The sequence below is a fragment of the Epinephelus fuscoguttatus genome, linkage group LG7, assembly GCF_011397635.1.
Source record: "Epinephelus fuscoguttatus linkage group LG7, E.fuscoguttatus.final_Chr_v1".
Lineage (NCBI taxonomy): Eukaryota > Metazoa > Chordata > Actinopteri > Perciformes > Serranidae > Epinephelus > Epinephelus fuscoguttatus.
The window spans coordinates 41,757,875-41,902,053 of NC_064758.1; the positions used below are offsets into that span (position 1 = coordinate 41,757,875).

The following is a 144,179-nucleotide window of genomic DNA, read 5'->3' on the forward strand; positions in this document are numbered from 1 at the left end:
ATCCAGTTCTTCAAGAAGGCCATGAAGAGTACTTCCCAAAATGTTGATCTTCTTGTTTGAACACAACAAACAGAGACAGACTGACGGACTGGAGGACAGATGGGCAGACAGTCTCAACTCCCATGAGTCCCATTGAGAGGAAGTGGGGCTGGATGTGTGGGGGACACAGGGACAGGAAGAAGAAGCAGGGAGCAAACACTTTCTCAGTTTCACACCACTGCAGAGCTGCTGCTATTCTTCTGTCTGTAGTCCCTGTGGAGCGACACACACACACACACACACACACACACACACACAGGTAAAACAATACATGACACAGGACGAGTGACGACTAAACAAAATAGGGCAATAAATAAATACGTCAATTTTTTTTACGTCACTTTCTGTTGCATTTGTAATTTTCTACCAGATTTTGACATGAAATTATTAAATTGCCAGTTTCAACTCTTTGTTGCCAGTTTTTTATGTATTTAATACCATTGTATCATCAGTTTCCCTTTTTTGAAGAACAATAATGATACCATGGAGTTCTTCCGCTACGCAGTCCCCTCTGAGTTACGTCTGTATGGGACCGTTTTGCAGGACTGGATCTATGTCCATTGTCAATTTTCAATGCAAAAGCAGGAAGTAGTGTGACGTTCATATGTACCACTGAAGGACGTGGACTGGTAGTTAGTGTTTCTGTGACATTCAATACTTTTAAATTAAAACTAAAATCATGCTGAAATATGTTATACATAGCTCATGAAGTGGAAAATACAAAAAGGAAATTTACAATAAATGCAGTAAATGAGACTGAAAACTTGTCTGCATGGGCATTGTGTGTGTGTTTGTGTGTGTGTGTGTGTGTGTGTTTGTGTGTGTGTGTGTGTGTGTGTGTGTGCGCACTACATATATGAGGGGTAGGGGGTGCGAGAGTGAAGTGTGTGGGAGTGGGGCTGCCGATGCCTTCCCACACATCATAAAACACTCATAAAACACACACACACACACACACACACACACACACACACATATACCAGGCGGGACACACACCCACGGCCCAGCAGCAGACCAGCAGACTTCAGTCCTGCTGTGACCTGGCCAAGAGGAAATCACACACACTCACGCAAACACGGCACACAGATCTGTCTTCATTCATGAGGACAAATCATTTCACAATCAAAGAAAGTCGGAAGTTGATCCGGAGAGAAACGGACTAAAGAGTTGAGACTGAGACTCGGTGAGTATTTGACAGACAGTAATCGTAATACACAAGTTTTACAGTGTTATATCTAAGATTTATTGTGACGTTACTTTGGAAGCCATTTTGTACTAAAAACAAATAAATTGTGATCGTGAGTCAGCAGTCATGAACAGTCTTACAGACAAAGTCAATTTACTGTAAAATTAAAACCTACTGGATTTGAATATGTGCAGCATAAAGGGCCGTACATAAACAGCATCTTTAACCGCGCGGGTAATGTGAGATCAAGCACAGCAGGTTGCATCTCAGGTTCCTAAGCAGTAGGGATGTAACAATACCAGAAACTCACCATACGATATTATCACGATAAAGAGTCCACGATACGATATATAACATGATATTTATACAAGGGGAAAAAAGGGAAAATTTATTGTTAAAAATAGCTATTTTATTCAAAACTAGTGCATGTACACTGTGCAGCATGTTATTTTTAACTTGGAAGTGTATCATAAACAAATCAACACACAGTTGAACATGTGCTTTCATTTCCCCCTATTACTGCTAGGCAGGCAGACATTAAAGTGCCATAACAAAGTCATGTCAATTAAAACTATAGTGACAGAATGTGAAAATGGAAACATTCAGTATTTTTTAATCTACTCTGAACAAAAGTAGTGTAGTACTATTACTAGAAAGTCATCTGAATGACATCAAATTATGAGGATAGAGTCGTCTTAATATTCATCAAATATACAGAACTTAGAACAATCAGACCCTGCAACAACAACACAATTAACAAATTAGAATAATGTAAACTCAATAACACACAATGCCTCACTCACAGATACACAGAGAGCGACAGAGAGAGGTGGGTAGAGATGTGTGTAAAAGAAAACCAAAATAAATGAAGCCCAGTCATTTCCCTGGGAGTCACAGAAGAACTCAAAAACACACATTCACTCAGTTTGTTCACGCCAGGTTGACAATCTTGACATCAAGGAGACCCTAACACTTTCTCAGAACAGGAGATGAGGAGAGGAAAGCTCTGGTCCTGCGCTTTCATGTGATATGCGTGGCATTTATGTGCGACCCTGCATTCGCGAGTAATCCATCCAAAAGTAATGTGTGTGCGGGAACTGCCCATTGTTCCGACCATATTAAACCCATTGTTCTGAAGTCCGTTCCGAAATCATCATGATGCCCTGTGGTTAAGGTCTGGTGAGGTTTAGGCACAAAAACCACTTGGTTAGGGTCAGGAAAAGATCATGGTGTGGGTTAAAATGAAAAAGAAAGTGACAAACACATAAGCTGTGAGCCTGCTTCACCTCAAGCCGGTCGCAGCGCACCATAGGCCCCCCGCGAGCCGTTCAGCATAGCGGACAGTCGGACTAATGGGATGTCGAACAAATGACATGGACCTGTGTGTGCAAAGCTGTATGAAAGCTTTGTTATACATTATTTTAGTGTAACTTTATCATTTTTTTCGCTGTGAAAACACTGGACTACCAACAAGGTAGTTCTTGTCGGAAAGCCACAATCCCGCCACGATTCTGCTGTTTCACGTGATATGCGTGGCTTCTCGCTATGATGAACAGTCATGGAGAAAATCCACAGAGAAGAACAATCAATCTCCTTACTTTTATCCGCTGTTTCCTCCAGTCACACACGGGTCAGAGTCGGAGTCTGCTCTCACCTGCGCGCGCAGTTGCATGCAAAGGATTATGGGGAATGTAGTCGCACAGTCATATTACCGGCTCTGTAGGAGAACGCAGCTATATAACTACCGTGGCATTCCCACGACGGTATCAAGAATTTATTTTATCGCGACACTGTGAAATTCGATATATTTTGTTACATGCCTACTAAGCAGCCTTAGCAAGCAACGTATCATAGCCTGTTAACCTGAAATCCTGGGCGCAGAGCTGATCTTCCTCCAGGCGTTGTTTGTGTGTAGGCCTATTGTCCGTGGGACACACGTGAAGCTCTGGTAGCTCTGCACTAACATGATCAACTTCTCCCCCAGAAGGGAAAGAGACCTATCCGCTGTGATTGGTTGTCACATGATGTGCATTGTGCACCGCTGCGTTCCAAAAGTTAAACTCGGTTTAGTTCAGGGTGCAGCTGACACGCCCTTAAAAATAGGTGCAAAGGAATACGTTTAAGTGCACCTGCCACGCGTCTATATGCATGTGTACGGCCCCTAATGGTGCACAAACCAACACTCTGTTGGGATAAATTAAATAGGTGGAGAAGCCAACAGCTCTCTCTAACGGGAAGATAAATGGAAAGTACTGGAAACTGAAACTTATCAATGCTCTCTTCACAGCCAGACTCCATTGACAAAAACGATCATTTTACCTTGCTGAACATGGGACCTGCTGGTCTACCGCCACCTCTACAAGTTAGTTTCTTTGTGTCATAGTGTGACTTTAGTGACTCCAAGCTAAACCTTTGAAAGCTCAAAGTCACACAACAACACAAACAAACTAACTGATGGAGGCAGAGGCAGACCAGCAGCTCCTGTGTTCAGTGAGGTAAAATTACTGTTTTTGTCAATAGAGTCTGGCTTTGAAAAGCGTACAGGTAAGTTTCACTTTCCTGTCAGTTCCCCATTGGAAAGCGCTGTCTGTTTGGGTGCTGAGCCTACGACTGGATAATGAGATTCTGATAATACTGCACCAGTTTTGTAAGCAGATGTTGTGTGTAGTTTTACTGTTGTTAAAAAGTGGACCCCATCATGTCAGTTCATCAAGAATTTTCTCTGTATTTGGACTCTTCGTTCACCGTGGAGGCATGCTAGAAAAACAAAATTCTCCTCTCAAATTTAACATATCATGGGGTGAGTAACTGATATACAAACGGTCATTTAGGGGTGAAGTATTTCTTTAATTGTTAATAACTCACTGGTGTCTCTTGTTCTCTGGCTCGTTACACATCAGTGCAACTGAAGGGTGGAGAATGACTGGACGCGTGCCCAACCTGTGCCACGCAGGACTGACGACCTCATTCTCTGTCCCAGGATGATGACTTCATCATCATCTTGTTCCTGACTTCCTGTCTCCTGGTGTGGACGCCTGGCTGGAATGTTGGCACCCGGCTGGGAAACAAACAAACACATAAACGCTTGTACATATGCACATGCATAAATACACACTGAGAGGGTAAAATGTTGACATCATCAGATACATTAAGAGACAAACATGCAGCAAGAGTTCGCCGTGATTTGTTAGACTACTGGAAGTTATTTTCATTTCCTGGCAGCAGCATTAGAGACAGTAAAATTCAAGTAGACACTGCAGCAATGAACAATGAACCTGCGGCTGTGCTGGTGGCCACTAGAAAACTCTGCCTGTATTGAAGTGAATGGAAAATAAAGTCAATATTTTACTTCCACTCTGAGCTCACACAGTTCAGTCATGTCAAGTGTCAGGCGGCTTTTCATGCTGCAGATTGATCAGGCCATTTGGTGTTTCCTCTCAATGTTTCTGTTTCTATGATGTTTAAAAAATATGAGTCCATTACAGCATGAACCTGAACTTCCGTGATATAATGACACCATTGTCCTGCTCTAAGAACTCCAGCACAAGAGCTGTACGAACATTTAGGAATAAATTACTTCATAATTGATTTCAAAAGTCCTTGCTAGCAATTTCAAACAAGTTTTCCATTTTTATAGCTGTTTAGTGGATAATGTTACTTTAGATGAGAGAAAATGTTTCAGCGCTCTGAACATCCAGGATCAAAGAGTAAAATCTCTGAGTCACAGCAGATGTGCATCAATGTGTGAGAATCATAGAGGGAAAAATCTGTTGTGGAAAGGGCACGGAAACCAACTCCACTTTCCTAATTGACCAGAGTGCGACATACTGTAACATTCCTGGTGGCATTCTGGGAAATGGGCATCATTTGGTAAATATTGGACCAAAGACATTTTCCCGTAGAATAAACTGCTCTCATGTGTTTTTGAATAGCAAAAAAATGTCTGTTAACCAATTTTAATTGGACATTTAGACCAATGACGCAACAGCTTGGCATGAAAACACTTCTGTTGTGCTGTATATACTTTATAAAGTCCTGGATGGTCACCATGAGAGAGCTGGGAAGCTTTTGGGTGCTGCTCTTTTGTGAACTAATTAAGTTAAGTAGTTGTATATTTGTCATCCAGTTCATCTTTTTCCTTTGATTCTTGTATAACTGAAACTTCTGATATTTATTATTGGAAGTGTTTTCAAACATAGAAGAAATGACTTTAGGGATGAGGACTAATTGGTTGATTTGGCAAATGTAAGTCTGGTTTATCACCCCACCTGGTTTAAAATACACAGCCGCTACCTTAAGCTTTTCTATGGGAACCATCTGGTACTGCCATGTTGTGGCAATGTTTTCCTATGGAAAGAAATGCACATATTCCACATATCTTGGAGGGCTGTGATCACATGATGATCACATCACATTGATGAGATAAAGGAGAAAGTGGTCCTGAGCAGTCTCAGTAAGGAGACAGGTAGATGTGGTGGACGGGTCACAAAGCACAGGACTTTTACCCTGAACTTTCCCCCAAGACACTGGTGTTTGAAACTGCGGAAACTTTAAGTCATTTAAGTTGTGTCCTCACCGTGTTTTCTTTCCGAAACCTAACCACATCTGGCCGACATCGGCCTCAGGACGACACATCGGCCCTGAATTTATAACGTCTGACAAGCGTCGGCTGCATGGGTGGATATCTTTAAATTTAATACTATTGTGTCCCGGCTCATCGAACGTCTCTGTTACGTCGGCTTTGGGTCGGCCCATACCTGCCCACATACGGAAGTCGCCACAGAGGCGGAATTTCATCTCCGCGATCTTTGTTTGGAACTGAGCTCGCAGGACACAGCATCTCGTCACAGTTGGTTTCAGGTAAGCTAACTGGAATAAATTGGCAGAAAATAGCTATGCTGTTTATTACGTGACCGTTAAAAGAGGTTCCTGGTGAGTGGCAAAGCACGACTGGGTGTATAGCACATGTCCCCACCAGCTAATGTTATCTTTCATTAGCTGTTAGCTAGTTTATGCCTTCGGTATGTTGTGATTTTATGGGCACTTTATCAGGTGAGGTCTCCTCCTCTGCAAAGCAAACTGAACCACTGTTTTTCCGAGATGAAGGACTGATTGTTGAGCTGCTGTTAACAGTTAACGGAGTTAACGCCGGATCCCGTTATTTAACAGTTTCAACACTAAATGAAGCAGAGTGACGGACCCAAAGCCTTCAATCTGGCTAAAAGACAGCTGAAATGCTAAAAAAAAAAAATACAGTGGTGAAGTTGGGATTTGTTTCTTGAAGTTGCGTGCTCATCATCTTTTCTGTCTCTTGCAGGCTGCCAGGAGAAGCAGACTGGCCGTCAGATATTGTTTGTGGAAATTTGAAAATAAAGTTTGTCAAACTGACTTTTGTCTCTTCATTGTGCACACTTACACACGAAATAGGGTAACAGTCAGCTATTTTTGAATGTTAGCATTGATTTCTCACAGTGAATGGTGAAATATTTGTAGTTTGAAAGGTCCGACCTAAATGACTAAAGGTCGTAATTAACAAAGCATATTAATATTAATGAAGGAGCGCCCACTGAGCGCAGCTTCTTTTACTGATCGTTTGAACGTCGCGTGGTGGTCATTTTCGATTAAAGGCCGATGTCTCAGCGACGTCTTGGCAAGGAGCAACCGCTCTCCCTGCTACGTCTTAACGATCTAAACTTGATACATTGGGCCGATGTCGGCCAGATGTATGTGTGCTATCTGGGTACTTTAATTACGTAACTTCACATGAAGTTAGTAAAATCATTCATTGGGGTGCAAATTCGAAGAGAATCATACGAACCATTGTATGAGGATACTTAACATTGCAACAGGAGCACTAATGGAATTAATAACAAATGCATACTCTTTGAACATTTCAAACATTTCACATCAGCAGTAAACCAAATTGCAAATATCAACACAACATAACATGAATAGCATATCAAGATTGTTGTAGAGTAACTCATTCCCAACAGTCTTGTTTGCATTCACTATTCCAGTCATCACATCCTGTCAGCAGAGACTAGACTCTCCACATGTCTCTTATGCAGTCTCACTTTGTCCTGATGAAACCATCAATTGTTTTGTTGGCAGCTTTGAAGGTTTCATGTTTAGGATTTAACGACATCTAGTGGTGATGTTGCAGATTGCAACAAACTGAAACTTCTCCCCTGTGCCAAGCGCGTAGGAGAACTATAGTGGCTGATGAGAAAAAGTGAATGACCCTATCTAGAGTCAGTGTTTGGTTTGTCCATTCTGGACTACTGTAGAAACAACATGGTGGACTTTGTTGAAGAGGGCCCGCTCCATATGTAGATATCAAGTGATTATTCACTAAGGAAAACATACTTATAAATATCATATACAATTATTGCCAATATATCCCTCTAATTTTTACTTTATCGTCATCACTACATTTTTCACAAACCAGAAATCCAACTTCCCAGCAAATCTCTGCATGTCCAGTTAGTCATGTGCACAATTATCAAATCTAAACAGGCATGTTACTCACATCTAAAATGATGGAAATAGCGTCTGTTCTGACGAAACTTCAGCAGACTCATTTACCATCAGAGAGGAAGAAGGAACCAACTCCACACAATACTTGGCCTGCTTTCTGAAAGAAATAAGAATAGCTCCATCCATCCAACAGAGAGGACACTTCCTGTCTGAGGTCATTACGAGCAGCGACTCCATAGATCTAGTGTAAGTAGAAAGGACACTTCCTGGTGCCGAGGGTCAAAACGTACAGCTACAGATCAAGGAGAGTGGGCACTTCCTTCTTCAGATGTTCAATAACTGAGTCTCCAAAGATCCATTTAACGCAGAGAAACCCTTCCTGGCGTCAGAGGTGACTTCGAATGAGTCCATAGATCACCTGAAGAGGGCACTTCCTGAATTCAGCCGCTGATAGCAGGTTTCATGGATCTAATCCACACAGAGCGAACCCTCCCAGGATACATAGATCTAGTCCTGGTAGAATGAACAGTTCTTGTTGTCGGAAGTTCATCCAAAAGACTCCGTAGACAGAGGTCAGAGGGTGTGTCCTTCATAGTCATTTTAAAGACGTTAACCAAGAATCAAAATACGATTGTTAGTATCACAGCAACCATGAAGCTTAGCATTACTTTAATAGACAGAATTTAGCTTGATTTCAGCACCCAGGTTAGCAGTGCTAATTTATTGGTGTCACACAGGTGAGTGTGACTCAACAAGAAAAGGATCTAAATGCAGGAAATGCAGGCTGACAGACAGTTAAGGGGTTTATTTCAAAGGATAACATACATTAGCTGCTGGCAGGACTGAACGGAAGTCATTTTGCAGGAATGGGGCAGAGAAACGTGCAGGTAAGCAGACTGGCAGGCAGGTACAGACAGGGCTCAGGGTCCAGGTCCGTTAACATGTGCACTAATATTCTAGTATTTGATATGTGGGATATGTAGATGTTATTCTGGTGTTAGAAGCATTCTGTGGCCACAGTTGCAACACACGGCCTCTCACCTGTTTATGGTCAGCTCCAACCCGCTCTTACTGCCAATTCGTAAAATACAGATGCCTCCTTTAGCAGAGTTGAAAGATGCACGACGGGAGCAGCGATTTCTGGTGCCCCGGGCAACTGCTACAGTATAAAGATTGAGAAAGTCTGTATAGAGCAGGTGGGAGTGAAGGTGGATGGGTCTGTTTCACACGGGACACAAACAGCAGACTCCCGGGTGAAAATCCGAAGTTAATTTAATAGCAACGTAGTGTACTAGTATGTGTACCATATTACGTCACATAATGTTAAATCATGTTAGAAACAAAGGTAGTTATTCTAAGTCAAACCATGTTTTGGGTTTTTTTCTTTTGTCACCTAAACTTAAGGAGATAAACCAAAAATGATTTGTTCTACCTACACTCAGTGTAGGTGATTGAATGTATTTAAAAAGCAGAAACTGTTCATCACTTGTGAAAACTAAGGTTTATTTTGAAAAGAAGAAGAAGATAGACTTTATTAATCTCAGAGGGGAAGTTTTTTTTTTCACTCTGTTGTTATACACACACACAGGCCTGAAGTACACACACATGCACAAGCAGGACCTATGCATGCATTGGTGTGGGGTGTTGAGGTGTGGGGGCTGCCTTGGACGGGTGCCCCAGCCATTCTGGGGTTTAGTGCCTTGCTCGGGGGCACATCTGTGGTGATGTTTGCCTAGAGGTCTGTACCAGGCCTAAGGGCCTGGTACAGACCTCTAGGCAAACATCTTTTTTCCCCAACATGAGATCCTACAACACAGTTTAAAACTTAACAAATACTACAGAGTTAACAGCCTTGACAAAAACGGACAGTAACACTTTATTTGTCAGAGATTGCGTGTTACCTGATTCTTTCCTAAATTAAACATTTTTCAGGGCGTTGACAATATTGAAAGTTTCAGGAAGCTGCGTATGAGTTATGTCCCAGGGGAGTTATTGTGAAATCAGTCTTACCCCACCGCCTGCTTTCTTACGGTTTTGATCCACGCAGTTATCTGTTTACTTTCCAGGGAATCAAACCATTACCACCTGATGAATAAACTTCTGGGGAACTCGAGGTTCTGTATGGTAAAAAACCTCGTCTGCGTCACTGACAGGAATTTTTGGCGCAACAATGAGTTCACACGTTTTTTTAGATAAACTTCAACATGTGTGTTAGAAATATGGGTCTTTATCAATATTTTATCTCTGCTGAGAGGAGAGGAGAGGAGAGGAGAGGAGAGGAGAGGAGAGGACAGGAGAGGAAGATGAGAGGAGAGGAGAGGAGAGGAGAGGAGAGGACAGGAGAGGAAGATGAGAGGAGAGGAGAGGAGAGGAAGATGAGAGGAGAGGAAAGGAGAGGACAGGAGAGGAAGATGAGAAGAAAGGCGAGCAGAGACTCAAATAAGACAACTGAAGAAAAGATGTTGGGGGACAGAAGAAGAAGCATAAAAAAGGGAGAAAGAAGAAGTGGAGAAGAGATGAAGAAAAAATGGATGAAGTGGCGTGCGGTAAGGACAGAGGAAAGAGAGGGAGGAGAGGAAGAGAGGTTAAGAGCCAAAATGAAAAAGGAGGGAGCAGAGATGTTGGGGGAGGAGAAGAAGATAGAAAAGAGGTCGGAAAAAGGTGTGATGATAATAAAAGGAAATCACAGCGGGAGGAAAGATGGGAGGAGTAAGAAGAGGAAGAAGGAGTGGACAATATTCTGGATGATAGGAAAAATGATGAGAAGATAGGAGGTAGATGATGAAAGGAAGTATAGAAAAGAAAGAGGGAAAAGAAAAGAGGAAAGAGAGGTTATATAAGAAGGAGAAAGGGGAAATGTACTGTGAGGAGAGGAGGAAAAGAAAAGAGATGACAAGATGATGTGAGGAGAGGACAAAAATGGAGGAGATGAAAAAAGAGAAAAGGGGATGATAAAAAGGAAGCTAGGAGATAGGAATGAAAGAGGAAGTAATGAAAAGAGAGGAGATGAGGGTGAGGGGATCAGAGAAAAGAGGTGGCATGAAAGGGAAAAAGGAAAGGAAGGGAGAGAGATGAGAAGGAAGAAGAGAGAAATGAGGTAAGCGGAGGATTGGAGGCAGACGAAGCAAAGAGGAGGAAGAAGAAGCTGCTTTTGTTTCCTTTCAATCAGCTCTTGGATCAGTTTCTCTCCTCTGCATCTTATTCTGCCTCGCTGTATACCTCCGAGCTCTCCAGGTCCTCAGTCACACACACACACACACACACACACACACACACACACACACACACACACACACTGGCAGCTATCTCACCCAGCAGCTGTTGATGTCGCTGCCAGCTCTGCTCTGCAGCTCCTCAGCTGGAGGAGGTTCTTGGCTGCAGACATCAAGCAGCAAGAATTCATGAGACCAAAAAAAAAAAAAAAAAAGTTTCTCCAAGAATTATTTACTCGTCTGGAATGCAGAGAGGACGGTCTGATTTAAATTTAGAGGGAGACAGAGAGAAGACCACTATGGTCGACTGTCGAGTCGTAGCTTGCAGGAAGAGTTGGGGAAGTTTGTTTAAGAATGTAATCTGTTCCCAATTACATGACAAATATGGGACGTTTCCATTTGTATTTGCTCTTCGCTGACAGTAATTAAAACCCTCTGTCTGCCAGGAGGATGCATCTTTGGCTGATATTAGAGCAGAGGAGGTCTACTGGTAGTACAGTACTCACAGTTAAAGAAGTACTTCAATTTAAGTTGGATTTATACCTTTGCGTCAAATCACCGCTGTACCTAAACAGTAGGCTCTGCGTCGATGTAAAGCCTACTCCATAAACTGACATGCACCTCCCCACAAATGTTCTACACGTCGCGGTGACGCAGACCACCAAAGCTTTGATTTACTTTTATTTCACAGATAAGAAACAATAAATTGTGAAGACAATAAAGCCTCCACAAAAATAGTCTTGTGTGTGATTTATCAATCAATCAATCAATCAATCAATCAATCAATCAATTTTATTTATAAAGCCCAATATCACAAATCACAATTTGCCTCACAGGGCTTTACAGCATATGACATCCCTCTGTCCTTAAGACCCTCACAGCGGATAAGGAAAAACTCCCCAAAAAAACCCTTTAACGGGGAAAAAAAAACGGTAGAAACCTCAGGAAGAGCAACTGAGGAGGGATCCCTCTTCCAGGACGGACAGACGTGCAATAGATGTCGTACAGAACAGATCAGCATGATAAATTAACAGTAATCCGTATGACACAATGAGACAGAGAGAGAGAGATGCAGGTAATGACAGTATCTTACAACAACATTAATGAAAGTAATAATATTATAGTTATAGTTCTGGCTACTGCGGTACAATATGTTGAAAGTATGTATTAATACCTGGCAGTATACATGTGTGACAATAATCATATGTCCTTATCCTGGCTTCATATGAGCAGAGGAAATCTCCACTCATCGCTAGGCTAATCTATACAATGTAAAATGCCATAGGCTTGTGCTAATAATGTTAGCATGTTATATTTGTTTGGAAAACGTGTTTAGTATAAGACAGTTGTTTTGTCAGTGAACCTTGTGAGTCGTAATGGAGCCAAATTATGTAACGTCACCTTTGTTAAATGTTGCTGTTGTCCCTGGTTTTATATGAGTAGAGGAAAAGACCGCTAGACGCTAGGCTAATTTCTACAATATAAAATGCCATAGGCTTGTGCTAATAACATTAGCATGTTGTATTTGTGGGGAAAATGTGTCCAGATAAAGACAAGTGTTTGTCTGTGAATGCTGCGAGTTATAGTGAAGCTGATTTGTGTACTTGTGTTTGAAATTGTTTCTATGTAGCCATGTTTAATGTGTGTTTAATGTGCATTTTGAATCCACTAAACTTTACAGCACTTAACAGAAACCCCACCACCCACTAGTGTTTTGGAGGTGTAACTGCAGAGTGACACAGACACACCACCACACAAGTATAAATTCTCACAACGGTGTAGGCTACGGTGTAGTATTGCACTAAAACAGTCAGTACGTTTACATGACATCAGAGAAAATCTATTGTGTTAATCCAACTAAAACAAGACTTTTAAAATACATGTAATCATGTTAGTCCCACTGAAATCGTACTGACTCAAACTTGTCAAAGTCGCACTAACACACCCAGATAATGTGATTGGGAGTTGGATTCCTCCTGCATGTTTACAGTTAGTCAGACCCAAACTGGTCGAGGTGCTCTGTGCATGCGCCACAGTTTCCACCCCAGGCTTTGACCCAGAAGACAAATAGCATCAAATGCATCAGCGGTGTTGTCTGCCTCTGGATAACGCCATAACCACAAAGGACAGCATGCATCTCATCTGTACGAAAAGTAAAACCTCCAACACAAAAGTACAAAGTTGTCCACCATGGTACCAATTAGCCCCTCGCTAACTGTAGCTAACTTCTTTGTCGATTGTTTAGTCTGTAACCTAATAAGTCAGCCGGAAAAAGTTTCAGTACCAACAAGCTGAAAGGGGGCATATCGCCACCTATTGTAGCAGTCGGACATACTTCGGTCAATAAATTCCCCTCCCGTGCTTGTATACTGGGACAAGGACAGCAGTCCAATTAGATCGTCTAGTCGAGCTGCAACTGTAGCTGGATTGAAATGTGCATGTGAACATACTGAGTGTCAGACTAAAGATGGACAGTTTAAAAAAAGGATCAGAATCAATGCAGCAGAACCAGAGATGTCATCTATTTGTATTCCACACATTGTTCTTCCTTGTCAAAACATGACGCTGACATCACCCACAATGCAATGTGACTGCTGACAGTTTGGCTGGAGACTCGGCCGTGTTATTCTACCAACAGCTGATGTAGCCTTGAGCTGCTGGCGCGCAGCAGAGATGAGGAGAGGGATGCAGAGGTCTGATGTCTTTGTAACTCCACATCGGTGGAGCTTCCCTTTAATGTGGACACGCACTGTAAGCACTTACACCACACAGAGAATTCTCCTTCTCAGACTGTTTCATTTAAAGCAACTTAGAGGTTATAAAAGAGGTGAAAGTAATCAGTATTTCACAGGAGGAAAAAAAGAAAAGTTAGGAGAAATTTACATCATGTTTCATAGCAGAAATATGTCTTTTTTTCTTACTTATCAAACCAAAGTAGAGGTCCCCCTTGTTAGCACACTGGTGGGTGAACCTAATGTTGCAAATTTCACAGTAAAACTCAAAAGGCTCAGTTAGAGAATACCCAACATGTTCTCATCCTAACTCGTCAAATACCGCACCTTTGTCAGTGGACCTACACACATCAAAATATGACATACAAGGTGCCCCTCTTGCATTAGTTTTAGATGTTTAAGGACACTGTGTCAGTTTACACTCTTTACTGTACATGCATGTTATCTTTTCAAAATACACTTCTATTTTCAGTGGAAATCTACAGTTTCTGCTCATCAAATGCATACAGTTTTGTTTTTGTTTTCAAATTAAATTTACGATGTGGGTAAAACACCCAGCCCAGCGACAAAAGTCTGTGGTCAGGTTTAGAAAACAATATCATAGTCTGGTTTAAAGTAAGTAGGCCTACGGTTGTTAATAATAAGGAATATAATGTCACATGACGTGTAGGCCTGTCACGATAACAGATTTTGCTGTGTCAGAAATTATTGCAATAAGTGATAATATTACTTAATATTGTGCTTTTAAGACCATTTTTATTATTGTTGTAATTTAGCTATTTTTAGACCATTTTTAAAGTACACCCTTTTAAAGAGAAATAAACATTTAGTTAACAAGAATATTTAGAAATGCAAAAAAGAAAATTTAAATGTCCGAAATAACGCGTAAAAATACCAAAATAAATAAAGACCTTACAAATACAAAAAATAGATTCTCAGTCCCTGTTAACAAAAAGTGCAGTGTAATAGAAAAAAATCAAACAACCAAAAACGATAAAATGGACTCTTAGTCTCTTATCAAAAATTGCACTTGAAAAAAACAACAACAAACACAATATATAAATAGACTTTGTCTCTATTAAGAAAAAAAACACGCAAAAACTCTCTTTGTTACCGTCTCCCTTTAAATTTACCGTGCGATTAACCAACTTATTGCATATCGCGACAGGCCTAGTGATGTGTCTCCTAAATAACTCTATAGACTTTTTGTTTCACCACAGGAGGCAGGAAACCAACAGTGGCCTCCTGGGTGAAAGTCCTGAGTTTGTTTGACCCATCCACCTCCATGGACTTTTTTGCACTTTATACTAGTGCAGCAGTATTTGATGAATTGGGTTGCTGCCCGGTGCATTAAAAACTGCCACCTGCCGCTACATATCATATCTCCACAAAGGGTACTTCTGACAGAACGGTGGTATTTCGGCTTTTTTTTCCCTTTTTTTTAGCCTTTATTTGACAATTAAGTATGACGAGGGAAGAGAGAGGGGGGATGACATGCAGCAAATAGCCGCAGGCTGGAATCAAGCCCACGGCCACTGACGAAAGGACAGAAAGATTTTGTCCTAACCACTGAGCTACTGGGCGCCCCAAGAATGGTTGTGTTTGACAAGTTGGTAGTGAGAACGGGCAGGGGGGATGGCAGAGGCGATACCTGCACACCAATACAACTGAGCTGGACAGCCACAAAAAAGTTCACAGGCTAAAAGTTCAAAAAGAAAAGTGCTCCAAGTGTAAAAAGGAAATAATAGAAAGTAAATAGAAACAGCAGCAAATGTTTCAGTCCTTGACTCTCATCAGTGCTACTGACATGAGTGCTTCACAGAACAGAAATAGACACAGAGAGATTCCTACCAGGTGTGATGAGTCAGTCAGCTGCTGCCACTGATTAGATGAGATCATTAGATTTATAAAAGAGAAAATACAAAACATGCCAAAGACTATCCAAGACTGCCATACTGGTGCATACAGATGTCTTTAAAAAGCAAGGCAAGTGTGTCATTCAGTCCTAAAGGCTGCTGAGTGCAGTAGCCGGATATCTGGCTCCTGAAAGTTTCTCGCTCCAGGTGATAGCGCTTCTATGTTCGTTAATTCTGGTTCTGATTTGCCGGCTGGTTTTGCTCACATATTGCAGACCACAGGGACATGAAAGAAGGTCAATAACGTAGGTGGAAGGACAAGTAATACATTTCTTAATCTTGTATTGTTTTTTGGTGATATGAGTAACAGTATTGGCTTTCTTGTTATTTTGGCAGGAAGTGCAATGGTGGCGAGGAAAGACGCGCATTGGGCCGTCCATACTTCCTCCTTGTGCAGTATGAGTTATGCAACAAATGGAGTTTTGTTCATTTAAATTTTACTTTGTTTCTTGATTGTTTTCCATCACTGAAATGCTTGTTTAGATTTAAAATCAGGTTTTCTTACATTTTAAAATTTGTTGATTTTAAGTTGCTGCCTGTGTAAAACACTTAAAATCTGGATTTGATAAGCGTTCATTAAATAAAGATAATTGTTAATAATTTTTACAATTCTAGAGTTGAACAAGGGGAAAAAATCAAAAATAAAATACAGAGGAAAAACATCTCTGCGCTGCACAAATAGAGCCACTGTAAATATTCAGTGATTAAAGCCTTCAGTCACTAAACCTGCTCCAGATCTCACGATGGCTTCATCATTACATACTTTTCAGTGACTCACTGAGACTGAAGTTACATCAGCTCGAAGACACCAATTAGTGAAATAGTTTCCAAATGAAAACTGTGTTTATAGAATTTGGCCTCTTACAGACACACACAGTCACAAACACACTCACTATATGCTGCTTAACAGTCCCACACTGGACACCAAGTACGAAACAGCTGAACAACACTGACATCTAGAGGAAGGACGCAGTAAGTACATGCAGGCTGTGACTGAGCTGCTGTCAGAGGAGGCACCACCAGTTACAAACAAGGGTCTTTCTCAAAATTTGGCCATAAATCATTGAGGGTTTAAAGGTCCATGCTGGGTTAGACCCCAGAATTGCTGCTTGCGGCTTTATTTTGTTATTCTGATACATCTTCAGAACTGTGACGAGCTCTGAAACCAGATTGTTTCCTTTTTCAAAGATGCAGTTTTGAGCCAGATGGAAGAACATGGTCGCAGCTCCTTGCCATTATAAGGCTGAGTCCTTCATTACTGCAAATACAGCTGTAGTTATATATTCGTTGTGCTCTACAAAGCCTGTTCAGTGTGAGATGAGTTATTTCTCACTATGAAAACACAGTTAAAATGACACAACGCTCATGAGCAGGCTAAGTTCAAATAAAGTACATTTAAACACTTTCCACTCTTCACAAGCAGCTCGTCTGCTCCGATTCACTTGATTGTGTTTGTTTTGGGAGGTGGGAAGTTACCAGCAACTACTAGTCACATACTGATCTTTATCTTAACAAGCTGAAGCATGTTGTAAAGGAGCAAATACAAACAGCCCAGTGAGATAGATTTCACCATGACTGAGGTGTTACGTCTGTTTGTACCTGAGATGAACATTCTCTACATGAAAATGTTCTACTGTATGACCCCTTTAATCTCCCACAAATAATGCGTAAGAATAAAACCTTAAAGGTTAGACTGATTAACAGGTGTTGTATCCACTAAGATGTGTGGAAGGGGAACTTGTGATTTGCTGCAGTCACGCCAATGGAAGAAAAGAGAAATATAAGAAGTAAGAATAAGAAGTGTGTAAATATTAAGTATAAGAATACAATAAAATATAAATGAAAATGTGCATTATGCTAAAATATCAACACTAGTATTTAAAATATTAAGAATAAAATGTAAACTCACTGGTCACTTTATTAGGTACACTTCTTCAACTGCTTATTAACACAAATAACTAATCAGCCAATCACGTGGCAGCAACTCAGTGCATGTAGACCTGGTGAAGACGAGCTGCTGAAGTTCAAATTGAGTATCAGAATGATGAAGAAAGGTGATTTAAGTGACAACTGGTTGTTGGTGCCAGACGGGCTGGTCTGAGTATTTACTGGGATTTTCACACGCAACCATCTCTAGGGTTTACAGAGGATGGTCCCAAAAAGAGAAAATATCCAGTGAGCCAAAATGCCTTGTTGATGCCAGAGGTCAGAGGAGAATGGCCAGACTGGTTCAAGATGATAGAAAGCATCTCTCTCTCTCCGTTTCTTTTGGGGGTATGTGATTGGGTATGTCTGTGCGGGTGGGTGTGCTACGGTTGTATTACTGTCAAGACTAAAAGCACATTGAGATTACTCTGTATGAAATGTGCTATATGAATAAAATTTGATTTGATTTGATTTGATTTGACAGCGTAATTTAAAACGCGAGGTTTGAAAATTGTAGACAGAGATGCAATTGCTCTCAACTTTATTTAAAGGCGCTGTATGTAAGAATGTGGCCAAAATGGTTACTGCACTCAAATTCAAAATTGAGTCATGTCCACCCCCCCTCCCCTATAGATTTGAGGTAGATTCGCTGGAGACTGATTTGTTTGCCCACGAGCGGCTGCCGTGGCAGAGCCGCGTCGCCGCGTCCTTGATCTTCGGTTTTCCAGCGGACCGTCGAGCAAGTCCGGCTTCTCTGCTGCTAACGCTGCTGCCGGGATACAGCAGAGGAGGAGCTGGTTGCTAATGCTATGTACCGGGACGCTGCTAATGCTGCTTGCCGTGCTGCTGTAGCTCAGTCGTAACTGTAACTGATGCTGAGACTCTACTGACTGCGTGACTGGTAGACGGCGGTGGGTGGCGCAACAGGCCAAAACACAAACTCAAAACATAAACATGATGTGCGGACCGTAAACATGTTTTTTAAATGCAAATATTCTGGCTGTATTATTGTTGTCGGTGAGATCAGTATGTTATATGAACATTATTCCTTAGTCTCTGTGACATATTAGGAGGATTTTATGACTATTTGCTTTAGATTTCTTACATATAGCTCCTTTAACAGTTAAAGTGTTAAAAGAACGGTAAGTTATATCAACAGAGTTAGCTAGCTCATGTCTTGCTAACATAATGTGAACAGCTAAGAAACTTTTTTAAAAACTTGTTTTAACAAATAAATGCAAATTTTAAAAAGCAAAATGGATGTCTGTACATAAAATACTGGCATTACTTTTATTGAGAACACATTATGACTTGGGGATTAACTAGGGACTTGTCTGTCTTTCGGACTTGACAACAAGAGACTTCAGACTCTCTCCTGTGCATACAGCAATTTCAGTGTCTAAAGAAGGCGAGACATCTGAACATCATGAAGCTATTAGTGTTGCCATGGCAGCGACATATTAGTTTCAAGGTACATTTTGATATAAAACTTGATGATTGTCATACCGTGTACATTTGCTTATCTATACTGAAAAAAAAGATACTCCCCTTTCTGTAAGTTACTTTCTAGGGGGAGACTTTTTACACATGCTTCCATCAACAAAGTGGTTTCAAGTTTCAATTACAGCTATGAAATGTTTGTTCAACCAACAATAAACCCTCTGTTTTCATTCCTTTACAGGTCTGACTGATAATAATATAAATTCTGTGATACCGTAAAAACACAGTATTTTCTGAGACAGTTATCGCACCGTGAAAACCTCATACCTTTACAACCCCAAGCCACATGTGAGCGACCCCATGTCATGTGCCCTCTTCCCCACAAAACAACAGACAGACAGAGATGGCGAACACAGTGAAGCATTTATGAGCTACAGAGTCAGATATTTCCCTCAGGAGTTGGTAGAGATCAAAAAGCAACTAAAACATGGTGAATATTGTAGCAGGTGGCCAGAAACAGGACTCTGAACGAGATCACAACACTTGTACTCTTTATTTGCCATATAGCCATTGTAAATATTACATTAAGTATTAAACTCTATAAAGATCACAGAGGAACACTTAAAGATAAAATAATCACAAGCTGAGTGTTACATTCAAGAACATTTTACTCTCTACAGGAAACCTTGGCGTGGAGCAGAACAACAGCAGTTTAATATTTGAATGAAGAGGCAGAAAGAAATATTACAGGAACATTATAGTGATCCAGGCAGAGATCAAAACACAGCAACTGTACAGTATGTTTTAAATAATATGGTCACCATAATCTTATTAATGAGTACCACAGAGCCACTTTCAATCACATTTAATTGCTGAGTTTAATAATTAATCATTTTGCATGCACAGTTTATATGTTTGGGTAGTGCGTCTAGCAGCTTATCAACATGTACTGATAAACTGCTGCAGTGTGTGCACAGCTATCATGTAGCTACAGAAAGGACTGTTTCACATGGTGAAAAGCAGATGACCACTGAAGGTGCTGTGGTGATTTTCATTGTCAAATATTCTTCTGTTAGCCCACAGACGCAAGTGCACAACATCTCCGACCTCTAGAAGCAGCGTGGCACCATTAGAAGATTTCCCAAAATGGGACGGCTGATGCTCATATGCAATAATAACACGCCCTCCATTTTTGTACAACACTGCACCTGAGGCATGTGAAGCATGTCCGTCTGCACCTATGTGCAACTCAAAGTGGTAGGCTCCTCTCACCGGTGCAGTGAAAAAACCTGTGGGACAGTTTGAGTCAGTGAATGTAACAAGAGAACCATCTGTAGCAGGGTGAAGTCAGCAGAGCCAAAAATTCAAATTATTTTACATTTCAGAATTTGCATACCTGTGTTTGGGTTGTAGGCATTTCCAATGTTAGTGAGGACATATCTGAAGACCAGAGAAATGTCTGTGTTGAATGGTCCAACAGTTCCTTCACCTGAAGCCAACAGAGAGGCTGAGAAAGCCACCCGTTTGACTGAGAGAGAGATAAAGAGAGAGCAATGTCATTGTTCTAAACTTACTGGTTTTTAGTTTTACTATGCACATATTGTTTAGACTAAACATTTCCAAATACTAAATTCAATTATAGTTTAGTTCTGAGTCTGACCTTCTCCATCTGTCATCAGAGCCTCCACCTGGTGTTCTGTGACATTTGACCTGGCTTTCACGGTGATCAGCTCTGCTGCTTGTGCTGCAAAAAAGTGCCATCATCACAAAGTTGTGTCTCATGCATATGGCTCAGTGCTCCTGACCAGTTTATTATATGACATTCCTTGTAATATGTCGGCTCAAACAGGCTTTACTGTCTTGTTCTTATTTTCTTTTCAGCTTATGATACACTACTATTAGTCACTTTGAGCTGTGAAGGTCTGCACACAATACCTTGAAGCTCAGTCTTCTGCCTCTCCGACTCAGTCTTCAGCCTCTCTACCTCAGTCTTCTGTAGCTCCAGTTCTTTCAGCAAAGCTGTTTGTGTTTTTAAAAAAAAGTCTGTAGGTCAATCATTTCTTGGAAATTGTTCCGAGACACTAAAACACCAGAAAGAGACAGGAAACAACTATGATACAAAAAAACACCATAGAGAACCTAAAAAAGACTACAGTGAGAGACAAAAACACCAGAAAGAGACACGAAAAGACCCCAAGAGACACAAAAAATCAGAGTTAGCCATGAAGATATAGAAAAAGACCACAAGAGACCCCCAAAAAACTACAAAAAGACATAAGAAGACCACAAGAGACCCTAAAGAAATACAAAGAGACACAAAAAGACCAATGAGACCCCAAAAAACTTAAAAGACACACAATAAGACCACAAGAGACCCCAAAAACCTTATAAGACACACAATAGGACCACATGAGACCCCATAAAACTACAAAGAGACACAATAAGACCACAAGAGACCCCAAAAAACTTATAAGACACACAATAAGACCACAAGGGACCCCATAAAACTACAAAGAGATAATAAAAGACCACAAGAGACCCCAAAAACTACAAAGAGACACAAAAAGACCACAAGAGACCCCATAAAACTACAAAGAGACACAGAAAGACCACAAGAGACCTCAAAAAACAATTAAAAGGCACAATAAGACCACAAGAGACCCCCCAAAAAACTACAGACACACAAAAAGACCACAAGAGACCACAAAAAACTACAAAGACACACAATGAGACCACAAGAGACCCCAAAGAACTACAAAGACACACAATAGCACAACAACAGACCCCATAAAAAATAAAAAGACACACAATAAGACCACTAGAGACCCCAAAAAACTACAAAGAGACTCAAAAAGACCACAAGAGACCCCAAAGAACTACAAAGAGACACAATAAGACCACAGAAGACCCCAAAACGATGACAAAGACACATAATAAGACCACAAGAGACCCCAAAAAACTACAAAGAGACACAATAAGACCACGAGAGACCCCAAAAAACTACAATGACACACAATAAGACCATGAGAGACCCCAAAAAACTAGAGAGACATACAATAAGACCACAAGAGACTCCAAAGAACTACAAAGAGACACAATAAGACCACAGAAGACCCCAAAACGATGACAAAGACACATAATAAGACCACAAGAGACCCCAAAAAACTACAAAGAGACACAATAAGACAACAAGAGACCCCAAAAAACTACAAAGACACACAATAAGACCACGAGAGACCCCAAAAAACTACAATGACACACAATAAGACCATGAGAGACCCCAAAAAACTACAAAGAGACACAATAAGACCACAAGAGACCCCAAGATACTACAAAGACACACAATAAGACCACAAGAGACCCCAAAAAACTACAAAGAGACAAAAAGACCACAAGAGACCCCAAAAAACTACAAAGAGACACAAAAAGACCACAAGAGACCCCAATGAACTACAAAGACACACAAAGAGACCATAGGAGACCCCAAAAATCTACAAAGAGACACAATAAGACCATGAGAGACCCCAAAAAAACGACAGACACAAAAAGACCACAAGACACCCCAAAAAATGACGAGACACAAAAAGACCACAAGAGACCCCAAAAAACTACAAAGACACACAATAAGACCACGAGAGACCCCAAAAAACTACAATGACACACAATAAGACCATGAGAGACCCCCAAAAAACTACAAAGAGACACAATAAGACCACATGAGACCAAAAACGATGACAACGACATACAATAAGACCACAAGAGACCCCAAAACACTACAAAGAGACACAATAAGACCACAAGAGACCCCAAAACACTACTAAGAGACAGAATAAGACCACAAGAGACCCCAAAACACTACTAAGAGACAGAATAAGACCACATGAGACCCAAAACAATGACAAAGAGACACAATAAGACCACAAGAAACCCCAAAACACTACAAAGAGACACAGTAAGACCACAAGAGACCCCAAAACACTACAAAGACATACAGTAAGACCAGGAGAGACCCCAAAAAATTAGAGAGACATACAATAAGACCACAAGAGACTCCAAAGAACTACAAAGAGACACAAAGAGACCATAGGAGACCCCAAAAAACTACAGAGACACAAAACAATGACAAAGACAAGCAAAAAGATCACAGAAAGACGCAAAACAACAACAAATAGAACCTGAACAACTACAAAGTCTGTGTGTCTTGCTCTTTGTAGGAGAGGAGGTGGGGCCTTCTGCATGTCTGTGCACAGGGGCCCATTGTCTCCTCATCATGCAAACATGCCAAACTGGTCTTGTTTTTTTTCTGTCTGTCCTTAATTTGTGTAGAAAGTTGTGAGACATTATAGGACAATGAATTAAAACTGTGGTACATGTGTTCTGTGACCCAAGATTCTTGAGAAATTAAAGAAAGTGTTAAAAAGCGTAGAAGAGTTGTTTAAACTGAAAAGATGTCTGACATGTGCACGTTGAGAACACTACATGAAGATCCATAAAAGTACTCTGTACAGCTGTTTAACACAAGAGAAGTGAACTAAACTGAACCACTGCAAAACACTTCAGTGTTACAACACAATACAATAACTCCTGTAACAAAGCAGAGGTTCCTATTGCTCTTACCTCCCTCACTACCTGACATACTACTGTACCTTCATTCTCTCTCTGTAAGTGCCTCATCTCCACCCTCTGTTCAGCCAACAAGGCGCTCATCTCTCTCAGCACAGCATGGATGTCTTGAGTGCAGGTTTGTTGGCGGTCAGAGACATTTGTTGCTTCTCTTCCTGGGATTCAGCTTGCTTTCCACGTGGAATCATTTCATTGTCAGACTCTGTCTGATGCTGAGCCGTGGAGAGAGAGCAGATCAGCAGCAACAGTGGAAAACACAGTGTCATCTCCATTCTCAAAGTGGCAGTCTGTACACTTCTACTCTGTAGTTTCTGTCTTCATCCCAGCCTTAAATAGTGTCTTATGCTGATCAATCATTAGCAGAAATATCTGTCAGAAACATGTGCAGGAGATCAGTTTGATAACAATTATTACTTGGAGAACATCATGTGGAAAAACAACACTGAAAACACAGCACATGAACATAAATGATCTGCTAGTATGTTGAACGTAGCTTCCAATCCTTGAATAATCAGTTTACCAAAACTCAAAAGGTCTATTTTAATATTCTCAAGTGTGTGTGTGTGTGTGTGTGTGTGTGTGTGTGTGTGTGTGTGTGTGTGTGTGTGTGTGTGTCTTGGAAGTCTCACTGTGTCATTTAAGGAGTTGCAGTGACATATAAACGACTACAATGTGGATGATCAAAAGTTAAATTATGATTTAAAATCCCCTCATGGCTGAGAACACTGACAGCTTCTATGAAAGACACAACTAGACAGATGTAATTGTCATCCTCACTGAAATGTACATTCCTCAACATTGAATAAATTCATATGTGTAACAAAACAAGTAACAGAAGGAAACAAAAGACAACCATGTCTACCTGCTCAAACATTAATGACACAATCAGATACAGTGACCTTCCTGAGGTTGTTAATTGGCTGAGATAAGCAAAGACTTACCAGAAACCCAAGTTAGAGGAGTAATAAAACATTTCTCTCTTTGCTTCCTCAATAAATCCAGCACGGTAATAGAGTCTGACTTTAAAACAACAACAACAACAACAACAACAACAACAACAACAACATCTGAGCCACAGCCGCCTTTATTATAACTGGCACCCAGAAAAGAGACAGCATCACACCCACTGGTGTCCCTGCATTGGCCACAGGGCAAATATGAGACTGAGTTTAAGCTCATGTACAGCTGTAAAAAGGCCATGTAGGCCTGGTGCCCCAGCACATCTCTGAGCTCCTCTGCCTATAGTTTCCAAGCCAGATCTCTCAGATACTAAAAACCAGCTGCTCCTGAAGATCATATGATCATGTGTTTGCAGTAACCGCCTCAGAAGAAAGACAAGTTCACAGACAGTACTGCAGTGACTTGTTTATGCTTTTATTCAAATGCAAGAGAACATGAAAATAATACATTTAATATGTACAAAAGATTGTTGCTGCAAAGCTTTGTCCAGATATTTACAGATAAAAACAACACAGCTAGTGTATTATGCATCTGAAGGAACAAAGGGAACTCCCCCTCTCACATTAACAGCACAAGACCATTCAAGTTTCTACAGAACAAAGTAAAAACAGTCGCAGAGTAAAGTGAGAGGGTTTGGTTGGATGCTTTGGTCCAACCAGCAGGTAGTTTCTGGTGTTCATCAGGATCCAGGTGAACATACAGGATTGCTCGTGAGCTTGTGACATAAATCAAACAACTTTTCAACATTTACACAATTTTCTCATCAGTTACTGCACCTCCTTAATCTAATGTTAAAAAGCTCTGGCACAAGTTCCCTCACTGTCTATCACTGTGTATTTTGATTCAAATCCAGAGAGGAAAAACAAATGACACTTCCATCAACATGTACTGATAAACTGCTGCAGTGTGTGCACAGCTATCATGTAGCTACAGAAAGGACTGTTTCACATGGTGAAAAGCAGATGACCACTGAAGGTGCTGTGGTGATTTTCATCGTCAAATATTCTTGTGTTAGCCCACAGACGCAAAAACACAACATCTCCGACCTCTAGAAGCAGCGTGGCACCATTAGAAGATTTCGCAAAATGGGACGGCTGATGCTCATATGCCATAAAAGTATGTCCTCCGTTCTTGATCAACACTGCACCTGAGGCATGTGAAGCATGTCCATGTGCACCTATGTGCAACTCAAAGTGGTAGGCTCCTCTCACTGGTGCAATGAAAAAACCTGTGGGACAGTTTGAGTCAGTGAATGTAACAAGAGAACAATCTGTAGCAGGGTGAAGTCAGCAGAGCCAAAAATTCAAATTAACAATTTAAACTGAGCTCACATACCTGTGTTTGGGTTGTAGGCATTTCCAATGTTAGTGAGGACATATCTGAAGACCAGAGGAGTGTGTGTGTTGAATGGTCCAACATCTCCTGAACCTGAAGCCAACAGAGAGGCTGAGAAAGCCACCTGTTTGACTGAGAGAGAGATAAAGAGAGAGCAATGTCATTGTTCTAAACTTACTGGTTTTTAGTTTTACTATGCACATATTGTTTAGACTAAACATTTCCAAATACTAAATTCAATTATAGTTTAGTTCTGAGTCTGACCTTCTCCATCTGTCATCAGAGCCTCCACCTGGTGTTCTGTGACATTTGACCTGGCTTTCACGGTGATCAGCTCTGCTGCTTGTGCTGCAAAAAAGTGCCATCATTACAAAGTTGTGTCTCATGCATATGGCTCAGTGCTCCTGACCAGTTTATTATATGACATTCCTTATAATATGTCGGCTCAAACAGGCTTTACTGTCTTGTTCTTATTTTCTTTTCAGCTTATGATACACTACTATTAGTCACTTTGAGCTGTGATCTGCACACAATACCTTGAAGTTGTTGCTTCTGCCTCTCCACCTCAGTCTTCAGCCTCTCCACCTCAGTCTTCTGTAGCTCCAGTTCTTTCAGCTTAGCTTTTTGTGCTTAAAAAAATACAAGTCTGTAGGTCAATCATTTCTTGGAAATTGTTCTGAGACAATTCAGTAAGTAATCTAGGCCATCATCAACAGTGTTGTCAACACGGTGCTGCGTTATAGACAACTTGAAATGCCTCATACTAGAAAAAGTACAGTGTAAGGCTAAGTGGGAGTTCCTACTTGTAAACTCAGAGCAAATCCATCTGACCCGACTTCATGAAGAAGAAATTTTCTGACGTCACACAATAATGTTAGTACCCATCAAAGAGCACATTGTAAATGTTAAACCATCAACAAAATATGGATAAGCCGGCGAGCACTGTGAGGGTCATGTTTTTTGACTTCTCTAGTGCGTTCAACACTTGTAAAATGACACTCACATACCCTTTGCCCACCAAAATTAGTGCAAAACTTCACAGAGGGGCCAGAAAACAGGTTAGTAAACAGTAAAGCAGCATAGAGGCCAGTGAAAATGTTAACAGTGGCTATATCTCTACTTATTTGGGTCTCTCTCTCAAACTTGGTGCTGACTAAATTTGAAACAATGTTGGAGCGCTGCTTGGATGGAGATGGACAGTACTTTGTGGCGGGCTGTCAATTCATCGTGCAGGTAAAGGGGATAAAATTTGCACATCCATCTGAGTGTCAAGCCAAATGTTAGTGATTGCTCGTGAGTCCTTTGTCGTGTGTGAAAGGGCCTAAAGAGATACAAAAAGACCAGGAGAGACTCAAAATGACTTAAAAAAAAAACATAAAACAACTACAAAGAGACACAAAAACAACAGAGAGAGACAGGGAACAACTACGAGACAAAAAACACCACAGAGAACCTAAAAAAGACTACAATGAGAGACAAAAACACCAGAAAGAGACACAAAAAGACCCCAAAGAGAAACAAAAGATCACAGTTAGCCATGAAGAGACACAATAAGACCACAAGAGACCCCAAAACACTACAAAGACATACAATAAGACCACAAGAGACCCAAAACACTACAAAGAGACACAATAAGACCACAAGAGACCCCAAAACACTACAAAGACATACAGTAAGACCACAAGAGACCCAAAACACTACAAAGAGACACAATAAGACCACAAGAGACCCAAAACACTACAAAGACATACAGTAAGACCACAAGAGACCCAAAACATTACAAAGACATACAGTAAGACCACAAGAGACCCCAAAACACTACAAAGACATACAGTAAGACCACAAGAGACCCAAAACACTACAAAGACATACAGTAAGACCACAAGAGACCCCAAAACACTACAAAGAGACACAATAAGACCACAAGAGACCCCAAAACACTACAAAGACATACAGTAAGACCACAAGAGACCCCAAAACACTACAAAGAGACACAATAAGACCACAAGAGACCCCAAAACACTACAAAGACATACAGTAAGACCACAAGAGACCCCAAAAAACTACAAAGAGACACAATAAGACCACAAGAGACCCCAAAACACTACAAAGACATACAGTAAGACCACAAGAGACCCAAAACACTACAAAGAGACACAATAAGACCACAAGAGACCCAAAACACTACAAAGACATACAGTAAGACCACAAGAGACCCCAAAACACTACAAAGAGACACAAAAAGACCACAAGAGACCCCAAAAAACTACACAGACACACAATAAGACCACAAGACCCCAAAACACTACAAAGAGACACAATAAGACCACAACACTCCAAAACACTACAAAGACACACAATGAGACCACAAGACCCCAAAACACTACAAAGACATACAGTAAGACCACAAGAGACCCAAAACATTACAAAGACATACAGTAAGACCACAAGAGACCCCAAAACACTACAAAGACATACAGTAAGACCACAAGAGACCCAAAACACTACAAAGACATACAGTAAGACCACAAGAGACCCCAAAACACTACAAAGAGACACAATAAGACCACAAGAGACCCCAAAACACTACAAAGACATACAGTAAGACCACAAGAGACCCAAAACACTACAAAGAGACACAATAAGACCACAAGAGACCCCAAAACACTACAAAGACATACAGTAAGACCACAAGAGACCCAAAACCAACCAAGTGTACCCAAAAAGACCCCAAGGACCCCAAAACACTACAAAGACACACAGTAAGACCACAAGAGACCCAAACACTACAAAGAGACACAATAAGACCACAGAGACCCAAACACTACAAAGACATACAGTAAGACCACAAGAGACCCCAAAAAATACAAAGAGACAAAAAGACCACAAGAGACCCCAAAAAACTACACAGACACACAATAAGACCACAAGACCCCAAAACACTACAAAGAGACACAATAAGACCACAACACTCCAAAACACTACAAAGACACACAATGAGACCACAAGACCCCAAAACACTACAAAGAGACACAATAAGACCACAAGAGACCCCAAAACATTACAAAGACACACAATAAGACCACAAGACCCCAAAACACTACAAAGAGACACAATAAGACCACAAGAGACCCCAAAACACTACAAAGAGACACAAAAAGACCACAAGAGACCCCAAAAAACTACACAGACACACAATAAGACCACAAGACCCCAAAACACTACAAAGAGACACAATAAGACCACAACACTCCAAAACACTACAAAGACACACAATGAGACCACAAGACCCCAAAAAACTACAAAGACATACAATAAGACCACAAAAGACCCCAAAACACTACACAGACACACAATAAGACCACAAGACCCCAAAAAACTACAAAGACATACAATAAGACCACAAGAGACCCCAAAACACTACAAAGAGACACAATAAGACCACAAGACCCAAAAAACTACAAAGAGACACAATAAGACCACAAGAGACCCCAAAACACTACAAAGACATACAATAAGACCACAAGACCCAAAAAACTACAAAGAGACACAATAAGACCACAAGAGACCCCAAAAAACTACAAAGAGACACAATAAGACCACAAGACCCCAAAACACTACACAGACACACAATAAGACCACAAGAGACCCCAAAAAACTACAAAGACATACAATAAGACCACAACACCCAAAAAACTACAAAGACATACAATAAGATCACAAGAGACCCCAAAACACTACAAAGAGACACAATAAGACCACAAGACCCAAAAAACTACAAAGAGACACAATAAGACCACAAGACCCCAAAAAACTACAAAGACACATAATAAGACCACAAGAGACCCCAGAACACTACAAAGAGACACAATAAGACCACAAGACCCAAAAAACTACAAAGACATACAATAAGACCACAAGAGATCCCAAAATACTACACAGACACACAATAAGACCACACGACCCAAAAAACTACAAAGAGACACAATAAGACCACAAGACCCCAAAAAACTACAAAGACATACAATAAGACCACAAGAGACCCCAAAACACTACACAGACACACAATAAGACCACAAGACCCCAAAAACTACAAAGAGACACAATAAGACCACAAGAGACCCCAAAACACTACAAAGACATACAATAAGACCACAAGAGACCCCAAAACACTACACAGACACACAATAAGACCACAAGACCCCAAAAAAACTACAAAGACATACAATAAGACCACAAGAGACCCCAAAACACTACAAAGAGACACAATAAGACCACAAGACCCAAAAAACTACAAAGAGATACAATAAGACCACAAGAGACCCCAAAACACTACAAAGACATACAATAAGACCACAAGACCCAAAAAACTACAAAGAGACACAATAAGACCACAAGAGACCCCAAAACACTACAAAGACATACAATAAGACCACAAGAGACCCCAAAACAATACACAGACACACAATAAGACCACAAGACCCAAAAAACTACAGAGAGGCACAATAAGACCACAGGAGACCCCAAAACACTACAAAGACACACAATAAGACCACAAGACCCCAAAAAACTACAAAGACACACAATAAGACCACAAGAGACCCCAAAAACTACAAAGACACATAATAAGACCACAAGACCCCAAAAAACTACAAAGACACACAATAAGACCACAAGACCCCAAAAACTACAAAGACACATAATAAGACCACAAGACCCCAAAAAACTACAAAGACACATAATAAGACCACAAGAGACCCCAAAACACTACAAAGAGACACAATAAGACCACAAGACCCCAAAAAACTACAAAGACACACAATAAGACCACAAGACCCCAAAAAACTACAAAGACACATAATAAGACCACAAGAGACCCCAAAACACTACAAAGAGACACAATAAGACCACAAGAGACCCCAAAAAACTACAAAGACATACAATAAGACCACAAGAGATCCCAAAACACTACACAGACACACAATAAGACCACAAGACCCAAAAAACTACAAAGAGACACAATAAGACCACAAGACCCCAAAAAACTACAAAGACATACAATAAGACCACAAGAGACCCCAAAACACTACAAAGAGACACAATAAGACCACAAGACCCAAAAAACTACAAAGAGATACAATAAGACCACAAGAGACCCCAAAACACTACAAAGACATACAATAAGACCACAAGAGACCCCAAAACACTACAAAGACACACAATAAGACCACAAGAGACCCCAAAAAACTACAAAGAGACACAATAAGACCACAAGACCCCAAAACACTACACAGACACACAATAAGACCACAAGAGACCCCAAAAAAATACAAAGACATACAATAAGACCACAAGAGACCCCAAAACACTACACAGACACACAATAAGACCACAAGAGACCCCAAAAAAATACAAAGACATACAATAAGACCACAAGACCCCAAAACACTACAAAGACATACAATAAGACCACAAGAGACCCCAAAAAAATACAAAGACATACAATAAGACCACAAGAGACCCCAAAACACTACACAGACACACAATAAGACCACAAGAGACCCCAAAAAAATACAAAGACATACAATAAGACCACAACACCCAAAAAACTACAAAGACATACAATAAGACCACAAGACCTCAAAACGATGACAAAGACATGCAAAAAGATCACAGAGAGACGTAAAACAACAACAGATAGAGCCTGAACAACTATAAAGTCTGTGTGTCTTGCTCTTTGTAGGAGAGGAGGTGGGGCCTTCTGCATGTCTGTGCACAGGGGCCCATTGTCTCCTCATCATGCAAACATGCCAAACTGGTCTTGTTTTTTTTTTGTCCTTAATTTGTGTAGAAAGTTGTGAGACATTATAGGACAATGAATTAAAACTGTGGTACATGTGTTCTGTGACCTAAGATTCTTGAGAAATTAAAGAAAGTGTAAACAAGCGTAGAAGAGTTGTTTAAACTGAAAAGATGTCTGACATGTGCACGTTGAGAACACTACATGAAGATCCATAAAAGTACTCTGTACAGCTGTTTAACACAAGAGAAGTGAACTAAACTGAACCACTGCAAAACACTTCAGTGTTACAACACAATACAATAACTCCTGTAACAAAGCAGAGGTTCCTATTGCTCTTACCTCCCTCACTACCTGACATACTACTGTACCTTCATTCTCTCTCTGTAAGTGCCTCATCTCCACCCTCTGTTCAGCCAACAAGGCGCTCATCTCTCTCAGCACAGCATGGATGTCTTGAGTGCAGGTTTGTTGGCGGTCAGAGACATTTGTTGCTTCTCTTCCCTGGGATTCAGCTTGCTTTCCACGTGGAATCATTTCATTGTCAGACTCTGTCTGATGCTGAGCCGTGGAGAGAGAGCAGATCAGCAGCAACAGTGGAAAACACAGTGTCATCTCCATTCTCAAAGTGGCAGTCTGTACACTTCTACTCTGTAGTTTCTGTCTTCATCCCAGCCTTAAATAGTGTCTTATGCTGATCAATCATTAGCAGAAATATCTGTCAGAAACATGTGCAGGAGATCAGTTTGATAACAATTATTACTTGGAGAACATCATGTGGAAAAACAACACTGAAAACACAGCACATGAACATAAATGATCTGCTAGTATGTTGAACGTAGCTTCCAATCCTTGAATAATCAGTTTACCAAAACTCAAAAGGTCTATTTTAATATTCTCAAGAGTGTTTGTGTGTGTGTGTGTGTGTGTGTGTGTGTGTGTGTGTGTGTGTGTCTTGGAAGTCTCACTGTGTCATTTAAGGAGTTGCAGTGACATATAAACGACTACAATGTGGATGATCAAAAGTTAAATTATGATTTAAAATCCTCATGGCTGAGAACACTGACAGCTTCTATGAAAGACACAACTAGACAGATGTAATTGTCATCCTCACTGAAATGTACATTCCTCAACATTGAATAAATTCATATGTGTAACAAAACAAGTAACAGAAGGAAACAAAAGACAACCATGTCTACCTGCTCAAACATTAATGACACAATCAGATACAGTGACCTTCCTGAGGTTGTTAATTGGCTGAGATAAGCAAAGACTTACCAGAAACCCAAGTTAGAGGAGTAATAAAACATTTCTCTCTTTGCTTCCTCAATAAATCCAGCACGGTAATAGAGTCTGACTTGAAAACAACAGCAACAACAACAAAACATCTGAGCCACAGCCGCCTTTATTATAACTGGCACCCAGAAAAGAGACAGCATCACACCCACTGGTGTCCCTGCATTGGCCACAGGGCAAATATGAGACTGAGTTTAAGCTCATGTACAGCTGTAAAAAGGCCATGTAGGCCTGGTGCCCCAGCACATCTCTGAGCTCCTCTGCCTATAGTTTCCAAGCCAGATCTCTCAGATACTAAAAACCAGCTGCTCCTGAAGATCATACGATCATGTGTTTGCAGTAACCGCCTCAGAAGAAAGACAAGTTCACAGACAGTACTGCAGTGACTTGTTTATGCTTTTATTCAAATGCAAGAGAACATGAAAATAATACATTTAATATGTACAAAAGATTGTTGCTGCAAAGCTTTGTCCAGATATTTACAGATAAAAACAACACAGCTAGTGTATTATGCATCTGAAGGAACAAAGGAACTCCCCCTCTCACATTAACAGCACAAGACCATTCAAGTTTCTACAGAACAAAGTAAAAACAGTCGCAGAGTAAAGTGAGAGGGTTTGGTTGGATGCTTTGGTCCAACCAGCAGGTAGTTTCTGGTGTTCATCAGGATCCAGGTGAACATACAGGATTGCTCGTGAGCTTGTGACATAAATCAAACAACTTTTCAACATTTACACAATTTTCTCATCAGTTACTGCACCTCCTTAATCTAATGTTAAAAAGCTCTGGCACAAGTTCCCTCACTGTCTATCACTGTGTATTTTGATTCAAATCCAGAGAGAGGAAAAACAAATGACACTTCCATCAACATGTACTGATAAACTGCTGCAGTGTGTGCACAGCTATCATGTAGCTACAGAAAGGACTGTTTCACATGGTGAAAAGCAGATGACCACTGAAGGTGCTGTGGTGATTTTCATTGTCAAATATTCTTGTGTTAACCCACAGACGCAAAAACACAACATCTCCGACCTCTAGAAGCAGCGTGGCACCATTAGCAGAGCTGCCATAACCGGACGGCTGACGCTCATATGCAATAAAAGTATGTCCTCCGTTCTTGACCAACACTGCACCTGAGGCATGTGAAGCATGTCCATGTGCACCTATGTAGAACTCAAAGTGGTAGGCTCCTCTCACTGGTGCAGTGAAAAAACCTGTGGGACAGTTTGAGTCAGTGAATGTAACAAGAGAACAATCTGTAGCAGGGTGAAGTCAGCAGAGCCAAAAATTCAAATTAACAATTTAAACTGAGCTCACATACCTGTGTTTGGGTTGTAGGCATTTCCAATGTTAGTGAGGACATATCTGAAGACCAGAGGAGTGTGTGTGTTGAATGGTCCAACATCTCCTGAACCTGAAGCCAACAGAGAGGCTGAGAAAGCCACCTGTTTGACTGAGAGAGAGAGAGAGATACTCATTTTAACGTGGCTGAGGTGATGGTTAATAATGAGCTTTTTTTCTTAATTAAGTATTGTTATCAATTAAAAACACATCATTATTCTCTGTATTATTGTGCTATTCACCATTCTAGGTAGGATTTTAAATGATGTATGTACCATCAGAACAAAACTGTTCAAATACTTAATTGCTAGTTTAGTTCTGAGTCTGACCTTCTCCATCTCTCATCAGAGCCTCCACCTGCCTTTCTGTGGCATTTGACCTGGCGTTCACAGTCATCAGCTCTGCTGCTTGTGCTGCAATTATTGAAAAAGTAGCAATGTGAAATAAATCATTGTCTCCAATGAAAACAATCCATGGCAGACAAAAGTATTCCATCATCATGGTTTCATTAGGTTGTGCTGTAGCCACTGAAATTTGTTCAAATAAATGACTTCATACTGTCCAGAAAAAACTGAGTGATATGCATCATTAAAAGGACTTATGACTGTTTGTTACTGCTCAATATAAACATATACCTTGGAGCTGTTGCTTCAGCTTGTCCACCTCAGTCTTTTGCATCTCCAGCTCTCTCAGCTTAGCTGCCTGTGCTAAAAATAAAAAGAGGATTCATCAATGATAAAACATGTTCTTTGCAAACATTTCTGCCTTTTCAGTATGAATGGCTGTGATGTGCTATTATAGAAAGCTCCAGAGCAGAGGTTCCTATTGCTCTTACTTCCCTCACTACCTGACATACTACTGTACCTTCATTCTCTCTCTGTAAGTGCCTCATCTCCACCCTCTGTTCAGCCAACAAGGCGCTCATCTCTCTCAGCACAGCATGGATGTCTTGAGTGCAGGTTTGTTGGCGGTCAGAGACATTTGTTGCTTCTCTTCCCTGGGATTCAGCTTGCTTTCCACGTGGAATCATTTCATTGTCAGACTCTGTCTGATGCTGAGCCGTGGAGAGAGAGCAGATCAGCAGCAACAGTGGAAAACACAGTGTCATCTCCATTCTCAAAGTGGCAGTCTGTACACTTCTACTCTGTAGTTTCTGTGCTCATCCCAGCCTTAAATAGTGTCTTATGCTGATCAATCATTAGCAGAAATATCTGTCAGAAACATGTGCAGGAGATCAGTTTGATAACAATTATTACTTGGAGAACATCATGTGGAAAAACAACACTGAAAACACAGCACATGAACATAAATGATCTGCAATGTGGATGATCAGAAGTTAAATTATGATGAAGCGTCGGTGGCTTAGTGGTAGAGCAGGCGCCCCATGTATAAGGCTGTTGCCGCAGCGGCCCGGGTTTGACTCCAGCCTCTGGCCTTTTGCTGCATGTCCTTCCCTCTCTCTCTCCCCCCTTCACGCTTAAGCTGTCCTATCAATTAAAGGCTAAAATGCCCAAAAAATATCTAAAAAAAAAACAAAACACTGACGGCTTCTATGAAAGACACAACTAGACAGATGTAATTGTCATCCTCACTGAAATGTACATTCCTCAACATTGAATAAATTCATATGTGTAACAAAACAAGTAACAGAAGGAAACAAAAGACAACCATGTCTACCTGCTCAAACATTAATGACACAATCAGATACAGTGACCTTCCTGAGGTTGTTAATTGGCTGAGATAAGCAAAGACTTACCAGAAACCCAAGTTAGAGGAGTAATAAAACATTTCTCTTTGCTTCCTCAATAAATCCAGCACGGTAATAGAGTCTGACTTTAAAACAACAAAAACACAATGTCATAAAACATTCACTGGCAGGCAGCAGCAGTCACACGTGCAGTTTATGTGATCTTCACCACAGCTTTGTTCTTCTAAACCTACATTAACACGTCTCTCTCCAAACCCAAACACAAATACTAAGTCATAAAGTCACAGTATGACAAAAGAAGAAAAATCACGTGGAAGGTTAGTTAAATAACCTTTGAAAAGAAAATCACAAAATCTTAAATTAACCATAAACTTGGTCGTTTCAAGTGAATATGAAATTAGATGAGATGCAGCAAAACTGCACATGCAGTTTTCATGAATAACTCAAAATTTGTATACTGCAACTAGAGACCATGAGTAATTATGCCAGAAAGAATGCCCATGATTCGTCCACAGGTGGCACTATACTAACCGATTCAAATCTTTTTGTGAATAACTCAAAAAGTCCTTGACCAAAAATTTACTTGCTGCAATGAGAGACCACAAGTAACTGCACTGTAACTGATTCAGATTTAGATTCCGGCAACTTTATTGATCCCACGTGAGGCAATTCATTCGTAGCATACTCATCCCAAGCATCAACCACAACAACTTACAATTTCCTGTGTTATGCACAGTCCAGTAAAACAGACCACTAGGTCAGTGAAGGGCACACTGAATGGCCCAAGTATAAAAAAACATAAAGATATATATTTTTTTTAAGTACAAAATATTGCTACATCTAATATTATAAGAATGTGTAGCCTATTATTTTATTTTTTTTGATTTGTGGAGAAAGTACTTTGAATGTTTTAAATACAAAATTACTCCACTCAAAAGTATGTTGTTACAAATTACATTTGCTTTTTATCGGCCTTATCAAATACAAATTACAAATTACTCAAATGTAATTGAAATACGTATTTTAAATACGAGTAATAGAAATACTTCCCATCCCTGTGTGTAGATCACATCCAACCAGAGGTCGGACCAAGTCACTGTTTTGCAAGTCACAACTAAGTCTTAAGTCTTTGCTCTCAAGTCCCAAGTCAAGTCAAGTAATAACATGTATTTAGTGCATCAGCTGACATGAGAAGGGCCTTAGACGCATATTTGTACACAGTTGTAGATGTCAAATTATGTTTGATAAAATGCTTCCCATACCCTATATGGGGTTACACTTACTCCTGCACATGGGGGCAGATGTAACATTGACATCTAGTGTTTCAATCGATATATTGCACGTGAAAACATCTGATTGACTGTTAACAAGAAGAACACAGATACAAGTTACCTACATAAAAATTGTATCCAAACAGTTAAAAAAGTTTTTGAGTGATGACATCAAAACTAGGCCTGTCACATTAACTACTTTTATTTGACATTATGTTCAGGAATAATTGCAATAAACAATGTTATTGTCATTTTGAGACCATTTTATGCTACTGACCATTTATAGCACAATAATGTAAGTACACAGTTAACCATTAATTCTTAAGAATATTCAGACACTGGAATTAGAATATAAAAAATAAAAATAATAATAATAATAATAATAATAAAAATTCTTGGAAAAGTAATTAACACATCTTAATATTCAAGAAAGTATATGTAAAAAAATAAAAGGTGGTATGTAGTTTTATAATCCTCGCTCGTCTCCTTCTCTGGCTGCTTAAGTAGAGATAGCGCATTAATGGTGTATGGGGAGGTTTTTATATCCTGTAACAGGAATTATCAATCAATAAATATAAGGGAAACAGCAAAAACGATTTGTGGCAACATTTGTAAATGACATATTTTTAATGTTTGGATTAAGGTAAAGGTATCAAGTATTTTTAAGTCAAAAGGCTCAAGTGAAGTCACACATCATTGGTGTTTAAGTCTGAATGGAGTTGCAAGCTGTTGTTTTTTTTGTTGTTTTTTTTGTCAAGTTGAGTCTGAAATCATCAAAAATGTGACTAGAGTGAGGGTGATTCGAGTCCTCACCTCTGCATCCCACCTTAGTTTCAATTTTCTGAAAATACCTGCTGTCTGCAGGTTCATCCAACCCGTTTATGTAGTCATGTTCCTCTATTTCACATTAAAGCAGTTTATGGATTTATCACTTCCTGCCCTCCATCTGAATTTTGCAAGTCATAACAGTCACATGTTTCCAAACAAGCTATAGAGCCAGCTGTTTGTTGATTATAAAATATAATTTACAATCTTGCAAGGCTGATAAAAAGCACTACAGATAAGAGTTAACACTTTTATTTTCATTTTGGTGTGAACTGTCCCTTTAAAGTGGATAGGGGCCATAGACTGTAAAAAAAATAATAGCAAATATATATATCTATATATATATAGATATATATACACACACACACACACACACACATTATTATTATTGTAGTAGTAATAGTACTACTAGTAGTAAAAGTAGCATTAATAGTAGGAGCTGTAATTGCAGTTGTTGTTGTTGTTGTAGTACCAGTAGTTGTAGCATATGGAAACCGCTTTGAGCATTAAATAGAAATCCTTGATATCAAATGAAAGTGTCCTCAACTAGTTCGGTCTTTGGCAGCACTAGTTGGACATTTTGTCGAACTAGTTGAACAAAACCTCGTACTAGTTATGCTTTTTCAGCAACGAGTGACACTTTTGGCCGACTAGTTGAGACAAAAGCCGTACTAGTTGAGCTGAGTGCCGCACTAGTAGTGCCAAAGTCCCAACTAGTTCGCTTTTTTGCGCACTAGCCGATGTCTGGACCCAACTAGTAAAGCTCAAAGTCTTACTAGTTAACTAGTGTGCTGAAAAAATGCCTACATGTTAACTGGTCAAGTGCCATTAATTAGAAATCCTTGATATCAAAGGAAAGTGTCCTCAACTAGTTCGGTCTTTGGCAGCACTAGTTGGACATTTTGTCGAACTAGTTGAACAAAACCTCGTACTAGTTATGCTTTTTCAGCAACGAGTGACACTTTTGGCCGACTAGTTGAGACAAAAGCCGTACTAGTTGAGCTGAGTGCCGCACTAGTAGTGCCAAAGTCCCAACTAGTTCGCTTTTTTGCGCACTAGCCGATGTCTGGACCCAACTAGTAAAGCTCAAAGTCTTACTAGTTAACTAGTGTGCTGAAAAAATGCCTACATGTTAACTGGTCAAGTGCCATTAATTAGAAATCCTTGATATCAAAGGAAAGTGTCCTCAACTAGTTCGGGCTTTGGCAGCACTAGTTGGACATTTTGTCGAACTAGTTGAACAAAACCTCGTACTAGTTACGCTTTTTCAGCAACTAGTAACTAGTGGACCCAACTATAGGCTGACCAAATGTCCTCTTTTGCCCGGACATGTCCACTTTTCACGTCCTGTCCGGGGCATCCGGGGGGTGTTTATAAATTGATGATAATGTCCAGTTTTCCTTGTGTGTGTGTGTGTGTGTGTGTGTGCGTGTGTGCATAATCCCCAAGAGGCTGCCTTATCGGCGGGTCTCCAACACTCACAACGAGGAAGCAGCAGATACCAGCGGTGCAGCATTATTCTAAGCTTCCAAGATGCCAAAGTGCAAGTGCAGCTTCACAGATGAACTGCAGAAAAAATTCCCAACGTACCATCCCGACCTGGTCGGGATATATGGGAGGATGAGTGAACCGTGTGTGTGCAAAGCTGGCACATATGATTCTGTGCCTAATAAAGGTGCCGGGGAGCTCAAAGTTGGATTTTCTAATACAGAAGATATTATTTAGAACATTATTTCATATTATTTATTTATTTGTCCAGTACGGCTTGAAAAGATAGCTATTATTTTACAAGTTGATTTTTCTAATACAGAAGAGACATTATTTCTATCATTATTTCATTCCAGAGATTTTACATTCATTTTACATTTATATTTATTTTTGTACAACTGAAACTTGTAAAAAGATTATTATTTTAGGCATAATAAAAGCAGGTTGCGTAACCTCTGAGAAGCCTATCTAAAGTTCTGTCTTTGAGAGATATTATTTTGTAATATAACTGAATTTTCTATCCATACATATAAACTTTAAATATATTAAAATTAAAAGGCATCTTTGAGTAAACTGTGAGTATCATTTAAGTAGGCTATCTCGTGGCCGGGGCGAGTGTCCTCTTTTTTGGAAATTAAAATATGGTCACCCTACCCAACTAGTAAAGCTCAAAGTCTTACTAGTAGGAGCCAAAATGTCTACTAGTTACACTAGTGGGCTGTTTTTACTAGCAGTACTAGTAAAAATCAAGATGTTTACCAGTACTGCTAGTGAGAGCCAAAATGCCCACTAGTCACACTAGTTGCACAAATGCTAATGACGAGGCATGAGCTGAGGCTTCCAATTGGCTCTCTGGTTCAAAATAAAGAAAACAAACCAATCAGGACTCAGAATTTCATCATTATCCCGCCCGTTTCATGCGCGTGCAGTCCACTAGTACTAGTTGCTGTATTTCCATAGAGGACACTTTCGCTTGATATCAAGGATTTAATGCTCAAAGGGCTTTCCATAGGTTCCCTTCAGATACAGCAGCAGGGAGAAGTGATGCTGCTGCAGCTGCAGAGTCCCTCACCTCCTGCATCCTGCCTCCTGCCACCTGACTCCTGCATCCTGCCACGTGCTGGGAGAGGTACAGTATGTCATGTTGTTTTTTTTTTTTGGTCACGTGACTCTCCCCCGGACCCTCCCTGTCACTCGCGATAGCTTTTGTTCTAATTACTGTGAGCAGCGCGAGCTTTCCAGATGGTTTCCTGTTATCTTCTGCGCAGTGAGCTGCTCGTGTGTGTAGACATGTTGATGTGTTGATGCTGAGAGCAAACACTGTCTCGTTACTGAAGTGTCACTGCACATTTATCGGCTAAATTATAAATACACTGTATGAATTAGTTAAATAAGAAAATCACATCAAAAACTCTTCAGTCCTGCAGGATCATGACGCAACAACCATCATTAATTCCGCCCAGTAATATATAATATTTCCAAGTATCGGTTATAATGATAATGAAGTGCTGACTCCGGCTGCAGGACTGTTGAGTCTCCTTTAAAAGTCTGCTCCATTTCATCCCAGGCTGCACTTTGTAAAGAGAAGACTACAACTCCCATCATGCACCTCTGACACACAACAACAGGCGAGAGGGAGGCAGCAGCTGGGAGAGAAGGAGACAGACACACTGCGGAAAGACAAGGACACAGAGACACGGGGAGAGTTTGTCCTCCATTCATGGAGGTTTTCACCGCAGGACAGGAGGACAAGTGACGGAGACAAGTCGCTCTCATCATGGCTAAAAACCAGGAAGTGGAGCGCATCGCCAAAAAGCTGGATAAAATGGTGCACAAGAAGAACACGGTGAGTTGCTGCATCCGCAGAAAACAGGATCAGGTGATGAGCTCTACCTTTAACCGCTGAGAGAGGGAAAGTTCTGGAAACTCAGTGTGTGTAAAGTGTGACTGGTGTGTGTGGAGGATGTTTCTGCTGATTGTCTCAGTGTGTGAAAAGCTGCTGCTTCTGGATTTGGTGATTTGGGGGAAAAGTTTGGCAGCGCATCACCTCAGCTATTGGTCCAAAAGCTGCCAATTAAATGAGCCGCACCTTGAATCAATTATCTGTCAGCTCACTGCAGATTATTAACTACACATTCACATCATATTAAAGTCACATAGAGCCAGTGCTGCAGTGCAGAGCTGAGGCACAGTCAGATAGTAAGACAGAAAAATATCTCTCTTTTCTTTTTATTTATAAATGTAGTTTTCACATTTCTCATACCAGCAATCTGATCAGCTGAGCACAGCATACTTCTACATGATTCATTCATTCATTCATTCATTCATTCAACCTTTCTTTTGATTAAACATTGAGGTAGAGACTCATTTACAGTGTGGCTAAGTAAAACAATATAATATAAAAGCACTTAGACACAGAAAAAAACAAAGAGAAACGTACATAAAAGTGGCAACCAGAAGTAAAAAGCAATAAAATTACAATTAATCTTGTGAAAAGAATAAATCAGATAAAACAGGAACATGTAGAAATAAAATATGATGCAGTTAAAAATATGAATATCTCTGTGGATTAAAATGAGGAAAGCTTTATATTGTTGTGCATGTTGTTCCGTGTTGCAGGTGCACAATATGAAAAACTGGATTTCAGCAAAAGTTCAGCAAAAAAAATCAGGATCAAAATCAAGATCTTGTAATCAATAAATAAAAGAGGGACATGCAGAATTTTATCTTGAAAATCTATCTAATAACACCAGAAAATTTGGGGCAATTTTGTTCATATCCTGATGAATTTCAACTTTACCTATGTTGAATTTAATTAATTAATTAATTAATTGATTAATAACTGGCATTTAAAAGTCTAACTATTTTAAATATCCTCTTCAGACATGCTTGAAGAAATATCAAAAGTCTGCTTTGACTAATTTTTATTTTCTTTCGCTGAAAAGTTTCTTTACCTGCTAAATTTATTCTTTCCCATCCTTTCTCCATCTCTCTCATTGAAAAATAAAGAAGATTAATTTCTTTTTCATTTCAATAGTTTACCCAGTGGACAGATGTGTGAAACTGGAAAACACTCTGCACATACTGTAAAACTTAAATTAAAAACCTAGTCCCTTTTACCAGCCCAGTGTGGCTACACATTTTGACAAACAAACGCCTGGTCTGGTTGCCAAGCAGTTCATTTTGTTTATGTATTATAACTCGCAATATGTTTTATTGCAATACTCAGCATATCACAGCACATTTAAAATCGCAATAATATTATATTGTAACTTAAGTATCATGATAATATCGTATAGTGGATCCTCTGGTGAGTCCAACCGCTAGTCTCAATCAACTCCTGAGGGAATTGACCTATGGCTAAGCCACGCCCCCTCCACTCACTCGGACAAACTATCAACATTCAGTGCCCGGCGCTATGGCAGGTGTCACAGTACACGGCATTTCACAGGAGGCAATTGATGATTTTTGGAGACATAACGATCAGATGTCATTGAGAAGTAACCAAAAGGGCCTAAACTACGCATTGGAGGGATATATTCATCATTTTATTGTTGAGAAGGTCGATGAAAAGCTTAAATTACAAGCCAAAATTTACAGGTCACAGTGTACGCTTGTGAACCGCATCTGGTTGCCGTCACCATCAAAGACAACAAGTTAAAGTGCCACTGAAGTTAAGGTTTTTGGCTCAGAATATGAGAAAAGGATAACGGCCTTTTTACCATCTTTACCAAGAGTGTCTCTCCGTTAGTTTGGTGCTACAGTATTTACACTGAATCATTCAGCATAACGTTTGCCAACCTTTGTTATCTCTGCCATTACAGATAAGTTAATGAAGCTAAGCTCCAGAAGTTAACGTTAGCTTAACTAGAGCCCTTTGGACAACAGCTAACAATGATGTACGATCACCAAAGTACAAAACTAGAACAAAATAGGCTAATGAACTCCCAGCAAACAAGGTGACGTGATGAACAACGCAGCTAGGAGCTAACGTTAGGCTAACTTTAGCTAACGTTAGCTAGAGATGTTAAAGATAACTTTATATTTCTTTCCAGCAAAGTGACAATATGTTGCCTCAAACACTTTATGTGGTTTAGGAAAGTGTAAAAATACACCTGGTCGCCCAGCCTCTCAGGATACCTTGTGTCAGAGTTGCATGTACCCCATGCACACCGTTTGACCATTTTTAAACTTCAAATCTCAGAAAAAGCTCATAAAACTGAACAAACTGACTTTCTGTAATGCATTTCAATGGACGTCCAGGCAGAGAATGTCCCAGTGTATGGGAATGGCTATACGCACTGTGATTGGCTCATCGCATTTGAGGGCGGGGCTTAGCCATAGGTGAGTTATCTTGTGGTGCTCTCGCCACCAGACAATCAGAGATCTCCGCCTTTAGTTAAGCAAAGCATCTAAAGACTGACTTGTGAGTCTAGCCTCACAGTGTTAGCTCGTTCTTCGTTCTTTAACGCAGGCGGTGACACAGATGGAAGTCTGCGCCTGGTTTATCGTCCACAGAACGAGGCTGCATGCCGACATTTTCAGAACAAACTAGAAGAGGCTGCAGTGAGAGTCTCTAGACAAGCTCAGGGGGTTAGTGTTGCCGCAGCCCACAGTGACGGTGCTCCATGATGCTTTTGTTTAAATTCCCTCTAAGTGAGGATTGGAGTACATGCAGATCACATGATATGGTCCAAGTTAAGATATATATTTTTAAATGCTTTAGATGTCACAGTGAAATTTAAGGTGTGCTGATGAACTCATGCATTGAGTAACATTACAAGTTAACGTTCCACCTTAAAAGTCGCCGGCAGTCGGCCCAGTGAATGAAGTTATTTTTTCTCAAACATCCTTTCATTTTATAGTTACAGTTTACTAATAAAACTCTCCACAGTATGAACAGTGGTTACATGAGCCTCAAAACCAGACACAACTCAGCCCTGAGCAGAGTGACCGTCCTCTACTGACCAATCAGACTGCAGTGTTCACAGCTCCGCCTTTTAGTACCAGATCTGTGTATGTCTTCTTGTCTCTGTGTTGCTCATGTGGCAGAGTGAGAGCACGTCCAGCTTTTCTTCCCTGCAGAAGAGGCTCATTTGGGAAAGAATAACTCACTGTCCCGTCCTCTGTCTTTACCTGTTGTTTTCTTCTGTCTGAATCTTGCACTCTTTCCTGTTTTAACGATGTACGGCATCGTCTGTATGTGTCCCCGTTTTCTCCAGCCTGCATTGCTGTGCACCAGCTGCTGTTGGATCAGTTTAATTTGCCCAGATATGGACTTTCTTGTGTCCTGTATGGATACGCCTTGTCCTTAACTAGTGACAAATGAAAGTCAGTAAATTTAAATCTCCTGAAAAACAATGAGCAACAGCTCCACCCACAGAAAGCTGAATTCAATCTCATGGGTCCATCAGTCTCTGTGTAACCTTTAGTCTACATTGAAGAGTTGTGTGTGGGTGACAGCTGCTCAGCTGTGGGTGGGACACTTGGGAAGAAACCATGAATCTTCACATTCAGTACAAAAGGCCACCTTGGCTTTATTGGTTAAATGAATGATGTCTGCTGAAACAAATCAGTCACTTTGTGTTCATTAAACACAGATTTGACAGAGACAGACGCTTTGTCATTCCTGTTTAACAGACAGCTCACTCTCTGAGGTGTTTACTGGGTTTCTGTTCATTGTTGTGTCGACAGGACGGAGCTCTGGACCTGCTGAGGGAACTGAAGAACATCAAGATGTCTCTGGAAACCCTGCAGGTAATTTATCCACCGCCAAGTGCACCTAACGTCAGACGCAACTGACCCAAGATGAGACATGGTGGGAGCCGGTGTTACCTAGAGATGCACTGTCAATGTCCGTGGTGACAAACTGAAGAACGTAACTGCTCTGTATAGTCTACAGAGAATCACACCAAGGTTCTATTCATTGATTTAGTAGAGGAAAAACATTTTAATTTCAGGTCAAGTTTAAATATTGTATTTTATCTGGGCTGATTATCCCAGAAAATATTGGAGAACTTGTGTACTTACTTTTTCTTCTCTCTACTTGTCTCTGTTGTTCTGTGTGTGTAGTCGACCAGAGTCGGGATGTCGGTGAACGCAGTGAGGAAACACAGTTCAGAGGAAGAAGTTCAGACTTTGGCAAAAGCTCTCATCAAGTCCTGGAAGAAACTGCTGGGTGAGTGAGGGTGTGTGATGTGTGCTCCTCTACCTCTGTCTTTGTGACGACTCGTTATGTCGTGTTCACACCGGGCACGAGTGCAAAACACTTAGCATGAGTGAGTAACATGTAAAGTCAATGTAAAGAAGCGATTAGACGTGAATTAAGTGGCGGGAATGAAGTGGCTAGCGTGACTTCAAGTCATATATTTGTTAGCGAGAGTTGAAAAATCCGACTCATGCTGCGTTAGCCAATCAGCATTAAGATCCTCTGGTGACATATGAGGCTGAGGACATACCAGGAGAAGTTCATGCATAGATTCAGCGATTTTACGTGTATGAAACGAGTCAACACAAAATATTCTAGCATTCAAACTCACATGAGTAACGCAACGCGAAAATTCATATCGTCTTTGGTGTAAACACATAAGAGTTTTAGCCTCTGAGGGTGAGGACAGGGTTAAAGTCATGATGGTTACTGGATACTGATATCAAACGTAAAAAATCGTGACCTCACCGTCTGCTGCGTGTGTGTCCTTACAGCTTCTTATCGTCAGTGTTTTTTGTGTCTCGTCCTGCAGACGGTTCAGAGGGGAAGTCTGAGGAGAAGAAGAAGGACGGCTCTCCTGTGAGGTCATCGTCCACCTCCAAGGACTCCGGCAGCAGCGAGAAAAGGTCTGTCGCACAATGATGACGTCACTTTCGGTTACACCTGCACCACCTGTTGGATGATGATGATGTCACTGTCACTGTTTCATGGCATGTTTATTGACAGAAGAGGATTTAAAGTGGAATCATGTGGTGTTTCGTTCACTCCACACCCTGCTACACTTCTTTTATCATCTTCTCTTGACTCAGCAGTAAGAAGTCTGGGGAGCCTCCCACCACCCCTACCACCCCAACTACACCCACCTCCCCCACTACTACAACCCTTCCTCCTCGGATCACCTCTTTCCCCCCCGCCCCCGTCACCACCGACAGTGTGCGGAACAAGTGTCGAGAGCTGCTGGTGGCGGCGCTGCAGACTGACGGTGAGACATTTATCACCAACACATGTTTTCATCATCCAGAGGTGTCTGCCACAGAGTCATCTACTGTGCGTCTTATAACATCAAAAAATCATATTAAAAATATTCATGAAAATCTGACAGGGTAGAAATTAAAAAAAACAAACAATCAAACCTCAACATCCATTTAGTAGCTGTGCACTTACTAGCTTTTGTGTGCAGAGCTTTCGACTGTATTTTGTGGTCTTCTTCAGCAGACCACAGAGCTCACTCAGGTGTCGTCATGTGACCTAAATATAGAGCTGTGTTCACATGACAATGAATGGTCTGTCAAAGAGTGTATGTTTGCTGAAGAGGGCCATGTGATGATGTTAAAAAGCTCTGGAAACAAAACATAGTAAGTGTTCCTTGAGTGTGTTATCAGTCTGATCGCGACATAAATGTTTTTATTTACAAATATCAAATAACAATTGATAACCAGCTGTCATTAATGAAATATTTATTAACAAAATGATTCAAAAATTCATTTAAACTTTTTAAAATTACATGAAAGCACCAATAACACCATCATCAAGTCTCTTTGAAGGTTTTAAATTTAATTAAATTTTTTTTTTTTTTTTAGGTAGAGTTTGCCTCTTCTATTGAAATTTACAACATACTGATTTTAAAAAAAAATATTCATAACTCTCACATCATTTGAGAACCACTGGTTTAGAGTATCATCAAAAAAGAACCTTTTTTTCACAATACTGCTCATGTTGCTTTGTAGTTTTGTATAACTTTGTGTTTGTGTTTCTTACAGACGACCACAAGACGATGGCAGTGGACTGCGAGCACCTTGCAGCACAAATTGAAGAGGATATCCTTTTGTGTCAACAACAACTTCTAAATACACATGAACCAACAGAGCTGGATTTGACACCTGAATGAGAGCTCTGAATCTGAGTGTACTGACGGGGTGTGTTTCACTCTGGTAGATAAACACTTGAGCTGCAGTGTGTTCACAGTGTGACTCTGTCTGCTCAGCTGTTTGTCCACCACATTCGTATCAGTGAGAGCAGGCTGAATAACAGAAACACCTCTCTGTGCAATGCATTACAAACTACATCTTCAAAGCATTGTACACTTGGACACAGTTTAAATTGTCTCCATTTCATGTTTTAATATGTGTTGGATACATACTGTATGTAACCATCCCAGTGTTTTAGTCCTTGACTGCTCATCGTGCCCACAGATCTTCCAGGAGTTTAAGTCGACGGATATAAAATATAAATCTCGTCTACGAAGCCGAATCTCCAACCTCAAGGACCAGAAGAATCCCGACCTGCGGCGCAACGTCCTCTGTGGAAACATCTCGGCTCAGCGCATCGCTTCCATGACCTCTGAGGTCAGTGCCAACATTTAGTCTCATCCTCTGCTCCTCAAGGCGCTGTTTAATGTTAAGGCTTGGTTATGTTGAAAGTAGGATTAAAGGAAGTTTAGGGCGAGGCGTCAGGGAAGGTTTTTACAATACAAATGTGTGTGTGCAGGAGATGGCGAGTGCAGAGCTGAAGCAGATGAGAGAGGCTCTGACTAAAGAGTCCATCAGAGAACATCAGCTGTCGAAGGTCGGGGGAACTGAGACGGACATGTTCATCTGCAACAAGTGTCACGGAAAGAGCTGCTCGTACACACAGGTACCATCACACACACTGAAGCCCCTTTTACACTGCCAGATTTTCCGCAAATGTTGGGCCGTTTTGCCGGCCAGCTGCGAGTGTTTAGACACACAAAGCCGGATTGGTGAGTTGATCCGAGGTGCCCAATTTTCCGCCTCGTAGGGTAGACATATTGGCGGAATCCTTTTAGTTTAAACAGAACGAGGCGCCCTTCCGTCACGGGAGGGGCTATTGATGACTTGTGGGAGGAGCTGTTGATGATGCCGCACGTGCGAGCCACTGCCGGTGGACAAACAGAAAACAGCTGATAGCAGGAATTACCGAGCAGCTAGTAGCAAGAGGGAAACACAAACCTGACAGACACTGTAAAGATGAGCAACTGGGGAGACAAGGAATTGTGCGCCCTCCTTGTCCTCGCAAATGAAGAGGCCATTAACCGTCAGATGACGGGGACGGTGAAGAACGGGCCGACTTACGAGAGAATCACCGAAGGACTGACCAGCCGCGGCTTCTGTCCCACGTCACTGTTTACGTCACACGCTGAGCTACACGTTTTGTTACTTGCTCACGCCCCCCATTGCCCCGAAAAAGGCACATTCTGTATAAACAAAAGTAGGCAGGCGGCATTTTGTTGCACTCTCCGATTTTGTTTTTATACTGCCAATGCTGAAAATTACTGATTGGGCTTTCCTGCAAATTTGTATAACTCCTGTCTAAAAAGGGCTTTAGAGAACTGTTTGGACACAGTTTTAACGTAAAAGCTGCACTGTGCTGTTTTGTGTGTTTCAGGTGCAGATCCGCAGCGCTGATGAGCCCATGACGACCTTTGTGGTGTGTAACAGCTGCGGCCACCGATGGAAGGTAAACAAACAATAAACACTACGACTACTCTTACTGGTTCTTCTTGTTTTTTTTAAGAAAAGAAAATGAAACACATCAGAACAGAATTAACCCTGACTCCCCCCCAAAAAAATCTTTTTAACAGGGAAAAATACTAGAAACATGGGCGACCTGAATTAATTACTTATTACCTTTTGATAAACAAGTGAACCTACCTCTAAAACCAACAGAAATATGAAATAAAAAAGTAAATAAACTCACTCTCTATACAACACTGGTGTAAACGTTGCATCCCAAAGTGAATATCAAATCTATTAGTCATAATAAAATATGCAGACTTAACTTATAAAATGTGAAACACTTAGATGTTGAAAAGCACTCTGGGACATACAGGAAATGATTTACTGCAGAAGAAGAGCACGAGGCAGGTCGAGTTAAGTGGCTTCACATTACAGCACATCTGTTAGTGTAATAAAGGCTGAGTGATTGAGCGTCTCTAACAGACTCCCACCACAAGATGGCAGCAGAGACCAGACGCTTGTTTCTCCTCTGAGTCTGCTCACCTTCAGTCAGAGCTGCTTTCATTCACCGTACGCCCTCCTCACTCTTCCTCCCACCTGTTTCTCTTCTTTAAACTTTTTCTACTTTACTCTCATTTTGTTTTGTCTCACTTTCTTCTCTTCCCTCTTCACTCCTCCTCCTCGTCATCTCCTGTCTTCTCCCCCTCTCCTCAGATTTCGCCCTCCCTCCCCCTCTTGTTTACATCCCATGCCTTCCTGCTGTCCTTTTCACCCTCCTCCCTCCATCTCAGTCCTCACCTTTCCTCTCCACATTTCCTCCTTCCTCCCTCCGCTCGTAGTTTTTCCGGCCCCTCCCCCCTCCCGTATTTAGCTCCTGGCTCTAGGTCAAGGTGAAGCCACCAATTTGAGAAGCTGATGGTTTGTGGGAAGTTTGTGTGTTGTTGTTTCAGCACTTTGAGGATCTGAAACACAGCGGGAGGCTCCGACACTTTAAACAGAAATATATCCATTTATTAAAGCTGCAGTAAGATTTCTGACCTCTTTGACCTCGGGAATCTTTGCAAAGAAGGTTTAAAAGTTTAGTTTAACTTTCCAGAGACACCAAATGTGACTGAATTTTAGAACATTCTTACAAAAACTGACACATAAAACATCAGATGAAGACATGTTAAACATGCTTGATTCCTGAGTGAAAACTCTTGTGTTCAAAGTTAAACTCAGTATAACTTTGTTTTAGCTTTAATGAGGAGCTGATACAAACACAGTATCAATGTTTTTTTTTAATAATGGATGGATGGGAAAGTTCACATTTTAGAAGGTTTGAAGCTCATTAACAAGCAGGTTCATGGTAATGTATGTAAAGATTCAAGTGCGCAGAGCCATGTTGTTTAATCTGCTACGAATTTAACCACTGCAGCTACTGACAGTAGGCTGATGAGAGCTGAGAGACTCAACCAAACAGAAAATGTCCTGTAAAAGCAAAACTGTGCACTCAAAAAAACCTCAAAATCTCAAAAGAGCTTAAAATCAACTGTATTAATGACTGTAGTCTTATGCCCTGTTTAGACGACAACTGTTTCTCTAAAAACGGAAAAGTCTGTCCTTTGTGTTTTAAAAACTTCTGCGTTTATATGACGACGTTGTTGAAATGATCCCCGTTCACACGGAGCCGCAAAATCCACTGGAAACGCTGTAGTATGCACGCCAGGCCAATGGGTGCCAGTGTAAATTTGCAAAGCAACACTACGGCATGACGCCATCCGCCTGCGCTGAAGCGCCTTCCTCGACAATGCGGTGATTACAAACCAAAACAAAGACACAGTGGGGAAAGCATGCACAGATAACTTGTCTGGATGGACAACGAGGTGGAGTTGCTACAGTAACAGATCTACACTTCCCTTCAAATCAACAGGGTGAGCAGCACAAACTTAGCTCGGCATTGTTGTTGTGATGGTCAACTTTCTTGCACATGCCTAGTGACTGGAACCGTAATGCACATGTGCGAAAAGTCTCTGTTTTCAGAGGAACTGCATATTGCAAGTTTACATAACAGAGATGATGTTATTTCCAAAAAATTGCACTCTGGAACCCGTTTTCAAAACGTTGCATTTCCACATCCGGCACCCAAAATGCCGCTGTCGTGTCAACGATCAGCCAAAACGTGACTGAAGTTTACCATTTTCAGTTGAAATCATTGTCGTATAAACGGGACCTTAAACTAAATGTATCCAGTGTTGCATAACTCATTAAAATGAAAGATAAAATCAAAGCTCCGCTGCTTTGCTCAAACAAGGACTTTCTAAACCATCCAACCAACAGTGTTTTACATTTTAATTTTCATCAATTGTTGTAGGCCTAAAGTGATTCTTACATTCTACAACTGTAAAAATGTGTAGCCTATACACAGATTTAAAAAACTGTTTTGACATTTCATCAACTAAAATGTGCGTCATACGTCTCGCCTGGCGCCTTTTCTTCTAAAAACATCACTAGCAATGTCTTGCTTCAGACAAATAATTTTTTCTTTTTTTGTTTTGGTCAAAAATGGCTCTTTTGATAGTAAAGTTTGTCAACCCTTGCTCTGAACCTTATTCTGTAGAGTTTTTGATCACTAGTAGCACTATGAAGCATGTTTGAGTAGGTTTGTTTGAAACATGCATGTGCATTTATAGCACGCATGTACAAGCACACTGGCGTTGGCGGCGGTAAAGTGGCAACGAAGGCAGAGGAGAAGATGGTTAGCAAGAAAACATGAATGTTAAAGATGCAGGATTTAAAATATTTTAATAAAGTTGGGGTTTGCATTTGTTTTGAGGAAAAAAATGTGTTCAACACGTTTGGATTAAGGGTCATTATGAATCGCCCAGAGAACCTGATGTGAGGAGGGCAGGACAGAGTTTCAGCAGCTCGAGATAAGTGTCAGCATTCAAGGAAAAGTTACACCAAAGAAAAAAGACTCTAACTCTTGAAAACTGTCATGTGACATCACTGCAGACTGAGCTGTAATTATAAACTGAGAGTTATTTCATCGTTAATCATAATTTTTCTTCTGTTTTTCTTGCAGTTCTGTTGAAGAGGATGTGTGTGTGTGTGTGTGTGTGTGTGTGTGTGTGTGTGTGTGTGTGTGTGTGTGTGTGTTATCATGAGGCAAACTGACTAAACCAAATTAATTTTGGATTTAAAAAATACATTTAGTTTTTTTGTTTTGTATAATTTCTTTTTATACATATATATATATATATATATATATAAGTAAAAGCTGTAATATATTTAGAGAAGAATCTGCCAGTTTCATGTTGTCTATTGGTTCATTTGTTTTGTACGGAGCACTTAGAGTTTATTTCTGACGTTAGATGAAGCTTGGAGCCAGATTGAAATCACATGTAGGCCTTGTGGAAACAGCAGATGTGCCTTTCTTTGCCATGTTGTGCTGCCACAATATTTTGCCTTTAACATTTCTATTAAAGTTGCTCTTGGATTAAGAACACGTCACTGCGGTCTCTTCTTTTCTTTCTCACTGGTTTGGTTTAATAGTTGGCTAAACATCTGGCACTGTGTAGTTCCTGGAGCGCCTGCTCTTTTTGCATTGTTGATATGTGATGGAACTAAAGTAACGTTGGTCGGGCGTGTCGATCAAAGGTCTGTAGGTGTAAAGCAGAAAGCTCTCCATAATAAGAATGAGTCTCCGTATGGTCAGACTTTGGGACGAACTCAGCATCCAGGACGTTATTGACGCCGTGAGATGACTCAAACTTCACCAGGTTGTCCAACTATGCATAGATCGTACTCATCATGGTGTCCATGTCCTGAGAACCTGTGTAGGCCTCCCCCCAAAAAATTATCAAGAACCAATAAAATAATTTCCATCCCTCAACAAAGGATCCAATTGCTGAGGTTAGCACAAGCTGAGTGGCGAGTTAGTCAGTCGCACTATGATGAGCACTAATGAAGCACCGAAGCTGGAATCCCACCTGCATGTTCCCCGTCAGCTACAGCAGCAACAGAAAGAGAGCTGTGCATATGACGAAGATGGTGTGTTGGTATTGCTCCACAGTTGTAGGGATATAAGTGGAGACACATCCAACATGCTAACACATTCAACAACATCACCAAGATGACATAAGACAGAAAACCTTTGGGGATGTTATTATCTGGAGGCGCACTGGTGGAAGTGGCTCGGTGTGGATGAATAAAACATTGAAAACAATATAAACTTTATTTAGACAGGGGAAATGACCTGCAACAAGGGGCTATGGATTGGAACTGGACCTACAGCCGATGCAGCAAGGACACAACCTCAGTACATGGGGCACCTGCTCCACCAGGTGAGTCAGTGGGCGCCCTGGAAGATTAATTTATGATGTGGAATATTCCAGCACCATCACAGACAGTTTAAAGGTTGTATACAGACACATTCAGCTCTTATTAAGAGTCAAACTGTTAGAAAAAATATAAATTCCTCCTCATGACAGAGGTGTGTGTCACCTGTATTCACTCTGAGTTCCTTTGACTGAACCAGATTTCCATGTAAAAATAACTGAAGTAAATCACAACTGACCAAAGTGTAAACCCGAGTCGTGACTGTGGTGCTGCGAGCCGCTGACAGAGGTGATGAAAGTGGTGAGAAAGCAGAGCAGAGAAAGCTCCTGTTGTGTTTGTTGTGGAAACACCGCTGAGCTCTTTCCATACATGAGCATGGGAGACAGAGGGAGGGACGGGGGGGACAGAGGGAGGACGGTGGAGAGTCACCAGCTCCTGTTAGGTGTCCTCCTCCTGGATGGAAACCAGACTGAAGTCATGTGGATCTGACAGGATGCAGAGCAGCTGGATCAGATACAGAGGTGGTTACTGAGTGAACCAGCCAACAGGTCACAAACTGATCATGTTGATTCTCTCTTATTTGTGATTTTCACCAAATGTGATTTGCAGCATGAAGAATCACATGTGAGAGACAAAGTGGAGGCAAATTAAAGCAGCCTAGACTGTACAGTACAGGCCAAAAGTTTGGACACACCTTCTCATTCAATGCGTTTTCTTTATTTTCATGACTATTTACATTGTAGATTCTCACTGAAGGCATCAAAACTATGAATGAACACATGTGGAGTTATGTACTTAACAAAAAAGGTGAAATAACTGAAAACATGTTTTATATTCTAGTTTCTTCAAAATAGCCACCCTTTGCTCTGATTACTGCTTTGCACACTCTTGGCATTCTCTCCATGAGCTTCAAGAGGTAGTCACCTGAAATGGTTTTCCAACAGTCTTGAAGGAGTTCCCAGAGGTGTTTAGCACTTGTTGGCCCCTTTGCCTTCACTCTGCGGTCCAGCTCACCCCAAACCATCTCCATTGGGTTCAGGTCCGGTGACTGTGGAGGCCAGGTCATCTGCCGCAGCACTCCATCACTCTCCTTCTTGGTCAAATAGCCCTTACACAGCCTGGAGGTGTGTTTGGGGTCATTGTCCTGTTGAAAAATAAATGATCGTCCAACTAAACGCAAACCGGATGGGATGGCATGTCGCTGCAGGATGCTGTGGTAGCCATGCTGGTTCAGTGTGCCTTCAATTTTGAATAAATCCCCAACAGTGTCACCAGCAAAACACCCCCACACCATCACACCTCCTCCTCCATGCTTCACAGTGGGAACCAGGCATGTGGAATCCATCCGTTCACCTTTTCTGCGTCTCACAAAGACACGGCGGTTGGAACCAAAGATCTCAAATTTGGACTCATCAGACCAAAGCACAGATTTCCACTGGTCTAATGTCCATTCCTTGTGTTTCTTGGCCCAAACAAATCTCTTCTGCTTGTTGCCTCTCCTTAGCAGTGGTTTCCTAGCAGCTATTTGACCATGAAGGCCTGATTGGCGCAGTCTCCTCTTAACAGTTGTTCTAGAGATGGGTCTGCTGCTAGAACTCTGTGTGCCATTCATCTGGTCTCTGATCTGAGCTGCTGTTAACTTGCCATTTCTGAGGCTGGTGACTCGGATGAACTTATCCTCAGAAGCAGAGGTGACTCTTGGTCTTCCTTTCCTGGGTCGGTCCTCATGTGTGCCAGTTTCGTTGTAGCGCTTGATGGTTTTTGACTCCACTTGGGGACACATTTAAAGTTTTTGCAATTTTCCCGACTGACTGACCTTCATTTCTTAAAGTAATGATGGCCACGTTTTTCTTTAGTTAGCTGATTGGTTCTTGCCATAATATGAATTTTAACAGTTGTCCAATAGGGCTGTCGGCTGTGTATTATTGATAAAGCAAGAAATTCCACTAATTAACCCTGATAAGGCACACCTGTGAAGTGGAAACCATTTCAGGTGACTACCTCTTGAAGCTCATGGAGAGAATGCCAAGAGTGTGCAAAGCAGTAATCAGAGCAAAGGGTGGCTATTTTGAAGAAACTAGAATATAAAACATGTTTTCAGTTATTTCACCTTTTTTTGTTAAGTACATAACTCCACATGTGTTCATTCATAGTTTTGATGCCTTCAGTGAGAATCTACAATGTAAATAGTCATGAAAATAAAGGAAACGCATTGAATGAGAAGGTGTGTCCAAACTTTTGGCCTGTACTGTATATCAAGATGCACCCCGCGTCTCCGCTTCCACTGTACAAAAATGAAGCTTAAATATCCCACATAAGTGACGTCATTTGGAGCCAGAGTCTGCACGGTAGTGACCTGAGAAGTATCCAGTTCTCATCCATGCACCCATCCAACCAGTCACCAGCAGCACCATTGACTGCGGACACACTGATTGGCACACCCAGCTGTCAATCATGAAATCAACCGTTTTTTTTTATAGCATCAAATAACTAATTAAAACCAAACTTGTCAGGAAAAATGAATTCTTGAACAAACATCAGTGTGATAAGATCTACCTAAAATGACAGAAACCATCTTTGGGAAAAATCCGCTAACATGTAGGGGGTGGGGTTTATGACTTATACTGCAGCCAGCCACCAGGGGGCGATCCAGATGTTTCGGCTTCACTTTTGGGGAGCTGTCATGTCGTATTCATTATGTCATCTTTATTATACAGTGTTTGATCAGAACTGATAAAAAGAATACTTGCTAAGACTAGAATACAGAAAATAGCTGCTACCAAAAGTAGTCACTGTTGCTAGCTAAGCTATGTTAGCTTAGCGCTAATGTTAGCAAACACTGGAGCTAAACAGAAGTTTCCTTGAAAGAGCTGTGTAATTATTACCTTATATGGAGGGAAAAAAAGACTTAAGGTGTTTCAGTAAAAGTTAGTTTGATTGGGTTTATGAGCAGTTGTTGATTGAAATCTCCTGCTCTGTTAATGCAAGCAAATATTCCTTTATCATGCATGCATCTGAAGTTATTGTTCTTGGCCCCAAACAACTCAGAGACTCTTTATCTGATGACACAGTTTCTCTAGATGGCATTGCTCTGGCCTCTAGCACTACCGTAAGAAACCTCAGAGTAACATTTGATCAATATTTCTCTTTTAATTCTCATTTAAAACAAACCTCACGGACTGCATTTTCTCATCTGCGTAATATTGCTAAAATTAGGCCTATCCTGACCCAAAAAGATGCAGAAAAAATTGGTCCACGCTTTTGTTACCTCAAGGCTGGATTACTGTAACTCTCTGTTATCAGGTAGCTCTAGTAAGTCCTTAAAAACTCTCCAGCTAATTCAGAATGCAGCAGCACGTGTACTAACAGGAACTAAGAAACAAGATCATATTTCTCCTGTTTTAGCTTCTCTGCACTGGCTCCCTGTGAAATCCAGAATTGAATTTAAAATCCTACTGTTAACTTATAAAGCTCTAAATGGTCAAGCTCCGTCATATCTTAGAGAGCTCATAGTGCCATATTATCCCACCAGAACACTGCGCTCTGAGAACGCAGGGTTACTCGTGGTCCCTAAAGTCTCCAAAAGTAGATCAGGAGCCAGAGCCTTCAGCTATCAGGCTCCTCTCCTGTGGAATCATCTTCCTGTTACGGTCCGGGAGGCAGACACCGTCTCCACATTTAAGACTAGACTTAAGACTTTCCTCTTTGATAAAGCTTATAGTTAGGGCTGGCTCAGGCTTGCCCTGTACCAGCCCCTAGTTAGGCTGACTTAGGCCTAGTCTGCCGGAGGACCCCCCTATAATACACCGGGCACCTTCTCTCCTTCTCTCTCTCTGGTATTCTATTACTGCATCTTGCTAACTCGGCCATTCTGGATGTCACTAACTCGGCTTCTTCTCCGGAGCCTTTGTGCTCCACTGTCTCTCAGATTAACTCATATCACAGTGGTGCCTGGACAGCGTGACGTGTGTGGTTGTGCTGCTGCCGTGGTCCTGCCAGATGCCTCCTGCTGCTGCTGTTATCATTAGTCATACTTCTATTGCACATATGACTATTGTCACACATGTATACTGCCAGATATTAATACATACTTTCAACATATTGTACCGCAGTAACCAGAACTATAACTATAATATTATTACTTTCAATAATGTTGTTGTAAGCTACTGTCATTACCTGCATCTCTCTCTCTCTCTCTCTCTCTCTCTCTCTCTCTCTGTCTCATTGTGTCATGTGGATTACTGTTAATTTATCATGTTGATCTGTTCTGTACGACATCTATTGCACGTCTGTCCGTCCTGGAAGAGGGATCCCTCCTCAGTTGCTCTTCCTGAGGTTTCTACCGTTTTTTTTTTTTGCCCGTTAAAGGGTTTTTTTGGGGAGTTTTTCCTGATCCGCTGTGAGGGTCATAAGGACAGAGGGATGTCGTATGCTGTAAAGCCCTGTGAGGCAAATTGTGATTTGTGATATTGGGCTTTATAAATAAAATTGATTGATTGATTGATTGATTGATTATACATTTGGAACTTTATTTTTCATAAAGCCTGCGTTCACCAGTTGATACTGGGGGTGAAAAAGGTGACAAAGATGTGAACCCCCGAGTGGAGTCAGGGGAATGACCACCCCCAAAAGAAAGCTTTTTTTTTTTTTTTTTTAATATCAGCTTAAAAATTTGGATTTACGGTCAGTAATCAGTTTTAGCATGAGGATATTGGGTGCTGCAGGGATGAATGTTTTTGTTGGCTGACCTGTAAGTTAGTGTCACCCTGCTTCTCTCAACAGAACACATAACTTGCAGAGTTGAGCTAGCCTGGTTCCAGACCATAGACCCCGCCCACTCAACTGAGAAGGCTTGCATCTCTGGTCTGGCATACTGCTATGAATTTGCGATTTATCTTGTCCAAACGATGGACGGACCAATGAACACCGGGGGTGGGGGCGGGTCTAGCGATTAGCCAATCAGTGCCACGCTGATGTCAAGCTGTACGCCGGTGGGTAACTGGTGAGGATAGCAACAATGGCGACCGCTACAGATCCTACAGACCACATTAACGATGCTATCGAGGTATTTCGCCACTACTCACGTTAATGGAGGACCAAATTAAGGAAGCTGCTAAACTGGATTTAACGGCGATGCAGCTGGGCGTGCACGACGACGGAGACATTTTAAATGGGCAATGCTCGCTTGTTTTCGGCACCCCCGAGACATGGATACTAATGACGTCAGATTCTGGGTGAGTCATTGATCTCTACTGATTGGTTAGGGAAAAATCAAATTCCCTCCCCCTTGTAAATCACCTTCAATGGAAGCCATGTCAGACTGAAGGTTCTAAGAGCTTCAGTCTGACACTCAGGCTAGTGTTGGGCAGTAACGCGTTACAGTAACGCCGTTAGTTTTGGCAGTAACTAATACTGTAACGCGTTAGTTTTTAAATTCAGTAACTCGTTACCGTTACCAAACGCTGCATTACTCCGTTATTTTTGGCCAGATTTTAAAACGGCGCGCAGCATGCAGTACTCCTTCACAAACTGAACTTCCTTTTCACTAAAACATTTTAGCCCTAAACAATAAAAGATAGTCAAGTCAGATAGAGGTATATGAACAGTTCTTACCAGAGCATCTTAATGAAACACGCCTCTCACCATCTCTGAAGTCACTGTCGACCTGCTGGCCTCACCACAGTGATGTAACGTTACATTAAGCGGTAGCTTCTGTAGATTTTTAGTCCCAGTAACGTTACATCCAGTGACGTGATACCCGTTGTTATCCCGAGGAAGCTTCCTATACCGTTCAGTTGTTTTGTAAAGTTGTAGTCTAACAGTCCCTTGGTTAAACTCCATCCGCTGTCTCTTAGGCGATGTAGCTACGAGCCAATACAGTTAGGAAATGTTTTGGGCTGCAGGGCTGAGTTTCAGTTTCCCAAAACATGATCTAAAAACATGATGAACTAAAAAGTTACTTTTCTCAGTAACACATTATTTTTTGGTTTAAATAACTGAGTTACTAACTGAGTTACTTTTTAATGCATGGAAGGTAAAGTTTTTTGCAGTTCATTACAAATCCAGTGCCGGGCGATGTTCTCTAGCTTAATGAAGGGTTTCCTGAGGAGCACAGATCTGACATGTCTGAGTCAAAGTGTAAAATACAGTCATTGCTTTTATTTCACACATAATAACCATAAACATTATTTAGCTCTTTACATACTGCTGCCAGGGTGCGCCATGTGAAAATATTAGGAATAGATGACTACTGAATTACTTAGTTTTTGTTAGCACTGCTTGTTCTAATAACTACATTACTCTTAAAGTAGTATTGCTGCACTACTGCACAGACAATCTGACTGCTCAAAAGTCAATTTTGCATTATCGTATGGACGGAGATCATTTGTTAAACAAAGGTCATGAGGACAGAATTTCTTCTTTTTTTCAAATGGAGGGGGAAAAAATCTGCAAGGAGAAGTGAAGTTTATCTGTGGTCATCAAGAGAAAACTAGAGAGAGGAATGCTCGCATCAACAGATAAAGACTTGCCAGTGAGTGTGGGAGTGTGTGTTTGTGTTCGAGTGTGAAGGTATGAGACAGAGTGTGTGTGTGTGTGTGTGTGTGTGTATGCTGCATATATGTTGGTATGCATGTGTCTGTGTCACACACAGAATTACTCCCAAACACACACATATCAGGTTACAGTGAACTGTGGAAAAAGACCAGACACACACACACACACTACACAACTGTCCATGTGTAGTGCGTGTGTGTTGGTTTCCTTTAGGAACTGAGTGTTGGGAGTATCAACACAGAGAGTCAACAGCAGCAGCTCCGTCTGTCTGTCTGTGCTCAGTTCATGTTCACCTTCAGTTCAACAATCAAACTCAAGATCTGGATTAAATTAAACGTGCTGTGTTTCCATCTGACACAGATCCTCATCAGACACTGTCAAACAAGCATCACAGTGCAGGACGAGCTGTATATATAGACTCACACTCCTTCATCATACAGGTGATTGTGATCTGATGATTGAGAGTCAAGTTGGACCAATCAGAGCAGAGCTGGACGACACTGTGTGAGACTCACACACATGACAGAGCGTCTAAAGGAACTAAGGAAGATCAATATTATACAGGGATATATCATTAGAAAAATAAACTAATATATGCCTGTACAATATTGATCTTTATGTTTCTATTTCCTTTTTACTGAGGCGTGCTGTGTGGCCCATGTGGCTGTAAGTCAACTCTGATTGGTCCAGCTGCAGAGCAGATTGACTCGATCATGCAGATCACGATCACCTGTGTGATGACTGGTTGTGTCTGTATATAGGGTTCTTAAAGCTTAAGGGCAGAGCAGATTTAAGACTATTTTAAAGACCTTTTTAATGCCACTATAGACATTTAGGACAAATTCTACAGTAACCAAAATTAGAGGAAGAAATATACGAATCCACATCAATTACTCATTAAATCAGCTGTCATTTCCTGACCTGGAAAGGTTTAATCATGCTTTTGTATTCCCGCGCCTCGACTACTGACGTCACAAGCCAGAAACTCCCTGTCTACCTGTCAAAACTGAAAACAGAGTGTCTGAAAATCTTCACTCTGGATTGAGCTTTAGCAAATGTCTGTTGTTAGTCACCTGTGTGGACAAAATGCCAAAATAAATAAGCTACATTTTCAAACCTCTGAACAGCCTCTGTTAGATCAAGATGTTGTACAGTTAAAATTGCTGCAAACTTTTAATACAGCACGGGGGTGTTTTGTTTGATTCTTGCTTCTTTTCTACCAATAATATTTAGGGCTGTTTACATTAAGAATTCATGTTATAAAAAACAACAAAAACAAAAAGTCTGAATCTTTTTAAACTCCGAAGTATTGACATCCATATCAACATGTTGGTTGGTTGGGTTGGCAAAGTAGTACAAAGTAAGTATTAAATTAGTATAAATAGTACGAGACACTTGTACTGATGAGAAATAAAGTCAGACTGTTGCGAGGAAAAAGAAAATCAGACACAAACACTGAACAAACAAAGCGGCGTCTCGTTGGATGTTCAAGGGTTTCCGTTTATATATGTACAATTAAAATCACAGTTTTAACAAAATATAAAATAAATAACATTAACAATACTAAGATAAATGCATTCTGAGTGACCAGTCTGGTAAAGACCGAGGCATCTCTTTTTTTAAAATCTGTTGTTTCTGCCTCCGCAGACAACTACAAACATTTGTTTTCCTCAAACTACATTTCTCATGAAGCACTGGGTGTAAGCATCCCATCTCACATAACATCTGTTTTTCTATATAGATTTTTTTTTATTAGTTGTTTTTCATTAATATATCTATATATATTTTTTTGCACCTGGGATTTCCTCCCACCCCCCTTCCTGAATCGACCAACCACAGTTCAGCCCTGCAGCCTCCTGCAGCCAATCAGGAGCAGGCGTCCGAGTGGGCGACAGACAGTGGTGAGGTCAAAGGTGAGAGGTCACAGAGGCAGAGGTCAGCAGCAGCAGTGCCCAGGTAGGCCACCCTGGTGTGTGTGTGTGTGTGTGTTTATTTGTATTACTATACTATACAGGTTTAAAACTTTCACTCTTTAACTTCTTTGTTTCTTCCTGACCAGTAAAACTTTAAACTAAAATGTTAGCATCTGATTGGCTGACGAACATGTAAGCATTAACCCAAAATTAGTTCTTTGGCCAATCACAGTGGAGTATCTAATATGGGGCCGGTGCAGAGGTTGCGTTAATCGCTGACTGATATTTTTTAACACTAACTGAAAAATCTAAAGGTTGTCTGTCATTCTGAGAAGCGAGCGATCTACTGTAACTTTATGTAATTCACACTCCTGTCCAGATGGTGGCGTGTAGTCTCATGTACATGACTTTAGCCAGAGAGGTTACCTCTTTGCTTTAGCTATCGCATCAGTAAGCTAAATTGCTACACTGCAAAATGTCAAAGCCGGAAGTTGAACCAGTTAGCATGAGCTCGCACAGCATTGGCAACTAACATCCAACATCCAACACCGAGCCGTTAAACCTAACAAACACACCGACTCTGACATGGTTCGACTCTGTTGTTAAATCTGTTAATAAATGTTGGGTAGTATTAGCTGTGTGTTGCCGACAGTTAGCCCGGTCACTGTGTGTGAGCTAACGGACTTTCACAAACTGTACCAAGTGTGGAGCTCGCACTCTCGCAGCAGTCTCACTGTAAACAGAGCAAGAACAGGGCAAGAACAGGGCAAGAACAGGCTGAGGGAATTAATATGCTGCGTACAGCTTTACAATGAAATACGCTTTCAGATAAGTCATGTTCAGCCACACCTCAAACAGTCGCAATTGATTACTTGTGTTACCAAATCTCTGGAGCCCAAAAATGAGCAAAAACAGGAACTGATGCAGTGGAGGATGACGGACAAGCAGGTAACACTGAGAACGTACATCAGTCGGCAGCGGATACAATATGAGTCTAAGTGATATCAGATTATGACAGTCTTTACGACCCTGTCCTTCAAAATGACGGGCAACGAGAAATACTAACGCAACTCTGGACAGGTGTGTTGCGATGACGAACAACTTGTGCAGACTTTACGCTTAACACAAAAGACTTGATTAAGTCAAGTGTGACTGTAATCTGCATGTTGATGTGAGACGCCGGTACTTTTTTCGTATGCCCAAGATGAATTTCTCTTGAGAGACAATAAAGATCAATCTTAATCTTAAGTCATTTTCGGCTTGTGAATCCTCGTGCCTGGAACAATATGGCAAGAATAAAGTTAGCTTAGTGACGAGGAGCGCCACTGAGGCATTTTCAAATTAAGAAAACAAGATGGCTGCAGCTGGTGTGGAACTTTCTGTTGAAGTATTTTAAAATTCTGATGGCAAAACAGCCACACTCACTCACAGACATGCTAACGCTTCTCCATCTCAGCTCATCTCTGCACGCTGTTTTCTGTTTGCGTTGCTCAGCGCTACATCACGTGTCATCGCTCTGATTGTTTGCAGGTCGATCCAATTGTGTCCTGAGACATTTTGATCTACGGCTGTTGACAACACCTCTTGGAAACTGTGATGAACTGAGAGGTTCCAGACTAACTCACATTTACAAACTGGTGTTGGTGCCAGGGTAATAAAATTCTGAAATACTACAAAATGAACCTGCGGGGACTTTGGTCGACTCAGTCAGATCTCGCTGAGGGTTTATAGTTTGGAAAGGAAGGAAGGAAACATCCCCTGAAGTATAGTAACACAAATTTTGTAAATGTCTGCATGTGTGTGTTTTTCCAAACTCCAGTGTTTTATTGCACCTGTGTGTGGTGTCTGTGGTGTTGTGTCGGGTGGGGATCAGTACAGTCTCAGAGGAATCCTCCTCTTCTTGCAAAAAATCCAGGAAGGGGAGAGAGTGGGAGAAACCAACAAAACAAAACAAACAAAAAATCAACAAAATTAAAATGTTCCATATAGTTTTCTCTTAAAAAATAGACGTCTTGTCTGTTTGTAAATCAGTAGTCGGAAGGAAGTGACATCCATCCATTTGTCCGTTTGTTTATCACAGGAGTAAAATGATTGATCCAGCAAACAAGAGTGGATAAATAAACAACAAAAATAAGAAACTTTTTTTGCCGTTGGCGAGGGATGGGGGGAGCACCCTGTGTTTTCCAGTTGAAAGAGAGAAAAGGAAGAGAGAAAGAGAGGGAGTGAGACAGCATCCATCTTTTTCTTTTGCCTTTCCATCAGTCTCGGAGTAGAGAACCGCAGGATGAAAAACAAGGTGATGAGGTGGGCGGAGGTCAGAGGCATCCACCTTTGATTGGCTCGGAAAGGTGATAGGATGGTCATGAGCAGAGGGAGGGGCGGATTGGTAAGAATCTACTAAGAATCCATGGCACAGGTGAATATTTGTCCCCTTGAAATGCATCAAAATCTCCCACGTAATCATGTGCATCGCCTTATGTCCCAAAGAAATACTGCAACATCGCCTCCTTCTCTGTTCAGGAGTCACTGAGGTGAAACACAGGAGAAAAGTGATGTGATGAGGGAGGAGGAGGGTTTGAAGGTAGAAAATTAGTTGAAAGAATCAATAGCGGGATAGAAGTGGATGATAAGTGTTGAGCCATTTTAGTGGTCAGGAAGGAAGCCTTAAAATCAAACTGATACCAATAGTCCGGTCAATCTGACTTGAAAATGGGCCCAACCTAGGAGAAATGGCAATAGGAATGTTTCGTACTTTTTATTGGTTCTAATTGTTCTAAAACCCTCCTGCTTTAGGATTTAGTTACGTAATACATATTTTTTCCTCTCACCTGTATTGCAGATATCAGCTGTAGAGATGTCTGCCTTCTCTCCAATATAATGGAACTAGATGTCACTCAGCTTGTGGTGTTCAAAGCGCCAATAAAACACATTTGAATGACTCAACAGAAATGTCTCTTTCCAGAAACTGTGACCCGGGAACTCAAGATAATCCACAGACCTTGTTGTGAGCAGTTTCAGGTAGGAACTATTTTCTTCACAGCTACACTGAAGAGGACGTCATTAATGTTGACATCTCACACTATCATGAGCACAAGACTCTTGTCTATAAGAAGATGTCATGGATGTATTCAGAAACCTACATACAGCATTGGCCCGTTTATTCCTTTGAAAGTTGCTCCGTGGTGTATGAAGCCGAAAAAGCTGTATTTCAGCAGTACGAAATTACCTGGACGATCGGCGCCCATAGAGCAGAGGCACTGGAGACTTAGGGCCTGTCCCAATACCCCCCCTTAGCCCTACCCCTTGGTCCTACCCCTACAATTGCGCGTTCCCGCAAGGGGTAGTGGTCTCCCAATTCCTTTTTGCGTGTAGGGGTAGGGGGCATAACGAGGGGTAGTGGGTATGAAACTAGCCCTTCAGAGCGAGGGATTTCAGATGCTGACTTGCCAGCAAGGTGTAGACGTTGCCATGACTACCACCAAGCAGGAGACGGGGAAAAAAGTTCATACATAGCTAACGTTACGGTCGTCTAGCTAGCTCGCGCTATCTGGCGTCTGACATCTGTCCTGTTCTGCAAAATTATCGGATTTTTCACATTACGATAACACGCCAGCTAGAATAACTATGGTGCCTCGTGATGTTAGCTGGTTAGCTAGCTAGCAGAAGTCCCCTGTCGTCTGTCGTTCATCATACGAAGCATGATGAACACAGCAAACACGATCGGTAGGATGAACTCAACCGGAGACTCCATCATAGATGCCGGTTGGAAATGTAGATGGCTCGCAGCTTCCTGTTTAAAATAGGTGAACGTAACCGACGCGGTGACGTAGTGAGTGGTGTCCCAATTCCTAGGGAATGATTTCAACCCCTACCCCTCGTTGCTTCATTCCGAGGGCCAAGGGGTAGTGGGCAATGGCTTGGGGTAGGGCCAAGGGCTAAGGGGTAGTGGACAAGGGGGGGTATTGGGATTGGGCCTCAGAGCTGCAGAGCACAGCCAGTTTAGTGCTCTGTTAACGTGAATTGGGATAAATTAATTTAATTTTGCGGCTCATTTAAACTTTCGAAATGGTCTGGGGCTGAATGGATTAAATCCTGATAGTGGAATCAGTTATTCTGAGGGGGCTGTGACACTCGAAAAACAAGTATCCACTGATTTACAGATGTCCCTTTCCCAATGTAAGTCTATGGGAAAAGTCTTTTTGGGCCCTTTGGCATCACTTAACTGACCCGACAAAAACTGGAGTACCAATGTTTGGCCACTATGGAAATTGGCTTCAGAGCCCAGTGCACTTCCTGGGGCCTGGTAGATGTAGTTAGTGGGTGTAGTTTGGTAGAAAGAAAAAAGTTAAGATGAAACTGCTGACAACAAGCTCTGTGGATTATCTTGAGTAACCAGGTCATGATTTCTGGATAGAGACATTGATGTTGAGTTTTTCAGATGTATTTTTAGGGTGTTTTGAGCACCACAAGCCGAGTGCCTTCTAGTTCCATTATAATAGAGAGAAGGCAGGTGTTTCAGAGGCTTTTCCATCCTGAAAATATCATATTGTGGAGTTTTTAGGTTTTTATAGGTATAAAATGGTACGTTCAGTGTTTTGGATATTATTCAAATGACGCAAACTTCAGGTTTTTGTAGCTATTACCAGACAAATATTTTCAATTATTTGTTAGTTTTTAGTTGTAATTTGCCTGAATTTCTCAAGTACAGAAGACAGAAGTCTACTGGAGTGAAGAGACGAGAGGAGGAAACAGCAGAGGAGGGGAGGTCTTGGCAGCAGTAGTAAAAGTTGAAGATATGGAGTGGAAAAAACAACACATGAGAAGACAGTCTTGGCAGTAGTCGGAGAGATTTGTGATTCTGAGAAAGTGAACTGAGGAGGAGTCTGGTAATTTTTGGGTAGTTCTGTACTGGGAGGGAGGAGTGTGCTGGAGAAGTCATGAAATGGTCTGGCATCAATCCTGTGAGCGCAGGACGATTAGAGGAGGAGATGTGGGACTAGGATTCAGAGGAGGTACGTGAGCCGCCGTGCAAGAGCGACTTGTAGATGTTGGAGGAGAGGAATCGTGGGTAGGAGTCCCTGTGCATCAGCGTGTAGATCTGTAGCTGGGCGTCTTCGAACGCGTGAGGCGTCGGGTCCTGCATCTTCCTGTTGATCACCTCTCGAACCCGGGCGTCCAGACTCACCTGGAGGGAAATACAGTTTAGTTAAGTGAAATAAGAAGACGCCATGAGGCTTGGGTCGTGTCACAGTGTTACAACACATCAGCGTATTTAGAGATCCAGACTGTATGATTATCATTGCCATCAAAAATACAGTTCTTTTTTATAGCCGGCCAAATGTTAGCTCTGTAGTTTTGTCAAGAACTAACTTCCATAGGACCATAAATACAAACAGTTAACAGCACTGGAACACACACACACACACACACACACACACACACACAAAATCACTCACAGTGGCCCCACAGTCACTGCTCCAGCAGATATTTATAGTACAACAAGCTTTCTCTTATGTTTTCACTCTGCTCTTATTTAGGAAAGACACACACACACACACACACACATGCACACACACATACGCACACGAAAAGAGATAGGCATTCTACCAAGGTCAGACACGCAGACAGACAGCCAGGCATGCATTTTCTCTGCCAAACTCACACGTCTAGATATCTCTGTATTTTAGTGCGTGTGTGTGTGTGTGTGTGTGTGTGTGTCTATAAAAAGCCTCTATTGCCAGAAGGTGATGGGAGCAGCAATTTATAGCTTCCTGTAAAAACACTGTACACACACACACACACACACACACACACACACACACTAACACACATGCAGACAACAGCACATACAAACACACCAGTGTCTAAACATGCCAACACACACGCGCACATGCGTAGACACACACACACACTGGTGATGGAGCCTGACAAGCAAAGCCTCCAGCGCTCATACTAAATAAAGCAACCACTGTGAAACACTCTCTCTCTCTCTCACACACACACACACACACACACACACACACAGTCAGCCAGTTGAAAAATAGCAGTTAAACAGCCGACAATGCTTTGCCCATTTCTCACCAGAAAAACTTGAACACATTCAGTGTGTGTGTGTGTGTGTGTGTGTGTGTGTGTGTGCCACTTGGTCAATTAGCAGGGCTTGCATTTCAGGTGGGTATTGGTGTGAGCACTGAGCATGTGCACAGTAGCTGACAAATCAAAACCTTGAAATGTGCAACGTGCAACAAGAATTACGTAAAGATAAAGAAGTGGAGACATTTAACAGAGGCTGCAGTGTTATTTACATTCTTTGTAATCTGCCAATTATATTTTAATCATTTCATCCATTCACCCATTTTCAACCACTTTTCTGAAGCCAGGTTGCAGGGGTTCACAGCAACGCTTTCCAGCTACTCCTGGGGGACCCAAAGGCGCTCCCACAGGGGACGAGATATGCATGTTCTGGGTCTGCCCCGGGGCCTCCTACCAGTAGGACATGCCTGGAACACCTCCAGCAGGAGGCACCCAGGGGGATCCTGATCAGATGCCCGAACCACCTCAACTGACCCCTTTCAACCCGAAGGAGCAGCGGCTCTACTCCGAGCTCCCTCCGGATGTCTGAGTTTCTTACCCTATCTGTAAAGCTGAGCCCAGATACCCTTCACCCTTTGGCCGCTTGTATCTGCGACCTCATTCCATAGCTCATGACCATAGGTGAGGGTTGGGACGTAGAGTAGGTATGAGGCCCCGGGGCAGACCCAGGAACATGCTGGAGGGATTACATATCTCGTCTGGCCTGGGAACACCTTGAGAAGAGAGGCTGGAGAAACAGGCCTCTGGAAAACCTTTGCTCAGCCTGCTGCCCCCACGACCAGGCTTCAGGTAAGCAGTTGAAAATGGACAGATAGATGGAGTATGTAACTGTTAGCTCACTACTTTGATTTAGCTGCCACCCTGCAGTTACTGTGAGGAACCCCTAAAGGCTGCGGACCCCCTGTTGAAGACCCAGACTCTGGTAATACTTATCAGCAGTTATACTCTGGGGACCTTGAATAATAAATACAGTAAATCTGATGTAAATAGTTGCTGATATCGTACTGTGAATCAAAATGTTCGACAGACTGACAAACCAGCTGACAGTAGGACACAGATGAAGCAACAACCACACTGGAAAACAAAATGCATCATCCAGATCTTACGTAAGAAGACATTTTCTAAACACTGTAGTTACCTAAATTAAATTCATCTTATTTCTGAGACACAAGAACAGACCTCGAGCAATGTCCGCCTGATGGTTCAACATCCTGAAGTGATTTACAAGCAGTAATCTCTTGGAATTTAAACAATGACACAAGCCTTTAATCCGTGTCCACAGTCTAAAACCTTTAAGGGACTCCCCCCACAAAAATAGAAGAGTAGGAAGCCTGTGTTACTTTATTTAATTGGATTTAATGGGGAAAGGGGAAGTGATCTCTAGACTGTGATGTGGCCTAGTTGCTGAATTCAAGTAATTTAAGGGACATTCAAAGTTTAGTGCTCAGCTTCCAGAGAGCTCTGTGAGCTACTTCATGAAATCAAACCAAACCTAAAAGATAAAAACAGTCTTTCAAACATTTTTGTTTGAGACAGAGGTGTAACCGCAGTAAGCCAACAGCTTTCTCACCTCTTTTGGCGACAATATTGAAATGTAATCCTCATAGATGGAGCGCGCTTTCTCCTCAATGGCGGTCTTGTTGATTTCCTGTTTGAGGTCTTCGCAGGCCAACCAGAACAGCATGTTTTCCTCGCTGTACTCAGTCCGCAAGAACTCCCGAAAAACATTCCGACCTGCTGGGTTCCTCATCAGCTTGTCGAAGGACTGAGCCCACATCCGCATCTCTTCCGTTGTGGGTTTGGTGCTGAGGACGGAAGAGCGGAGAGATACTTCATTTATTTGTTTGCTTACTCATTAATTGAGTTGATGAACAACAATCATGGTTTTGAAGCTTATACCCTGCACATAGCTCACTGATTAAAAAAAGAATTACTATCTCACTCGGCATTACACTTTCTTTCTGATTACTCCAGTCAATTTTGGAGTGGATCCAAGTTTCGGGGCGAATACACCAATTATTTATCACAAACATTGCGAGATCGGGCATTTGGCCTTGGCTCCTTGGATCCTGCATTCATGAGTAACCTAAACTAAAAGTAGAAAGCACTCAATAGAGTAAACACCTCCAACCAAGCTGCACTGTCCTCTGAACACTGTATATTGTGTTGAAGTAGTAATAAAGGTCCTCCAACTCTGTACCAAAATACGTAGTGACAGGAAATCAGACGTTTGACTTTTTTTGTACAGAACTTAATGGTCCCCAGAAGGTGAATCCTAACGACTACCGATCTACCACCTCCAGTGGGTCAAGCGCCATAACAGGTGCATGTTTAATGCCACCATTGGATATGCCAACATGTTTAACATTGCCAGGGCTCAACAGTAAGGACTGCCAATCGTCACATCAGGCTAGTAAATCTAGCAACTCAAAAAAGTAATTGAACACATCGCTTTTTCCGGAGCTGAAGATGGAAGTTGCTAAGGAGTGAGCCATCTCACTTCCTTCTCATCTTTTTTGAGAGTTGCACATATGCAACCATGCACAAAATGACAGTGGGTAAGAACAAAGTTTGAGCTGAAAGTGAGTATTTCAATTATCCTGGAAACAGGAGTTTTGTCGGATGGTGTCAGAGGATGTAGGCAAAACTCCAACTATGTATTTCACAGTTTGCCACAAGTTTCAGAGCAATGTGGATAAAACAGTGTCAAAAGACTAACTTAAGGCTTTGTGGTTATTTGATAACAGCAAATAAATGAAACAGTTTTTCATGGGGCAAGTAAAAATTGACTTCAGACAAATAGATTTCCAGGCAGGCAAGTGAAAAAAAAAAAATACAATTACTGCCCTGCGGTTGTATGCCTTTCCACAACAGTCAAGTTTCCCTTACAGTTTACATCTATGTATGTGAAAACATGGATGCTTTAACAGGTAAAAGTAGCACGCACATGCCCAAAAAAAATTTTATGCTAGGTGCTGGACCAAAAGGTAAGTATGAAATAAAAAGATAAAGTCCGCACACCAGAAGCTGCTCCTTGCATGGACCCCAATGATGAAGGGCAGGGGCCCGAAACGTTACAACAATGCACGTTTCGGGCCCCTGCCCTTCATCATCGTCTGATGAAGGGCAAGGGCCCGAAACGTTACAACAATGCATGAATAAATTGTGCAAGGAGCAACTTCTGGTGTGCGGACTTTATCTTTTTATTTCAAAACATGGATGCTTCACAGACATCTCCCCCCAACACGTCAAGGTGGACACCCAAGATTAGTGTCACCAATTCAGTATCGGATCAAACGCTTCCTCTTCTGTTCTTGAGTTATAACTTTGAGTAATGGCCAGAAAAGTGCTTTATGCAGCATATTATGATGTCACAGTGAAGTTTACCTTTGACCTTTTGGATATCAAATGTCATCACTTCATTATTTTATCCTGTTAGACATTTGTGTGAATTTTTGTTATAATTTGTGTGAGAATTCTGGAGTTGTGGCCAAAAACGTGTTTTGTGAGGTCACACTGACCTTGACCTTTGAGTGCCAAATTCTAATCAGTTTATTCTTCAGTACAAGTGGACGTTGGTGCCAAATTTAAAGAAATTCCCTTTAAGATGTGACACCACGTTCAGAAAAATGAGACAGGCAAGGTCACAGTGACCTTGACCTTCGGACACCAAATAAACACCAGTTTATTCCCTGGTACAAGTGGACGTTGTTGCCAAATTTAAAGAAATTCCCTCAAGATGTTCTGGAGATACTGAGTTCAGAAAAAGGAGACAGACATGGTCACAGTGACCTTGGCCTTTGACCACAAAAATCTAATCATTTCATCAGAGAGTCAAAGTTGATGTTTGTGCCAAATTTGAAGAAATTCCTTCACCATGTTCTTGGGATATTGTGTTCACGAGACTGGGACGGACAGATGGACAACCTGAAATCGTAATGCCTCTGGCTATGGCTATTGCAAGTGTGGAGGCATAAAAATATAAATGATGAACCCTGATTACATACAAACTAAATGTCTGTAGGTAGCATGTGCTACACGCTTGGTGCTACATATGAGAAGATAAACATTAAACAAAAACACATCAACATGCAGATGACGGACTGTACGGACATCAGCATCCTATATATTATCAGCATTCTACACCCATCCAAAAATATTGTTTTCTAGCATAATGAATATTACAGCTTGTAACTGCACGGCTGTCAACTTTTGGTTTTATTTTGCATGAAGAACAGAAAATATAAAAAAAATCCTGACTTTAAAAGCCTGATCATTGTTCTTTGTGCCTCACCTCTGAGAAGTTTATCACAATCTTTTACACATTTTAAACCAACCAAAATGAGTTTGTGTTCCTGCTGCAGACTCACCAAGCTTCACAGTTTGGTATGGTTTCCATCTTGGTGTCCTGTGATATTCTCTTCCTCCTCCTCCGCCTCCGTCTCTCCTCTTCATTCCTGACAGTGAGACTGACATGATGAAAACGCTCTCAGGCAGGAAACACACACACACACACACACACTAAACCACAGCTGACAGAAGAGTAATTGCTCTCATAACTATAAACACATGTACGATCACCTACTACCCCATTTAATGACAACACTAACCACAGTTATGTTAACAGCAGGGTGAAGCAGCAGCTACAGGTGTCTACACCTTCAGTGTGTGTGTGTGTGTGTGTGTGTGTGTGTGTGTGTAACAGAGAGACAGAGAGCTATAAATAATGAGTTTCCCTGTGGGAACTATAGAGACCTAATCACTGCACAGCTACTGTCTGACTAATGTCTGGAGACTCGGTGTGTGTAATAGTGAGCAGGTCCACTGAACTCCTGTGTGTCTTATCCTTAGTTATGCTTATGGCACGGAGGGTCACACAGACGTGAGCTGACACAAAACAAAGGAAACCCAAACTGTTGGAGGCAGCGTATAGACACTAACTACAGCATGGTTCTTCACCCAACTGCGTCTGTGTGGTTAGAAATGGCTGAATGTGCACAAACAGGCAAAAACCCTCCATAAGGGACACCTGTCACCTGTTGAACTGCTCCTTCACACAAATAGCTAATCAGCCAATCACGTGGCAGCATCTCAATGTAGTCATGTAGACATGGTGAAGACGAGCTGCTGAAGTTCAAACTGAGCATCAGAATGATGAAGAAAGGTGATTTAAGTGACTTTGAACGTGGCATGGTTGTTGGTGCCAGACGGGCTGGTCTGAGTATTTACTGGGATTTTCAGCACAACCATCTCTAGGGTTTACAGAGGATGGTCCCAAAAAGAGAAAATATCCAGTGAGCCAAAATGCCTTGTTGATGCCAGAGGTCAGAGGAGAATGGCCAGACTGGTTCAAGATGATAGAAAGGCAACAGGAAGTCAAATAAGCACTGGTTCCAACCAAGGTGTGCAGAAGAGCATCTCTGAAGCAACAACACCTTGTCCAACCTTGAAGCAGATGGGCTACAGCAGCAGAAGACCACACCAGGTGCCACTCCTGTCAGCTAACAACAGGAAACTGAGGCTACAGTTCACACGGGTTTTCTCACCAAAACTGGACAATAGAAGATTGGAAAAACCACATTCAGATGGAAGCATGGATCCATCCTGCCTTGTATCAACGCTTCAGGCTGCTGCTGCTGGTGGTGTAATGGTGTGGGGGAGATTTTCTTAGTACCAGCTGAGCATGGTTTAAACACCACAGCCTACCTGAGTATTGTTGCTGAGCGTGTCCATCCCTTTATGACCACAGTGTACCCATCTTCTGATGGCTACTTCCAGCAGGATAACGCACCATGTCACAAAGCTCACATCATCTCAAACATGACAATGAGTTCACTGTACTCCAATGGCCTCCACAGTCACCAGATCTCAGTCCAATAGAGCACCTTTGGGATGTGCTGGAACGGGAGATTCTCATCATGGATGTGCAGCCGACAAATCTGCAGCAACTGTGTGATGTCATCATGTCAATATGGACCAAAGTCTCCGAGGAATGTTTCCAGCAGCTTGTTGAGTCTGTGACACCAAGAATTAAAAAGGGAGTCCAACCTGGTAGTAGCAAGGTGTACCTAATAAAGTGGTCGATAACTGTATGTGCCGAGCCACACTGGGATTAAACAACAAATAGCTGTGGAGTTCATATCAGACTGGTGTGCCACAGTATTCCTGGAGACTCTCACTATACTTCAGGGCCATCAGTACAAACACACTCCAAGCTTGTGCATCAGAGGACAACAGTTCCCATGAGTAAATGTCCTCTGGTCATCACAGAATATTCTTCACTGACCTGAATGTAAAGCTAAGACCTGTGCAGCCAGCAAACAAACACCTCCAAACACGAAAGGCTCCTCCAGAGCTGACCTGTACCTACTAAAAAAATATAACTATGAGTCAATACTTTGGTGGCCGGAGGCACACTAAGTGGAAACCACAGGAACTGTGATTGGTCAGCTTGGGCTGCTTGTGCTTCCTCCTGCAAGTCTCTGATGCTGATCGAGATTGTTGCAAGCTGAGACGAGATAACACAACTTCAAGCCTCACTCAGTAACCTGCTCCTGTTGAGTAACATTTGACACTTTTTGTGATCAAGCAAAGTCAGTTCTACTGCAGCCTGTCTGCACCCTGTGACCTCCACTCTGTATCACAGGGAATAGAAACATGATGACTTGTGCTTTAATGAGTGCACAGCAACAGTCTCCTGTTCAGGAGAGAGATGAGAGACGATGTTAAGAACTAAAAACACACGTGTGCAATGGATGCATCTGCAGCAGGACGGCTGTAACACCAAACACAACCATGATCCACCTTTAACAGAAACAGAAACTCAGCTTTACTCACACAGATTACAAGTACTCCTGACACACACTGCTGAAGTTTGACTGACTGAATGGTCAAGTTGTTAAGTCATGAGGTATACTGCACCAGTGATAAGGCAGCTGTGTGTTATGTCTTAAACAGCTGTGTTAACAGGACCACAGTCCTTCCAAAGAGCCGGCCTGCCAGTGTGTGTCTGATTACATAAGAGGCGCACATGTGTGCAAATGTTGGTTTGTGTGTGTGTGTGTGTGTCCTACCATGAGCAGCTGCAACAGCAGCACCAGCAGAAGCAGCAGGCGTTGGGCCGCTGGGAATTCTGGGTAGTGGTAACGCCCCGCCCCCCTCCTGCCCCGCTCAGTGCTGAGGTCTCGCTGCGACCTCCCCCCATGGCCAGCTCGCCCCCTCGCTCGGCCGGGATCGGACCTGTGTACTGCAGAGACACAGAGAGACAAAGAGACAGATACTGTCATTTACACTGGTGAGAGACGCATTCATGCCCTTTAGTTGCTTGAGTAAACGTATCTACAGTACACTGCAATGTTCATAAATACTCAAAATTTGAAACCCCACTTCAGCCATCAATAAAGGTGCTTGTCTATTATCATATATTAAATTGAGTGACTGTTAATACTGACGCATCAGTGCATAAGTGTCCCAGGCAATCCAAGGTGCAACTACTGTATCTTTAACTACTTTTTAAGTAGATCAGTGGTTCCCAACCTCTGGGTCTGACCCCTTCCAAGGGTCACAGGATCAATTTGGAGGGTCATGAGAGGATGGATGGGGTATGAAAGAAAGAAAAGTTTTGCTCCACAAATTTGGACCAACTTTTTGCAATGTTAACTAAATATTTTGTGAAATAATCAGGGTTCCCATGAGAAGTGTAAATCACACGTTTCATCACAAAAATAGGGGGTCAACAGACAGTTAAAGTTAGGACTTTTTAAGACCTTTTTAATGCCTCCTTATTGGTCTATGAGCATCATGTGATACTAGTGACGTTTCTATGGTCATGAAACGCAGCACGAGATTCTGATTTAGTAAAACAAGGAACAAATTTCGTGTAATCTCAGACATGTTTTGGGATTTATGGGAACAATAGCCAAAACAATGTATATTCAAAACGCTGCTGAAACATTCCGGTAATTCCAAAACCTTTCCAGGCCTGGAAAACAGTTTTTCTTATTTTATAACTTCTTCAGGAATTTCATAACCATGGGAACCCTGAATAATGTTTTATTTTACCTCTCTGGGCCTTGAACAGTTACTGGAGGGTTAATGTGGAACAGCTAACAATTCATTGACATCTGGAATGCAGAGGTCGCGTTAACCGGATATTCTCGGTCATTGACTGGTTTTTTACAACAATGACCGGAAAATCTGAAGGCCGTCGGCCATTTTGACCGGTTGCAATTACCACCCCTGCCCACTTGGCAGCGGAGTGCACAGTCAGTGGTTTAAGTGGCTGCCGTTTTCACACTGCAGAGAAAAAGTCATTCATCTCCTTCATGTAGCGCTGTTGACATAACGCCCTGGACACACCGGACGCATTAGTGCCCAGAAGTCCTGCGAGTGTACTCGCAGGCGCTTGACTGTCCACACAGGCAGCGCATTTCTCCTGCGCTCTCTGCGCCGGTTAAACATCGACTCCACTCGTCTGTTCCCATCAGTACTTGTTTTTTCACATCAACAGGTCATTTTAAACATGGTTAAGTCCATATTTCAATCGTTTTTTATAACGTAATAAGTTAATGACAATTTGTCATTGCATGTCCATGTATTGAGCGTGTTGGATAAACACTGAACGAGTAGGGCATATTGTTCTGACCATTTTATTTATGTAGTTATGTCTGTAGGCTCGGTGACACAAAATTAAAATTGTAATGAAGTGATTATGGTATTGAAAAATGTGTTCGGTTATGCACTGTTGTGTTATTTTAAATTATAAACGCGGTATTTTCTCCTCACGTTCCTCAGTGCGAGCTGTTATTTTATTTTGAAAATTGGCCGGATTCTCTCATCTTTTCTGTGTCTGACTTCCTGTTTGGTACGATCTGCTCTATCCAGCTTGACAGAAGCGCTCGCAGCACAGGTGTGTGGATGTCTGTTCTTTTCGTTCATGTCCTTATTAATGCACACTTTATAACTTGCTTGCTTTATTAAAAACGAACGAATGAAAACTAAATGTCTTTGAATATCTTTATTATCATTTAAAAATGAAAATTAAAATGACTGGTAAAAATAGATTATGACTGGATTTTTATGACCCTGTCAGTCAAAATGACCAGTGACGAAAAAGTCAAGCGCAACGTCTGCTGGAACGTGACGTGAGAAAATGTTTTGTTTAGAGTCAAAAATCGAAAAGGTTGAGAAACACTGGTTTAACTTTGAATAATGCATTTTATAATTTCATTAAATGTATTTTTATGCAAGATGTATATGTTGAAACATTAGCACAATTTCAGAAACCCCACAAGAGAATCCCAAAGAAGCCAGTCACCTTCTAGCTGCATTTTTTGCATTTGCAGAGCTGAGATGGACCCTACCATACTGCAGGTCTGCTAATAACAGGTCAAACACAAAGAAACAGAGCCACATTCAGTGACATGAGGGAAAAAAGAAGAACTTTTAACTTGTTTCTGATGTTCCAACACCACCGGTGTGAGACAGAAGCTAAAAATTGTCCTCACGTGATCATCTCTGTTTACAGTAATCATTCAAGGTAGCACAGTTAATATGTGTGTGTCAGTGTTTTCAAATGCTACACAACAGGTTTGCCTTTAGAGATGAGTGAAGATTATGAGATCACAATGAAGGATCTGAAGTCACATTGTGACAGAATAAACTGTTGTTGGCTGTTTTTTTTTTCTTCATTATAAACCGTTTATTTAATTAACTCCTATGGCGACACTGGTCTCTATCCTGGCAGACAGTCTTTACACACTGATAAGGAAGTTCTGACTCTGTGAATCACACATTACAATTTGAGACGGGGGGGAGAGAAAAAAGCAGAGAATGGAAAAGAAAGAGAGGTTTGTCAGTTAAATGAAGAAGCACGGGCACATGTCAGTGACTTGAAGGCTCAGTTATGAGCTCCTCTCTGCAGCATAGCCTGCTCTGAGTTCTCACAAAAAAGGACGAAGCATCATAGAGCTGCTGATTTAGATTAAGATGTTCAAAAAAGAACTGTTGGCAAAAATAATGATTCAGACTTTGACGACATTCTCATCAGCATTTGATTTTTTCTTTCGGTGAGTGAGACGTTGAAGGGGGGAGAAACTAAGACGGAAAAAAAGAAACACCAGAGGCGGCAGGGTTATCTGATGGGAGACCGCGAGAAAAGGAGGAATAAATACAGGGACTAGGAGAGAAAGACAAAGAGCTAAAAGGGGGAGAGATGTTAAACGGTGCCAAGAAAGAGATCACAGAGTAAAAGAGGAAGAGGCAAACAAGAGATTTACAAATTTAGAGAGGGCATGGAAGAAGAGAGACAGAGCCAGAGAGAGAGACACCATGCAGAATAGAGGAAGTGAAAGAGAGCGACTATGGAGACAGAGGGGGCAATGTGATGCATCATGTGATTGAGCTGTGATCACACACACAAATACACACAAAGAAGATCACACAAACATAAACACAGGTTTCTCAACTTTGGGTTCTGGACTACAGTCCCTGAGCTCCTGGATCTACTGACATGCAGATGATGCTGCTGGAGTTGCATCGACATTTAAAGGCTTAAACATCCAGCATATATTCTATTTAAAGCTCCCTCCATCCGCCAGAGAACGTAACGGCACTCCGAGCTCAGAGTCAGTTTGTAATCTCAGGACGTCTGGCCCAGAAAGGGTTAAGAATCACAGCCACGGGGCAAATGTATACACACTGTACATTCAAACACAGTAACACATGTATGAGCACATCGTGTACATCATGTACTCGCAGACATATGCACGAAAGGACAGCAAATATACACACATACATAATGAAATAGCACACAGGGACATCCATATGCACACATAAAGGTGCATTCATATGTACAAAGAAAAGTACGCAAATACACACACACACACACACACACAGACTCAGTGTGTGTGTGTGTGCAGATAATTCCATGTCGATGCTATCATCATTAGATTGGGTACGTTTGTTATTTTTCCATTTCTCTAAAATGGTGAAACTACAGCTCAGCTAACATTAGCCTCCAGCTGTCGACTCGTCTGTGTGTCTGTCTGCCAGCTCAGGGACAGAAGTGGGCTGCTGACCTGTGTGTGTGTGTGTGTGTGTGTGTGTTTGATGCCAACACTCCAGAGAGCGGGTGAATGTGGCAGAATGGTCAGTGATGTTGGTCACACTGTAGATTAGTGAATGAAAGAAGTAACCACGACAAAAAAATCTATTTAGTGCAGACTGATGAAGACACTGTCATTTGAATTATAAAATAATTTTACTATTTATTTTATTTACTACATGGTCTTCCACAGTTTGAGGTTTGACTAGAGCTCAATTACATCATCTCCCCTCTGCCCTCTTCTTCTGCAGTGGTTTCATGGCAGCAGACTGGAGAATTAGCTCACCAACTCTTGATCTCGATGTGATCAGCTCCTAATATCTGCACACTGGTAATGGATGGAAATTAGGAATGTTAACAATTAGCCATTAATCGGTTAACTGCAGAGAATATTAGGGGAGAATATAAGGGGTTTGGCTGCTCAAAATTAGGTAGCTTACTTATCGGAGACAGAGGGTGGTACCATGTTTCCACAGCAACACTGTTCTGGTTACCAGCGGTAATGAATGACCGACGACCATTGCTAATGTTAGCTAACTGGAGTGAACCAGGTGGGCACCGTGTTTTCGCATGCTAACACGCAAGCCCTCTGTCTGTCAGCAAAGCCAACCAAAAAAAAAATAAGTATTTGATAAACCTAAAGTAAAAAACAGGCAGGCAGGGCCCCCTTCTGCCACCGTAGCCGGAGTACTGCAGTATGATGGTAACCACAAAAGCAGTACCGCAGCTCATGTTTACTGCGGTAAGTTACCGTCACCGCGAATACCGCCCAGCCCTAATTTACATCACAAAACATTAACATGTCACCACCTCTTAGCAGATAGCACTTTAAAACGGGCACTAAAGCTCAGAGTCAGTAGAGAGCAAACGAAATGCAAAAGTCTCTTCTGTTTCACATCATTTTGTAGGGATGCGCCATATTGGATTTTGTTTCTGATATCCCATATGCTGATATGTAACTCATTTGACTGATAACCGATACCATGACGATATATCCACTTTTTCCCCACCTAATTTTAGAGATCATCAAGTCTCTTCTGGATTGGAATTAACATCATATTATGTATGCATACGCTTATCATGATGGCCCACCAGCAGATGGAGACATGAAATATAATACTTTGTTTTGTGCAAGTTAAGAAAAAGCATGTTGGCTGATTCAGATATTTCATTTTAAAGCCAATATCGGCCGATACTAATGACATGCTGATATCACTGTGCATCTCTATCATTTTGCCTTTTTTTTTTGATCCTAAAAATTAACCAGTTAGTTAAAGGTTAATGGTTGTTGGGTTATCAAAAGCAAATTAACCAAAATTGCCATCCCTAATGTAAACGCACACTTGATTCAAATTTTCTTCTCTTGAAACTTAGTTTTAAAAATACCTCAATTATATCCTCAAATTTAGGTCTGTCTAATATGGACAGACGAACCAAGTGATCATGTTTTAGCTTTTCCTAAGACTGTAAGCCTTTATGATGAATCCATGGATGTAACATCAAAGCTGGATACTCTGCTTCATACACGAATTTCCCCACCCAGTACATAGATAGATGTGATGAGTGAACATAGACAGTACATAGATTTTTTATGCTTTGGAAAAGTTTTGCACCAAAGCTTTGTGGTCTGTGGGGGAAACACTTCTGGTCTCCAGTACTGTGGTTGGCCACTGGGACAAACTGGCAGGCTGACACACCACGTTGTATCCGGCTCTCTTGTTACAAAACCCTCTGAGACACACCTGCTGGTGGATCAGAGGCTAACTCAGAAAAGTGGGCGGGGCTTGAGGTCTGTATGGTGACCATAATACTGCCTGAAGAAAAGAAACTTTACTGCAAAATCTGACGTTTTTCTCTGTTAATGTGTGTTGGAGCAGGCAGCCTGTGGTGCTGCTGGCAGGTGTGCAGAGTGTGTGTGTGTGTGTGTGTGTGTGCGTGAGAGTACTCGCTGCTGAACAATCACACACCCTCAGAAACACACACCCATCCACCCACCCACTGCACCGATGCCACTGTTTACCTGCACCATCAGGACAAAGACAGGAACACTCCTTTCTTCTCTTTTATCACCCGTCACATCTTTTATAGCACAGAGCTATCACACTTCTGCCTCTGTGTGTGTGTGTGTGTGTGTGTGTGTGTGTGTGTGTGTGTGTGTGTGTGTGAGAAAGAGAGCAAGTCAGTACAAAAAGTGTGTGCAAAAATTCATGTTCTCTGGAGGTAATGACTGAAAATGAGAGGGTTCATTACAAGTTTAGAGAGAAGGGCAGACATAGGAAAGAAAGAAAGAAAGAAAGAAAGAAAGAAAGAAAGAAAGAAAGAAAGAAAGAAAGAAAGAAAGAAAGAGTCTACACAGAAAAGACATGAAGAGAGAGAAGCTAATGTGCACAGTTCTGAGCAGATGTCTCACTTCCTCTTGTTCCACGTGAATTTCAGTGTGTGTGTGTGTGTGTGTGTGTGTGTGTATGCGTGGGTGGGTGAGTGTGTGTGTGTTTAACAGGATTCGGGTCGGAGCGTTAATCTGATTAAACTGGATGACATTAGGAAGCCTAGAAACCACACACACGCGTGCACACACACACATACTCGAGGTAGTTCACTTCCTTCTCATCTTAACTCCATCTCTGTAAATATTTTTTAACCCTTATTTATCCTTGTAGGGTTGATAAAGCACACACGCCGTTTTTCTGCAACGTCCTGCTACACAACACACACGTACACTCACAAACAGGCTGATAAGAAACCCAAATGAAGCGGTTAGCAGTTTCTTTTGTATTTTCCCAGTCCAGTCTGAAAGCCTTTACACACTAAGTACAGAAAAATTGTGCCATGTTAGAAAAGAAATACGACCTCGTGTTGCAAAGTAAAGGAAAAAGTTTGTTTCAAAAAACATTTGGACAGTTGTTTGACCAAGAAGATGTGAATCTGTTGCGAGACATATTCATCTGGAACAAGACTCAAGTGGACAGGGTGCCAGTAAGATGAAGAAGTGGAAATATATGGAAGCAATATCCTTCTTGAAATAATCCCCAACGAAGAGAAGGTAACGTTAGCCTATCCAGAAATGCACCACAGCAGTGATGAGTGCAATTTAATAGCCACACGGTATAATTTCCCAACTCCAGTAGCTGTGGTGCTAAATGCAGGACGCAAGCAGAGAGTGGTGACAGCCAGGGAGGTAACTCCAGACCTGAGAAGCAAGTCAACATGTGTGTTTCCTTTTTGCCTCTGATTGAGTATTTTCACAACGCAAAGATCAGTAAAATGATTTACAGTTAGAGTTACAGCTGGTTATAGCTGCTTTCATATGTACATGACGAGGTAAGTATTATTAGCATTGCTTCCGTTCAGGAAGTGGAAATCAAAAGCCGTAAAGAAAAGGCTGTGGGCGCCTCTTTTTCTATATGTAAGAGTTTCACAGTCAAGACGGTTTGCAAATGTTCACTGGTGCCGTGTCAAAGTTCAGCTGATCAGAACTTGATGCAAAACAACTGCACAACCTTCACCTCAGTAAGCCATTCCTCTAGATTGTCTAAGATTGTTGGCATGACAAAGCCTAAAGATTTTTTTTTTTTTTTTTGCATTTGAGGAAGTTACCATAGAATTAGCATTGAGACACTGTGGCCATACTGTAACATTGGTGAGGTCACCTCCAGGTCACCAACAGCCTCTGATTCATGAGTGCAGATCCCGGGGGGACAGGGGGACATGTCCCCCCCAAATTCTGAAAAACACAAATTGTCCCCCCCAATTCTAAATAGCTTAAATGATTGAAATTGAACAAATGTATACAGTAGTCCTATATACTGGGAGAACGGGAAGATGATGGGGAGAAATGGGAATCCGTGAGAGGCGAGAGATGAGAACGTGAGTGGACATAACATGCCTGACACCCTGAAACTAGAAGTAACATTAACTAACAGAAAGGAGTGAAAAGGAGGGTGATGGCTGGTTCCATGTACTACTGGCTGTTTAAGAGAAATAAACAGTAAAGGTAAGCATGTGATTCTCTTTGTAGTGCTTTTTGAATGACTTGGTGATGGTGATGAGCCTCTATGAAATCATGAAATATGCTGGCAATCTCAAGCGCTCTGTGGGCATGATTTGATTGAAATTGAATAAAATGAACTGAATAAAAAAAAATCACAACTGACTGTGTCCCCCCCAAACTTGTCATCAGATCTGCACCCATGCTCTGATCCACCAGCTATTGTGATGAAAAATTAGATTTTCTGCTTTTATCATTCATTCATTCATTCATTCATCTTCTAACCGCTTCATCCTCTTGAGGGTCGCGGGGGGGCTGGAGCCTACCCCAGCTGACATCGGGCGAGAGGCAGGGTACACCCTGGACAGGTCGCCAGACTATCACAGGGCTGACACATAGAGACAAACAACCATTCACGCTCACATTCACACCTACGGACAATTTAGAGTCACCAATTAACCTAGTCCCCAATCTGCATGTCTTTGGACTGTGGGAGGAAGCCGGAGTGCCCGGAGAGAACCCACGCTGACACGGGGAGAACATGCAAACTCCACATAGAAGGGCTCCCACGCCCGGGATCGAACCGGCAACCCTCTTGCTGTGAGGCGAGAGTGCTAACCACCACACCACCGTGCCGCTGCTTTTATCAGAGTCTCTGAAAAAACATTTTCTTGGAGTTTCTCTCCTTATTGTCTGGAATGGACTGGACATGAGAGTAAAATTAGATCATCTCACTTTTTAACTGAGATACAAAGAATTATATTGTCCACTGACACATTGGCAAAGCTTCAGGGGAGCTGCTTAGCCAAGCAACAACCTCCGGGGATGAAAAATAAAGCGCTAAAGTGCCAAAACTGCAGTTCTGCAGTGGCCACTTGAGGGCGGCTCCAAGAGCGAGACAATCCCCACAGACCCTCATGTTAAAATGCCACTCTTTACAACAAGAACATGTTCACAGCCTGGTACAAAGAACAGTTTTGGTCTTTACCAAAAGCTAATTTAACTAATTACGTCGTTCCTGACAACTGTACGGGGGATAAATTTTTATAGAGCTCACCCGTTTACTAAAGCTTAAAGTTGGGCATAATCAAGATGTGGCTGCTTTAAGTGAGAGATTGGTGCCATCCGTTGACAAGTTACTACCATGGTGACACCGTTGTTTAGGGGCACAAGCCCAGATTCATTCAGAGAACAGGCACACCCATAGCTGTACTTATTTCTGCATGTTTTCAGTTTGTTAAGTTAACCGTAACGTTTTGGTCGCCTACAAACTCTTGTTCAGGATTTGGTTGAACTAAATCACACTCTCAGGTGTCAGATGTAAAGTTTTTGCATTAAGTAAGAAATGTTTTTAATTCCCTTTTTTCCCCGCTAGCAAAAAATAGAATTAGCATTATCACAGTTAACTACAGACAGTAAATGCACCGTGCTCACTAAACTAGCAGCTAGCGTTAGGGTTATCTCCACTGTCTCTGTGGTCACGTTTGGCACCAAAAATCCAAGATGGCAACAGCCAAAATGCCTAATATCATGGCTTCAAAATGGTAGTCAACAAACCAATGGATGACTTCATGGTGGCTACGTCCATTACTTTACAGCTAAGTCTTGTAACTGAAGTGGACTTTATGTATTGGTGTAAACAGAACCCATGTTTCTTTGTTCTTAATTACTTGAACTGCTCATGTTTGCCAACTTTACTGACAAAGTGTTAACATGAAATATAAGTTTCTAATGCATGCTTCCTAACATTAACGTATGAATGTGTCCACCGTATGAGAGTGAATGCAGCCCTGTGCACTTTCACCTTCTTTGTGCTGTGCTAATTTGTCCGCTATCTCTGCTCTACATGCTTTGGCAGCACAGATGGACTCACATACCATGCCAATAAAGCAAGATGAAATTTAAATTCAGAGCGAGACACTGCCAGGGCTTTTGTGTACTGTGCGTAAGTCTACCAACACACACACACACACACAAATACACACACACGCAGCTGCACCTGCCAGCAGGGTTTAAGTAATTAAGCGCTCATTTTTAAGTATTAATCTGTGAGATTACTGCTTCGTAATCTCACCACTTGATCGCCAACAGCCCTCTGTGTGTGTGTGTGTGTGTGTGTGTGTGTGTGTGTGAGAGAGACAGAGAGATGGGGTCACAATGATAGATCAAAAGATAGAAAGATGAAATGAAAGAGAGAAATCTATTTATAGGAAACACAGACTTGGTCAGGGACAGAGCGAAAAAGTCCTGGGATGGAAAGAAGGAGACACAGACAAATAAAATTAAGAAAGATGAAAGACAAAGAGAAAGACAAGGACAGTCGCCATACTACAATAAAAGTAAAGTGCAAAAAAACAAAACAAAACAAAAAAAAAACAGGTAACGTTGGGTACCGGTGCCAAACTACAGGTACCACAACTGGTGCTGGAATCAGCTCAAATGTGAACGGCATCCGACCCCGTCAATCAGTCCCAAATGTTCACTTAAAAACAAATTCAGTATAAAATGAAGTATGACTTAAAATCACCGGGTTGCTATGTGAACTTTTTTGATTAAAAGCGACGTAGCTGCAGGTGTAGCTCAGCACTGTGTGCCATCTACAGGCAATGAAAGTAAAAGCGTCTGCACATTTGATAGACGTTCCACCTGCAGGCAACCAGTGCAGCAACAGCTGTTTTTTTTTTTTTTGTTTACAGTTGCTTCTTGTCTGCTTGTGTTTGAGGTTTAATATTTTACATTACTAAACCCTAAAACTAAGACTTTTGTTAACTGTGGCATATTTTTTTGCTGAATACTGAGAAGAGTACAGAGTTCACTCTGCACTCTGTGTCAGAGGACACGGAGCACACTGGTGAGGACAGGAGGGGTCCTCACCACTATAAAAAAATCTTCAAAATAAATAGTAAGAGAACTGTTCTTGTTGACTGCTGCTCTGGTAATTTCAGGTCAGACTATAGCATTAACAACTGTGTGGTGGCATTGATGAGGTTTAGAGAACGCATCTTGGTGTCAGGACATACACTAGTCTTAAAGGGACAGTTCAGCTCAAAATCTTTTTCCCCCCTCTTACCCGTAGTGCAGAGTGTTGGAGATATCGGCCATAGAGATGTCTGCCTTCTCTCCAATATATGGAACTAGATGGCACTTGGATTGTGTTGCTCAAATTGCCAAAGAAATACATTTGAAAAACTCAACATCAATGTCTCTTTGCAGAAATCGTGACATGGTTACACAAGATAATCAACAGAGCAGTTTCATGTAGGAAATATTTTCCTTCTACCAAACTACAACCACCAACCACACCACCGTGCCGACGAAGTGTGCATCTGCTCAAAGACGAGAGGCTTGTGGTCATGACAGTGCAAGAAGTAAACCTTGGAGGCGTTCTCGTTGAGCTGTGATGTGAGCTAGCTCAGTGGTGCTAGGTGAGCTAGCAGTAGATGCAAGCTTCTTTCTGCGCGAAGAGACACTGCTGTTGTGTTTTTCAACTGCATTTTTTTGGGGGGGGGGCTTTGAATCCTAGGACCCATGGACTGCATGGAAAAGGGACCAAATTTTGGCAAAAAAATTCCCAAAAAATCCTCGATCTGCTCCCTGTTAACACTGGATTATAAATCAAGATCTTCTCCTCACACTGACTAATTGTTTTTCTTTATCGGCCTGTTTCCGACAATTTGACTTGTGCAACCCTGCTTATGCAGAATTTTACCAGACATTATCCAACACTGCATCATACTCCCTTACACCTTCAGGCATCATTACCTCACAGCTGATAATGACTGGCCCAGACTACCTGCCTGCCGTGTTCTCTCGTGTTTTGTCAATGATTTTAAACTGTGGGAAAGACTTCGGTAAAGTCACAGCAATAAAACAGAAGCCCTCAGGTGAGGAAACACCTGTTTGTGTCTGCCGAGGAGACTATTCAGAGATTTCAGGTGAAACAAAATAAACAGGGCTGCACTTAATGAGTAAATAATCTGTTAGAAAGGGAAGCACCAGGATACGGGCCAAACATCAGTTTCTGCCGATATTCCCCTCATTGACGGCCGGCAGCCTATCGGTAAATAAGATGACTTTCACTGATGGCAGGGGACGATGTTTTTCTGTTGTCACATCAACATCCTGTTGTCCTGGGAGGAACAGAGACCTTCACTTTTCATCATCGGGGCAAAAAGGACACAGTAAACTTGCTATTGATGCATCTGGGGACGCAGCCGATTGTATCCCTGATAATGCTACGTTGTGAAGAACAAATCTGTGTTGACGCATCAGCAGGCGGAAGGAGAGCTAACGTTGCCGGATAAAAACTGCTAAAGAGTAAACTTAAACTGAAACAGACCTGTATGTTTCCATTTTGATCAGTGTTAACTTTGCAGCTTTTCAGACAGTGTCCAGTCAAATTAGAGTTATCAACTGCTTCTGGTTGCTTTGCAGATTCCATTTCGGTTTTTCCCAATAATTCTTACAAACAATGCAGGTGGACTTTAGTGAGTCACACACCCCAGATCCGCTGCAGGAAAGAAGGAAAATCTTTTACAGAGGAGAGGAGCTTCTCAAAGCTCCTGCCCCGACATGTTAAACACTGCTAAAGCCTCGCTAATGCACTGTTAAACACACACACACACACACACACACACACACACACTTTGTACAGTATGCTCCTCTCCTCTCGCTCTTGATCTGTCTCTCTTAATTTACTCTATGAAAATGTCACACACTCCCTTACTTTCACAGAAAAACGCTCTCTTTCTTTACAACAGTCTCACACACACACACACACACACACACACACACACACACACACTGAGTGAGTCTATAAATCCAGCCTAATAGCACTCTGTGGTGACACAGTCAAGGTTCTTCACCAGAGGGCTGCACCGACAAACCGCATCAGCTCCCAAATTCATCTCCTCTCCTCACCTTATATGGACAAGCCTGTCTAAACACACGACCGAGCTACAACCGCTCACATGTGCATTCAAAGCTACAGTCAACAAACACACTATGATGCACACAATCGCAACAACATGCACGTGTCCACTCACAATCAGCCCACACACATACACACCACTAAAACCACACCGGCTGCAACAGGCATTCCCTCAAAGAGGATCTCCCTAAACCCAACGAGAGGATGTCGACATCCCGTTAAAACACTTGAATCACAATTCTTTTCTAAATGAGCAGGAAGGAACTAGGGACATCACGAGACCAGGTACTTCGGTATCAAATCGATGCCAAAATTCTGAAAACATGATGGTTATTGTTTTTTCTCCAGCACTGTGTGTTATGTAGGGACCAGGGATGCAATTCTTCAGGACCGGACGGCTAAGCATACACCTTAAAGGAGTGCTTCCCAACTGGTGCAGCCACAGGGTCCAGATTTCTCCTTAGTCATTAGTTCAAAGTCCACACAGTCAAATACAGTCAGTGTCAAACATGAATTTGGTCATCAATCTAGTTTACTGTCTTTGCTAAGTAGCCGTCTGTCAGTCACTCACTCTACAGCAGGAAACAACACTTCAAAATAAAAGCTCTGTGCCAGAAATTCACTGTTCTTCAGAATTAAGTGTGTTTTTTACCATCTGGACATGTTTGCAAGTCACGTGCGGTCCATTCAGAATGTACCCCTGACCCACCCGTTGTGAACCACTGCTTTAAAGTGTTCTTGTCTGCTGATAAATGCCAAAGGAAGTAGAATGCCTACCAGCATGAATGAACAACACATGGAAGACGGCTACAGCGCTGCGGATTTGCACTCTGCTACAATTGGCAGCAGTGTAGTGACACATCGGGCTCTAGTTTCGCAGACTGGGCGCGGCGGAGGCGCAGCGCACCTGCGCTTCACCAAATGGGTGTGGCCAGGCGGATTTTGTAAGTTTGGCACACCGTGCACCTGGCGCAGCTACTCCTCTATCCCACCTCCGTCCCTCCTACCAGCGCAAGTCGGAAAGAGGGAGGAGAGAAGGCGTGGAGTGGGTTTTACACACATCACACAAATCAAATGAGCCCCTCTCCTCGCCCTTAAATGCGTTGAGCGAAGGCGTAATGAGAGTTTACTCAATTCCTCATGGCAGAAGAGAGCAGCAGCGTCAGACGGCCAAACTTCTCCCAGGAGGAAACTGATGTTTTGGTCCGGGAGGTCCAAGCTCGCAGTGTCCGAATATACGGAACTGCGAGCAGACCTCCACGGGCTGATGATGCAAAGGTAGCCTGGGAGGAGGTCACCAGAATTGTAAATCAATGTTGCGTTTCTTTCGTGCGCACACGCTCTCTCTTTCTCTCTCGCAGTCTCACTCTGTTTCTTTTCTTTTGACTTTTCTAAGATGACAGATGCTGAATATATACTCCCTATCTGATGCTGTGGCTGTTTGTGGTTGGCTGAGAGGGATGTGAACTCATTAGTTTGTAGGCTGTGTTAATCAAATCAGGTTGGGTTTCCATTACGCGTGCCAAACGGTGCCAATCCCCTTTGATCTGACATCAGATGTGACGGGACAGTCCATATAGAGATACATTTATGTGCTGATTGCAGATAGTTGCATTGAATAGTGGTTTTTGTGGCTATTTATTGCATCGTTAATGTGCCTGACATTCTGGAAACCTGCCTGTGAGGTTTTGGTGACGTGTGCGCACTGTCCACCTGTACACCGGCTGCGCTCTGCCTGCGCTGACAGTAGACCTGGTTTCAGATGGCGAGCTTTTAGCACACCTTCGATGAAGCCTTTTGGCACAAAACTGTCACTGCGCCAAGCTGGATCTGTCGACACCTCCCCCTGCTGCGCTGCCACACCCATCTCAGCACACCTCGGTCTGCCAAACTACCAAACTGAGCACGCCTCGGGTTGCGCTGCTCAAAACTAGCTCTGCGCGGGGTTCCCCACCCTGCACTGCGCTGGGAAACTAGAGCCCAGCGAGTGATGTAGGTTTAACATTTTTTTCTGGTTGCCATCCAATCACAGTGGAGGAGGGGTGGGACAAATGGCCTCCCACAAAAACCACCCGTCACATCTTACATGTTCAAATGCTGAACAACAACAACAACGGAGGAGAAATATGTTAATACACTGAAGACTCTTTATTAATATGTTTCCTCGCCCATGAAATATCATAACTCCCACAGACTAGTAGCCTGGAAATCCAGACTCAAATCTAGAAAGATTTTGAGTCTGGCCCTCACTGATACACCCTTCCTACCCAAGGGGCGGCACTAACTGAGGCATATTAAATGTCGCTGCACGCAACTGGATAGCATGATAGCCAATCAGAGCAAAAAACAAGGTGTTTGCCATTTGTCTGCCGACCAGTGGGGCTAACTGATATATTATGCTTTTGCCATATCCCGTCGGCAAATGGCAAAAACGTCCTTCCTGGAAGTGAAGGCTTCTAGGGCAGTCTTCTGTTCCTCTCTCAAGGAGAAAGATAAGTGTAGTTGGCTTAGCGTTTCTTCCAAAGCTAAACTGAATGGACGCGGTCCTTCGGCAGCTGCCATCTTGGTTGTTTACTTTCTGACGGCGCAGTGCTGTCTTCATCATGTTACGCCCACCCAGAGCCCACCTCAGTCAGATAGACTGATCTGATTAGTGCAGTGCGAATTTGATGGGGCGGGGCATCTGGATTTACAGGTTAGCAGACTAGTACTTTGTGCTCAAAGTGGATCATCAGGGATTAATAATAAAATGTAGATTTGTTGTTTTGTTTTTACGGTGGCATTGAATTGGGATTTGTGGAATTTTGCTGATATTGGCATCAACCACTGACCTTCTGTTATTGTGACATGTCTAGAGGGAACATACAAAGACACTTAAGGGTCCAGTGTGTAGGATTTAGTGGCATACAGGGAAGTTGCAGAAAGAAAGTGTGTAGGAGAACTACAGGAGCTGACGAGAGACTGCAAACAGCCCAATCTAGAGCCAGAGTTTGGTTTGTCTGCTCTGTAGAAACAACATGGAGGATTCCATGGAAGAGTATGAAATGTAGATATTAATGGCTCAATCTAACAAAACACAACAAAGTTTTCCAGTAATTATACACAACATTGTTTCTGCGTACAGATGCCCAGAAACCCTACACAGTGGACCTTTAATGTGACAATATGATATAAATAACCATTCACATAAAGGTGCGAGGGTTATCTTGAGTAAGTCGATATTGCTCAGACTTGTCAGTCTGTTTTTCCAAGTGCCATTCTTCAGTGTTTCACCTCCATTGTGACAAGGGCAGAAGCACAAAGCCCAGAGATGATTCAAAACAAACTTCCACCTCTGTGGCGAGACACCAATGATGGTGAACTGATCCTTTAAAAGCAATGCATTTGTGTTGTAAGCTCACAGGTTTGATCCCTGCAGCATGTGTCAATCAGCAGACGCATGTTCTGTAGACAGAGAAGCTCTGCCTTTCATTCTCTGTTAGCGTCTCTGGACAGGAGCCTCAGCTGAAGCTCTAAAAGAGGGAAAAAGCCACGAGCAGATCTTAAACACCACATAACAGGAGCTGTGGTGAGAGGTTAGATGGTTCCTCCAACAGAGTCATCATCCACCACATTATCCACGCATTTGTATGTCAGCCTTTTCCATTGGTATCAGCAGCTACGAACATTTTACTTCAGAACTCATCATCTTGCTGGTATCTGAAACCCGGTGATCCATCACAGCCACACAATCTCTCTTTTTTCCATATTCAGTGTATTACATAGAATAGATAGTAGTCAGCACACCCCCAGTTTGGAGACACAGGCTGGAGCCCAACATGGACGCTAAGCAATCTAATAACAAAAACAGATACAAACTAAGTAACTGATCAGCTCCTGTATTCAGCATGCTAATGGAGCCTGGTGGCTTTGATGAGCGCACTGATGTGCACCTGAAGCCGTTAGCTGCTTCCCCGTCATAACAGGATGTCTGACTCAAACGTAAGGCAATGAAAATACTGTCAATATAGCGCATACTTAAAATGGTACTGATGTTTCTGGGTGACTAAAATTCATTTTGTTGCTGACCACCCCATCCACAGCAGTACATTGCTTAGCTTCAGTGTCAGAATCCAGGCTGAGTCTCCAAACTGGGGGGCGTGCTGACTGACACTAGAGATGTACCGATACCACTTTTTCCTTCCTGATAGCGATTCCGATCTCTGAACCTTAGGTGTCTGCCGATACCGAGTACCGATCTGATACCAGCGTGTAAAATAAAAATGGATGGGATATGAATTGTTGTATGTCTCAACTCCGTGTAAAATATTAAGAAATAAATACACAGCCACACAATTTGGTAAAAAAGACATTTTAAAGGCTACAGTAGAATGCTTTTTAAACTCCGCTCTGTTTCCGTTTCGTTTGCCTGTAGCGTGCGTATGCGTAATGACATGAGGCGTTACATGGTATCGGATTGGTCATAGGCTGTACTCGCCGATACCCGATACCGCATTTTAGGCAGTATCAGAGGCATTTCGGACACTGGTATCGGTATCGGTACAACTCTAACTACTGTATGTAATATACTGCCTATAAATAAGTACTTCATACAACCCCGCTTCAAAAAATCCGGACTATCCCTTTAAGAAAGTTGTGTATTTTTTTTTTTTTTTTTTTATAGACCAGAGAAACTAACAATCAATGGGAAAAACATAATCGGCAGATTAACATAAAACTTCAGTTACTGGCCCGGGCTTTTATTTGCTTCAGTCACTGAAATCAATGGGCTTATATTTGGGACAGGCCTTTAATTCCTTTCACACAAAACTGTTGGTCAGTGAAGATCAGGAAATATAATTAAATAGTTTATTTAAGCCAGTGTGAAGATTACATGTATAAAAATAAGGCTTCGGATAACATATTAATTATGAATAATTAATAACAGACAGCGCATCAGGGAGAGAGTTATGGCATTCAAGAACTGAACCACTTCACAACTTGGATTAATTTTTATGAAAAACCCTTTTGATTCTTTTGATCTGAGGACCCTTACGGACTAAAGGAATATGAACAACCGACCGACCAGCCAGCAACCTGCTTTTATACAGAATAAGAACTTTTATTTAAAACTTAAACTTCTTGGTAACTAGATTAGGCGTCCAATTGAGACAGGTGTTTATTTGTCAAGATGTGTAGCCACACGCATGAGTAAAAATAACCATTGCAGCAGCTTAAACAATAAAAAAAATAATGTGACTTTTGTCATTTGTCGTATTATAAAAGCTGCAAATCCAACGAGAATCCAAAACTTCCTGCTGACATCTGCATGTTAAATTTCATAGTGTGTTAAAATGACCAGATTTTGAAAAATTATTTGTGTTTGATGTAATGTTGATATTGTTGCTGGATTATTTACTGTATGTGTGGAAGTGTAAAGATTTGTAAATTCTACCTTAAATTTTTACACAGACATTGTTGCCAAGGCAACTTATTGGGATCCAAATAAATGATAAACAATAAACTGAAGCCAGCGCGTGTCTGGAGAGTGTGAAACCCATCTGAAACCTTTGAATTTGGAACACATTATATACAATATAAAGCGAGGTTATCTAACATTTATCAGCCAAAAAATGCAAACTGCATATCTCTCTTTTCAGGAACTGAGACAAACAGTCTTGTTAAAGCTTGATGACGAAGCATTTTCCACTTTATCTAACGGGGTGTTGAAAGAGTTTCATCAGAGATACAACAGAGAATGTCCTCAGCAACCCACAGAGACGTTGTTAATACACATAAATTTGAGCAATGAAGTGACACCCAGTGTGGTCGACACTCTTCTCAACTGCATGGTTAGCCAGAGAGGCAATCAAAACAATAACCCTGGTGCTGCCTCGCCTTATCTGTTGAGCTGTAACTTTTACGAGCGTACAAAAAAAAAACCCCAAACCCTGTTCAATAACCGGCACATGAAACTGTCAGCACACAGAAACCATTCAGCAGCAAAGCTTACCAGAGACGAGACGATTCAATGGTGGATCAACGACAGACGACCGAATCAAAGAACAAAAGGCTCCTTCTTTTTATTTTCTCTCACTCTTTTGCTATTAGCTTCGGCGTTTCCATCAATCAACATGCTTCACTCCAGTAAAGGAGGAAGAGAGACGAGAGGCAGTCCAATGCAACAGGAAAAGATGGAGAGACAGAGAGAAAGAGAGAGAGGCAGGAAACGGAGTCAGAGCTATTGTGACACACAGGGCTTCTTGGTTTCTATCTGAAACTTGATGAATCAGACCTGGTGTCTACACACACACACACACACACACACACACACACACACACACACACACACACATACACACACAACCCAACCCATCATAAGTGCATGGGCCTATTCATGCCATGATGGCTTAAAGGGAAAAGCTGCTAAAACCCAACATTTACATTCCTTCTTTCTCTAAACTTGGACACCCCTGGAGTCCAGTCTAGACTTGTCAACGTCTCTCTCTTTCACAACTACACCAAACTTTACAAATCTGACTGTGTATCCCCCAGGCTACATAAAAGCTCCGGGCATCCATGCATGAGAGATGAATGTCTCTTCACAGCTCTACCATGTCTTTATCCTAATTCTTTGACAGGAAGTACAGTAGAAAAGAGGCCAGCTGTCTGAAGGACTGCTGAAAGAAGCTTTGCTGTTGTCTTGCTTTCCTCTCATTGTAGCTACAAGTAGACACCCCTATACTTTTTGTCGGGGTCTGGTTTTCACAGTTTGGGCCTCCAAGTTTCAAAGAAGGTAAGTATCAATGCTTCTTCATACAGTGATATTTCAGACAGCATGCTTCAAACTCCGTGGCAACAGTTTGGGGAAGGCCCTTTCCTGTTTCAACATGACAATACCCACACAAAGCCAGGTTTATAATTAAGCAGTTTTCCCAGTTTGGTGTGGATCTTGAAGGGCCAGCACAGAGCCCCGACCTCAACCCCATCAAACACCTTTTGGGACGAGGTGCTGACTGTGAGCCAGACTTTATCACTCAACATCAGTGTTGGACTTCACTAATGCTCTTGTGGCTGAATGGGAGAAATTCCCTGCAGCCTTTCTACAAGAACAGAGGCTGTTTTTGACCTCATGCTGCTCCGCCTAGTTTTTCTCTTATGGTTCTCACGCAATTGCATTTATTCTGCAGACCATTAAATTAGCAACAAACTACCGATGATGTATTTATTTATTAATCCAAACGCCTAACCTGGAGGTTTGTAAGCTTTTTTATCTCTCCACTACTTTGTTTTGATTCTAAGATGATGCACTTTTTTGTTTTACTGCAAAATTACATGCACACAACTAGTGTAAACAGCTGCTGGCCGTGTGCCAGCTGGATGGCATCCAAAAGCATGTCATCAATGTTTTTGTACTGTAGTCTCACTGCAAGAAGGGGTAGACAAATCTCCGCAACAGAGAGCTCAAATTAATAAATAGTTGTCACTGCTAGGGTTGGGTACCAAACTTGGTACTTTTCAGGGTACTGACCAAATTACACCGCATCACCAAGTGCTGATTCACATAAAATCTATTTGTGCCAAAAGGGTGCTTTCACACCTGCTCTGTGTGGTTCAGTTCAATCGAACTCAAGTTCGTTTGCCCCCTCAGTGTGGTTCATTTGGTAGGTGTAAACACAGCAATCACACTCAGGTGTGCACCAAAACAACCGGACTAAGACTTTCTTGAAGAGGTGGTCTCGGTCTGGTTACAAACAAACTCTGGTGCGGTTGGTTTGTGGTGAGAACTAGAGTTGTACCGATACCAATACCAGTATCGGAAATGCCTCCGATACTGGCTAAAATGCGGTATCGGGTATCGGCAAGTACAGCCTATGACCAATCCGATACCACATAATGCCTCACGTCATTACACATACGCACATTACAGGCAAAAGAAACGGAAATGGAGCAGAGTTTAAAAAGCATTCTACTGTAGCCTTTAAAATGTCTTTTTTTACCAAATTGTGTGGCTGCACTTTAACCTGTGTCTTGATCTGTGTCAACACTGGATAATAATAATAATAATAAAAAGTTTTATGGCATTCATACTACTATTATGTATTTATTTTGAGTTTTAGGAGTTGAGACATACAACAATTCATATCCCATCCATTTTTATTTTATGTGCTGGTATCGGATTGGTACTCGGTATCGGCAGATACCTAAGGTTCAGAGATCGGAATCAGTATCAGGAAAGAAAAAGTGGTATCAGTACATCTCTAGTGAGAACGTGTTCTGACCTGGATGTGAAGCAACTGCAGTCACATGAAACATTGTTTGGGTTAAACATGAGCATGTTACAGTCCTGGAGGATTATTAATGTGCACCTCCTCCTGTACTGCCTTAATATGCACATTCAGCACATCCAATGCATCAAAACATTGTTTTCTAGTTGGAGCCGCGCCTCGTTTTCAAACTGTATGCTTTGACTAAAATGAACAATGACAGCAATATAGTCCACGATGAGCAGCGCTAAAATCAACCTGCGTAGTTGTCCCTCCATTGTGACATTACAAAGTGTCACATTTATCTTGCAAGTGTAGTCTTCTTCAACATTTGCTTTACTTCCTGGATTTTTCCCACATGGAAATTCTGACCAATCAAGAGCAGCTTTCTCACACAAGGCATTTGATCTGGTCCTCTTGTAAATGCTGCCGTGAGAACACAAACCAACTCTAGGCAATTACACAACTTTGTGATAAAATCAGTCCCTGATTCAGACCAAAGGAGATAACTCTAGGTCTGAGCGCACCCTAAGAATACATCTGGGTAGAAACACTGGGTTTAGACAAGAGGTGAATTTCTGCAAAGCACCCAATGTCTGGAAGCCAACAATGGAGCTCTGTGGAGTTGCCAAACTATCGCTATAGTATCGATCAGCAGCAACAGTTGATGTGGTCTATTTTCTTTTCTCTGTTTTTATTTTTTTGTAATAATCTAGTATCACTGCTAGACGAGTGGACACATACACAGAAGCAGATGGACAGAGACACAGTGGATCAGCTCCATGTGCGATTAGAAAAAAGCAGAGGAGCAGAACTGAGTTTTAGTTTATTAAATTCAGCTTTTGTTACAGCCAATAAAGTAACATACTGAAAAAACATACTGCTGAGTTCTGTTCTGTTTTTCCACTGAAATCTTAAATCGTTCAGAAAGTGTGCATCGGTGCAAATGTCTCTTGGCGTTATTTGGATGAACTGATCACATACTGGGATTCTAAATGGTTACCTTTTCAAAACTTTAAAACTTAATAACAACCCTTTTGAAGCTTAAAGCTGCTTTATGGCAAGTTAAGAATGATAACCCTGGCGACAGTGAGCAAAGCAATCACACTTCCTCTCTAAAACGGAAGTAAGATTACAAAATGATGCAATGTGGAGGCGCCCTAGTTCAGGCAAAGACTCAAGTCAACAGCAGCAGAGTAATGTCCATGGTTTTTGTTCAACGATCAGATATGACTGAGGGTTTCCTGCAACATATATAAAAAATTAGAAGTCAACAGCCCAAAAGTTCTCAATCAGTCCCTGATGTGTGAAAACAACTCTGCAGTTCAGATACAAGGTTGAAGTTTGAGTATCAACAGTCAGACCCTAGAAAGTTCATTTAAAGTTTGTCTTGACTAAGTGGAATTGTTGTCAGGCTAGAATGGGCAGCGCTTACCACCTCCATTAACAAATGTCCTGGGGGAAAGTGTGTGGGTGTAATGTTCAGGTGTCCACATACCTTTGGTACCGCACAGTGTATGTGTGAGGTCCTGTGGCTGCAACTACGATACTACTCACACAGGAACACCCTTCCATACAGGAGCTATACAGAGGATTTCCTACAGTGTATTATTCCTCGGGGGGTGCTTGATGTAAAGACCAGTGTTTTATCACAAGCCAAAGTGTACACACTCACAGCTTCAGTGTACTTCATAACCAGCATGTAAAGTTCCCTTAACAGCATCCTTGGATCAGGAAACATTCAAATGAAGGTTGATAGGAAAGTAAAGATAAGAGAGGGAAACATGCGGGTATGAAGGAAGGGAGGGGGAGAGTGCGCTGAGAGAGAGTGAAGGAATTTGGGGGAGTGGGAGGAAGAAGTAGGGAAAGAGAGAGGGGGACATGGAGAGGGAAAGTGAGAGGCAGCGACATAATAGTGGAGAGAAAAAAAGAGTGGAGGGAATGGGAGGAATGGGGGAGAGTGAGATAAGGAAAGCAGTAAGGAGGACAGGCAGAGAAAACGTAAAAGAAAAATACAGATGGCAAACAGAGGGAAAGAGGGAGGGGCATATGAGGGAGACAAGCTGACAGCAGTTATATATAGTCAACAGTGGCAGCGACATGTGGAAATTAAATGACAGTTTAATTTAGGAGAATGATCAAGAGGAGGAGAGGAGGAAAAACACATAAATGAAAAGTACAGTAGAGCCCAAACGATACTGGATCTGTCAGGGTAATATCCACGGTCAATATTAGAAAGTCACAAATATAGATTTGTTTGATTTAGCCAATCAACTAAATTAGTTGTGCATTTTTCCATCAAAATTACCCCGTATGTGCATGTTTTTAAACGCGGGAACACCAGCTCTGTAGACAAGCGTGCCTTTCTGTTTTTCAACTGGCGGGTCACGTTCAATGTCACGAACGTGTCGGAAAACAGGTTCCTAAACAGTAACCTAAAAAGCAGCGTTGAAGCCACATGTGACGGCTACTTCTTTGTCATATCTGTTACTCATTTGGTCTCTCTTTAAAACTCCGAGCCAAATAATTTGGAACAATGTTGGAGCACTGCTTGGACGGGGACAGCTGGAATTCGCTGTAAAACGTGTCCACCCAGGTGTCATGTTTCCGTCACTGGAGCCGATAAATAACTGAGATTACTGCAGAGTTACTTGTCCTGATAATGAATGCTGATTGTGACCTGAAGCCCAGTTCAGACCATAGATTCTCCACGACACGAGTTGAAACAAGCAACTACTTGCAATGCACCGTTCTGCAATGTTTTGCAACTAGACGAGATGGTGGATCATCTTTATGCAACAAGTCTCTGTGCTTCCATTCTGATTTCCAGCTTCTTGGGCTTGTTTTGTGGCTGAATATAATTTGTAGTTCTCAAAATATGAATTAGGATAGTGATAGCAAGATACTGGCTACAGTTGCATTTGTAGTAGTAATGAAACGGCAAAAGGCCTAAACAAAACCAGCATCAGATGGACTGTATTCATAATAAATGCGGCACAATATTATAAAAAACCAGCACCAATTAAGTAGTCAGTGAAAATGTGTGCAGTAAGCAAAGACACCATCTGTGGTCATTTTGAGTTGACGAGCGAACTACAGGCAACAGAAACAGGAAACAGGACAAACGTTCTAAAACCAGCCGCCGGTAATTTGACCAGCTGAGTTGCAGGTGACACCATCAGCCGCCTTGAGTCGAGCTCAGACCAACCAGTTCTCACCCCTGCACCTTTTCTCTGCAACGTTCTAAAATGGTTTTGTCTTGTCGTGAATCATGTATCTGAACTGAGCTTTAATCAATCGCCAGATGTTATACCCCTCTTCCACCAAAATTAGCATGTGTACGCAGGTTTTTTAAACACGGGTAAAATTGCTAAAAACAGGCAATGGATTCCTTTTTTATTGCGGGCGTGCCAGAGTTGTGTACACGGCTCTGCAGAAGACGAGTATGCCTTTCTGTGTGTGTTTGGGTTTTCTTGTTTTCGGAACACCTCCAGCGGGAGGCGCCCAGGAGGATCCTGATCAGATGCCTGAACCACCTCAACTGACCCCTATCAACGCGAAGGAGCAGCAGCTCTACTCCGAGCTCCCTCTGGATGTCCGAGCTCCTCACCCTATCTCTAAGGCTGAGCCCAGACACCCCACAGAGATTACTCATTTCCACCGCTTGTATCTGCGACCTCATTGTTTCGGTCACTACCCAGAATTCATGATCATAGGTGAGGGTTGGGACGTAGATGGACCAGTAAATTGAAAGCTTTGCTTTCTGGCTCAGCTCCCACTTCACCACGACGGAGCGGCGCAGTGCCTGCATCACTGCAGGACCCGCTGATCCATCTCACGCTCCATTCTACCCTCACTCGTGAACAAGACCCCAAGATACTTGAACTCCCTCACTTGAGGCAGTAACTCTCCCCCAACCCGGAGAGGGCAAACCACCGGTTTCCAACAGAGGACCATGGCCTCAGACTTGGAGGTGCTGACTCTCATCCCAGCTGCTTCACACTCGGCTGCAAAATGCTCCAGTGCATGCTGGAGGTCATGGTGTGATCGAGCCAACAGAACCACATCATCTGCAAAAAGCAGGGATGCAAAAGAGCCAGGCTTTCTATAATTCGCTTTCATTTCTCATATTTCTCTCCTTTAATATTGAACTCACTGGTGTGGTCCACTGGGGTTGCCCTTCTCAAACTGCATTCTTTGTGTTCCCATGAACACTTGAAAAGTCATCAGTCACGGTCCAACCACTGTTTCAAGTGCTGTTTAGAGTCCACATTTGGCCAAATACAGTGCAAATGTTCTGGAATTTTCTTGCTCCACGCACTTTATCCATGATGCTTTGGGAGCCAGAATATTAACTATTTAGATGTTTAATATCTGGCTAATTTATCAAAATAATGCCAACTTGAAAACTGGCTGCAACGTTTACTGAGACGCGAGAACCCACTCGCCAGACGAGACCGGCTGGTCACCTCGGCAGCCGGCAGGCTAGCTCCTGTAGTGTTTTAATTAGTTAGTCAAATCAGTTTGATGGTGGGCCAAAACTGAACTTGTGTGTTGATGGGTTTGTGTGTTCCCTGCAAGCCGGAGCCTGCACTCAGCCAAAGATCCTTTGTGAGGGAGGAATCTATTCAGTCTCAGTGGACTGAGTGTTTCTGTAGTTCCTAAGACTCCAGAGTAATACGTCTTCTCTCTAGCAGATCATGTCACATCAGTTTAGGAGTTTGAACCTCCTGATTAAACTGTAATTCCTAGTATATCATTAATTTAAAGCGACAGCTCACCCCAAAATCAGAAATTTTGCCTCGTACCTTTAGTGCTATTCATCAGTGTAGATTGTCTGTGGACTATCTTAAGTAACTGGGTCAAAATTTCTGGAAAGAAACAGTGCTGTTGACTTTTTTAAATGTATTTTTGCACTTTAATGACCACAACCCAAATGTTATCTAGTTTCATTATATTTGAGAGAAAGCAGGCATCTCTATGGCCGATATCTCCAACACTTGGCAACTCACAGCAAAGCAAACTAGACCGATAAATAGCACTACAGGTAAGAGGAAAAATATGTGTTTTTCATAAGTGTTAGATTTTTTTAAAAATTTTATCTAACCTTTATTTAACCAGAAAACTGTCTTAAGGTTAAAATTCTCCTTTTCAAGAGTGCCCTGGCCGAGACCCGCACCAAGGTTACAGACAGACAACACAGAACAAATGTAAAACTCTAAAACAAGCGATATAAAACACAAAATAAGATTACTACAAGGAAAAGCGAAAAAAGTATGTTAATAAAGACTAAAAATGAACCATAAAAATGCAAAAAAAAAACAAAAAAACTACACCACAACAAGGACCAGCTAAGATGCACCATGACATTGGCATATAGAAGACTGTGTACAAAAATCCTACAACAGTGTTTTGAAATGGCCGAGAGAAACCAACGAGTCCAACTTTGAGTCCCTCTGCAGAATATTCCACAGATAAGGAGCTGCAGACATGCCAAACTCTGTCCGTATCCTCGGTACAGACAATAAAAACATGATTTGTGAATGGAAGGCATTGCCATTTCCAATGTTTTTGCCTAATGTACACACATAAATATGCTGGAAGTAGGCCAAGAATAGCTTTGTGAACAAGAGAATGCCAATGGAAAAAGTCTACGAAATTGTAAGGAGAGTCAGCCAACCCAAGCATACAGGATACAGTGATGGGATAGTGGCTTGCAATTGGTGATAAATCTCAATGCAACATGGTGCACAGGTTGTTGAACCAAGGGTCAAGGAAGGTGTGTCAGATACATATTCAATCAACATTTAACCTGCATGGTAGGGATGCACCGATCCGACGTCTGGACCGAATATCGGCCCTGATATCATCAAAATAGATGGATAGGGTATCGGAAAATGCAACCTATACCTGAAGCGATCCTTTCCCTTTAAATCTATTGTGACGCGAGCTACATCATATGTCATGAGGCGAAGGAGAGAATCTGCCATGTGGAGGTATTTCACACTATTTCAACTGCTGTTGCACAATTGTTTATTTTTGCTAAAAATAAATAGTTCTTCATTGCGCAGTCATCAATGCCTGATGCGTCTAGTCTTTTCTGTTCTACATGTAAAGGTATATAGCTTCTTAGATCAACCATGGCATCGGGATCAGTATCGAAACTGAAAAAGCTGGATTGGTGCATCTCTACTGCATGGACTGGGTACCTAATATCAAAAGGACTCTCATCAAGATCAGGGTCAAGAAAAACTTGACTGGGAGAGCCCTATTAGATAAATAGATAGATCTGCAAGGATGCTCGTTTGTTGCCACGTTCTGTACTAAGAACTACCTATTCTATTTCCATTATTTACATTAGCCTGTTCCTTTGCTAGCAGAGAGGTGTCATAGTCACAAAAACATCTCCCTGACAGTGAAACAAAGAAATTCATAAAGACACAAGAGTTAAACACAGAGAGGAAAAGCAAGAAAAGGTGCAGTTGTTTACCAGTACGTCCGTCATGTCGCAAGGGCGGGCAGTCGGTTAGTGTGCAAGTCGTCAGCGATGTTAGCAGGCCGGACACATGCATGTCATCCCCCCTTCTGCCTCGGACCTCTCCTTTATAAATACACACACGCGCACACACACACACACACACACACACACACACACACACACACAAAGGAAAATGCACAAATGTACGTGCAAACGTGCATCCACGCAAATTTGCCACATCGAAGCACAATACAAATGCACCACAAACACATACATGAGTGTGTGTGAAATCCCACAAAAGCATGCATGGACCAAATACGCAATTTACACGCGTGTAAAAGCACACACACACACACACACACACAATACAACACACACAATGAGCACCAAAAATCCCAGGGAATGTACATTTATCCACAAAACACAGGCACCAGCACACACACACACATAGACAAGCACACAAGGAGAGAAAAAAAGCCATTGTAAGTGTGTGTGTACCAATCATCCACCTGCCACCTTCAGGATCTTCCATCTTTTACACAACCCTCTGAAAAAGGCACACATTTTCACTAATCTGATAAACATCTAGTAAATTGTAGTTTCCAAAAGTTCAGTGAAAGAAAAAGAGAGTGAGAGTGTGTGTTTCCATGAACTTCTCTTATGCAAACATACTGAGGATGTCCTCACAAGATGATTTAATCAGGAGCGACAGAGAGTCTTCTCCTGGTACATCACGGGAGGTCGCTGCTACTTCCCATCAAAGATGACGTCTGTTACGTTCACACATTAAAACTCTATGAAGCAAATGATTAATATTAACTGTGAATCAGGTGCCTCCCTGTAATGTGAAAATACACCAGACCGTATCAGTGCTCACGCTGACTTTATTAAGAGAATCGGCTCTCAGCTGTGACGTGACTGATTCACATTAAATACAGACTCTTCATCAGTGTCATTATGAAATTCTGGGTTTTAAATGCATTAAGTCACCACTGTGGACTGGACCAAACCAGGGCTTAATAACCAGTTCATATTACACCCAGCCAGGTAAACCCGGTCAATCCCGGACCATCCTGACTCCATATCGGATCAGCAAACTTTCTGTTGCTGCTATCTCCAGACCCTCCCAGCAAACAGTCAGTTCAACATCTGCCCGGTTAGCACGACAAAACACAGCAGCAGTGGCTAACATCCGAAACTGAGCCATTGTAACGGTTCAACTCTAATTAAAGCCATTAATAACCTTTCGCCATGTGATGCTAACAGTTACCCCGTCACTGTGGGTGTGTGGGCGGACTTTCACCAAGTCTTCCCCAGCGCAGAGCTCACACTCCTGCAGCTGCAGTTACAACCCATACAGTTTGCAGTATGGTGAAGTCAGTGTTATGATGGAGTTGGCAGTTGAGCATGCCAGAATGCCACCGAAATGTTTCAAAGTATGCACAACTCCATTCACACTAGGCGTATCGAATGCAGTACGACATTGGTGTCAGTATCACTTTAAGGCTGCTGCTGTTGGTACTGATTTTTTAAAATGATACCCAGCCCTAAAGCCATGGCTTAAATACCAGGGACTACTGGATTAAACCAGGACTAAAACTTCAGTGAATACTGGACCAAAGCTAGGCTAAAACATTCCCAACTACTAAAAAAAAACAGGGCTTAAAGTTATCTAACACTGAATCAATTCAGAGTTTTAACACCAGGAAAACTGGACCAAACCAGGGATCTATCACTGGTGACAACAAGTCCAAAGAAGGGCTAAAAACTGAATACTGGGACAAAACAGAGCTTGACATTGTATAACAAAGGGCCAAACCAACTCATATTGGACCAGACCAGATCGACTTTGACCAACTAAGGTTAAATCAACAGTGAATTTTGGACCATACAAGTTTGAAACACCCGTGACTGTTGGGCCAAATAAGGGCCAATACAACCAATTTTGGGTGGATGGAAAATCAAACATATCAAAACGGTCTATAAAATATCATCTACTGAAAAAGAACAACATACAGGACAGTTGTACAAAAGAGAACGGAACAAAGAAGGATGAATTTAAAATGGGGGACAGGTGAATTGGTGACTCTAAATTGTCCATAGGTGTGAATGTGAGTGTGAATGGTTGTCTGTCTCTATGTGTCAGCCCTGCGATAGTCTGGCGACCTGTCCAGGGTGAACCCTGCCTCTCGCCCAATGTCAGCTGGGATAGACCCTCAAGAGGATTAGAAAATGGATGGATGGAATTTAAAATGTTGGAGTTACAAGGTTTTCAAACAGCAGCCACACTGTGTTTTAGTTTACATCATGGGTTCATTTTCCTTCAAAATTCCCTTTAAGAGAGTAACTTGAGTTCCACATTGAAACCATGAGACAGAGATTAGTGGCAGGCTTGTTGCTCACCATGCCAATTAGTTTCAGTAAGGAAAGCTAATGCAAAGAAATCATTTTAGAGAAACAGAAAAGGCCAATTTAGTTTGGCCTCCAACCCGACAAGTGTGGCAGTCAGACAAGACTTTAAAAGCAGAGATTTACTGTTACTGTTAAAAAATATACACATTCAGATTAGTATACAAATAAACAAAGTATGACTGAGCTCAGTCAAAGTATATCTTAAGTTCTGGATTCTTAAAGCACTGTGAAGAGCCCCATACAGTCCCTGTACTGTTTTGATATGATTGTAAAGGACTGATTGATGTAAAACTGAATCCAAATTTTGAGGACTTAATCCTGGCAAGTGATGATGATGCCTAAGACCACATTTGTATTCCCCAGGAAAAAATTCTTTGAATTTTTTTTTGCTTTTATCAGAGGTCGATAGTGAAGAAACAGACAGGAAACAAGCAGACTGAGAGGGGTGTGGCAAACAACAAAAGTGCTCATGTGGAATCTAACCAGGAATGTTGAGATTATTTGGGTCTCAGGGCGCTCCGATATAAGCTATTTCTGATTTTTGAAGTTGAAATGTGGTGCAGATCAAATATGCGTTATGGACATGCGAAAAAGGAAATTACCACATGGAATGGTTTTGAGATTTTTGTTTTGTTGGCTGACATATAGGTGTTACTGTGGGTATTGCTTGATTATAATATTTTCAGATCTGATCTGGGCCCAACAAAAATGTCAATCTTATATTGATAATACAATCTGATATTCACCAATGCAGTTCTCATCCAGATACACTAGCCCTTTTTAGACAGGAATTGTGCAAACTTGCAGGAAAGCCCAATCAGTCTTTTTTCAGCATTGGCAGTATAAAAACAAAATCGGGGAGTGCAGCAAAATGCCGCCTACCTACTTTTGTTTATACAGAATGCGCCTTTTTCGGGGCAATGGGGGGCGTGAGCAAGTAACAAAACGTGTAGCTCAGCGTGTGACGTAAACAGTGATGTACTCTGAGGGAAGCCGCGGCTGGTCAGTCCTTCGGCTTCCTTCTCTCATAAGTCGGCCCGTTCTTCACCGTCCCCGTCATCTGACGGTTAATGGCCTCTTTGTTTGCGAGGGCAAGGAGGGCGCACAATTCCTTGTCTCCCCAGTTGCTCATCTTTACAGTGTCTGTCAGGTTTGTGTTTCCCTCTTGCTACTAGCTGCTTGCTAATTCCTGCTATCAGCTGTTTCCTGTTAGTCCACTGCCAGTGGATCGCACGTGCAGCGTGCTTCTCCCACAAGTCATCAACAGCCGGCCTCGGTCTGTTTAAACTAAAAGGGTTCCGCCAATATGTCTACCCTACAAGGTGGAAAATTGGGTACCTCGGATCAACTCGCCAACCCAGCTCTGTGTGTCTAAACGTTCGCAGCTTGCCGGCAAAACGGCCCAACATTCGTGGAAAATCTGCCAGTGTAAAAGGGGCTACTGATTGTTAAGGCCTGCCTGCAAAACTTTCAGCCAAACATGACATCAACATCACTTTTCAGGCCAAATTAAGTGAATTTTAAAGCAAATTTTGCTGAGTTTTAACCAACTTTGTAGCACAACACAACATAATCTGTCTTCGATTCTCAGTCCAAACTCCAATTTAACAGTAAAAGTAGACCGTGTTGATCAATAATAAACCAAGATTCTCTTACTGCGTTGTTTATTTCTCACTTCAGATGTCTTCAGTAACATATTTCAGTGCACTTTTTGACTGTGACATTAGAATTTGTGAACAGAGAGTGGGTGCCATACTGTTTCCTGCATTGTAAAAACATAAGCTGAAAAAAAAAAAAAAAAAACTAAGCAGCTCTGATTAAGTATGAACCAAGATTCTTTTGCTGTGTTGCCTCTGTGCATCCATAGCTAAATCACCAATAACTAGTGGAACAACACAGGGCTAAATACCTCTGAATAATGGACAAAACCAGGGCAAAAATACAAACGAATACTGGACGGAACTATGTCAATATGTCTGTGTTGCCTATTTCTCACCCACGGTATTTTCAGAAACATATTTTAGCTTAGTGTTTAACTGTAACACAACCAATGTTTGTTTCCAGCCAGATGCCATATTGTTTTTTTACATCACCCACCAGCAGAAGCATATTTTGGTCCAGTGCCGAGCAATGCATTCTGGTCGTTGTAGGTTTTCTAGCTCTTGAGGAAAAGCAAATGCCACAGCCCTTTATCTTTGTTTTCTCTGGTCAGACAGCACCAATTTCAGACGTATTTGTGTGTATTTGTGTACTGCATGGACATCCTAGATTGATGAAAAGACCAACTTTCCAGCAGTAAAATATTCTTTTACGATCTTAAATGAATGAAGAAAGAATAATCGTCTATGTTGTATAAATATCTTAAGGTTCTGGAATGGACAAAACCTGTTTGATCACACTGGGTCTCTAAAAATGGTGGACATTTTTAAGGGACACTTTATGGGCCAAATGATTCATGAAGAAAATAATTAGCAGATAAATGAACATTGAAACTAACAAAATTTTAATTTTTTATTTTTAAAATGTGCAGCTTTCATTTCCCAGCCTGTTTGTATTTGGTCTACAGCTCCAGGAACAGCATTTTACTTAGAACTCCAATTTCTGTTGAGTTCATATTACTGGAAGAACGACACGGTCCTCTGTGGGCTGAGAAAACTCTCCGACCTCTTGATGTGATCCTTTAAAAAATCCCACTGGATGACCTCAAAAATGTGTGGTGGTCAAGCTAAAAATAAGGTTCCTGGACAAACATCTGAGATTGGGGAGATCTAAGGTTTTAATCTGACATCGCAGATGACATGGGAATGCTCGTTTTATGTGGCTTTTTATGGACTTAAGACATCAAAGCAGCGACAAAGAGCCACCAGTAAAACCACCAGCGATCGTGGCACAAGATGATGATGAAGACATGCACCTCACAGAATGGCAACCATATACAAAAACCCAAACACACACACACACATACACACACACACATCTATGCATTAAAGGTGGACAGAAAGAAACAATAAGAGACTAAAAGAAAAAACAAAGGAGGGGACCTAAATAGTGAGAGAGAGAGAGAGAGAGAGAGAGAGAGAGAGAGAGAGAGAGAGAGAGACGAGGAAGAGAAGGCGATGACCAGAAAAAAGAGGAAGCAAGCAACAGACACAATGAAGAAAGACGCAGGAAGAGGAAGTGTGCACCAACTGGCAACAAGAGGAAGGAAAAAAACTTCTAGACTTCCTGATCGGGTACAAGTCAGTATCTGAGAGGCGTGTGTTTCTTAACCTCAGGGGTGGGACCCCCAAATTGGCCACAGATTTCTTTTTCTGACAGCTGATACTGTTGATCCTGTGACACAAAATACAACCGCAGCTTTGGGTAACAATCCCCAAATAATGACAGATCATGTAGAGGAGGCTGCCTGTGATTTCTGAGGGTGATGTCACGCAAAATATGTTGGAAGCGGTTTAATAAAACTTTTCCTCCTTCAGCTTGGTTTGTCCAGTCACGTGAGAAAAAAGGTTTTTACACTACTGAACCTCTACGAACGCCTACAAACAAATCTCACTTCTCTTTCAAGAGGATTCCTTTTTTTTTTTTTTTAAGAACAGAGTGTGTAATTCGAACCGGCCTCAGGAAAAAACCTCAAAACACAGGGATTTATGAGGATAAAAGGCAATGGATGTTGACATTTCATAGCCTGCAGTTCCACATGCTCAGACACATCAAATAGAAAGTGGAGAAGAAATGCAAAGAGCCGTGCGTTCAAAAAACTGACATGTCTGACACCTCCTTCCACCTTTATTTCTGATTTCAAAAGCACCTTCCTGTGCGATACCTTCACCCAAAGCTGGACAGTATGCGTCATGACAAGACATCTACTACACAATGAAGGGATGAAGCATCTAGAAGAAAGAACAACAGGGATCAGTTGTAAAATACCTTCTCTGCTCAAATTAAGGATACACTAACGCAACAGCACACTCATTTCTGCTTTTTGGTGTCTCTTCCTCCTAAAAGTGCCGAACCACAGGCGACACCTTATATGGTCATAAACAGGAATTATATAAGAAAGCTATAAGTCCAAATAGGAATACTGAAGTTATACTTTACAGAAAAATGTATACAACAAGACTACGACTGGACTGCTGTCGGAGCAGCATGGGAACTTCATAGTGTCAGTTTATATGTAAACATACCATCAAGTACAGCAAGGTCACCATAAACCCAGCACAAAGACACTGTAGGAAAAGTAAAGGAATCTCACTGGGATATTTTTGTCTTAACTGCCCCAAATATCAGCTCAGCTGCTTTTTAAGACCTCAGCAAGACGACTTTAAACCAAATTTAAGACTAACTTTTGGACAAATCGTCTTTTTATTATCCAGGCACTGCAGGTAAGTATGCAGTCCTGAGCACAGGTGGGCTTTATGTAGGAATATGGTTGTTGGAGTAAGTTTTGTTCGTCTATATTTTGCAAACAGGTAAGTGCAAGTACACAGAAAAGCGACAGTATTAGGTTCAGTAGAAGGTTTTAAGATTTGCAATATCAGAAGAGCTTGACTCATTTTGTCACAACTAAATTAAACAATGGATAAATTAAATCAAGTAAATGTTTGTGGCAATTTACACCTAACAAGACGATCTAATGACTTTAAAGGCCAAATATTTATAAATTTGAAGACATTTGAGGACTTATAAGAACACGCAGACACTCTGGTGTCCCTTTACACCAACAGTTTCGTTCTGGTTCCTGCAACTAATTTTGAACAGTTCAAAACCTTTTGACCGAAAGTAAATTGGGTCAGAGCCAGAAAACTTGGTTCTCATCTGGAACCAAAAAATAGCAGGTTGTACATGACGACATCAGTAGGCGTGTTCAGGTTGGAAAGAGAGGATGGAGAAGGCAACAATGGAGAAGTCAAGTTAGAAATGGTTAGGAAAAAAAGAGGGTACAGTGGTCTTAATAGTTGGTCCATGCTTGCTTTTTTAGGTGAAAACAAACATCAGTATTAACTGCACAAAAGTTTGCAGGTGAAGGTCCCAAGAGTTCTGAACAGAACCGGATCAAGAACCAGAGCTAATTTAGAGGAATGGGGGGGTGTATAACATGGGTAGAGCAAGGCAATAACTCTGTCCAAGTTAGGGGTTTGATTCCAGCGTTAAAATGTATGCATTCACAGTCCTATGAGGAACAACAACCACAGTTCATTTTCACTTTTTCTGATAAAGTAACCTGTGCTCCTACAGGGACATCAGTTGTCAAACTACAATCCAGATAGAAACACAAAACCTCTTATCGTGATCACCTTCAAAGTCAAGTCAATCTAAATAAGTAAAAAAAAAAAAAAACACAGGCCAAAAAAGCTTCAACTAGATTCTATATTTTCAGCAACTATACCTTGTGCCAACATTTTTGAAAATGTTTCCGTATTTTACTTATGACATCAATGCTGATGATATATAAATATTAATGCTAAGCACTTGGTTGGTGATCTGGCCAAAAAGTAGGGTTTACCACACATTCGTTTATTTGTGGCACACGGCCACAATATAAGCATTTGTTGCCACATTTACATATTTTTTTTTTGCCGTAATTCTCTCCATATAGTTTCAGTGTCATAAATGTTTTTCCAAACTAATTTAGATGGAACCAGCCACGTTCCCATGATAACCAAGCACCACATGGTGGGTTTGACCAGCACAAAAAAATAAATAAAAAACTGCTTTCACTCGCCTCTGCGGCAGCAGATCCATTAATCTGATCCGATCAGCTATGATCGATCTGACCACAAACTGATCCAAAGCAAGTCTTGAGGGTGATGATCAAACAGTTTGTTCCTCAGTTCTCCACCCCATGAGTCAAACTCAACAAACTGCTGCATCCACAGACCAACAAACCTCCGAATTCAGTGAGAGGACACATGAAAAAAGGACAAAAAAAAAAAAAAATGCAGTTCCTTTAATGACCACCAAAAGTGAGTCAATCCTTTCAGACAACGCTGTTAAAATATCCAACTTTACAGCAGAAATAAACATGTTCACAGCCTGATACAAAAAACAGTTTGGGTCTCTGTAGCGACTTACCCCATTAGTGACAGCTGTACAGGGGTGAATGTTTAAATAACTTACCCGCTTTAACTTTGTTAAGGCTTAAAGTTACACATAATTAGAAGCATGGCTGCTTTGAGCGACAGGTTGTCTGCAGATAGTGCCCTCAGCTTCAGATCCACCCCTCTCTCCTCCACAGCTCCACCCTCTCGTCCAAATCTGGTCACTTCTGGCTCCAAAAATCCAACACTGCTAAAATACCAAACCTGAGGCTTCAAAACAGGAGTCCACTAACCAATGGGTGATGTCACAGTGACTATGTCCATTATTTATATACAGTCTATCCCATTTAAAGCCCCTACAAGGAACTTTCTTTTTGAGTTGATTTTGGCGACCCTGTGGACAAAAGCGGTAGTGTGAATGAAAGAATGAAGCCTACATTTCCCATGAGTTCTCGCGCGTATTGTCGTAAAGACGCTTACCTGGCTCACCCATGTGTTTGTTTTGGGGATGAATGAAACAACAAGACGGGAAAACTTTGCCCCCGCTCCTATCGGGGATCCCAGCTCACCTCTGCCATGCCCCAGCTCCACGTCTCCGGCGTAAGCTCCACCGCCGGGGTAAACGCAGCGGTCGGCTGGTAAGGCTGAAGGCCTGTTTGGCGAGCACTTCCACGGCTTCTTGGAGTATGGAGCGGTGCCTCGCCTCTTTATTTCTCGGCACTCGCTGGACCCTGTCAGCGCCTGGCTGGTACCTGTCGTCGGCCCGGATGAGGTGTTCCAGCCCCGCGGGTGAATCTGTGCAACCTGCGGCCTCTGTGTGTGGCTCCCCGGACAGCTAACGCCATGGACCCGCCGGCTGCTGCCAGGATTGGGCTGGTAAATGCTACATCGCTAGTGAACAAAACGTTTATCCTGAAGGATTGGATTTTCTCTGTGTGACTGAGACGTGGCTGACTGTTGGTGAGTCCAGTGCTTTCACAGAACTTTTACCCGATGATTGCTGCGATTTTAACTCCCCGCGGACGTCGGGTCGAGGAGGAGGAATAGCGACTATTTATAAATGTAAGCAGCTAGGTAAGATGACGTGTGCCGTCTGAGTGCCGTAAATCGTTTCATCCTGGAAGCAACCTGGGGCGGACCCGGAGAGTTTCCTAAAGATATGGATACACACTATACAGAAATAGCTTATCTTCACACCGATGGTCTCATGTGCTGTTGTAGGTCACGCTCAGACATCAGCAGAAATGAGAGACTTTTGCATATCCAGTTAAAAGTTCCTTGTAGCGACTTTAAGGGATGTGCCGACACAACTGATTCTCTATCGATTGCCAATACCAAAATCAGTAAAGTCTTTAAGATGCAGGATGAAAAACTGCAATCTCATTCAAAAAAGTTTGAATGAGATTTGAAAGTTTAGTACGAGCCAGAATGTACGAAAGATGTGGAACATTTTAAAGTTTCTACATGAATGTATGAATGAAGAAAGAAGCTTTGTAAAATGCTTAAAAAACCTTGAATTTGTGTCAAATTTGAACATTCCTCCATTCATTTCAAACGGGAAAATTTTTGCGTAGAATAACAAAGGTTGGGAATGCTGCAAAAGCCGCCCACCCTATGTCCAGCCCAGTCCAGACCAAATATTCGCAACAAGAAAACAGTTTTAGAGCACTGCAGACAAAGGTTGCGTTGGTGTGAACTGGCTGAAGTTGCCTGTTTCTACTCGTCTCGTCATAAATCTTTAGTCTAAACTGGGCTTTATTCTCTCAGAAATTAAGTTTAATTCAAAATTTAATTTTTAACTTCACTAAGCCCCGCCCCTTTGTGATGGTTGGACAAGCTGTCGCAGTAAGCATGGAGCCTACACTGTAACTAACTGCACTCCCTGAAGAAATATTAGCACATTTTTGGACAAATGAAAGAGTGATTCCAGAGAGAAGCAGACAGAGGGGTCTACAGTCTGTGTTTGAAGGATATATCCAGGATGTCAAACTGACTCAGCAGCAACAACAGGTTAAAAAGACAAAGATAGTTAGAAGCTAAAGCCGAACTATAGGCTACAGATCACAGTGTAAAAGTGAACCACCACATCACTGCTGATCGCCACACAAGACAATGAATATAAAGGGAAACTTTGCTGATATTGAACCAGCTGTGTGGCATCACAGTGTGTGCAGATGAACGGTGTTTGGCTTCACCCCCGTGCTGCTGCCAGCACCTGGACCTCCACCGCCGGACAAGCAAAGTTCATCTGCGCACAATGCGATGACACACAGGTGGTTGAATATCACAAAGTTTCCCTGCTTCTCTTCACTGGTTCCTGTACAGCAGGGTCGGTCTTTGCTCCACTGTTATAATTATTAACAAGCAAAAGCAGCAGGTGTATACATTCAGTAGGCTATATCTTCAGCTAAAGCTATGCACAACATTTAGCTCCAAATCCATAAAACCAGCCTGAAAATGAAGGAAATCTGAAACGACTGCATTAAGCCCTGATCACACAGAGAGCGTTTAAGCAATTGGAGGCGTCTTTTTGTAATTGTTTTTAATGAGAATGAAGCTTTTGCCTTGTGGTTTTTACGTTGCAACACGCCTTGCGTTTCTGGACTCTCGGTGCCTGGTGTTTTTGTCGGAGTGCTCCGAACTCCTCGCATTGAAATAACTTCAACTCAGAGTGGAAAAGCGCCCCACGTCATCTCTTTTTTGTCACCGTTTATCCCATTGTCCAATTAGATGATTTGAGAGGCGGGCCTTCTGTGGTGGTCACGACAACAAGTTTCCAGTTGGTAAACAATGGAGAAGAAACTGGTGGTAGAGGTTGCTGGATACCCAGAGCTTTATGACCCGATGATAGACAGCAGGTTGTCAAACTGTCCCTGAGTCATCCTAAAATATGCCTGGCAACATCCATCATGGAGGAGAAGCTCCTGGACCAACTGGTGGTACTCCCCATGATCCAGCCTCCTCTTTAGGGTCTCATGTACCCACACAGCTCTCCGTTGATCTGTGCCCAACAAACTATTTGCTGACAGCCTCAACCAGAGCCACAGGAAGTACCCTCTGCCTCAACATTTCAGGAACTAGCTACTAATTACTGTCCATTAACTAAAATAAATGAACGGTAGATTGATTACACGAGAAGGTGAGAATAAGGAGGGGAGTCCATGGTTGCCTGGCAACAATAAAAAGGCGTAGCAAGCGTTTTCTTCTTCACTAGTGGAATTTATTTTTTTTTAAAAAGGCAGTGCGGCGCACTTTCAGTGTGACCAGGGCGTTTGAGTCGTTGTTGTCGGTAGGGATGGGTCACGATTTTCGAATTTCGAATAGTCGTTTTATTTTTGAAAAATCAATTTTTTAATGCGGCTATTACTATTCGCCGTCTTATTCCTCCCCCTATATTTGACATGCAATTCAGCTCCTAACCGTACGAGGGCAGTCAAGGATTGCTACCACATTGTGAGATGGGCTACCAGCTAGTTTGATGCTCTTCTACAAACAGGAGAAACACGCAGAGACTACTACTCCGTGAGGAATGTCCGCAGTCATTCGGGCTTTCATAGTCGAGCGCACTTCCGCGTTGTAGTTTCCTGTAAAAATGTCTGTGAAAAATCCCCGCAATGTGAAAAATACATGCCGAGCAGTCACCGGTGTGCGTGCACACGGCTTGCGGACGTCTGCTTTGAGTCCGCGCAGATCTCTGTGGAGTCCGTTCTGCCCGAGTATGTTTGGGCCTTTAAAGATGAATGGATCTCTGTGTGCGTGGCTCCGGGGGGCGATTATTTGAAAAATTGTCGAATACTTGCCGCAATTTTCGAATAGTGTTTTTGCTTGTGTTGCCCATCCCTAGTTGTCGGACCCTGCGTCCTGGGGCGGGACTTAGCGAAGGGTCAACTGTCAAACCAGCAAGTTTGAAAAGGGCCTTAACTGCTGACCTGTGTTACAACTGACCCCAGTCTCCCCTATGAACCATGACGGGTCCATAGTTAAACAGCAGAAACATTAAGCTGAAAGTATGACACACAGAGAGGAAGAAAACTGAAATAAAGTAAGAAGACCCTTTAAAGTCCTGTTACAGTTTCTACCAACAAGCTGCTTGTGTGTTTTAATGTCACAGATAAAGCAGCAGTAGATGAGCGTCAGGATCAGTCCGGCTGCTGTCATGAAGAAAACCGTTGTAAAGAAACGGTGACAACACACCGGGGTGAGCTCGACTCCTTCTCCTCCTCTTTCCCCCCCAAAGACTGCCTCCCGTCACTGAGAGGGGAGCCGAGGAGGTAAGGAAGGAACGAAGGGAAGGAGGGAGGGAAGGAGTCACGGAGCCCGACCTTTTCCTCAACACCGCGGAGCGAGGAGAAGCCCCGCCGCTGACTGGAGCCCAGGAGAAGGGGAAATTAAACTGAAAGCAGCACCCCTCCCCTCCCCGTGCTCAGGCTGCGCTCTGCAGCCGATCAGATACTCACAATCTTGGCATTAATAAGGTCCGGAGGGCGGTATCCGCTGCGCTTTCGGAGGCACATCCGTGTGGTTTTTCTCTTCCTCTGCCGCTCCGCACCGGGGGAGGGGGGGGCTGCCGCGTGGATCTTTTTGATTTATTTCTCTAAATATCCTGCCGCCGCCGCCGCCGCCGCTGTATCGGAAGAAGAAGAAGAAGAAGAAGAAGAAGCAGTCCGCCTCCTCCCCCCTTCTGCTGCTCTCCTCCTGCTCGGGTTTTTCCCACAGAGGGAGAGACGTAAAGAAAGAGTGTGTGCGCGCGAGAGAGAGATCACCGCCCTGGCTGACAGAAGCGGCACAGCGCATGCGCGGATTCACACGTCCATCGAAGCAGGAGGAGACCCGGAGTTCTCTATAATAAAACTTTATACACTGTTTATATATATATTAACTTTTATTTGGTTTCATAAAACATGATTAAAAGTAACAATTTATGCGCCAATTTACCAAAAGTTTACTCACTGAAATACATACTTTTATACACTTTTAATTTAATTTATTTCGTATAAAAACGTTCAATTTTTTAATACATATAGGCTAATTAATTTTATTTAATTTTTTTATTTTGTTTTCCTCACACATTAATGCATACACAATGAATTCCTTATAGTCATGTATTTAAATATTTACAATATATATTTATATAATATATTTTTTGTCTAGTTTTTTTTACTTTTATTGTACATTACGTTATTGTTTGATTTTATGAACTGTTGACACATTGCTGCTTGTTTTTTTTAATTTGTTTTTTGCTGTGCTTTGAAAGGGGCCTATAAATAAAATACATTATTATTATTATTATTATTATTATTATTATTATTGTTATTATCATATATCTGCACCCAACTTTATGTTTTACATATGATTTTTTGTGAAAAGAAATTTTACTGGCATGCATCTGTTCATCTGTACAGAATATAAGTAATATAATCTTAATAATAAATATGATAAGGATGCCACGTTTGCAGCTTTGCTTCACAATATGCTTTTACATACAATATAGTTTTTATATTTAATCAACACCTGACCACAGACTGTTAATATAACATAATGTTTCAGTATTTTTGTAAAGTGACACTTATTCAGTGTTCATTTATTTATATGTGTGTGTGTTTTTTGTGTAAAGAAATTTTACTGTGTATCTCTTCAAATATAGGTAATATTAATTTCACAATAAATATGATAAGGGTACCATGTTTACAGCTTTGGTTCACAGTAAGCTTTTATATAGGCTACATTTTTAATTTGTTAAATTGGCTGTTAATATAACATTATATTTAAATATTTTTATCAAGTGACACTTAATCAGACAAATTATTTCTACATTATCTGTCATTTCTAAATTCCCTTATAGTTTGCACAGATGTTAAACGAACTCGAAAGATGCCGTGCATTGACACATGCTGATGAGACAGCCTGCAGAGAAGTCAAGTGACCACAAATAAAAGTTTTCAGCCATATCCTGTTTTGCATACGCACTACAGATCAGTGTGAGATATTTCTGGCCACAGGCTACGAACCACAGGGGCCAACTTCTCCTCTCCTCTCCTGCTGTGGATATTAAGCAGACAGTTCAGCTGAGGCTATTTTTCAAAAGTCAGGTCCTCACATTCACAGCTGGATTCCCAATATTATAATGTTCTTTACAGGACTCTGCAACACTCTGGTCTAATCGACCAACAATAGATTGACAGGGTGAAACAGTGACAACAAAAATAACACAGATACCTAGAAAGAGGGAGGAAAACAACACCGGGGGTCCTCTGTGAACTATAGGTCCGCCTTTTCAGGAATCTTAAAGTTCACATGTCCCCAAACACATGCTGAGAATCAGTGCAAATAGATGCAGCAGCTGCCGATGCTATTTTAATCCATCATTATACATCCATATTTCCTAGAATATAAGGGGATACTGTTCCACATGACCACGACTTTCATGCATATTGAAAGACCTCATACGTTTTCCTGGGTTCACCTGCTTAACCTAAACCAGGGCTCTGTGGGCCCTCATCTGACACCCAGTGGGTGCTCGATCACTAAGGTTTCTCGATCGCTGACAGACTTCTCAATTTCTATTTCATGTTATTTCGTGGTTGTCAGAGGAAATACTGAAACTTTGACACGAGTAAAGGACAAGAGCGAACTTTTCAGTGTGCTGCCACCAGTGTGAAACTAATTAAAGATTAAATAAAATGTCTGTGGCTGTAATTACTCCCCTTGAGGATGTCTCTATTTTGATTTTTGGTTTAAAACAGGTTAAAAAAATCACGCTTTTTTAGTTTAAATGTACAAATTGTTGAGTTTTGACAGGAGACAGTTGGTGTGTCTTTGTGAGTGACTGCTTCAAATGATGTGAGAGGACCGGGAGGAACAGGAGGGGGCGCCATACACCAAGCAGAGAGGGAGAGAGCATGAGAGGGGATGGGGGGCACAATCAAGCAAACATGGGTTTATAAGTATAAGAGTATAAGAGTGAAAATGTCTGTCTGTTTTAATTTATTGGATGTTCCTGCCTTATTTCCAGTTCTGACAATGCGGTGAGTTCACTGAATCACCTGCTATTTACTTTAAAGTCCATCAGACTTTTCCAGAGCCGTATCTTTCTCAAATCAGTATCCCATATGTTACAGGAACACAGTCAGGGCGCTGTAACCATCAACATTTCACCTCCTTCAAGTCAGCAGCCTGTAATATTGATTATAAGATATTTAAGTTTAAATAAACACCCATCAGTTCACTTTAAATATTGCAGGTAAAATCTGCTTCTCCAACCGAGCGCCCCCTGTTGGAACAACGTCGCTGACACTGACTGGAGTTGCCTTTCGTCTCCACCTGTGTATGTTATCAGAGGTAACCTTTGATCGGTTACACAATTCTGAATCATATCTGGTGGCACAAATCTCCCCTGATATATGAACGGGGTGTGAAGCCTTATCAAATGCATTTCCACTGCCTGAAGCATATCGGCTGCTTTGTGTGTGGGTGACGTAAAAACATTGAGGAAGGCCTTTGTGTGTTGTAAATCTCACTAGTACAACAACACAGGGCAAAAACACACAACACAGGGAGGCCAGCTGAGTCATGTCTTGTATATTATTATACATACGATATGCTCCACTGATGACAAAAAGCTGTAAAGAATAGAAAGCATGTGGCTGTCTTTGCTGTATCTATGAAATAAACTGAACCTGGCACTTGTTGAATGCCCCGTGCAGTGCCCTCTGTCACCACAGGGGAGCACTAAAGCTGCATATCAAGTCCATACACGCAGCATTTTGAGGTTATGTAGATGGTGTGTTGTCTTGCACACAGATATTGACCAGCAGTTGATGCCTTTGCTCCCTCTGCTTCAAACATTTGATTTGTCCTCAAAGAACCCGAGGGCAGTTTGTGTTGTTTTTATGACCGAGTGATCCCGGTGAAGTCGGCTGAGCCTGTGATATTTTATCTCCACAACACTTTCACATTACCCGGCATCACCACCTGAGTGCTGCCTGTGAAACTATAATCCAATAGTGATTAGTTCCAGTGGAGGAATTAGGGCTTAATTGCTCCGCCTCAGGGTGGGACTAGTCATTTCTGAGGGAATGCTGAGTGTTTCTCATTGAGTTTCATGTCAAGTTAATTTCCCTCTTCATCAAGTGTGTCTCAAAGGACGTCACAGGGAAAGAGCCTACAGAGATCTGGCAAGTCAACAAAACAGCGTGATGCAGAGGATTCTCAAATGGAAGCAAACAAACAAGGAAACAAACTGCCAGAGAAAATGTATTATGGAAAGTGAAAAAAAAAAAAGCCTGGAGCGCAGCAATTCAATTCAAAGACAAATTTCCAGCAGGAAAAAGTATTCAGTGGGTTGCGTGACAAAACAAATGAATGGTTTGTAGTGAATGAGTCAGAGAGATGGAGCGGATGTGAAGTACCATAATTCACTTCCAGTCTCCTCATTAGTTTACGTTAATAAAATTCGGGGTGCGTTCCAAATTGCATACTTCTCCTTTTAGTATGTACTGCAGCTGCCCTTAAAAAGTGCGTACTGTTACATGCAGTAACATCATAACCCTGAACTTTGACACTTTTATATCTGTCACCTTGGAGATAATTGTTGTTGATATGTGTGTAATAATTATGATTATTTTGTTAACTTAAACAATCAATATTCCTATTATTGCTACTCTACTGGTGATCAGTTACTTGAATGTGTTATTTTCCATCACTGAGACTTCTGTCAGCTGTCAATGAGCTGTCAAGTTGTCATCTGTTTGCGGCTCAGTTGATGTGACGTATCATATGTTGTGCAGAGGATTGTGGGTCAGAATAGCCAGAAAAGCATGCTGGCTTACAGACTGCAAAACTGGACCAGATGTAGTCGAACATCCTGGTATTTTTGGCATACTTCATTTTCCATATTGGGACATACTAAATATCTTTCTGGCATACTATACAGTATGGTAGTGTGGGTGCTGTAATTGGTTATGTGTTGTGTCAAGCTGACCAATTTAAAGGGACAATTTGCCCAAAAATCAAAAATGCATATTTTTCCTCTTACCTGTAGTGCTGCTGATCAGTCTAAATTGTTTTGGCGTCCTTTGTTTGGATGCATTTTCCTTCCTTTCCGTCACTCCCGCCAAATGACTGGATAGATGAGTGGTTGGATGGAGATCCAGATCAAAGAGGGGGAGTGAGCAGATTGAGTATTCAAATGATTGCCTCTCCATCACTTAATAATATTAGGGCAGCGTGGGAGGAGGAACTGGGATTTGAAGTCTCAGGTGGCAAAGTGCAATTAAGAGAATACATTCAAGTTCAATCTGTATCAGACATGGTTTGCTCCAGTTTAAAGTGCTCCACAGGCTCCATTTGTCTCCATTTGACTTGCCAGGATGTATCCAGATGTGAATCATACCTGCTCCCGATGCTGTCAGGCTCCGGCCACCTTCTACCTTATGTTTTGGGCATGCCCAAAGTTGGTACAGTTTTGGTCTTCAATGTTTGACACATTTTCTCATATCTGTGACAAGGTGATAAGCCGTGCTCCTGAAATTGCGTTATTTGGTGTGGTCCCTGCTGAGGTGGCGATATCCGGTGCACAATCGGATGCCATCGCCTTTTCATCACTATTGGCCATATAAACTATATATATATATATATATATATATATATATATATACATTGTAGATTCTCACTGAAGGCATCAAAACTATGAATGAACACATGTGGAGTTATGTACTTAACAAAAAAAGGTGAAATAACTGAAGACATGTTTTATATTCTAGTTTCTTCAAAATAGCCACCCTTTGCTCTGATTACTGCTTTGCACACTCTTGGCATTCTCTCCATGAGCTTCAAGAGGTAGTCACCTGAAATGGTTTCCACTTCACAGGTGTGCCTTATCAGGGTTAATTAGTGGAATTTCTTGCTTTATCAATGGGGTTGGGACCATCAGTTGTGTTGTGCAGAAGTCAGGTTAATACACAGCCGACAGCCCTATTGGACAACTGTTAAAATTCATATTATGGCAAGAACCAATCAGCTAACTAAAGAAAAACCAGTGGCCATCATTACTTTAAGAAATGAAGGTCAGTCAGTCCGGAAAATTGCAAAAACTTTAAATGTGTCCCCAAGTGGAGTCGCCAACCATCAAGCGCTACAACGAAACTGGCACACATGAGGACCGACCCAGGAAAGGAAGACCAAGAGTCACCTCTGCTTCTGAGGATAAGTTCATCCGAGTCACCAGCCTCAGAAATGGCAAGTTAACAGCAGCTCAGATCAGAGACCAGATGAATGCCACACAGAGTTCTAGCAGCAGACCCATCTCTAGAACAACTGTTAAGAGGAGACTGCGCGAATCAGGCCTTCATGGTCAAATAGCTGCTAGGAAACCACTGCTAAGGAGAGGCAACAAGCAGAAGAGATTTGTTTGGGCCAAGAAACACAAGGAATGGACATTAGACCAGTGGAAATCTGTGCTTTGGTCTGATGAGTCCAAATTTGAGATCTTTGGTTCCAACCGCCGTGTCTTTGTGAGACGCAGAAAAGGTGAACGGATGGATTCCACATGCCTGGTTCCCACTGTGAAGCATGGAGGAGGAGGTGTGATGGTGTGGGGGTGTTTTGCTGGTGACACTGTTGGGGATTTATTCAAAATTGAAGGCACACTGAACCAGCATGGCTACCACAGCATCCTGCAGCGACATGCCATCCCATCCGGTTTGCGTTTAGTTGGCATTTATTTTTCAACAGGACAATGACCCCAAACACACCTCCAGGCTGTGTAAGGGCTATTTGACCAAGAAGGAGAGTGATGGAGTGCTGCGGCAGATGACCTGGCCTCCACAGTCACCGGACCTGAACCCAATGGAGATGGTTTGGGGTGAGCTGGACCGCAGAGTGAAGGCAAAGGGGCCAACAAGTGCTAAACACCTCTGGGAACTCCTTCAAGACTGTTGGAAAACCATTTCAGGTGACTACCTCTTGAAGCTCATGGAGAGAATGCCAAGAGTGTGCAAAGCAGTAATCAGAGCAAAGGGTGGCTATTTTGAAGAAACTAGAATATAAAACATGTCTTCAGTTATTTCACCTTTTTTTGTTAAGTACATAACTCCACATGTGTTCATTCATAGTTTTGATGCCTTCAGTGAGAATCTACAATGTAAACAGTCATGAAAATAAAGAAAACGCATTGAATGAGAAGGTGTGTCCAAACTTTTGGCCTGTACTGTATATATATATATATATATATATATATATATATATATATATATATATATATATATATATATATATATGTATACATATACTCATTTACTGTTAAATACGTATATGTTTTATGTCATTATTGTTGCTTTATTTTCATGTATCTTGTGAATGCTGTTTGTGGCCTCGTTGATTGTATTGTATGTGTTTGCAGTTTAAAAAGCCAATAAAAATATTTGAATATAAATTGCTGTGGTGTGAGTTGCCAAGTTCTGGAGATATCAGCTGTAGAGATGTCTGGAACCAGATGGCGCTCAGCTTGTGGTGCTCAAAGCTCCAAAAACATACATTTGGAAAACTCAACAGCAATGTCTCTTTCCAGAAATCATGACCTGGCTACTTGAGATAATCCACAGACCTTGTTGTGAGCAGTTTCATGTAGGAACTATTCTCTGGCTGTTGAACTAGAAGTGTAAACCCAACCCAATCCTCAGAAAAAAATTGTTGGCATTGTATATTTCTGCAATCTACAGTCTGCATTACATTTGCACGTTATTGTGTAGTGGATATGTTAAAATTTGACATGCCTGTACATTTCAATAACGCTGTGGTTAATGTGTAGTTAGGCAAGGCACAAAAACTACTTGTTATGTAGGAAATAGATAATAATTTGGTTTAAAATACCTGTTTTTGGGGGCACAATCCCAGGTGGATTCACAGTGATGTCTCAATGTAAAAAACAACTGCTTTTCATGGTGCTGTACCTGGTGGATAAAAAGCAGCAGGTTGCTAAAAAAAACACCTCATTTGGTGGCTAAAAAGTTGCCGGAAAAACAGTGATGACTGGCTAAAACAAAACCTGGTTTTGATTGTTGGTCTTAAACACTGGCCTGTAGCCTGGCAGGCGTCCTGTCAAAGTGTCACATTATCCACCATCCCCTCTTCTCCTACATGACAAAGTCAGCTCATATGCCACGTCACCTTATAAACATTGATATGGTACATATGAAACATACTAATGTAATGTATCCATGGTTTGCAGGAATGTACAATGTCAAACACATCACTGTGCAGAGGGAAGCATGCTTTTACTGTTAGCTCAACTAGCACCATTGAGGCCATGTTTACACAAAAACGACACTGAAAACAGAATCGTTTCTCATTTTCGTTTTGAAAAAAGTTCTGCATTTAGACGACCATTTTGTTGATAACAATCTTCGTGCACACGGATCCACAAAAATGACCAAAAACGCTGCAGTATACATGCCAGGCCAGTAGTTGGCGGTGTGACGCTTACGCTTCCTTCTACAGAGCGGCAATGTATGAACAAACAAAATGGCAACCGCATGAACGTTTGTCTGGACGGACGACGAGGTGGAGCTGCTACAGTAAATCTACACTGTGATGGGGAAGCGTTGATAAATTCAACAGGGTGAGCAGCACAAGCAGAGCTCGGGAGTCCGCCATTGTTGTTGTGATGGTCGACTTTCTCGTGCATGCCTAGTGACTGGAAGCGTAATGCGCATGTGCGAAAAGTCTCCGTTTTCAGAGGAACTGCATATTGCAAGTTTACATGACAACGGAGACGGTGCCATTTAAAAAAAATTGCACTCTGGAACCCGTTTTCAAAACATTGCATTTTCAGGCACCCAAAACGCTGCTGTCGTATAAACAATCGGCCAAAACGCAACTAAAGTTTACCGATGTCAATTGAAATCGTTGTCATATAAACGGGACCTGAGCTAGCTGACGTTACAGCTCAGCTGGAGACACCATTAATGTTTATATCTCCCAGTGACATAAGCATGAGCCTCTTGTCCATGAGAAGATGCACGCTTCTTTCTACACATTTGATGATTTGGTTGCCGGTTGTAGTTCAGTAGAAAGAAAATAGTTCCTCCATCAAACTGCTCACAGCAAGGTCTGTGGATTATCTTGAGTAACCAGGTCATGATTTCTGGAAAGAGACATTGATGTTGACTTTTTTAAATATATATATTTTTGGTGTTTTGAGCACCACAAGCGCTTTAGTTCCACTATAATGGAGAGAAGGCAGACATTTGTACAGCCCGTATCTCCAACACTCAGCAACTCATGCCAAAACAATCTCGACTGATAAACAGCACTACAGGTAAGATTTTTTTTATTTGAGTTGAACTGTCCCTTTAACAGTTTAAAATATGGCAAAATACGTTTTCCAGTATAACACATTGTCTGTAGGGTTTAATTATGGAGATGGAATATGACGCGATGTGTTATGCTATGATACTATTCAGGCCAGACTGACTCACCAGTGGGAACAGAAGCTAGTAATATCTAAATAACACAAAAGGAGATGTTTTCACTTTTAAAATCAGAGATCAAACGTCATCATCGTCCTCATCTCTCACACCATCAGCTACAGTCACAGAAACTGAATTTAACAATACACACTGAGAGTTTGTCTTCTCCATTTTTTACCTGCAGATTATGTCAGGTTAAAAGTTCGGCTGGGGACGAAGTGGGAAGTGAAACTTTTACACACATCTGCAAAACAGGAAAGACAAACACACCCACGCACAACTTACAGTTTTATCCCTGCATGCATTTATACTACAGTGATCTTAATTACTTTCAAAGATTGTGTGTTTCTGTTGTTCCTGTTGTGTTAAATACATTTTCTGCTGCACAACTTTAAGTCCCCTGTTGAGTTCGGAACAAAGACTGGAGCAGAGTGAACTGCAGATTGTTGATAATTGTTCTCACTTGAAGCAGCCATGAAAACACTGGTGCAGACAAAGTGTAATGACACACACAGACAAAGAGCTCCCAACAGGAGAGGACCTCATGTACTGACTTACTCAGCTGCAGTCTTGTGCATCCAGTCAGACACCAGGAAGTCATTTGTCCATCAGACTCTCCTGAGACACATGGAACATTTAAGAAAATGTTATTTTAAGCTCCAACAGTCTGCTCTGCAGCTCTACCTACCTCGTTCAGCTCACAGTTTGGTTTTATGGCACATTAACTGTTTGGTTCAGTCTCAGCACTCTCATTGACCCTGTTTCCAGCAGCAGCAGCAGCAGCAGGCATCTATTTGCAGCAAACAAGCTTTGGTAAACCCACTGTACACTTCCTGCCCGGCACCAAACAGCAGACAGACACAGCTAGCAAGGAGCTGGTGAGCACACCAGAACTTAAAGGAGATTGAATATTGGACTCACTGGGTGGACACAAACTGCAAATGAATGTGAGCTCACTCTGTGTTTACTAAATTGTTTCTTCATTAATTTGATGGGATGATATTGTCAACACATTTGTCAGCTGGTTGCGGAACTCTGCTGCCCCCTAGTGGCAAACTGAACCTAAAACGTTGTAATTTTATTTAAAATAGCCACCATTTTGAAAACCAGTGATTCGTTTAATGATATAGTGCATGCACAGTGATTATAAGTTTAAATCCAGAATCACAACTACAGTTTAAATGTTTTACAAAATCGCTTGCAAGGTTAAAATTGTCTCATTGTCAGGTGTTCCGGTGTCGTTATTTGGTGTTGCTCAATTTCATGAGATCTTTGTCAAAACATTTTGAACTAAATGACTAAATACTGCTGTTTATTAATAGACCTAAAAGTGAATTTATACTTGTGCGTCAGCTCAATGCAGAGTGTACACTGTAGCCTACGCCGTTGTGAGCATTTATACTTGTGTGGAGGTGTGTCTGCGTCACTCTGCAGTTACACCTCCAAAACACTGTCAGCGGTGGGGTTTCTGTAAAGTGCTGTAAAGTTTAGTTGATTCAAAACACACATTAAACACACATTAAACATGACTTAATAGAGAAAAATTCAAACACAAGTACACAAATCAGCTTCACTATAACTCACATCATTCACAGACAAACACTTGTCTTTATCTGGACACATTTTCCAAACAAGCACAACATGCTAACGTTACTAGCACAAGCCCATGGCATTTTACATTGTATAAATTAGCCTAACAGCTAGCAGAGATTTCCTCTGCACCTCTAGTATTTTGTGGAAGCTTTTACTGTCTTCACAATTTATTGTTTCTTATCTGTGAATAAAAGTAAATAAAAGCTTTGTTTCCACTGAGGGAAATGGTTTCAGCTTACAGAAACAGACAGGAGGGCTGCGTCGCTGCGACATGTAGTTACATTTCTGCAAAGGTGCACATCAGGCTACAGCGTATGTTACAACATAGCCTCAACGCCGTAGGTATGGCATGGGCTCGATGCAGATGGTGCGGGTCCATGTCATTGGTCCGACAGCCCATTGGTTCGACATCCCATTAGTCCGACTATCCGCGGTGCTGAACGGCTCGCGGCGAGTGTATGGTGCGCCGCGACCGGCTTGAGGCAGAGCAGGCTCACGGCTTATGTGTTTGTCACTTTCTTTTTCATTTTAACCCACACCATGATCTTTTCCTGACCCTAACCAAGTGGTTTTTGTGCCTAAACCTTACCAGACCTTAACCACAGGGCATCATGATGATTTCGGAACGGACTTCGGAACAATGAGTTTAATATGGTCAGAACAATGGGCTGTCGAACCAATGGGCAGTTCCCGATGGTGCAGGGTGTGATACCTTGACAAGACGCCTTCCAAAATTGCAGACCACTGCAGTGCAGAGCACAAAATCAGTTGTGATTTAGTGAGTCATTGCTGTGTTTCCAGATGATTTTTAAGCATCAAACGTGGATGTTTTATCAGAGGCCATTGCTCTTTTTCCAGCGGAGACAGTGCCACAAAATTAATTCGACATCACTGCTTTTCCAGTGGGGACTGTGCCCCAAAACCAGATACTTTCATTCAAAACATGTTCTTTTTCGAACCCTTGCCAAAAGTTTTTGTGTCTAAACCTAACCACACATTAACCACAGTACTGTTAAACGCTGAAGTTTAAAGACTTCTGCTAAATATGTGCAAATACGTGTTCACAGTTAGTAGAAAGGTACAATGTTAACATTTTTCTGGTGATTATGTTGTAATGCTGCACTCAAGTCACTAAAATCCTGGTGTTAGCATCTTGAAATCTATCTTGAAATTAATGCAGAGCTAAATTGTATATTGAGCCCACACACACACACATTAATTTTAAATGCAGGTTTACATAAGATGTTTTTGATCAGGCAGATGAAAGACTGGTGAGCTCCAGTATGAACTCTCCTCACGACTGACGCTCTTTGATTCTCTGAATTAATGTAAAGCAAAAAAATGTACACGAATATTGAGTTTGTGCGTTTGATCACATTCAAACAGGAAACGTGGGGAATAAAATCAACCGTATGGCTCATCACTGATCATTCAGTGTAGAAATAAACTTCTTATGTAACATACAATTTAAAAAAAACAACAAAAAAACAGTTGATATTCAGATCACCAAGAAAGCACATTTTTTTAATCTGTCACGGGAGTTCTACAGATTGTATGATGATCAGCGTATCATATAACAAGTTGGCTTTATCATTTCTTTCAACTGAGGCAACAGCTTTTTCCTCCTCAGTTGTGAAGCCTCTGAGAAGCCTTTATTTATCGATATCTTTCATTCATTTCTTTGCCGATTAAAGGATGCTTTGTCTTGAAAGTGCAGAAGATTTACAACAATCTTCCTTTACCTTCTCCTCTACCTATGGCTAAGCTCCACCCTCAAACCTTCTCAAACATTCTCTGCCTGGACGTCCATTGAAATGCATTACAGAAAGTCAGTTTTGTTCAGTTTTATGAGCTATTTCTGAGATTTGAAGTTTAAAAATGGTCAAACGGTGTGCATGGGGTACATGCAACTCTGACACAAGGTATCCTGAGAGACTGGGCGACCAGGTGTATTTTTACACTTTAAACCACATCTCAACCGAGAAAAGTGTCTCCTTTGGATAAAGTTGTGTGGTAACGTTAGACCACAACATCAACTCAATGTGAATAAGATTAACAGTGATGTCTACATCTGTTCTAAGGTAAGTCAACATTGTGTTTGAGGCAACATATTGTCACTTTGCTGGAAAGAAATATAAAGTTATCTTTAACATCTCTAGCTAACGTTAGCTAAAGTTAGCCTAACGTTAGCTCCTAGCTGCGTTGTTCATCATGTCACCTTGTTTGCTGGGAGTTCATTAGCCTATTTTGTTCTAGTTTTGTACTTTGGTGATGGTACATCATTGTTAGCTGTTGTCCAAAGGGCTCTAGTTAAGCTAACGTTAACTTCTGGAGCTTAGCTTCATTAACTTATCTGTAATGGCAGAGATAACAAAGGTTGGCAAATGTTATGCTGAATGATTCAGTGTAAATACTGTAGCACCAAACTAACGGAGAGACACTCTTGGTAAAGATGGTAAAAAGGCCGTTATCCTTTTCTCATAATCTGAGCCAAAAACCTTAACTTCAGTGGCACGTTGATGCACCAAAATTTGATCGTTACGTCTCCAAAAATCATCAGTTGCCTCCTGCGAAACGCCGTGTACTGTGACACCTGCCATAGCGCAGGTCACTGAATGTTGACATTTTGTCCGAGTGAGTGGAGGGGGGCGTGGCTTAGCCATAGGTCAAATCTCCGCGTTGGCTGAATAGAGTGTGCCAGGGCTGATGTCAAAACCCGTACGTTTAGCATCGTGCTGGTTCCCGAAAGAGATAGTGAAAGTGATTTTTGCATTGCGTTTTGGATTATGTCAGAAAATAAGCTCTGTGGCTAACACAAGTTTATGATACTTACAGGTTTTGTTCAGCGAGATAATCTTCACATATGAACACCTTTCACACCGCATTTGAAGCTTAAATGTGATCACCAGAAGTAAAAAGCTAACGTTAGGCTTTAACGGACTACATGACTACTCCACGGTCGCATGACTCTTGACGTCACCGCCACTAAGCTTTCAACTGATTTCGGCCGCTTTATTTTAAAAACATTGTATAATGGGGAAATCGGACTGTTTAAGCTAAATAAGAAGCTGTAATGGCGGACTGCCAGCACTCTCGCCTGTTCGGGGGTGATGTTTAATGTCCCCGACAGGGTTTGTAGTTCTATTGAGCAGCTTGTTAGCAACCGCCTTTTTTACGACACGTAAAAGCTTCAAAATTCACAAGTAGGGCATTTACTGACTTTTGTTAACCACAGACCTTATTTGAGGCATTTTACCAAAATCCCATTCAAAAAACGTACTGACTTCTAGACGAGAGAACCGGAAGTGCTAAAATTGCCAACGGAGTTCCGGGTTTACTGGCACACTCTATATCAATATTCCTGCCGTCTAGTCCCAGATCAGTCCAGTTTGGTAAACATTCCATCCATTTTCTACTTTGAATTCATTACATTGTTTTCAAATGACTATTCATTTCAGCCTCCTTGTATCATGTTCTCATCTCTTGGTCTTCACAGCTTTTGTACATCTCTAATAACACCAGTCTTTTGTTGGTTCTATCTATGATCACATGAATAAAGCATTTAAAGTTTCCTTTCGGCTGAAGTAAAATCCCTCTGTGAAATTCTCTCTACTGTTCCAACTGAAAGATTACACCCACTGAAACCGCTGAGTCATCCTCACAGAGGGGCGCCTTAGTGCATTAAGGAGGCATGATCTGTTACCAGGATGTACCAGGAGTTGATAGATGTTGGAGACACTGATATCCAGTCAGGTCTCCCTGCTCTATAACGAAAAAGGTGTAAGGTTTTACATTTTAAGGGATTCTTACCATTAAGATGAACCCATTTGAACTAAAAACCTGCAGATAATCCACCGAAAAGCCTCAATGATATACATGCAGGTGAAGATCACATGATCAGCTTCTCTATCATCTGCAGTCTGTTAAACAGCTCACACTCAGCTGCTACTGTTCTTATGAAAGTCAGAAATCATAGATGAAGCACCCAAAAAGGGTCTTGCAAAACAGCTGCATGTTGCTATGTGTGAAAGTCAGTAATCAGTCATGTCTGCATGTACGGGTGTGTGGAAATGTCTGTAGAAAAACCTAAAGAACAGGGAAGAAGAGAGCTTCTGCTGTAAGATGGTGAGCTTTCATATACTGAAGCACACCAGGCCCAGGTGTGGCTCATGAGGTTAATGACGACCCTCTGCCTTTACCCACATCATGTAACATAAACAGGAAAACAGGCACGCCTACCCAGGTGTGATGGAGTAAAAGAAGTCATCTACGTCAAGCTGGAATGACCATCAATAAACAGAGGGGGTGGCTTACGACACTACTTATCCCCCACCTACAATGCAGTCTTGGGATGCCTCCCCAGATGACCCCTGGTCCCACCTGACCCTAACGACTCACATGGTGGCCAGGTGGGTCTACGACTCACATTGTGACCTTAACGACTCTGAAACTAAGAGCTCACCTGACCCCTACGACTCTGCAAGGGTTCTCACCCACACAGGGTTTATAGCCTGCAACTTCGTACCAGTCATTTAGAACTGAAGAAGCTTCTTGGATGAGAGGTGAAACATCTTCAAGAAACGCAAGCAAGTCCAGTTGCCTACGATATTAGCACTTACGATTACCATGACCTGGATTACAGAGAATCTTCACCAACAAATTACCCAGATCTTCCACATTGTGTAGCCCATAAAGCAAGCTCACTAGAGACTTCCACTGCCGAGCAGCTCTGATCTCTAATTAAGCCCTCTGCCAGCTGAATGAGGATAAAATGATTTGTTCTTCTCTTACGTTTCCAAATGTTATCTGACCAAATAGATCAAATCCTGATATAATGACTCATCTGAGGGGGTTGTGATGACATACCCAGAAGTTGTAAGTCCACATTTTGGCCACTATTTACAATTGGCTCCAAAGGCCGGCACTCTTCCTGAGGACTTGATGCCCTTCAGGCTAGCTTGACCTGGGCTGACAACATTCATGCTCTGCCATCTTCGTTCGTCGTTAGCTTCCTCTTTGGGTCAACCAGAACTAGTTCAATACGCGCTATATTAAAAAGGACACAGCACCGCCTATCAAGGCGGAGTGAGACATACTTGGTCAGAAATTCAATTTTCTCTTCTGCATGTATACTCAGACAAGACGAGAAGTTCGACCTGACTGATTAGCCAAGCTATGAGCTTAGTTCGACTACTGTGTGCATGTAAACGCACTAATTCATCACACACTTACACCTGTATGATGTACCTTAGTCAGGTCACCAGTCACCAGTCATTGTTCTTCACCATTGGACCATCACCAGCACCAGCCAACATGAAGAACCACAGAAAGAAAATCAGACTGAAGCTGCAAAAACTTTATCTTCACCCTGCAGAGGAAAAAAGTTCAGAGACTTAAGACTCAAACGTGTTCACCCTGACAAACTGACACATGGCAAACCAACAAGCAGTGCAGCTCCTTTATTATTCTTCCTTAGGGGATGCAGTATCTCACTCTGTAGGGACACAACTTGGAAACTGAAGGGTGCTTATTGGTTGAAGTCCAGTATGGACCACACACACACACACACAAAAAGAAAATGATATTTTGTTTCTGAGCCATTTCACCCAGCCCTTGATGCTAACAGCTGTAATCATAGCAGCCTTTGAGTTTGTCTGCACACAGCAGGGGTTTCGGGCTGAAGTGTCTCGAGGGTTGAAGGTGAAAAACACAGACATGGCTGATCCGGACAGGAATAACACCACCACTGCAGAAATGAAATTACCTGACCTCCCCTGCAAACACTAATCCCGTCTGAAAGAAGCTCATGATGTGGCACAAAATGACACATCAGATCACTGACGTCCTTGCAGCTTCTTTGACAGGACCCGCAGACAGTTTATTAGTGTTGGTGCTGGACCTGGACAGCCCCGAACCCTTAAAGCCTCCAACAGACTGAGAGATTTTAGCAATCTTATAAATTCAGTGCAGCTGCACTGTGTGACATGGATCTAATAAACTTTGGTACAACATCAAGTTTGATGCATGCAGACTGTACGATGACAGCAGCTTTGATTGCAAGACCATGACAACGGCCATCCTTGAACCTCTCTCACTGTCATGTAGGACCACCGTTTTAGAGCCACAACCAAAGAGATCGCCATGTTTCTTTCATGCTGGACATCTTTCATCAGGGACAGCCCAAAATTGCACAGTGTATACTGAGCTTTAGATGAACTGAACCAGCTGAAACATGTGCACCACAGCTTCTCCCACCAGTGCCTGAAAGCATTCAGATGTCAGCTCAATGATAGATCACAAAAACACACAATTCTGTTGCAGTTACAAAGATGTAACTTTATTATCCTGTTGAATAGTGTGGCCTTTTAGCCACCAATTTTTGTTGTTTTTTAAGCGACCTGTTGTTGTGTTTCCACAATTATAGTATCACATAAAGCGATTGTTTTTCAGCCAAACATTGCTGCCTTTCCAGCCAGGATTGTGCCACCAAAACCAGGTATGATCTTTTAATAACTGCAGCCTGTCAACCCTCAATATATGTAGATGGGCCCTGAGTTCTTTACTTCACTTAACTTTAGTGGGTTAACTCTGATTAACTCAATATTATTTATCCTGGGTCCTCTAACAACCTTAGAGCTACTGGATATAACCAGATATTAATGACCTCTTTATATGAAAATAGTTAAGTGTAATGACCCTTTATCAAATATTCACAGGCACAACCATTAAATATATGCAAGATATTAGGACCTCAAACCTCTTAAAGTTAGAAAACACACTCAGAAATCAATTTCCCAATTAAAGGTATGATTTTACTTGAATAATAAGGTAAAATAAATGTAACAACTTAAAGTTAGTGTGCTCTTTTGTTTTTCACAAGTCCACAGCTTATATCAGTTTTCTTTCAAACCATACAATATATTGTCCTTTTTTATAGGTTTTAGTGTCCAAACAAAGTTTCAACAGTAATCAAACACTGTGCACACACCAATTATCGCTATACTAAGCCAGCAAAATAAGAATATTTAATAAAATAAAATCGTTGCAGGCCTGTATCGCTGCTTGTGTTCACAGTAATCAAACACTGTGCACACACCAATTATCGCTATACTAAGCCGGCGAAATAATAATATGTAATAAAATAAAATCGTTGCAGGCCTGTATCGCTGCTTGTGTTCGTTGAGACCAAACACTCAGCGGTCAGTTCACTCTCTGCTGAGCAGAAAATAAATTAGCTGTAGTTACCTTCATCCAGGACCTATGTGGTCATCCAGAGAAGCTAACAATTCACAGCCGTCTGTCCAGGAAGCAGGAGACAGCGGGAGGACACACTCACGGAGTTTGGGTGGATATCCAACGTCTATCTGGTGGATGTCCGTCGTCTTCTGGTTGGAAACTGTCCACGAGGCTAGAGTGTCGAGCTGGGTTAGCTCAGTTAGCTTAGCCTGCCGTCTCTCCACCTTATACACACACACGCTCACTTGGCTAATGAGCGACGTAACAGGTTACATAACCATAACCAAGCTGTTATTGTGCCTAACCCTAAGCAGATGTTAACCACAGTGTTGTTGAATAAAGTGTCAAGATAGCCGCAACATAATAACATACATAACATATCCGTTGTTTGCAGAAATGTGCGATACCAACATGTACTCTGGAGAGTGGGTTGTAATAAACAGCCATTCATTAGCATTGGGTCCATTTATCTTTTTAAAGCTGACATTTTGTAAAAAGAAAGAAGAAATTCCAGTTTACCAAGCTACATTAAAGTATTAATCTTGAGGAAAATGGAGCCGTCTCTGTGAAGTGAAAAGCATCTCTGAAATTCCAGCCTTTCTGCTGCTCAAAAACAGCCCTGCTTTCAGATTAATAACCATGAATTATTAATTTGACCACTTGATCTTGGAAGGGTTTCATTAGTAGTTGTAAAATTTCCTCACCAAAGAAGAGGAGAATGAAAATCACTAAGAGCTCATCACCACAGCTGCTGTACAAGATCCCTTTTTTGGTGCTTCATCTTTGATTTCTAATGTCAACTTTCATGCTCATTTTAGCTAATAGCTGAGGACTGGTATCTAATTTATCACTACATGCAAATGAGTATGTAAAGGCTCAAGATAAATCCATATAGGAGGACAACTGTGTATCTTTCCTTCTACTGTCTGTCACAGCTGGACATGTATTAGTCAGAGCAGCCTCACCTTGGATAGCCACGCTAAGCTAAGTGCTATCAGTGTGACTCACTCAGACCAAATCACTGTGTGTGCCCGTGTTTGTGTGTGTTCATCATCACTTCTCAGCTCTAAATCGATGTCAGTCCTTTGTGATCCTCCATCTTCCATTATCTCCTCCAGTTTCTATCTCAGGAGAGGAGGAGGAGGAGGGGGAGGAGGGAGCAGTGTATGAGAGAGAAAGAGTTAGACACAGTGAGAGAAAGTTAATTACTGTGGCAAACGGACTGACAGACAACGCAGCCGGCTGCCACGAGTGGCAGAACTTAATGGATGTCTAGACAAAGTCTCAGTGCAACATGTTTCAGTCTTCAGGTCAGATCAAGTCCCACTGATCAGACCTGGAACAGCCAGTGATTGTGAATCAATTTCAGCTGCTTTGGTGCAAATCAAAGTGACAGCAGGTACTTGGGGAGGCAAAAGCAAGACAACCCCCAAAAAGGGAATGGCTTTACATGTGACAGCTGCTCTCTCCTTACCCATCCTGACTGATTCCTCTATAGTTTTATGTTCTGCTAGTGTCCTTGTCACTACTGGTAGCACGAGGCGGTACCTGCAGCCCAATCAGGTTGCACAGGTGGTCCAGCTCCTCCAGGATGGCACTCGCAAGAGGGTTTGCTGTGTCTCCTAGCACTGTATCAAGAGCATGGAGGAGAGAACAGCCCTTACATGCCCTAACTACTAGCTGTGGAACTAACTGCCCGTAGGGGATAATGAAGATTATTGAACTTGAACTTGAACTACAGGAGGAGAGCTGGACAGGGCCATAGGAGGGCATCAACCCAGCAGCAGGACCGGTATCTGCTCCTTTGTGTGAGGAGGAGATACAGGAGGAGCACTGCCAGAGCCCTACAAAATGACCTCCAGCAGGCTACTGGTGTGCATGTTTCTGACCACTGTCAGAAACAGACTCCATGAGGGTGGCATGAGGGCCTGATGTCCTCAGCACCGTGCAGCTCAATTGGCATTCACCGGAGAACACCAGAATTGGCATTCTCTTCACAGATGAGAGCAGGTTCACCCTGAGCACATGTGACAGGTGTGAAAGAGTGTGGAGATGCTGAGATGAAAGTTACACTGCCTGTAACATTATCCAGCATGACCGGTTTGGCAGTGGGTCAGTGATAGTCTGGGGAGGCATATCCTTGGAAGGTTGCATGCACCTCCATGTCATGGCCAACAATACCCTGACTGCTGTTAGGTACCAGGATGAAATCCTCAGAGCTATTGTCAGACTTTATGCTGGTGCAGTGGGCCCTGGGTTCCGCCTGGTGCAGTGGGCCCTGGGTTCCTCCTGGTGCAGCGGGCCCTGGGTTCCTCCTGGTGCAGCGGGCCCTGGGTTCCTCCTGGTGCAGCGGGCCCTGGGTTCCTCCTGGTGCAGGACAATGCCTGGCTTTATGAGGCCAGAGTGTGCAGGCAGTTCATGGATATGAATTTGACAGGACATCCAACTGGCCTCACAACCACAGACCTGTGTAACCACACCAGCTGAGGACCTCCACATCCAGTAAGACTGTCTGAGACCAGCCACCTGGACAGCTGATTCAAAAATGGGTTTGTATAACTGAGGAATTACTGCACAAACTGTCAGAAAGATCTGAATACGGTTTGATGTTGTGACCAACTTGAGTGGGAAGCTGCTCACCTTCAAAAACATCTAGAGTGTAATATGTGTGCATGTGCAGTTGTTAAGCGTGTTGAACCAAATGAACACGATTTTGGTTCAAATACCTCAGGTACAATCCAGCTTTTCAAAAACACTTAAGAGAGAGGAGGTGATGCTGAGACGTCTGACAAATACAGGTGAATAAAATGAAGTGCTGTTTTGGGTTGACAGCAGATGTCTTTGAAACTTCTGGAAATAAAACTATTTGCATGACCGCCTACTACAGGGCCTAAGTGCAAGGTATAATCTACTTGATTGACAGGAACTGAACAACTGACAGCCAGGTTGGTGACAAGTCTAGGTGATCCGTTCTGTCAGGACATGTTCATCACACCATCATCATCCTGTAACACTGTCAGCCTGTCTCAGCAGGACTCTGTCCCGAATTCACATTCAGTCTTGTGACATGATAATGATACGGCATGACAAACCCTGTGTGGGTGTGTGTGTGTGTGTGTTTGTATGGTCCTGAAATAGGAGACAAAACTACACATACTGTAACTGTAATGCCTACAATGTGCTGCAGGGGCTTGGCTTAGATTGGTTGAGGAAATAATGCCACGGTTTCCTGCTCTCTTCTTCTTCTTCTTCTTCTTCTTTTCTGTCGGTTCAACATGTTATTATCGATCGATGTGAGACAGAGCAGAAGGCAGAGACCAAGTTGTAAAGGTGAAGTGAATGGAAAGGAGGGAGAGATAAGGCAGGGAGAGAAAGAGGGTGTCTCCTCTGACACAGTGATGATTGGATGGATAACGCTGCCTTCAGTCACACAGCAATCTATCCGCCACCTCCTCTCTTTCTCCGCCTTCTCCTGCCCTGACCTTGGTTTCTCTTATTAACCCTTACCTCTCTAGTCTGCTTGTCTTTTTCGTCCATGTAGCTTAAATATTTGCTTCCCCCATCGTTGTATCTTGGTTAAGATACTAAAATCAGTGCATTCATTTGGGTGTTGTGTTTCCATCGATGCTGATCAAAGCCTAAGTTGATAAATACCCGCGACTGCTGCAGAGTCATTTGACCCAGGTGTGAAGGCCCAACCCGGTCTCACTCCAAAGTCATCGAATACCAGTGCTTGGGCAGTGACATCCGCTGTCAGACACAAATGAAAAAGCTATGTAGCCGTTATCAGGCAGCATCAAGGGGAAAAGCGGCGGCAAGACAACAAAGGATAACTTTGGTATTTTTCAACCTAGGCACTATTTCCCCATGTGTATGTGTGTGTATGATTCATAGGTACAACTCGTTTTAAAATTGGTTCAGTATTGAGGCAGGCGGATGCAGCCGGCAGCCGCGGGGTAGATATGGGGGCAAATGCGTCCCGTATAAGTTTGCGCATTAAAAGTGCTTTTTTTCGCCACTAAGGGGCTTTACATGTCATGCCTGTCCAACACCAGCATGCTAAGTAAAATCATTGAATGGGGTGGCATTAGGTTGGTGTTTGGTTTTGTGAATAGAGCTCGTAAGTATTTCTGTTTCCGGGACATGGGACCTTAAAAATTGATTTCTCATAATGTATTTCAATGGCTAGATGAAAATTATTTTCTGGTCCCGTTTGAATTGTGCCATGAATTTCACATATGTTGTTTATGAATTTTTAATATATTTTTTCGTGCAAAGAAGGCTACAATTTAGCGGGAAGAAGTTTGATACTGTTAGGTTTTGCATGAGAGTGCTTTGTGGACTACAGCTCTTCGCTGCTCTCGACACATATGATATACGTCACCACTCGCACTCGGAACATCTGGTACACTTAATCTTTCTCATTACGTTGTTTCCACAGCCTTTAACTGAAGAATCATACAATAAACTGTCAAACTCTTAACATGAAAAAATATTATTTAGAACCACACAAAACATTTGTGTAATCCAAGGCATTTAATGACTGGGACCAGAAAATAATAATTTTCTCTCCACTGACTCCCATTCATATTTTCTGAGCCTAGAGGTCCGATGGGGGTCTGCCAGAAGGGGCGTGACTTACGAGCTCTATAATGAAGGGTGCTGGTAGCTGCACTCTAGCTTGATCTTTGTGTAATAAGTCTCACATGGGTTCTTAACACTACTCTCGTGGGTCAAAGTCCTGTGCTTTTGGATTCTCCCACCCACCCAAAGCAGATATTCACGCTCTTTATATTACATATGTTGCTCTGAACATTTGAAAAAGGGCACAGATGGGTCTACATTGGAGTTGGTTGAAAGCCCTGTTCATCTCATATAAAGGCTAAAGGATGCATTGTGCGTCCGTATCTGAGCTAGACCAGATTCCTCTTATTTTCTGCCTGGCACACATCCTCTTGTACTGGCATCAAATGTTGGCATTGGATATAAATTGCACACTGCAGAATCTGACATGAAACTGGACTTTAATACACTCAGTGCTGTGTGATTACTGTGTAGTGTACTGTCTTATTCAGATTTCACTTTCTGGATCATGTCTGCTTTTCTCTAATATGTGTATCCATACGCCTGCAGCAGTGCAGACACTGTGGCTGTCATCTTACTGTATCACTTCTGCCCCTCCCTTCCTCTTCTATTTTCACTTCCTCCTCTATTTCTCCTCAATATAAATCCATTATATTCACCACCTGTCCTCTCTTCACCCCGTCACCTTTCCTGCCCTCTCATCTCCTCCTCTCCAGCTCTTACCCTCTCAACCTCCCAGTCCCTCCTCTCTTCTCCCCCCTTCTTTATCTTCCCTCCTCTCATTGCCTAATCCTTTGCAGTACTACGCTACATAAAACATTAATGCTATATCTTTATGTAACACAAACCCTGTTAATTCAGCTGACGGATGGCTCTATCTGGAGCTGCGAACCAACAGGCACAAAGCAGTCATCATTTTTCACTTCAGGCTCATTAACTGCAGATGGTTGCCAAAAGGTTAGATAGGTTTTGTACAACATTGATCTATGTCTGAGCCGGAAACTGCTACTGTTATGGCAAAAGTAAAGATGGGTCCAAAAACCACCAACTTTCACCGGGGTGGGGGGGCGATGTTCACATCACGTAGATTGTAACGCGAACTCTGTTCTTTTTACCTAAACCCAACCACGTACCAGTGTTGGCAAAATGTAATCACATGCATATTGGAAAAAAAAGGTCAATCCACGGTGTTGCACCAATTTTATGCATTTATCTTGAAAGAGACCGTATAAAAACTGTCCATTTCCTGTGAAAACAAAGGTGTATTTTGAAAACAGACAATGCATGTAACAGGCTAAAGTTGACTCGGCGTCCCAGAATGTCAACAACCAACGCACCCAGGGTACCTTGCATATCGTATCCAAACGTCAATTTGTGATGAGGTCGGAGTGAGAATGTGTTGCAAAAACAGTGATTACTGGGGCACCTCGTTAACTCACTGGGTGGGCCATGTAGCATCAACACTAAGTCCAGTGCACGTTTAGTTGTGTGTGATAACACGGACAAATATATGTTTGCACAAATCAACAATGGCAGCTCCTAAAGAGGTTAGCACAAATGCTGCAATGGCATCAGTTGTATCAGAACCAGAGTATTTCTTTAGTGGAAGAAGAGCAAAAAAGACTTTTGTCAGTGGAAATGATGTCGTCATTCTTCTCCTAACTGACCTCAGCGTCTATGATAGACAGATGGTTCATCTCATCACCTGCCAAGTATTTTTTAAAGAGCTTGCCCTTTTCTAAACAGTTTCCAATCACAGCTTCTCAGATGATTTTGTGTAATAATCTGGCACGTGAGGATATCAGAACACCCCTTTAGGCTCACAGTAAGTTAATGTGACTGATTTCACATTTAGCTTAGATTAAAAGTGCGTGCAAAAATGTTTGGCTGCTACTTTAAAAGAGACTGACAGAAACAATGCAGAGCGACTGGAGGAGACAGAAACATTAATGTTTACCATCATCGAATCATTATTCAGAAGGCCACGTCCTTTGAAAGAGACCATCTGAAATGAGACATGGAACCTAAATGTCCTTGATACTAATGATCCAGACGCTCCTTCAGCGGGATGGCAAACACTTCCCCTTAATATAAAGTGACCGTGACATTAGACCGACACGACTGTAACATGTGTCCTCCTGCACATTAGACCCTGGGACCAAGGACATGAGACTGTCAGCTGTGTGTGTGCGGGTATGCGACTACATGCCTGTATCTATTTGTTCGTCTAATTTGGAGCCTATGTTAGAAAAGATAAGTCATTACCAGTGGTACTGCAGCGTGTGTGTTGGTGTGTGTGTGTGACTGAGTGCAAGCCGACAGATGTGACTGAGGGGAATACTAAGCAGGGCGCCACACAGCACCGTGACTGACAGAGGAAGATAAGGGCAAAGAGACATACATGGGAAGACAGACGGAGAGACAGATGGAGGGATGAAGAGGACAAAGAGAACCATGGCAAGAGAGCAAATGAGATGGCTGAGAAAGGTAAGGAATACTGATTGAGAGGACAACCTGTCAGCTTGTAAATACACTGCTCAAGAAAATTAAGGGAACACTTAAATCACACATCAGAGCTTGATGAACAAATTACTCAAGTTGACAATCTTTAGCGATGCACACTGAATAACTTGTTGAGAACAAAATGACGTAACAGCGATCCATGGAAACCAAACTCATCAACCCACTGAGGACTGGATTCAAATCACATCGAAAATCAAAGTCAAAAATAGAAATCACAGGCTGATCCAACTCATAATGTGACTCAGTAGTGTGTTTGGCCCCCATGTGCCTGTATGCACTCCAGACAGCATCCGGGCATGCTCCTGATGAGGTGGTGAATGGTGTCCTGGGGGATCTCCTCCCACACCTGGATCAGGGCATCAGCGAGCCCCTGGACAGTCTGTGGTGGTACTTTGTGGATGCACCGATAAGTAACCATCGTCCCATGGGTGCTCAATTGGAATTAGGTCAGGGTAACAAGAGGGTCAGTCAATGGCATCAGTGCCTTCCTCATCCAGGATCGGGCCCCTTGAGGCCAGGCATTGTCCTGCACCAGGAGGAACCCAGGGCCCGCTTCACCAGGAGGAACCCAGGGCCCGCTTCACCAGGAGGAACCCATGGCCCGCTTCACCAGGAGGAACCCAGGGCCTGCAGCACCAGGAGGAACCCAGGGCCCACTTCACCAGGAGGAACCCAGGGCCCGCTGCACCAGGAGGAACCCAGGGCCCGCTGCACCAGGAGGAACCCAGGGCCTGCTGCACCAGGAGGAACCCAGGGCCTGCTGCACCAGGGGGAACCCAGGGCCCACTGCACCAGGAGGAAACCAGGGCCTGCCGCCAGTTCTGATGTTTTCTGGTGAATGCTAATCGAGCTGCACGGTGCTGGGCTGTGAGCACAGGTCCCTTTAGAGGATGTTGGGCCCTCATGCCACCCTCATGGAGTCTGTTTCTGACAGTGGTCAGAAACATGCACACCAGTAGCCTGCTGGAGGTCATTTTGTAGGGCTCTGGCAGTGCTCCTCCTGTTCCCCTTCACACAAAGGAGCAGATACGGTCCTGCTGCTGGGTTGATGATTTTCTACGGCCCTGTCCAGCTCTCCTCGTGTAATGGCCGGTCTCTGGGTCTCCACCACATTCTTGAGACTGTGCTGGGAGACACAGAAAACCTTTTTTGCAACCGCACAAATTGATGTGCCATCCTGGAGGACCTGGACTACCTTGTTGGGCTGCAGGTACCGCCTCATGCTACCAGTAGTGACAAGGACACTAGCAGGAGACCAAACTAGGGAAGAATCAGTCAGGAAGGATAAGGAGAGAGCAACTGTCTGTGGACACCACATGTAAAACCATTCCCTTTTTGGGAGTTGTCTTGCTTTTGCCTCTCCATTGCACCTGATGTCACTTTGATTTGCACCAAAGCACCTGAAACTGATTCACAGTCACTTGTGCTTCCTTAATGGACAGATTGATATCCCTGAAGTTTAACTGACTTGCTGTTATACTGTGACCATTAAGTGTTCCCTTCATTTGTTTGAGCAGTATAAAGTAGAATCCACATAGAGCCACAAATCGACAGATAACTGGTCTTCCTTGTTGGCCGTCTTTGGCCATTATATTATATTTCTGTCTATTTTGTCTAGAGGCAGAGAGCAAAGAACAAGAAAAGAAAACATCCAAAACTGAACAGCACAGACTCACACCAGGTCAGACAGATCAGACGTTCACTGGAGACGAGGTTGATTATTTGCCCTCTTCTTTGAAGCAAGCAGACACAGTTTTGACGTGTGAAGTTTCGGTTCACAAAATCAATACATGCTGTGCGCTTTGCTTTTTCTGTGATGTGCATTTACAGACTTGTTGAAATTTGTCTTGCAGCTTGGGCCCCTAAATTCTTAAAAGGTTTGGTTCACTGAAAATGCCAAAAAAAAAAAATACATGTTTTCCCACAGGCCTTTCAGTGGTATCTGTCCATGCTGATAGATTTGGTTTTATTTCACGTTCAAGTGTCTTTGATTGCCACAGGTCGAGGCTGGCGGAATTAATCTCAGTACAGTGGCCTCCTGGTGACCTGTAGCTTCTGTTAAAGGGGTGACACTACAAAAGATGGTGAGTCACGTGGAGAGGGTCGTCCATGATCTTGATTGCTCATCAGATGGTGCACTGTGTTTCTATGGAGTGATGCTCTGGTGATAATTCTGTCCATTTTCTTTATTGTGTGCTCAGATGTGTTTCCAAACCAGACAGTAATTGACAGTGACAGGACGCTGTGGATCATAGCTGTGTAAAATCGGACCAGTGGACCCTCCCACATTTGTTCTTTTTTTATCTATCTGTCAAGGGTTTGAGAATTTCTGTCTGAGATTTCTGCCTTCACACCAACACAATGCAGATAACTGGGTTCACTGGGTGAATGCTTAATGACTTAAGACTTAAAGGTTCTGTGTGTAAGATTAAGGGAGATTTAATGGAATCTAACAGTGGCAATTGCTGATTGAAACCAGCTGAAACTTCTCCTAATTAGAACTCCTTTAGTGTTCATTGTTCAGGAGGTTTTTATCAGGAGCTGAATTATTTGAAGAGGTGTCATCCTCAACAAAACAAATGGACCAGGTGATTCAAATAAGGAAAAACACTGAATAAAGGAGTTTCATGTTACGAACAGTATGACCCCATCGCTGTTTGGCATGTTGGAGACGATCTGTCAGCCTAGCACCTGTTTTCTCCTACAACTTAAGCTCCAAGGGCACAAAGCACCTTAAGTTTGCTCCCTAAATATGACACTTAAAGTTTAGTTTTTCCTACGCTAAGGAAATTACTTAAGGGTGGTGCACAGAATCCCTTAAAAGGTTGCCTTCGCCAAGGGCAGATGTTAAGGCATTTACTGTACTACTCGTCAATACCCACTGAGTACAGCATACCACACCATGACTTAGTCATACCAAAAATTAGAAAACAACACCAACATTGGTCCACAGGGGGAGCCACAGCGATCGGTCGCATTTTAGCCCTTTTGAAGCATTTTTCTGTTGTTATAGCGCCACCCAGTTGCCAATTAGAGTTAAATTTCTCCAGTCACCTTGAGGCGTCCTGTTCTACATATCTACCAAGTTTAGTAAAAATCCATATGGCGGTTAGGCCTAGATAAGAAATGAGCTCTCTAGCGCCCCCATTTTGTTTGATGGGGTCAATAATGGAGGGGTCCCCTCAGATTATGTGTGGTCATATGCCTACAAAGTTGCGTGGTGATGGGTGAAACCCTTGAGATGTTATACACCTTTATGTGATGAGCCACGCCCTCCGCAATATTCATTGCCTTATAGAAGCTCAGTTTTAGTAAGTTTTCCAACTTTTGCCAAGAGGGAACTTTAGATATTGGTCCCTAGATTATGTTCACCCAGTTTCATGCAGATCGCTCAAACTTCCTAGGAAGAGATCCATTTGAAGTGTTTTTCAAAAAATTCAA

The 144,179-nt window shown here is 42.0% G+C and overlaps 3 protein-coding genes across 9 annotated transcripts; 1 reads left to right on the forward strand and 2 right to left on the reverse strand.

Moving 5' to 3' along the window:
* Positions 1-19,462: 19,462 nt before the first annotated feature.
* LOC125891288 (complement C1q-like protein 2) lies at positions 19,463-35,546 on the reverse strand. 4 transcript variants are annotated; one of them, XM_049580426.1, is made up of 5 exons: positions 35,148-35,546; positions 20,864-20,947; positions 20,589-20,672; positions 20,325-20,456; positions 19,463-20,217 (listed from the first exon to the last, which is right to left on the reverse strand). In XM_049580426.1, the coding sequence occupies exons 1-5, from the start codon at positions 35,395-35,397 to the stop codon at positions 19,934-19,936; spliced, it is 834 nt and encodes a 277-aa protein (XP_049436383.1). In that variant the 5' UTR covers positions 35,398-35,546; the 3' UTR covers positions 19,463-19,933. The 4 variants fall into 4 exon arrangements, with proteins under 4 accessions (XP_049436383.1, XP_049436382.1, XP_049436381.1 ...); XM_049580425.1 differs by lacking the exon at positions 20,864-20,947 and adding an exon at positions 26,383-26,475; XM_049580424.1 differs by lacking the exons at positions 20,589-20,672; positions 20,864-20,947 and adding exons at positions 26,111-26,194; positions 26,383-26,475.
* Positions 35,547-41,132: 5,586 nt separating this feature from the next.
* Positions 41,133-52,834, forward strand: tcea2 (transcription elongation factor A (SII), 2). 2 transcript variants are annotated; one of them, XM_049580421.1, is made up of 10 exons: positions 41,133-41,421; positions 45,270-45,332; positions 45,648-45,753; positions 46,316-46,409; positions 46,593-46,765; positions 47,544-47,600; positions 47,974-48,128; positions 48,271-48,417; positions 49,189-49,260; positions 52,324-52,834. In XM_049580421.1, the coding sequence occupies exons 1-10, from the start codon at positions 41,353-41,355 to the stop codon at positions 52,330-52,332; spliced, it is 945 nt and encodes a 314-aa protein (XP_049436378.1). In that variant the 5' UTR covers positions 41,133-41,352; the 3' UTR covers positions 52,333-52,834. The 2 variants fall into 2 exon arrangements, with proteins under 2 accessions (XP_049436378.1, XP_049436380.1); XM_049580423.1 differs by having other exon boundaries at positions 41,135-41,421; positions 46,596-46,765; positions 52,324-52,833.
* Positions 52,835-59,692: 6,858 nt separating this feature from the next.
* Positions 59,693-116,108, reverse strand: rgs19 (regulator of G protein signaling 19). 3 transcript variants are annotated; one of them, XM_049580432.1, is made up of 6 exons: positions 115,794-116,108; positions 102,899-103,009; positions 75,214-75,386; positions 72,511-72,597; positions 69,711-69,945; positions 59,693-67,232 (listed from the first exon to the last, which is right to left on the reverse strand). In XM_049580432.1, exons 2-6 carry the CDS (start codon positions 102,911-102,913, stop codon positions 67,044-67,046), a joined length of 699 nt encoding a protein of 232 aa, XP_049436389.1. In that variant the 5' UTR covers positions 102,914-103,009; positions 115,794-116,108; the 3' UTR covers positions 59,693-67,043. The 3 variants fall into 3 exon arrangements, with proteins under 3 accessions (XP_049436389.1, XP_049436388.1, XP_049436390.1); XM_049580431.1 differs by lacking the exon at positions 102,899-103,009 and having other exon boundaries at positions 59,694-67,232; positions 115,794-116,107; XM_049580433.1 differs by lacking the exons at positions 102,899-103,009; positions 115,794-116,108 and adding an exon at positions 94,155-94,293 and having other exon boundaries at positions 59,694-67,232.
* Positions 116,109-144,179: the final 28,071 nt, after the last annotated feature.

Bases quoted from the DNA above. Each gene is read 5' to 3' on its own strand.
- LOC125891288 (XM_049580425.1), bottom strand. From the start codon at position 35,397: ATGGAGATGACACTGTGTTTTCCACTGTTGCTGCTGATCTGCTCTCTC. The intron at 26,476-35,147 runs GTACAGTAGTAT...TATTTTTTTAAG, and splicing joins CTTACAGAGAGAGAATGAAG to CACAAAAAGCTAAGCTGAAA. The intron at 20,673-26,382 runs GTATTGTGTGCA...ACTTTTTTGCAG, and splicing joins GCAGAAGCAACAACTTCAAG to CACAAGCAGCAGAGCTGATC.
- tcea2 (XM_049580421.1), top strand. From the start codon at position 41,353: ATGGCTAAAAACCAGGAAGTGGAGCGCATCGCCAAAAAGCTGGATAAA. The intron at 45,333-45,647 runs GTAATTTATCCA...CTGTGTGTGTAG, and splicing joins TGTCTCTGGAAACCCTGCAG to TCGACCAGAGTCGGGATGTC. The intron at 46,410-46,592 runs GTCTGTCGCACA...CTCTTGACTCAG, and splicing joins TCCGGCAGCAGCGAGAAAAG to CAGTAAGAAGTCTGGGGAGC.
- rgs19 (XM_049580431.1), bottom strand. From the start codon at position 115,850: ATGTGCCTCCGAAAGCGCAGCGGATACCGCCCTCCGGACCTTATTAAT. The intron at 69,946-72,510 runs GTGAGTCTGCAG...TTCCGTCCTCAG, and splicing joins ATACCAAACTGTGAAGCTTG to CACCAAACCCACAACGGAAG. The intron at 67,233-69,710 runs GTGAGAAAGCTG...ATTTCCCTCCAG, and splicing joins CAATATTGTCGCCAAAAGAG to GTGAGTCTGGACGCCCGGGT.